General features: G+C 51.1%; 7 protein-coding genes across 16 annotated transcripts in view; 2 read left to right on the top strand and 5 right to left on the bottom strand.

Annotated features, from left to right (window-relative positions):
- MRNIP (MRN complex interacting protein) overlaps positions 1–6,920 on the top strand; it is a 23,388-nt gene extending 16,468 nt beyond the window's left edge. For both annotated transcript variants that reach the window (XM_087862398.1, XM_045794993.2), the window contains one exon: positions 5,731–6,920. In XM_087862398.1, coding sequence (XP_087718524.1) covers positions 5,731–6,216 — 486 coding nt within the window. In that variant the 3' untranslated portion in view covers positions 6,217–6,920. The remainder of the gene's footprint in view (positions 1–5,730) is intronic.
- A 15-nt stretch (positions 6,921–6,935) lies between these two features.
- Positions 6,936–17,771, bottom strand: SQSTM1 (sequestosome 1). 2 transcript variants are annotated; one of them, XM_087862397.1, is made up of 8 exons: positions 17,505–17,771; positions 15,648–15,749; positions 14,886–15,115; positions 14,627–14,768; positions 13,857–13,937; positions 8,664–8,875; positions 8,318–8,513; positions 6,936–7,428 (listed from the first exon to the last, which is right to left on the bottom strand). In XM_087862397.1, the coding sequence occupies exons 1-8, from the start codon at positions 17,719–17,721 to the stop codon at positions 7,277–7,279; spliced, it is 1,332 nt and encodes a 443-aa protein (XP_087718523.1). In that variant the 5' UTR covers positions 17,722–17,771; the 3' UTR covers positions 6,936–7,276. The 2 variants fall into 2 exon arrangements, with proteins under 2 accessions (XP_087718523.1, XP_045650948.1); XM_045794992.2 differs by having other exon boundaries at positions 15,654–15,749.
- Positions 17,772–24,280: 6,509 nt separating this feature from the next.
- LOC148110154 (uncharacterized) lies at positions 24,281–30,372 on the bottom strand. Of its 3 annotated transcripts, none has more exons than XR_015724625.1 (5): positions 30,234–30,372; positions 29,232–29,337; positions 28,703–28,891; positions 25,566–25,863; positions 24,281–24,769 (listed from the first exon to the last, which is right to left on the bottom strand). XR_015724625.1 is itself a non-coding variant. In XM_087862401.1 (3 exons), the coding sequence occupies exons 1-3, from the start codon at positions 30,352–30,354 to the stop codon at positions 28,714–28,716; spliced, it is 405 nt and encodes a 134-aa protein (XP_087718527.1). In that variant the 5' UTR covers positions 30,355–30,372; the 3' UTR covers positions 26,430–28,713. The 3 variants fall into 3 exon arrangements, 1 of the variants encoding a protein (XP_087718527.1); XR_015724626.1 differs by having other exon boundaries at positions 24,282–24,769; positions 30,244–30,372; XM_087862401.1 differs by lacking the exons at positions 24,281–24,769; positions 25,566–25,863 and having other exon boundaries at positions 26,430–28,891.
- On the top strand, positions 29,851–39,828 carry MGAT4B (alpha-1,3-mannosyl-glycoprotein 4-beta-N-acetylglucosaminyltransferase B). Of its 2 annotated transcripts, none has more exons than XM_045794987.2 (15): positions 29,851–30,191; positions 35,295–35,480; positions 35,569–35,709; positions 35,792–35,925; positions 36,352–36,398; positions 36,718–36,831; positions 37,064–37,139; positions 37,265–37,379; positions 37,724–37,854; positions 37,980–38,087; positions 38,236–38,429; positions 38,811–38,889; positions 38,972–39,059; positions 39,146–39,258; positions 39,348–39,828. In XM_045794987.2, exons 1-15 carry the CDS (start codon positions 30,095–30,097, stop codon positions 39,369–39,371), a joined length of 1,647 nt encoding a protein of 548 aa, XP_045650943.1. In that variant the 5' UTR covers positions 29,851–30,094; the 3' UTR covers positions 39,372–39,828. The 2 variants fall into 2 exon arrangements, with proteins under 2 accessions (XP_045650943.1, XP_045650942.1); XM_045794986.1 differs by lacking the exon at positions 29,851–30,191 and adding an exon at positions 30,479–30,626.
- Positions 39,829–40,810: 982 nt separating this feature from the next.
- LTC4S (leukotriene C4 synthase) lies at positions 40,811–43,340 on the bottom strand. 5 transcript variants are annotated; one of them, XM_045794989.2, is made up of 7 exons: positions 43,186–43,340; positions 42,071–42,136; positions 41,769–41,796; positions 41,576–41,675; positions 41,395–41,465; positions 41,235–41,316; positions 40,811–41,061 (listed from the first exon to the last, which is right to left on the bottom strand). In XM_045794989.2, exons 2-7 carry the CDS (start codon positions 42,122–42,124, stop codon positions 40,920–40,922), a joined length of 477 nt encoding a protein of 158 aa, XP_045650945.2. In that variant the 5' UTR covers positions 42,125–42,136; positions 43,186–43,340; the 3' UTR covers positions 40,811–40,919. The 5 variants fall into 5 exon arrangements, with proteins under 5 accessions (XP_045650945.2, XP_045650944.1, XP_045650947.1 ...); XM_045794988.2 differs by lacking the exon at positions 41,769–41,796; XM_045794991.2 differs by lacking the exons at positions 41,769–41,796; positions 42,071–42,136.
- A 19,901-nt stretch (positions 43,341–63,241) lies between these two features.
- Positions 63,242–104,283, bottom strand: MAML1 (mastermind like transcriptional coactivator 1). Its single transcript, XM_045794985.2, has 5 exons — positions 103,640–104,283; positions 72,146–73,558; positions 69,884–70,123; positions 68,138–68,234; positions 63,242–66,733 (listed from the first exon to the last, which is right to left on the bottom strand). The coding sequence occupies exons 1-5, from the start codon at positions 103,991–103,993 to the stop codon at positions 65,754–65,756; spliced, it is 3,084 nt and encodes a 1,027-aa protein (XP_045650941.2). The 5' UTR covers positions 103,994–104,283; the 3' UTR covers positions 63,242–65,753.
- Positions 104,284–106,082: 1,799 nt separating this feature from the next.
- CANX (calnexin) lies at positions 106,083–138,436 on the bottom strand. The gene is made up of 15 exons (XM_045794984.2): positions 138,277–138,436; positions 122,282–122,458; positions 121,954–122,027; positions 121,198–121,256; positions 120,622–120,763; positions 119,986–120,067; positions 119,273–119,465; positions 116,813–117,002; positions 113,996–114,109; positions 113,542–113,698; positions 112,416–112,631; positions 111,613–111,732; positions 110,610–110,736; positions 110,350–110,429; positions 106,083–108,472 (listed from the first exon to the last, which is right to left on the bottom strand). The coding sequence occupies exons 2-15, from the start codon at positions 122,453–122,455 to the stop codon at positions 108,419–108,421; spliced, it is 1,782 nt and encodes a 593-aa protein (XP_045650940.1). The 5' UTR covers positions 122,456–122,458; positions 138,277–138,436; the 3' UTR covers positions 106,083–108,418.
- Positions 138,437–138,654: the final 218 nt, after the last annotated feature.

Genomic DNA, 138,654 nt, shown 5'->3' with positions numbered 1-138,654 from the left:
GGACGACTATATGCTTTTTATCCTTCATCCTGTCGATGTGATGTGTCACATTGATTTGCGAATATTGAACGACGCTGGTGCGCCTGGAATAAATCCTACTTGATCGTAGTGAGTGAGCCTTCTAACGTATCGCTAAATTTGGCTTACTAAGATTTTGTTGATGATTTTTGCGTCTGTGTTCATCAGGGATTTTGGTTGTATGTTTTCTTTTTTGTAGCACCTTTGTCTGGTTTTGGAATTAGGGTAATGCTGATAGAAGGCTCATAGAATGAATTTAGAAATTTTCTTTCCTCTTCTATTTTTTGGAATAGCATGAAGAAAATAGGTACTAAGTCTTTAAATGTTTGCTAGAATTCACCTGTGAAGGCTTCTGGTCCTGGACTTTGGTTTGTTGGGAATTTTTTATTACAAATTTTATTTCATTACTAATAATTGATCTGTTCACATTTTTCTGTTTCTTCCTGATTTGGTTTTGAAAGATTGTGTTTCTAGGAATTAATGTAATGCTTCCAGGCTGTCCAGTTTGTTGGCATATAATTTTCCATAGTAGTCTCTTACAGTCCTTTGTATTTCTGTGGTGATGGTTGCTACCTCTCCTCTTTCATTTCAGATCTTGTGTATTTGAGTTTTCTTGATGAGTCTAGCTGAAGATTTACCAATTTTGTCTTTTCAGAGAACCAGGTCTTGGTTTCACTTGTCTTTCCAATTGTTTTCTTAGTCTCTTTTTCCTCTATCTCTTTTTTTGTTTTTTAAGATTTTATTTATTTATTTGACAGAGAGAGAGACAGCCAGTGACAGAGGGAACACAGGCAGGGGGAACAGGAGAGGAAGAAGCAGGCTTCCAGTGGATGAGCCCGATGTGGGGCTCGATCCCAGGACTCCGGGATCACGCCCTGAGCCAAAGGCAGACGCTTAACGACTGAGCCACCCAGGCGCCCCTCTTTTTCCTTTATTTCTGCTCTAATTAATTTTAAGTCCTTTCTTTTACTAACTTTGGGCTTTCTTCTTTTTCTGTAGTTCCTTTAGGGTAAGATTAGATTGAGATTTTTATTCTTTTTTTTCTTAAGATTTTATTTATTTATTTATTTATTTGAGAGAGAGAGAGAGAGAGAGAGAGAAATGAGCAGGGGCAGAGGGAGAGGGAGAAGCAGACTCCCCACCGAGCAGAGAGCCTGACACAGGTCTCAATCCCAGGACCCTGAGATCATGACCTGAGTCAAAGGCAGATACTTAACAGACTCAGCCACCCAGGCACCCGAGATTTTTATTGTTTTTGTGGGAGGCCTGTATTGCTATAAACTTCCCTCCTAAAACTGCTTTTCCTGCATCCCAAAGATTTTGAACCATTGTGTTTCATTTTCATTTCCCTCCATGTATGTTTTGCTTTCCTCTTTGATTTCTTGGTCGACCCATTGGTTGTTTAGTAACATGTTGTTAGCCTCCATGTGGTTGTGGTTTTTCCAGTTTTTTCCTTGTAATTGATTTCTGTTTCATACAATGTGGTTGGAAAAGATGTTTGATATGATGTCAGTCTTCTTTAATTCATTGAGACTTGTTTTGTAACCTAACATGTGATCTATCCTGGAAATAGTTCTGTGCGTACTTGAAAAGAATGCGTATTCTGCTTTTTTTGCTGGAATGTTCTGCGTGCATCTGCTAAGTACATCTGGTTTAATGTGTCCTTCAAAGCCACTATTTCCTTATTGATTTTCTGTGTGGATAATCTGTCCATTGATGTAAGTGAGGTGTGAAAGTCCCCTACAATTACTGTATTACTGTCAACTTCTCCCTCTTGGTCTGTTAATATTTACTTTATGTGTTTAGGTGCTCCTCCTATGTTGGGTGCATAGATATTTACAATTGTTACATCCTTTTGTTGGACTGATCCCTTTGTCGTTATGCAATGCCCTTCCTTGTCTCTTGTTACAGTCTTTGTCTTAAAGTCTACTTTTTCTGATGTAAGTATTGCTACCCCAGCTTTCTTTTCACTTCCATTTACATGGTGTATCTTTTCCTATCCCTTCCCTTTCAGTCTGTCTTCAGGTCTGAAGTGAGTCTTGTAGGCAGCACATAGGTGGGTCTTGTTTTTTTTTTACCCATTCAGTCACCCCGTACCTTTTGATTGGAGCAGTCAATTTAAAATCATTATTGGTAGTATGTGTTTACCGCCATTTTGTTGTTCCTGGTTGTTTTTGTAGTTCTTCTCTGTTCCTTTCATTAGCGTTGTGCTTAAGTTCCTTTCTACTCTTCGTGCATCTGTTATAGGTGGGGGTTTTTAGCATTTTTATTTATTTATTTTAGAGCGTGTGCAGGGGTGGAGGGAGAGGAGGAGAGAGAGAATATCAAGCAGACTCCCTGCTGAATGCGGAGTCCAACATGGGGTTCAGTCCCACAACCCTGGGATCACAACCTGAGCCAAAATCAAGAGTTGGACCCTTAACCTGAGTCACCCAGGCGTCCTGGTTTGTTGTTGTTGTTGTCGTTGTTGTTGTTTTGCAACTATCATAGATTTTGGATCTGTGGTCACCGTTGGGTTCATAGAGAACAACTGCTCTATGTATAGTAGTCCATGTAAAGTTCATGGCTGCCTACGTTCAAACACTTTCTCAAAACAATAAATTGTTACACCCCCTCCACGTTTTATGTATATGATGGTACATTTTACATCTTCTTTGTGTGTGTGCCTTGACTAATATTTGTAGACATAATTGATTTTACTGCTTTTGCATTTTAATTTCCATAGGGGTTCATAAGTGACTAACCCCCTACCTTTACTATATGTTTGCTTTTACCTATCAGATTTTTTCCCTTCATAATTTTCTTCCAGTTATGGACTTTTCTTTCCAGTTAAAGAAGTTCCTTTAACATTTCTTACAAGGTTGATTTAGTGATGATGAACTCCTTTGAATTTTGTCTGGGAAACTGTTTAGCTCTTTTTCAGTTCTAAATGATAGTCTTACCAGGTAGAATATTCTTGACTGTGGGTTTTTCCTTTCAGCACTTTGTGTCATGCCACTGTCTTCTGGCCTGCAAAGTTTCTGCTGAAAGTCAGCATATAACCTTAAGGCGTTCCCCTCGTGTGTATGTTTGCTTTCTCTGGTTGCTTTTCAGATTTTCTCTGATTTTGCCATCTTCATTATTTGTCCTATATGGGAATCATCTGTTTGGGGCTCTCTGTGCCTCCTGGTCCTGGATATCTGCTTCCTTCCCCAGCTTAGGGAGGTTTTTAGAGCTGTTGTTTCTTCAGATAAATTTTCTGTCCTTTTGGGACCCCTATAATGTGAGTGTTACAAAGCTTGCTGATGTCTTAGGGATCCTCTAACCTAGTCTCATTTTTTATTATTCTTTTTGCTGTTCAGCGTGTTTGCTTTCCATTACCCTGTCTTCCAGGTCGCTGATTGGTTCTTCCACATCCGCTAATCTGTGCCGATTCCCTCTAATGTATTTTTTATCATTTTTATCTCTTTGTTGACAGTCTCACCGAGTTCACCCACTTCTCTCTCAAGTTCAGCAAGTATCTTTTACTTATCTCTTACCATTACTTTGAACTCTTTATCCAGCATATTGCTTATTTGCATTTTGTTTAGCTCTTTTTCTGCAGTTTTGTCTTGTTATTTCATTTGGGACATGGTTCTCTGTCTTCTCATTTTGTCTGATTCTGTTTGTTTCTATGTATTAGGTAGGTCAGCCCTGTCTCCTACTTTTGCAAATAGTGAACTTATGGAGAAGTGTTCCTGGCTGCCCTGTAGCATAATCCGCCATGGTCAGCAGAGCCACAGGGTTGGGTCTAGATGTGTCCCTGTGAGCCATGTGCACCCCCCCTGTTGTGGCTGAGCTGCAGACGCCATGGGCAGTACCCCACCCCTGCTTTCCCTGCTGCCGGTCCCCGGGGCGTGGTTTGCTCCCTGCACTTCCTAGAGGCCCAGCTGCAACCGCCATGGATTCTTACAAGCAGGGCTGGCCCCTGGCCCAGCCCGCAGTTAGCCACTGCAACAGCTGTGGGGACACCAGAGCACCAGGCTTGCCCCCTTCCTAGCTAGCCAAGAGGCCAGGCTGGCACACTGGTCCCCGCCCCCACCCCCAGGACAGGATCCGCTCTGCAGGGGTGCCTGCCAGGGTGGGCAGGTTGGGTGGAAGGAGACTGCAGGGGTGCTAGCGCAGAGCGCACGGTGCTGGCACGGTAGGTGGAGACAGAACTGGCTCCCGTGAGCCCCGCTCGTCCAGGCCGGGGGAGGGCAAGTGAAATGGCGCCCCCACACTTTTGTTCCCAGAGATGCCTCCAGCAGCTCCCTGCCCCGCCAGCGCACATCCTAAAATTAGTCGATAAACCTTCACATATATACCAGGTGCCTTTTCCGGCTGCTATTTCTATGCGGTGTTGGGCCGGCTACCTAGTGTGTTGGCTCTTTAAGGGCAGGGACTTCATGTCCCGTTGCCCTCCAGCTCTGTGTGTGAGGCCCCAGGTTTTCAGAGCCTGATGTGATACAGGGACTGGTCTTCCCAGTGCAGGTCCCCAAGGCCGGGGGTGCCCAGTGTGGGGCCAGTCACCCCAAGGGTTTGGTTCTTGACCGCACCCCCGCCACACCCGCCCTTTCTGGTGTGACCGTGCTACAGCCAGCTGTGCAGTCTGTCCTGCTGGCTGCACGGCGTCTTCGGTCAGCTACAGTATGTGTGGTGGGGGCTTTGGGGCGTCCGTGGTCCGAGGTAAGCTCAGGCTCCTCCCACCTGCACCCCCAGCACCGCCCGCACCCTGCTGCTCGTTCCTGAGGCCACGCACCCAGCACGCCAGACCCCACTGCACATTCAAGGCCTCAGACTGCAGGCTCAAACTTATTCCGTCACAGCAGCCACGGGCACTCAGGCGGAGATCTCTGCTGGGCATTGGTCACCACCATCCCCACCAAGGCCAAGGTCAGCCTGGCCAGCTTCAAATGGCAGTGCAAAGGTCCGACTTTGATGTGGCCTCTAATAGCTGTGCAGCCCTGAGTCTCCGAGTCGTGGAATAGCGGTGGTGGCTGATGGCCGGGCCCTAGGTTAACATTTCAGCCACACCGGCCCGGGGTGGTCTTTCACAGGCACGTGTGAGGAACTCAGGCTGCGCAGTGGGTCAGTGTGGTCACGGCAGGTCGGGGGGCAGAGTGGACCCCAAGCCTCCTCCACAGCGCCCTGGGGTCGTGACGTAGGGTCCTGTCAGTGTGAGCCGTCCTCCGTAGGCACTCAGACCCCAGTTCTGGTGATCTGGGGTTCCTGAGGGAGAAGGGAGAAGCCAGGCCCCAGGGCTGCAGTCACCTCCTCCTGGGGTCCTCTGCGCGGCCACTTCCACAGCTTCAGCCCCTCCCCACGGTTCTGCAGATACCTTCCCGTCTGCCTGGCAATGAGCAAACAGGATGGAAGGTCTTCACCCCTTTCCAGATGGTCTCAGGCACCTGATTCTAAGGTCCCCGTGGCAGTAGTCTCTTTTGGAAAGCCTGGTCGTGGGATCTGGTGGAGAAGCGAGGCATCCATTTGCCCTGCTTTGCTAAACTACCAGATGAAGGCAGGTCACTAGCCTGCTGGCCCGAGAGCCACTGAGAAGGCAGAAGAGAGAGCGAGAAGTGTGGGAGCCCCGAGGCGGAGAGGAGGAAGCAGTGCGGGCGTGGGGACCCTTCCCTCCCGTCCCTTGGTCCTGCAGGGCCATGGGCACTTGTTCTGCACAGAGGACACAGTTCTCTTCTCTCATTTCTGTTGCAGGACCGCACTGGCCTGGCCAGGAATGTCAAAGAAGGCGGCAGCTACAAGGACTGGGGCACCGGGGAGCTTTCTTTTCCTCAGGGGGATCCTCCACGTCCGGCCCCACAGGTCAGAGCCATGTCTGCCAAGTGGGAACGATTCCTGCTGCCTCATGGAGATGGCCCACATGTGGACGTGGAGCCCCCGGTACCCCTACAGAGGGACCCCAAACCAGCCGGGGCAGCACTGGCTGAGCAGGGGACCCTCCACGTCCAGACCCCAAGGGAAGGGCGCCCCGGCAGGCTCCTCGCTGCACCCAAGCTTCCCTGGCCCGCACGCTCTCTCAAGTCGGAGTCCCAGCGGTCCTGCATGAAGCCCCCCGGACAGCCACGGGACACTGGTCCTCTGGCAAAGGGCAGGCCCCTGGTCACAGGGGTACAGGAGCCCCCACTTGTGCGACTGTGTGACCTCTTTAAAACTGGTGAGGACTTTGAAGACGACCTGTGAACTGAAACTAGAGTGTTGCCGACACGGACACGCATTCCATGAGCCCTTCTCCCCTGGACCTCTCAGCCACTGCCAAGGGGGCTCCCCAGTTAGCTTTTAAATAGGACTGGGCAGGGGGGGGGGCGCACCTGGGCAGCTCAGCCACTTAAGCGTCTGCCTTTGGTTCAGGTCATGATCTCAGGGTCCTGGGACCAAGCCCCGCAAAAGGCTCCCTGCTCGGGGGGGTCTGCTTCTCCCTCTGCCCCTCCCGCCTGCTCGCACATGTTCTCTCTCAAATAAAATCTTTAAAAAAAATAAAAGGACCGGGGATGATTTCTGCAAACTGTCAAGAAGGACAAACACAACTGTCAGGTCACCGCTGGCTGTAACATCTTTGATTAAAGTGCTTATACCGTTTAATTACAGATCGTTTGCAACATAGCCACAGAATGGTTACAAAGGGGTTTCCTTCCTGTAAAAGCAACGGGCACGTCTGGAAACATGAGAACTAGAGTGGTTATGGAACAGGCAGTATTCTGCAAGCACCGGCCTCCCTTCTCGCTCAGCCCCTCCTCATTCACGGATTCGAGAAGCCCAGTCCTGGACTGCCCTGTCCTCCCGTCCTCGCTCCTCCCCCACCGGACAGGCTGTTGGCTGTACTCGCTCTAAACTTGGAGCCGATCAGGTTTCTAGAAGAAAATCAACTATATGTCAGCCTACTATTAGTCATTAAAAAAAAGAAAAAAAAAAAGGCAGAAGGCCATTAGGCAAGACATTCTGGACTGCTGGTGTGATCCTGGTGGGGGGGAGCAGGAGCAGGGTGCCATGTGGCCTCCATGTCCTCCCCAGCAAGGACTCCGTCCGCCCCAGAAGCCGGTAGACGCTTCTCAGACCCCGCATCCACACACGGGGCCTCCCCCTCTGTCACTTGCTCTACTGCCCTGATGGCTTGGTGCATCCCTGCCCCAGATTCCGGAAGAAGAATGCAGAGAAAGTGGCCCTTAGAGAGGCCCTGCTGTTCTACACTAGCTCAACACGACGAGGCGACAAGAAGGGGGGCAGAACAAGGGGGCAGAAGTCGTCACAACGGGTGCTTGGAATACTGGATGGTGTCCAGTGCGGCCCCGATGTCGTAGTTCTTGGTCTGCAGGAGCCTGGTGAGCCAGCCGCCCTCATCCGAGAAGCCCATGGACAGCATCTGGGAGAGCGACTCGATGAGCCGGGGGTCAGCTTCTGCCAGAGGGAGGACGAGAGCGGTTAGGGGGGCAGCCAGCAGCACCGCGCACCCAGCCCTCCCACAGGCGCTGAGCCTCCCAGGCAGGGCCAGGCTCTTCCCGGGGAAGTCACGGGGTGAGCAGTGTGAGCGGCTCTGCGAGGCTCAATGGTCTCCTAACAGCTCGGCTCCGCCTGACAACATAACACCCCGGACACTACGGACAGCCGCAAACCCAGGGCGCGGCCGCGCTCCACGGCGACTTCCGTCCTGACGCTTTGCCCTCCTCCCATTTTCACATCTTGACCTTTTCCCAACCATTATCAAAATGACAAAATCAGGGGCGCCTGGGTGGCTCAGTCGGTTGGGCGTCTGCCTTCGGCTCAGGTCATGGGATCGAGTCCCTCCTTGGGTGTCCTGCTCAGCGGCGAGCCTGCTTCTCCCTCTCCCGCCACCCCCCTGCTTGTGCGTGCTCATTCTCGAAAAATCTTTAAAAAAAATCATTCTTGGCCCGCAAGTGATAGCTTGCCGCCGCTGCTCTGAGGCAGAGATCAACACCAGGGGCCAAAGGGCCAGATGTGGCCCCCAGCAGGGATCTCCCCAGTTTCACGGTTCCCAACATCGTCGCTGGAGTAACAAGCCAGAGCCAGGGGGCTGCTGCCCTTTGACTCAGCTGTGCTCCGGGCCCGCCTGCACCGCGCACCAGCTCGCCACACGGGGGGCTTCCCGCCTGGCTCCCACAGGGACCCTGGCCACGACTCCCACTCCGAGGTTGATGCTTTCCTCGGGGAAACAGGAGGTGGCCTCTAAATCCCACTGCCCTCAGATTCTGGGTCCAGATGCTAAGGAGAGGCGAGGGCGTGTTCTGAGGGCAAAGGAGGAAATACAGAACTGCTGGCAATCACTCGCCTGGTGGCAGATGTGGGTACAACGCAGCTTCCTTCAGGCCCGTGGGCCCTTCCTGAGAAGAGTCGAGAGAGCCTGGCCCCTCGGATTCGGGCATCTGCAGAGACTGGAGCTCCCCTGTAGATGGGTCCACTTCTTTTGAAGACAGATGAGTCCAGTCTTCGTCTCCTCCCGAGCAGTTATCAGACTCCATCTGTTCCTGGAACAGAACCACCTGTGAGTACACCAGCCTCCGCTCCCGGGAGCGGCGAGGAAAGTTCTAGCAGCAGTTCACAGAATGACATAAACGCGGTCGGGGGGTGGGGGGGGGCAGTGGCCGGGGGTCGGGGGTCCAGGGGGAAGCACTTGCCTCAGGCGGCGCCGACTCCAGGGCGACCTTGTTCATCTGCTCGGCGAGAGACTGCGCCGTGCCCTCAGGGTCCCCATCCGGTTTGCTGGGGTCCGAAGAGCAGCTGCTGGGCTGAGAGCCGCACTTCTCCTCGGTGCTGGAGCTGCCGGGAGAGACGGGGGTGAGGCGGCTTCTCTTCCCTCCATGTTCCACGTCGATATCCACTTCGATGCCTGCGGAGACCGAGAAGGAAGCCAACACCTGTGAGTACTGCGGAGGGCCTCCCAGCTGGGGCACAGCATAGTGGGGGGCGGGGGGGGGACACAGCGTAGTGGGGGGTGGGGGGGGGACACAGCATAGTGGGGGGGCAGGGGGGCACAGCGTAGTGGGGGGCAGGGGGGACACAGCGTAGTGGGGGGCAGGGGGACACAGCGTAGTGGGGGGCAGGGGGGACACAGCGTAGTGGGGGGCAGGGGGACACAGCGTAGTGGGGGGCGCGGGGGGGGACACAGCGTAGTGGGGGGCGAGGGGGACACAGCGTAGTGGGGGGGGCCATGGGCTCACACAGGCCCCACGCGCAGCAGGGCTCACGACGGCATCGGCTGCTGACCCCGGAGTCACTCAGCCGGCGCGGGACCAGGCCACGAGGCCAGCCCACCAGCCACACAGCAGATGGCTGCTCCTCTCAGACCTTCGGGATCCCAAGGGCTGACTGCTCCCCATATCCTGGCCCCCAACTTCGGCCCCTAGAAAATGTCTGCTGACTTGTCCACCTTACCGGCCCTTCCTCTTCTTCCAACTTAATGAAACCTTAATCTCAACCAACACCCAGGTTGGCTCTGGAGCAAAAAGCCCACGAATAGCCCCCGTTTTGCCCTGTATGGGCAGCAGGCTAGGAACAGGGAGCCACACACCAGATGTGGCCAGAGAGCCACAGCCACGGTGCCCAGGACGGGGCGGGGGGGCAGATGGGAAACACAGGAGTCCTGCTCGGCTTTGCGGGAGGCCCACGAGGCTGGAAGCCCCGGCCAGTGGGTCACACGGGCGCACGTGCCCAGAGGGCAGAGTCACGGATACTGTTTCTAATTAATTTATCCGAGAACGACATGCCCACAGCTTAGAGTCCAACCATTCCAGAAGGCTCGAGCGAAGATTCCCGACCCCCCCACACACACAGCCCGCTCCCCACAGACGGCTTTCAACCTACACTGCCTTTTCTCTGATGGCTCAGGTTCACGGCTTCCTACTCTGGGTCAACGCTTACCTCCCCTTCCCATCCTTTCAAAAACTTACAGTGAAAACAACGCTCAGTGTTTCGGCGAACGCCACTATGTAACAGCTTTGCTCTGCCCTCACCCGGGGGCCGTTTCGGTTGGGAACAGAGTTCCAGGTTGAGAAACCATTTCAGCTCAGACTCCAGAAGTCACCCGTCGATCCGTAGTCTTCCAGAGTTGGCCGTTGACCTCTCAGGCTTACAGCAACCCGGAGCACCTCCAGAGCCTCCCCTTCTCCAAAGGGTTCTGGGACAGGACAACGAGCTCTGGGGCGGGATCTTTCTTGGTCACTGTCCAAAGCACTTGGAGTCCATCAACCCAGAGGTTAATGTCCTCCGTGTCCAGATGGTCTTAGCGTCTTTGTTCAATTCCTTCCTTCAGCTTTGTCTGTTCTCTTCCTAGAATTCCTATTATTTGTCCTACCCTGGGCCTCTGGGAATAATCTTCGAATCTTCTCACCTTTTCTCTCTTCTCATCTCTTTTGTTTTTGGAATATTTCCTTGAAATGACCTTAAAATCTAAGCCTTCTTTTGAAGTTTTCTTTATTCTGGCTATTTTTCTTAATTTCTAAAAAAAAGTTCCTGATCAGTTCTTATCTGTTCTTATCTTAATCTGTTTTGTCATTTTTATGGTATCCTGTTCTTTGTTTCAAGGATGGAAATACTTTTTTGTATCTCACGGAGAACGTTGACATTCTCTTTCCTGTAAAGTCCTTCCCCAAGTTCCTTCTTGTCGTGAGCAGAGATGTTCCCAAACGGCTGGTGATCGTGGCCTTCTGATCCCAGCGAGGTGCTAAGAGGAGGCTGCCAGGAGGCCCTCTGCGAGGGGCCAGGGCCCACATCCGTCTCCCTCTGCAGGGTGGCCAGGTGCCTGGCCAGGCAGCGGGATCCCGGGTGGCAGCATAGGACCCTCTCCTGAGCAGGGACGCCCCAGCCCCTGCTAGACCCACTGTCCCCTACCGTGCCCGATTTCAGGCTGCTGCCTCACCCTGCTCTGTGTCCCTAGGGCTGAAGCCTCCCTGGGTCAAAGGCTCCAGCAACTAAGCCCCAGGTGTCGTGTGTGGGTGGGCAAGGACCAGCCTCGGGCTGACCAGCCAGCGATCTCTGTGTGATCCTGAAGAGTGGCCTTCAACCACCCCGTTCCTTGCCCTTCCTGACCAGCCATCCTGCCTCTCACCAGGGTCCCTGTGCAGGCACGTCGGCTTCCGATGGCTCCTCGCTGCTGGTCACCACCCCCTACACCCTTTCCCACCGTGCAAAGTGTAAGGTCTTACCTTGTCCTCTAAAACTTTTTCCCCTTTTTCCTTGTCCACGTTGCTTTATACTCTTGTGTTTAATTCCTCTCCTGTTACTTTGGTAGAGTGTGAGGAGCAAACAAATAAAAGCAGGCTTGGCTACCAGCCCCCCATCTGTAATATTTAAGTCCTTTTTCCCCTTCTATTCTCCCTCCAACTTTCCACCATGAAAGGTTCAGGCAGGGACGCCCAGGTGGCTCAGTCGGTTGAGCTTCTGACTCTTGGTTTCAACTCAGGTCGTGATGTCAGGGACGTGAGATCAAGCCCAGCATCAGGCTCCGCGCTCAGTGCAGGGTCTGCTTGAGATTCTCTCTCCCTCTGTCCCTCCCCCCACCCACACTTCCTCTAAAGAATAAATCTTTAAAAAACAAAACAAAAACAAACAAAAAAAAAAGGAAAGAAAGGTTCAAGCAAACAGAAAAAGTGGAAGAACATACAATAAGCACCCATATACTGTCCCGCTCTTCTCTGTGGGTGAATGACAGGACTTCTGTCAATGAACCAGAGAGATTCTAGAACACCAAGTGTCTCCAACCGATGATAACCTGAGTGAGACCTAGGGGCTTACAGACCGTACCACCAGCTGTGCCCTGCTTCCCCTGGAGCCTGTGATGGGGGGGGTATCTTCTGAAGACCCTAGGACAAGGAAAGGACTTGTGGTTTGGGTCCCAGAGGTCAGTGACTGCAAACTCGGGCCGGGAGCAGTCCCGGGACTCCGCGGCCGACCCGCTCAGCTGGTTCTCGGGATGCCTACCAAACAAGGTCTTGGGGGTTTTGCTTTAAAACGGCTGAGTCACCGCACACAGTCCGCCCTCCGGGAGGTATTACTGGCTGTCCCTCCGGGCCCCTGCTCTGGGAACAGTCCCTTCTAGGCCTTTAGCATGAGTCATCCTAGCTGTCAGTTCCACTTAAGAAAGAAAAATACCCATAACTCTAGAATTTAATCAATTCTGCAAGTGGCTCTGAACTGAAGCTACTCAGAGACCTGTTTACGGAAACTTGCCCGGCTGTTTGGAGAGCTCGCGCCTCCCCAGTTGGAACACAGTAACTCCATCCACTTTGAAAGACCCGAGAAGGCCTTTACCCTTACCCTACAAGGCCTCTGAGTGCTGCCAAAATTATTCCCCTATGTCCTGAGCGGGGAATCCGGGTCAAGTTCTGAAACATGCCACCGGCTCAGATGGGCAAGTGGGACCCAGAGTCCCTGGCAAGCCTTCAAAACACACAGATCCCAGGCCCAACCCAAGACCAATTTACCAGAATCCAGAAGGTGGACCTGGGACTCTGCCCTGTTCCAAGGTTCCCTACCTGAACCCAGACTTGGGTTTGAGACTTCCCAGCTTGTCTGGTTCACTCTTTTAGTGAAGGACTTTGTTCTTCAAAAGAATTTTAGTGAAGTTTCCATACACCAAAATCGATAGCAAAAGAACCATGCTGGTGATTCTGAGGCTGAGCCAGCCTTGAGAACCACTGTCCATTTCCCAGCTTCCAGAGAGAAGCCTCCCGTTGCCCCTACATCACAACCCCTTAGAGGACCAGCTCTCAGAACTCTGCACGGCCTCGCGCTCCCATCACGGAGCCCTGAGCGGCAGCCAGGCTCTAGCACTAGCTTATCTCCTGATTATAACCTCATCCCCGCTCCACTGTTATCCTCCTAGAAGGCATTAAGAACACCAGTTCTTTCTTTTCTTTTTCTCAAGAGCCTTTAAATCCAGTACGAAACCACGGCACGTGGTCTGAGCTGTTCCCCGGAGCAGCAATGCCAGGAGGTCACTGCTGAGCCGCGCCCCAGCCTGAAGAAGCAGGAGCCGAAAGGGTCTCAAGTTGGAGGCGAGAGTGGTCCTGCGTCCCCTTCCCATCAGCATCCGTTCAGACAGCGGACACTCGCTGCCACTGCAGTCACAAAGCTCAGCACTCTTCTAGTCCGATCACGGATCCACTGTAACCTTGAACCAGAAGTCACCTTCATAGCGGACACCCACTGCCATGGGGCCCAGCCTGCAGCACCCCCATCTCGGCCAGCGCATACACCAGACGCCTTCTAAAGCCTTGGGACAGTCCCACCGTAAGGGGGTACCCGCTGCGGTTCATCCACCCACCCACCCAGAGACCTCACATCGGACCAGAGGCTGCCGGAAACCCTCTGTCACACCCTGCTCCCCAAGCGCGGGCACAAGCCGGGCACGCAGGAAGCCCCCAGAAAGGTTGGGGCTGCAAAACACAGAAGGGAGGAAAAGAGAAACGGCCGCTCAGCTAACTACTCCCCCAAGCCCTGGAGTAAACCCCAGGGCTCACGTTCGGGGGGAAAGCAGACTGTCCTTTGTGTGAAGAACAGTCAGAAGCTGACAAGCCAGCCCTGCAGCGGAAGCTACTGGGATTATCCCAACGAAACACTCGCAGATTCCACTTCACTCCACGGGGAAAGCTCCAGAGTCAGGGAATTCAACCTTGAGTGGCCGGCGGCGCAGCGCACGGCAAAGGCTGGCATGAGGCGACAACTGCTGGCCGGCCCCAAGGGCACGGGCAGTCACCATTCCTCCACGGTGACCGGGGGGGGGGGGGGGGGGGGCAAGGTGCCCACCAGCCGCCCCCTCACCGAGTGATCAAAAAGGCTGCTCCTCTCGAAGGACAGAGGCCGCCACTTACCCAGAGGGCTCAGGGCAGCCGCCACACTCTCCCCTACGTTCTTGAGGAAATTCACACTGGGATCCTCCGACGGGCCAGCAGCTTTGGTTTTCAAAAAACAAAAAAACGAAAACTGTTCAATTCAAAGCAGGTTTCTCAATGACTTCGACACCTGTGACGATCCTATCACCTTCCTCACAGGTGCCCTCCATCCCCGAGAGTCTTGTCCCGGCAGCCTTCCCGCACTCTCTCCCGCTCTGGGCCCCTCGGCGCCCCCAGTGCTCGGAAGCCCGTGGGGGACTCGCTACCTGCGGTATACAATACCGACCACGCTCTAGCTCGAACCACATCGGAATCAAACACACACCCCCTCCTTTGTTCCAAACAAGGAGGTAAATCAGAGGACAGTAAGTTAATAAAATCAGAATAAAAACCAGAATCCAGAATTCTGGAATACAAGCTCTGTTTAACTTGGTGGCTACATTTAAAAATACTTGAGCAGGGGCACCTGGCTGGCTGTGAGCAGAGCACGCACTCGAGCTCAAGGTCGTGAGTTCAAGCCCCACGCTTGGTATACAGCTTACTTTAAAAAAAAAAAAAAAAGCCTTGATGGGGGTGGGGAGCTCAAGGCTGAGCCACACCTGGGCCAAGCCTCGGTTTAGTGCAGGTGAACTAGCGGCCTTGGGCACTCAGATGCCCCCGTTTCCCTGTGTGTGAAATGAAGACGATGCTCCCCACTTTGCAGGTTTTGTGAGGACTAAGCACCCCAAACGGCTGTGAAGCGCCCTTACCTGATTCTGCTGCAGGGCCGGGGCGGGCATCCCCTGCTCGGGGAGGACGCGGGCTCCAGTTCCCCGGTGGGCCCATCTCCCAGCCGGGCCACCCGAAGTGCCCGTGTTTCAGCTTCCGGAGCCAGCGGCTGTGAGAGAAGCCCTGAGGAGGAGCGAGCAGAGGGGCCGAGTGACACCCGGGTGGGGGGCTCCTTCGTCCCCGACCCCAGCCCCTCCGTGCCCGCGTGCGCGTCCCAGCCTGCGAGGGAGCCCCGCTCACCTCGGAGAAGGGCCCAAAGGCGGCGGGGAAGACGAGCTTGCTGTGCTCCCGGTGAAGGCCCTTCCCCTCGCAGGCGGCGCACAGGTCGTAGTCCGGGCACACGCTGCACTTGTAGCGGGTCCCCACCACTGGCCCATTGCAACCGTCACAGATCACGTTGGGGTGCACCAGGCCGCGGGGTGCCTCCTGGGCACACGGGGGGCGGTGGTCCCGCCGACACTCCTTCTTCTCTGCAGGGAGGACAGAGAGCCACGAGGTGGGACCCCACGGTTCCCACTCGTCACTACTGTGGGGCTTTCAGTCAGCGGCCCCTGGCCCTGCTCTCCAGACACGGAGTCTGTGCGCAACCCAGCTGTTCGAGTGACCGCAACAAGGGGACCCAAGAACCTGCCAGGAGGATCCCAGTCTCTGTGCCTGGTACCCAGTACATGTGGCCCAGGCAAGTGAGAAGCAGCAGGGAACTATGTCTGCATAGCTGTGGCCTGTGGCCTTGCCCCCCACCCCATTAAAATAACCCCACTGCATCCCCAAAGCTGCCCCCAGCCCACGGCACTTGGCCAGAGCATAATCAAGAGTGAACCCAGAGATCCCCAGGCCCCACCCCTTGTGGAACTCCTCTCTCAGGCCAAGCACAGAGATGATTAAGTCCGATGTTCAACAACCCAAGGTTCTTCCCCGCTCCTCGGAGGGGACTGCTCAATAGCCTCAAGCAGGTTTTACTCGGCAAGAAGCACCCAGCTTCAGGCAGCACCCAGAACAGACCTTTACCTTTGATGTAAATCCGAAAGATATCATCCTTCACATAGGACATCGCCATGCTCAGTTCCTCGTCACTGGAAAAGGCCACCAAGTCTCCGTCCTCATCTAGGTTGTGGACAAGACAGCATGTGAGCACCCGAGGCTTCTCGGTCAGATACAAGCTGCTGAGAAGGGCGGAGGCCGGTGCTAGTGGGGCATCTGCAGGCCTAGGAACTGACGCACACCTGTGTGAGCCCGTGGGCAGCGGGGCTGAGGCCAGACTGCCCGTCCACTGTAACACTGCCTGGAAGGTAAGCACTCCGGGGTGGGCCCTGGGCGCCCACGGGAGACAGAGCGTGTGTGCGCATGCGTGCGTGTGCGTGTGTGCAGGGGCGGCTGCTGTGACAGCTGGCCACCTGTCACTCTGCCTCTGAGCCAGCTGCCCCTTACACAGGTGCTGCCTCGGTCCACCTCTGACCAGGCCGAGACCCATCTTCAACTGTAGGAGATCCCCACCTGTGACCGGCTCCTGGGGGCTCAGCCCCTCCAAAAGCCGGGGGCCTGCTTCCACCCCCCCAGTGAAGCTACAGTATTTGTGCTACTCTGATACTTAGATTTAGCAAATGGTGTTAAAGTCCCATCACGCAGGCCAAACCACCCCCTACACCTGCAGGCTGGGCCAGCTCTGCGGGCCACCGGATGCAACATCCACCATAACAGAGGCAGCGTCAAAAGGCCATAACCCAACACCCACCCGCTAAGAAGTGGATAAGCAAAACGCTGAATGTCCAGAAAATGGAACGTTATTCACCACAAAAAGGAATGAAGTCCAGACACAAGCTACAACACAGCTAAACCTTGAAAATGTTATGCCGACTGCAAGAAGCCGGGTACAAAAGAACCGGAAAGTGCAGGGTTCCGTGTCAATGTTTATAGGAAACGTCCAAAATAAGGAAATCCACTGAGAAAAAGATGAGCGCTCGCTTAGAGCGGAAGGGGATGAGAGCTAAATCCTGGCTAAGCCTTAGTTCCTTTCTCAGGTGAGGCAAAGGTTCTGAAACTGCGAAGAAGGGTGCACAAGTCGCTCCGAACTGTTCACGCTGAACGGGTGAATTACACGGGAAGCGGATTATAGCTCCATAAAGTTATCACAAAAACAAACAAACCAGGAACGGGTCTGGCCAGCTGGCAGCGCTCCGCAGGGAGAGCCCGGCACTGCCCCTCCCAGGGGCCGGCCTTGGCTGCCCGCCTCCCTCCCGGACCCGACCGGCTCCCCACCCCCCCCCCACCCCCACACCAGCGCAGCAAGAACCGAGCGCGTTCCTGGGCTCCCGTGCCTCCGCCGACGCTGCCGCACAACGTCCTGACTGTGCCCCTCTGTCCACTGCCGGCGGGGGGACGGACGCACTCGGGCCGGCCTCGGGCGCTCCGGGGTCGGTCCCGACCACTTCGCCCCCGCCGCCACCCCGGGCTCGCCAGCCGGGCCGCGCTACCCGGAACGCACCCCCCCGCCCCCGCGCGCGCTGGTCGGCCCGCCTCCCCGCTCTCCCCCGCCAGCCCTTCCTCCGCGTCCGGCCGGCTCTTCCCGGGGCCCAGCCAGTCCCGACTCGGCAGCAGCAAGCTGTCAGCGTAACCCGAGTGCCCGCCGCCGGCCCGCGAGGACGCCCCAGCGCGCCCCGGCCAAGTCCTGCGACGTCACGGCGGAAGGAGGCCGGCGCCCTGCGCCCCCGGGTCCCCGGGCCCGACACCCGCGGCAGCGCCCGGGCCGACCCCCGCCCCCCGGAGAGCGGCCGCAGCGGGTCCCCGCGCGCGCCCCCGGCCGGACGAGCAGGCCTGCGTCACGGCCCCGCGCACCCCCACGAGGGCGCCCGGCTCGCTCACCGCGGTAGTGCGCCTGGAAGCCGCCGGGCCGCAGCACCGGGAACAGGGCGGCCACCCGGCTCAGCAGCCGCTCGCAGGGCCCGGGCCCGGCCGCGGCCTCCGCCTCAGCCTCGGCCTCCGCCTCGGCCTCGGGGCTGAAGCAGAAACTGAAGCGGCGGATCTCGCGAGCCGCGTCCTCCTTGCCCAGAAGATAGGCCTTCACGGTGAGCGACGCCATCGCTACACGTCGCCGAGCATGAGACGAGCCGAGCCGCGGCGGCGGCCGGCGCCCGGCTTTTGTAGAGAACGCGGGAAGCCCCGCCCCGGCCGGCCTCCTGGGGGCGGGGTCTCCGTGCCCCGCCCCGCCCCGCCGCCCCGCGCGAGTCGCCCTGCCGAGGCCCCGAGCCCGCTGCCCCCCGCCCTGCATCGCCCCCCCCCGCCGCTGTCCCCTCACGGTATCCCGCACCCCCTTATAGCCGACCCCTCTCCTCACTGTCCTCAGTGCCCCCGGGACCATCAGAGGCCTCCCGGGACTCTGACATTGGAGGCTCCAGCCTCCTCACCTGCGGGAAAGCACCCACAGGGGTCCCGCCCCAGAACCCTCCCAGGCCTGGGCCTGGCCGTGACTCAGCAAAGCAGGCCGGAGGCCGCCAGGGATACCAGAGCAGCGGGAGAGGGGCCTCAGCGGCCCGAAGCCCCGGGCCAGAGAAAACTGGCTCCCGGGGTGCTGTCCGGGCTTGGCCACTCTCCACGGCTTGCCATCCACTGGAAACAATTGGCTTCCCAGGTGGCAGCCCGTTCCTGCGCCCCCAGCATCCTCCATGAAGGCCCCTTGCTGGGTTGAGGGACAGACCCCCCAATCAGGCCTGAGCATCAGAGGGGCTCCCAGTGTAATAGGGGGTAGGGCTGAGAAGTGCCTGAGGAGCACGGGGTCCCCTCCCCCTCGCCTGGCCAGAGGGCCAGCTGTGGCTTCCTGGAGCCTCTGTGCCCATCAGGTGTTCAGTGCAGCCCAAGAGACTCCCCCAGGCAGCCGGACACCCACCTGTCAGCACAGACTTCAGTTCCGCAGGTGGTGCCCAAAGGGCCTGTGTGGTCTCAGGCCTGTTGGCCTCATGGACATCCCAGGGGTCAGACCAACAGCCCTCCACCTAGTCCCCATGAAACACAGCTTTATGTGGCAAAACCCACCTGTTCACAAGGTCTGGAGGAAGGTGGGGGGAGGGTCTTGGAAGGAGGTGGGCAGGAAGGGTCTGTCGTGCTATGCGGTCTGCCAGGTGGGGTCCTGTGAGAAAAAGGCAGACCTGCTGAGTCAAAGTCGTGTCCTCTCATGGTGGGGTTTGTGGGAGCAGGCAAAACCTCAAGGGATGGGAAACCCAGAAGCAAAGGGTGGGTGGACCTGGCTCTCAGATGTGAAAGCCATTTGCTTAGGGGAACACAGCAGAGACCCGTCCACAGGTGTGTCTGGGCCCTTCAGGGGGCTCCAGAGGAGGCCCATCCCACCCAAGGCAGCAAAGAGGACCTCCCCTCTCGGGCCTCTCCCCGCAGCCCTGTTGTGAGCCTGGGAAAGGGACCCAGTGCCTACTGCCCTGCAGACAGGGGCAGGGGATGGCCAAGGGGCAGCGCTGGGCAGAGACTGCCGGGATCCACAGGTGTCCACGCGTGTGTGACTCAGCAGCCCGGAGGCCTCGCCACCCAGGGCAGCCTGGGCCAAGAGCCCAGCTTCCCACCCCCCCAAGTTTCAGTGGCCTCATCCTAGCCAGTGGGGGTGCAGAAAGCAAGCCCTGGGGCTCTGGGGAACCTCGGGCCTCAGGAAGGGCTCAAGGTGTGGCCCCTGTGCAAACAAGCAGCGGAAACAGAATCTCCTTCGCTTTCTGGCCCTTTGGCCCCATTTGGGACTGTGGTGGGTTTGTGGGGAGGGATGGAGAGCTTAGGGGGAGGGGGGGTGGCAGGAAATGGGGCCCAGGGAAGCCAACGTGGAGGCCCCCACCCCCGGAGAGTCCCCCCTCTGGCCTTCCCAGGATGCCCTCCTGCGGAGCGTGGCCCTTGCCCTGCCCTCCTCCCCCAAGGCCAGTGAGAAGTAAACAAGGCGGCAGCTGGGGAACCCCCTGGCAGGGCCCTCTCGCCTGCAGGGAGAGGTCAGGTGGTCTGGCCGGCAGTGAGTCAGCATCCCATGACCACCCGTCATAACAGGGGGGATCCCCGCCCACTGCCACCTATCTCAGTGACATTTTAACAGGCAGCCAGGCAGCCAGGGTGGGAAGCAGGACCCCAGAGCCACGAGAGCCCACAGAGGCCCCGGTGGCAGCAGGGAGACCAGAGCCAACCAACCAGACCCTGTCCCCATGGTCCAAGGCCCCTTTCTGACTTCTGCTGCCTGTCCTCTCCCTGGACTTCAGGGACCTCCCCTGTGCCCGCCGGCCCCTGAGTCAGAAGACCCACTATCCACCAGTCCTGCCGTCTTCTGACATAGGACAAGCCTCTCAGTTTCCTCATCTTTGAAATGGGGCTAGAATGGGGCCCCTCCCAGGTAGCTGGCTGTGGTTTGGCTGCCTTTGGGGGCATCAGCTGGGGGTGGGGGTGTCAGGAAGGAGACAGCAGCAGGGTTTGAGGTGAAAGAGTGGGGAGCACAGAAGAGACATGAGTCAGGAGTTTCTGGGGGACAAGCAGGGGTGGCCGGGAGGTCATCTGATTCGGTGTATTGCTGTCTTGAACGTCGTCCACACCTCAGTACGGCCTGCCTTACAGAAGTGATCCCATCTCTTGACAATGGTTTTCCTAAGTTCTGTTTATGTTCTTTGGGGCATGGAGCCACGCCCATAGGTGGGTGCTGGGGCCACCAGAGACAAGGCCATGGCAGGACTCAGGCCACGCCTCTCTGGGCCACCTCGAGGACACTGAGGATCACAGGGGCCCAGGCGCCTCCGGAACCCAGCACAGGGTCCAAGGACTGAGTTTGTTTCTGCATGGAGATGATTTGTGGGTGGGAGCTCCACACCGCCCCCCACTCCCTTCTACTCCATCACCAGGGACAGACACACCCCCACCTTGCTTCTTAACCATGCCAACTCATTCTACCTAATGACTTTCCCCTGGCTCCTCCCCCCTTCTGGAACTCTCCCTCCTCCTCCTGCATTGTCATCTCCTCCGTGGGGCCTTTCCTGAGCACCCCCTTGGGAAAATCCCCAGACACTGCATGTTACCTCCTTTTTTTTTTTTTTGTAGGCTTTTATTTATTTGTCCGAAAGAGAGAGTGCAGTGCGCTCCCACAAGTAGGGGGAGTGGCACGTAGAGGGAGAGGGAGAAGCAGGCTCCCCGGTGAGCAGGGAGCCCAACACGGGACTCCATCCCAAGACCCCGGGAGCATGACCTGAGCTGAAGGCAGATGCTTCACCGACTGAGCCCCCCAGGCACCCCAGGATGTTACCTCCTTTTAACACTTCCTGCAAGAGCCCACAGACCAGCCGAGAGGTGTGGGGGGCCATGGTGGGGTGAAGGTGGGGTGGGTTTGGGGATGTTCTTAAAGAAAAGGGGCTCAGGGTGCCTGAGTGGTGCAGTTGGTTAAGCATCTGACTCGGTTTCGGCTCAGGTCGTGTTCTGGGGTGGAGAGATCGAGCCCCGCGTCGGGCTCCACGCTCAGCACAGAGCATGCTTGGGAATCTCTCTCCCTCTCTCTTTGCCCTCCCCCCCATCCGCTGACTCAAAAATAAATATATAAATCTTTAAAAAAGAAAGAAAGAAAGAAAGGGGGCTCAAGGTGTGGGTCGTCAGGGAAATGGAAGAAAGCCAAGAGAGTCAGGACTGGAGAGGTGGGGAAGGCCAAGTCGCCAGGGCGTGGCTGGAAGACAGGGGCAGCTGTCCAGGCTCTGCTGCCTGCATACCATCCCATGGGGGCGGGACACTTGGTCCTCGAGGGGGCACTGAGGGGCACCCTCCACACCTGATGGTGCCCCTCCATGGGCAGTGGGCTGTGGAGGCAGCTCTCACCAATGCTGAAGGAGGAGAAGGACGCGGGCCAAGACCTAATTCAGGCCATGTGTGTAAACACATATCAGAAAGCTCGGGGGGGTGCCTGGGTGGCTCAGTTGGTGAAGGATCTGCCTTCGGCTCAGGTCATAATTCCAGGGTCCTGGGATCGAGTCCCCCATCGGGCTCCCTGCTCAGTATGGAGAGCCTGCTTCTCCCTCTCCCTCTGCTGCTCCCCCTGCTTGTGCTCTCTCTCACTCTCGATCTCAAATAAATAAATAAAATCTTGAAAGAAAGAAAGAAAGAAAGAAAGAAAGGAAGGAAGGAAGGAAGGAAGGAAGGAAGGAAGGAAGAAAGAAAGAAAGAAAGAAAGAAAGAAAGAAAGAAAGAAAGAAAAGCAAGCAAGCTCGGTGCCCAGGTCGGGCAGAAGCACTAAGCCTGATCGATGGGTGGCACTAGGGGCCTCGCTAGCTGAGCCCCCAGTCCTGTGTGCCTGGCCGGAAAGGAACGTGCGGTCAGGGCTTGGGCCAAGGTGGTGGTCCCTGGAGGTTGCTGCGGGCCACCTGGGTAGAGGCAGGACCCGACCTTGTCCTCACCCCACCCCACTGATGCCCAGTGGCCATCCCCTTCCCAACCGTGTGTCCCTGGGCCCTTAGCCCTGGTGGATCCTTGCCCCATGGAGACGCCAGCCGGGGCACTGGTGTCCCCCAGCACAGCAACAAGGAGAGCACCCCCGATACACATGTCACACCAGGTCTGGTGGTCTGACGTGACCGGGCCGCGGGGCCTCTAAGGCCATTCATTAGTGGAAACTGCCCATGCCCGGGATGGAGGCTCAGACGAGGGTCAGCAGGGTCATGACTGGGATCGGACGGTGCAGCACCTCGCATGCTCGTCCCAGCCTTGGTCAAGACCTCCTCCCACGCGCCCTGTTGTGGGCCCCCGGAGGGCCAGCCTGCCAGCGGATGGTTCTGGAATCATAAATGGAGAGGCCGGGAGGTATGGGGGGAGGGGACTGCGATGAGACAGCGACCCCGGAGGGGTCAAGGCGCACCAGGCGGATCCAAGACAGGAGAGCGGAGGAGGCATCTGGGCCTGGCAGAACAGGCAGCAGCCCAGGAGGCAGACAGGGAAGAGGCAGTGTGGGAGAAGGGCAGCTGGCTGGGAGAGGTCAGCGTGGCCCTCCCTCGGGGACTCCGGTCCCAGGCCAGGCAACGAGAGCGTGCCTGAAATGGGAGCCGTGCTTTCTGGAGAGGGGGGCAGGGGTTTGGGGTCAGTGGCTCAGGGCCATGTCCACCCCCACCTGCCCGAGCCCCGTCGGAAAACCTTCTGAAAAAGTTATCAGGCTTTCGTGTGCTCCAAAGTCCCAGTGCCCTGACAGCCCTCACCGCCGGGGTCTACCCACCCCCTTGCCACTCCACCTCTCCAGCTGGCTGCAGGGGGACTCACCGCATCACCCCAGGCCCTGTGTGCCCCCAGCCGGAGCTCCCCTCTTCCCAGCACACCTGGCTTGGCTCCTCGTCCACATCCCTGCAAGCCCTCTGCAGCCAGGGCTGGCAGGAGCACCCTTAGTCCTGCCCGTGTCCCTGTGCCTGGCATGTGGGGGAGCTCAGGTACCGTTTGTGGGGTGCGTGGGGATGCTGTCCAACATCGCTGTCACCCTGACGCTAGGGAGCAGGTACGGCAGAGGGTCCTCCCCGGGACAGCCCCGGGTGACCCCCTCCCATGGGGCCCCAAGCAAACACTCAGCATCTGCCTTGCCTATAGCGTCCAGGCTCCAGCTGTCCCACGCACCCCAGGGCAGGGCAGGTGCAGGGCTCCCACCGGTGACCAGAGAAGAGGACAGGAGAATGGCATCCCAGGGCCCTGGGGGCTGAGGCTGGATCCTTGGCACCCTACTCGGCCTGGAGTCCAGGAGTTCCGGTCTGGTGGGCCCTGAGCTGAGGAGAGAAGGCCCGAAGCCCAGAGGGCCTGGGCCGATGGGGGGGATGTAGGGGGGCAGGGGGCAGGCCCAAGTTGGCAAGGTGCCCGCTTGTGACTGGTTAAAAGCATGTCAGGTGGGAAGAAGTCATTAGAGCGTGTTCACAGCTACTAACAAGGGCATAGCCCCCCGGCCCTGGGCTCCAGGGACTCACACTCCTCCACTCTCAGGGTCTGTAGTTCTGTGGGGCGCAGGGCGGGGGCTGAAGTTCCCCTTGACAAGAGTTGGGGCGAGAGAAGGAAGGTTACAGCCCTCATTCTTACATTTTACATGCATTCCCAATTTCCTTTATGGATGGAAACTGTCCTTTAAGGATTCATTTCTCCCCAGCACTGAGGGCAGGGTGGGACAGGTACGTGACCCGAGCTTGGCCACCCAGAGCACAGTGGCGCCCTGGGTCAGGGTTGGACGTGTAACCCAAGCTGGCCACTGACCCTGACCTTGGTGTCTGAGCTCCTCGGTCCCAGCAAAGCCTGACGCTGGATCACGAGATGCCTTAAACCAGCTGATTTGGGTCTGGGTCAGTGGTAGCCACGAGAACTAAACCACCACACCTCGTCCCTGCCCCGGGGTTCCCAGTGGCAATGACGCTCCGCGCGATGCCGGCCAGCAACACAGAGGTCAGCTGTGACCCTGCGGTGCCCTCAGACCCCCAGCAGTCGTACATCCTGACAATCACGGCAAAAATACTCGCGTAGTGCTCCCCTTATGCCAGGAAGCATTCTGAATATTTTATCTGTACGAACTCACCTGCTCCCCCGAGGTATCGTCACATGATTCGTTCCGGCTCAGGACCTGAGAGAAGAGCCCCGTATCCCTTACAGGCCAGAGCATGTGTTTATTTGCCCATGCCAGAGCTTCAGGAGCTCTCTTTCCCTGTCGGGGAAGCCTGTAATGTTCCCACGGTCACATCTGAAAGCCTGGGCGGGAACCACCATGAGCAGAGTTCCCCAAGGACCCTTGAGAGATACATGGCTTTGAGAAATATACCTTTATTAAATCATGGAAACTTGGGGTTATCAAGCTTATCGTCACTGATTATTACCCCCACTTTTCACCCCAGGGAAAGAGGCACAGAAAAGATTCAGTACCTTGCCCAACGTCATACAGCCGTGTCACACAGGGGTAGGGCCAGGATGACGAACCCAGGCAGGCTGCCTCACTAGTCCGAGCTCTCGACCTCAGCGATATACAGTCCCCTGAAGGTTGTCCTGGCGACTTCTCTTCATCTCCAATCCCCTGGCCCCCATTCCAGACCATCTCTCTCCCAGATGCCTACGTCAGGGCAGAATGGAAAACTCCTCTACCGTTTTAGGTTCAGTAACTGGGTCTGTGAATTAAACTGATGAAAAAAGAAAACAGATGAGCAAGAGAAAAGACAATTTTATTTGAGTACTAGGCAGTTAGAATTTGGGGGCTTATATACCAACTTAATAGGGAAAGCAGAGGAGGAGACAGACGGTACTTAGGAGGAAAACAGAAGACTTTTAGGAGAGATAAACGGGCCCTCAGGAGAACAGATGAGAGGTATTATTGATGGTTTTGTGACAATGGGCTTATCAGGTAATAAAAGCCACTCTGGCGGGGATTTAGGACAATCGAGTTATTTTGGGAGGCCTTGCTTTTAGGCAGACAAGGAAGTTCAAGGAAAAGCCTATTTTCAAATGCTTTCAGCTCGATACAATTTTCCTGCCGCAGTGATGTATTCTGGATTCCTTCACCTACAACAGCCCCTGGCTCATCTCCCTGCTTCCTCTCTTACTCCCTCCGGCGCCTTTCCCCTGCCTGCTGCAGTGATCTTTTCAAAATGTGGGTATGACTGTCTCAATCCCATGGCAGCCCCAACTCTTCTCTCTGCTTCGGACGCTTTGGACGCTCCTTGTAGCTCCAAGGGTAAAAACCCCCGTCGGGACGAGGTGTGCAAGGACCTGCCCCCCTGCCCCTTCTCTCCCTGAGCTGTAGCCAGCAGGCCTGGGGACTCCTTCCACAGCAGTTGATCCAGCTGGGCCCCTCTGCTAAGGCTACCCCTCCCTCTCCCCTGGGCCATATTACTAACCTCATTTTCCCAGGAAGGCCCATTGTCTTTGGACAAGGGACTTTCCCCCCGCTGTAAGCTTTCTGAGCCCCATGAACTTTACCTTTCCAGCACTGGGTGGAGTGGCCAGGGCCAGCAAACTGGCAGGGCAGGGTAGTGTCCCAGGTAGTGTCCCTGGTGTCGCTGGTGACTCATACGTGTCTGGCACATGGTGAACATTCAGAACATTGGTGATGGGGCGCCTGGGTGGCGCAGTCGTTGAGCGTCTGCCTTCGGCTCAGGGCGTGATCCCGGCGTTCTGGGATCAAGCCCCGCATCAGGCTCCTCTGATGGGAGCCTGCTTCTCCCTCTCCCACTCCCCCTGCTTGTGTTCCCTCTCTCTCTGGCTGTCTCTTAAAAATCTTAAAAAAAAAAAAAAAAAAAGAACATTGGTTATGAATGAAAATGGAAATAAGGCGTCCAAGGAAAGAAGGGCCCGCTGAGGGGACCAGGGGAGGCTTAGGGCAGGACTTCCAAACTCTCAAGGGACAGGAGATTCCCTTAACATCCGGAGAAGACAAAGGATCCCCGCTTAGAACCCAGTTTTGAAATGCTTAAAATAATTTGCATCACAAAAGGAGTACTAATATTGGAGTGCAAATATCAAAATATAAAAACACAAATATGGGCACCTGGGTGGCTCAGTTGTTAAGTATCTGCCTTTCGTTCAAGTCATGAACTCAGGGTCCTGGGATCGAGTCCCACATTGGGCTTTCTGCTCAGTGGGAAGTCTGCTTCTCCCTCACCCTCTCTGCTCTCTCTCTCTCTCTCTCTCTCAAATAAATAAAATAAAATGATAAAAAAATAAAAACACAAATTTGTGGGGCACCTGCCTGGCTGGCTCGGATCCATAGAGCATGCAACTCTTGATCTCGGGGTCCTAAATGCAAGCCCCACGTTGGGCGTGGAGCCTACTTTTTCTAAATAAATAAATAAAGACAAAAACAAAAAAACACAGATTTGTGACATAGAAGCACCTGTGATCCCCCCCCCGTTTTTTTTTTTTTTAAGTAAGCTCTACCGCCCCATGTGGGGCTGGAACTCATGACCCTGAGATCAAGGGTCACGTGCTCTACGGACTGAGCCAGGCACCCCACCCAGCATTCCTTATTAACTCATTCAATGATAATATAGAGAGGCAGGGCTAACAAACACCAGAATCGCCAAGCAGGAGCGTGTCACCCCTATTTGGACATGTCTGCAACACCCGCAGCCTGAAAAGCCCTGTGATTTCTATGCGATGGTCCGTGCGATGGTCTCCAGCACCACTAATTTTGCTCAATTTTGCTGCCTCCATTCATAACTGGAGGAAATGCCACGTTTCAGTTACAGATTAGTAAAAATAAAGATGGATTTTTATTTTCTTTCTCATCTTAACGCCTAGACCTCCCCAATTCTGGGTCCCTGGACCACAGGTTGAGACGCCCAGGAGAGAAGGATGGAAGGACCAGCTATCGCCAAGGGCCATCCCAGAAAATCTCCAGGAAGTGGGCTGAGCACTGGCAGGTGATCCCAACACGGGGGCATTTTTACTCTGTAGGGAACAGGGACGAAGGAAGAAGGAAGAAGGGCGCACGGTCTGGGGAGAAAGCAGGACTTTTCTGTGCCCATTTGGCTCCCTGCTCTCTCCTGGGTGGGGATTGGAGTTGCCATCCCTGGCACAGAAACTGGGCCCTTGGGTGAGGGGCTGCTGCTCCCCAGGCCTGGAAGGGCTGGGAGGGAGTCTGGCTGCAGACAGTCCCTGGGGCAGAGAGAGCAATGGAAAACTGCACTGGAGCCCAGCAAGGGCTGCCCCTGTTTCAAAGGAGAAAGATGGGGGTGCTGAAGCCACAGAGAGGGTCAGGCGAGAGTCCTCCAGGAGCTGGGACGACGGACCAAGCCCCCCCTCCCCCACCACAGTGGGAAGAATGAATGAACGAATGAATGCAGGAACAAATGAATTAAGGCACGGTGGGCCTCCCCTCACGGTGATGTCACTTCTGCAGGCCCCCTTAGGTTTCTGCTCTCTTGCTAACACCACCCCATTCCAGCCCCCTTCTGGTCACAGCACCGGCTTTCCTTGGGGATCCCGGCAGGACGTTCAGGCATGGTGCTGACAAAATGGTGGGTGTGTGCCCTGAGTGGGTGTGTGGCCCAGAGGACCCCCTCCTGGGATTCTGGTGGGGCAGTGGGGAGGAGGCACAGAAAGGCAGCTTGGCTGGAGGGTCGGGAAAGATTGCCCCCCAAACGCCATAGCCCGGACCCCTGTGGCTGCCCAACCATAATCTGTTTGGGTGTGTGGCCCCCTCCAGCCTACATCCCCTAGTCCCTCTCCCACTCCCCTTCACTCCAGACCTCACACTTCCCAAAGTCGATCACCCCCCTTCTCCCCCACTGTGGCCTGATAGTCCCATTCCTTTTTTTTTTTTTTTTTTTAAGATTTTATTTATTTATTTGACAGAGAGAGACACCAAGAGAGGGAACACAAGTAGGGGGAGTGGGAGAGGGAGAAGCAGGCTTCCTGCCAAGCAGGGAGCCCGATGTGGAGCTTGATCCCAGGACCCTGGGGATCATGACCTGAGCCGAAGGCAGATGCTTAACCAACTGAGCCACCTAGGCGCGGGTGGATAGTCCCATTCCTGATAGAGGCCCTGCAATCCCCAGGATTCTGCCCCCATCCCTGGAGCCTCCCTAATTCCGGTTCCTTCTCCCCAAAGCCAGAGTGTCGGTGGTGGGAGGGGACTCAGATGAGTTCCCCAAACTTTCATCACAGACAGGCCATGACTTTCATTTTTACTGGTTTAATACATTTCCTTAAACCAACTCACTTTTAAACTTAAATACACATTTAGAAAATTTTAAAGCCCTCTGTATCACAGTCCAGATGAAAAACCATTATCCCTTGCCACGAACAGCTGATGCCCTGTGAAAACACAGGGAGGAAACAAGACAGTTTCCTTCAGAAGACTCCAAGAAGGCTGGTGTCAGTTCATAAAGTTCACTGGGGGCCACCTCGGTGGCTCAGTCCGTCAAGTGACCGTCTCTTGGTTTGGGCTCAGGTCATGATCTCAGGGTCCTGGGATGGGGCCCAGCGACAACGGGCTCCGCACTCAGTGTGGAGTCTGCTTGAAACTCTCTCTCCCTCTGCCCCTTCCTTCCCCTCTCTAAAATAAATCTTTTTAAAAAATAAATAAAGTTCATTACAAGTCGAGAGAGCAGTACCTGTGTCAGTGTTAAATCAGGTCTGCGGGAAAACCGTGGCCAGTCATTTCATCAGGCCCCAGGATGAAGTCCCGCCGCAGCCAGGGGCCCTGCCTCACCTGCTCCCGGCATAAAGGCCTCTGCAGAGGCTCCCGCCCAGACCCTACCGGGCTCCCGGGAGCACATCCTGCCCCCAGGTGTGGACCGGGGCTGGAAGAGAAACACAAATCCCCAGCGACTTCCAGTCTGAAACCTCTCCCCGGCCAAAGCCTCTCCCGCGGGGCGGAGCCTGCGGGCAACGCTGGGAACCAGGACTCCTAGGAACTGGACAAGGGAGCTCCCCAAATGTCTGCCCCGAACCTCGGTTGGACGAATCCCACAGGAGGATGGGGAAAGAAGGAAGATGAAAGCGCCCCGCGGTGAGGGGAGAGGCGCCGGCCCGCGGCCCGCCTCACCCCTGCGGTTGCCCCCTGCCTCCCGCCCACCGGCGCCAGCACCCCCCCGAGCCAGCCCCGCTCAGGACTGGTCACTGTGACCAACACCCCCGTACCTGCGGCTCTTTTGCTCCTCAAAACGGCCCATTGTTCGTACTCTGCGGAGCAGGAGCGCCTCCGGGGCCCCCACCACGCCTGCATCCCGCCGACTAGAGAAAGGTCCTGGAAGGAGAAGCGCCCGGGGGCGTCGGTGCAGGCAGCGGCCCCCCAACTCCAGGCACCGCCAGCTCCAGCCGCACCTCGCCCCCTGCCACCGGCTTGAGGGTCCCGGGCTGAAGGGGGCGTGGGGTCCGGGTCTGAGGTGGGGAGGGGAGGTGGATCCTAATGGAGAAGTGAACAAGCGAGGGGGCGGCGGTCCGGGGGATCCGGGGCCCCACGGAGCGCCACCTCCACCGCAGCCGACCCGCGCTGGCGATGGCCCCGGCCTCGACCTACCCGAGGCGGCCCGAAGCCGAGGCCGCCCGAGCTCGTGCGGGGTCCACCGTCCCGGGCCGCGCGGGCGGGATCCCGGGAGCCCATACCCCACCCCGCCCCCTCGCGGTGCTGGTGGCGGCAGCGGGTGATGCGGCCCCTTTAAATCCGGGCCGCCCCGCCCTGCGCTGCCGACTCCGCGGCGGCCCCGGATCCAGGCCGGGCCGCGGCTCTCGCCGCCCAGCCTAGCCGAGCCCAGCCCGGGCCGGCCCAGCCGCCCAGTCGAGGCCGCCCGCGCCGCCTGGCCCGCGCCCCCGAGCAGCCGTCAGCGCGGCGCCCGGCCCGGTCCCCGGCGCCGCCCGCCCGCCTCCCCGCCCGGCCCCGGGCCCCCAGCCCCTCCCCGCCCCGGGGCCGGGGCTCCCGCCGCCTCCCGGCCCCCGCGCCCCGGCCCCGGCTCCGCGGGCCATGCGGCTTCGGCCCCGCCGGCGCCCGCCGCGCACCCGAGGAGATGAGGCTCCGCAATGGCACCTTCCTGACGCTGCTGCTCTTCTGCCTGTGCGCCTTCCTCTCGCTCTCCTGGTACGCGGCGCTCAGCGGCCAGAAAGGTGAGCCCCCTCCCCCGCCGGGCTCCGCGCCGCGCCACGCACCTGGGCTCACCTGGGCGCCGGCGGCCGGAGCAGGGTCCGGCCGGTGGCCGCGGGAGGCGGCCGGAAGCCGACGCAGGCGCCCCTTCCCCGCCCGGGCGGCGCGGGAGGACGCCCCTCCCATCCTCGCCCCCACTTGTTTGCTGCCGGAATAGCGAAATTCGCCTCCGGCCTGGGCTGGGCCGCCGCGGCCGAGCGGTCAGCGGCGGCCCGGTACGGCGCTCGGGACATCGGGGGCCTCCGTGAGTACGGTTGCGCCGATGCTGGGGCTGGTCGCTCCCACGGGCGACCTAGGGACCTTGGAGTTTGCAGAGAGGGACAGAGACACAAGGTCAAGAGATGGTTGTGGCCAGGTGGCCCCCAAGGTCCCTTCTCCAGGCATCTGGGCAGGAGCAGGTATGGTGTTCCTGAGACAGGTGTGAGGGGGCAGCCGGACATGCGGGCAGCACCCTCCACCCCGCACCACCTCTCCACCCCAGCCCACTGTTGGGGGGCTGCTCCCTGAGGCCTCCACAGCCCTCCTCCATGACACCTGGCCCCAGGATTCCTCCGCGGGAACCTGGGTGCTAGGGAAGCCTTCCTGTGGCTGCTGGCCCGCCGCCGGCCTCGTGAGTACCCAGCCCACCCCCAGCTACCCGTTAACTTATTCCTTTGGTCTCATCGGACCTCCACCCCCCACCCGAAGTTTGGGCAGGCTGGCCAGTCTACCGCCGCGGTCCTCTGAGCTTGGTCTGCACACTTCGGGAAGAGGGTAGGGGCAGGCCACAGCACCGGCTGGCGTGGCCTGGTGTCCATTGGGATGGCTGGGGCTGAGGAGGCCCTCACAGGCCTTGTCCACCCGGCCTGCAGCATGGGAGCCTCCGGGAAAAGCTGCTTCCTTCCTGCCTCCTGGCCTTCCTGCGGGAGGTCTAAGCAGGATCAGGCTGAGGCCAGCTGACCCTCTTTCTGCTTCCCTCTTTCTCAACCCCATGCTACATGAAGCTGGAGGAGGAACCACTGAGGGAGGATCTGGTACCTTCCTGACCCTCCAAGCCCCAACGGCCCCCACCTGTCTCCTGCCTGACCAGCCCAGCCTACTGCAGTCCACCAACCTGTTTGGGTCGGGGCCTTAGGGCTCCAGGGGCCCTGAAGGGAGATCCCTAGGTCTTGGCACAGGGAGGGCATGGCTGGGGCAGAGTTCTCTGGAAGTAAGGGTGTGTCACCTGGAAGATGGCATGCATGGGGCAGAGTGCTCTGTAGGTGGGCGTGTCCCCAGGAGGAAGGCATGTTGGACCTCTGGGACGGTAGCCACATAAGCAGGCTGGCATGGAGACCAGGGTGGGGCTAGATCGGATGAGCTGGGGCACATCTGTCTGCTCGTGGGTGGGTTGATGAACCCTTGCACCCTGTCCTCAGCCAGGCCGCTGTTCCTGTGTGCCTCCTGCAACAGCCACGTGCCCCCAGCCTGACCCCAGGTGCAGCCCCCCACCCCTTCTCTGGGAGCCTGGCTGGCCACAGGGAACTGACCTCCAGGAGCAGCAGAGGGAGGCCAGATAGTAGAGGCTCCATCTAGGGCCCACCGTCTCGGAGGGGGTCATCCAGTAGGCTGGGCCTCCAAGGGCCTGGGGAGTGGATGGAGCACCAGCCAAAGACGTGTGGGGCTCAGTGACAGGGGTCCTCACAGAAGCCCAAGAGCCTGTGAGGCATGATGAGGGGGTGACCGGGGGTGACCGGGCACTGCCCAGTCAAGGGCTATCCCCGTTTTAGGGAGCCCAGCAAAGCCAGGTCTTTGGAGGCTCAAGAAAAGCCTGAATCTGGGCTCTTAGGCAAACCTTCTTCTCCTTCGTACATGTAGACACCTGCTCGTGGGGAAGCCAGATCTGACCCCAGCTTCCAGCTGCTGTGAAGGGTTTAGGGTAGGGCTGGCGCCGGCGCCAGTACTTAGAGAAACGGCAGAGGAACCCGGAGCTGTAAGAAAGGTGGGCTGGGAGCCAAAGAGGAAGGACGCAGCAGGAGCAGGTGGCTTCCTGGAAGCCCAGGGCCAAGGGCCAGGAAGGACACCTAGGCCTGGGCCAGCTGGACCCTGGATCCCGGTTTGGGGCGCACTTTCATATCCAGCCTTGACCAGATTTGTGCAACAGCTCCTCTAGCACTCAGACTCTGGCCCTCGGCCAAGCACCTGCTGAAGGCCCATCCCCAGGGAGAACAGCAGACCCTGCCCAGGCCAGCCTCAGCCCTCCCCAGCACCCCAGCAGCCCGGACTTCAACAATCACCCACACCCTCCTTGACCCCTGCGAGGTGTGGTTTGCAAGGCCTGGAGAGGAGAGGAACAGCTGGCCCTCTCTATACCCCGGCCCCACCTGCACGTTAACCCCACACCTTCACTGGGCCTGGCACCTGCCTGTGCCCCGCTGAGCCTGGTTCCCCTTCCCTAAGTACATGGCACGTGGTCTGTGCCTGGCTTGGCTCTTAAATCTCTTTCTTCCATCAAGAGGGAACCAGGGGATGACTGTGGTCCGTGGGCCTCAAGTGTCCTGACTACTCTGCCTTCAGATGGGGGGAGAGGTGGGAAAGGTGCCGCTAGTGTGGCAGTCCTTCCCTGGGGCCAGCTGCACCCGGGGCCGACCCTCCACACTTCCTCCCTGGAATACGAAGGTATGGAGAGAAGGAGAAGCCGAAGTGCCCTCAGCCCTAGCTCCCAGGAATTTCTTTCCGGCCCCCCAGAAGCCAGGAGCTCCCAGGCCTTTGCCCCTCCCCTCCCTTGAGCCGCCTCCCCGGCCCATCCAACATGTCAGTCCAGCCCCCCAGCCCGAAAAGGTCGTAGGCGTTCTGGACGGCTGGGCAGAGCCCTGGCACATAAGGTGCAGCCCAGGGAGAAGCAGGGACAGAGCTTGAGTTTCTGGCTTTGAGAGGCGAAGACAGAGTGGACCCGGGACCAGAGAAGTCATGGACAGCGGTCCGGCTGGGCACCTTTCGGGCAGGGCAGGAGCAGGGGCGGGCTGCTGAGGGACCGGGCCTGCGGTGTTGAGGGAAACGACACAAGGATTGGTGTGGGCAGGAGCCGGGTTGGGGGAGACCCCTAGGAAGGGAGGCCAGGGTAGGGAACGGGCTGTGCCCAGGCCTCAGTGGCCAGGGTGACTCAGATGCCTACCGCTGCCCACCCGGCTTGTCTGCCCCTGCAGGTGAAGGTTGAACAGAGCTCAGCCTGCATAACGGAGAAGGCCAGGGAGGGGCAGCAGTCAGAGGGAGTGAGGCCTCCCCCCTCTCCCCACCTCACAGAGCAGCTCTGAGCTCCCTCCTGGGGTCCTCAGCACCTCTGGTCCCCCTTCCCTGTGGGGCAGCTGGCCCAGCGGGGACACTCCTGGCGCCACCCCACTCTGGGCTGGGTGGGTGAGTGTTTGATGGGGGTGGTTGGCTCCTGTTCAAGGGGTCAGGTTTCCAGGGTAACCCGGCCACTGAACCCAGCGCAGAGCCTCACAGATCCTGTAACCTGACTCTCCACTCCCTCCCCCTGCAGGGCTGTCCCTATGGGCCAAGCAGATGAGTATAGAGTGCCTTAGGGAGGATCTGCTTGGCTCACCTCCCCGGCCTCCCCCTCCACACCATCCCCCCACCCTGGGCTACCCCTTTCTCCTCCCCTGGGATTTAGCTCTTAGACCTCTGCCACATGCAGCTTAAGGGGGGAGGGGTATTCCGAGATGACAGAACTTTGCCTTGGTCATGACCTTTGATGCACATAGCTGGGTGGGGGTGGCAACACTATCCCAGGGCATTCTGGGGGCTGGGACCCCACAGGGGAATCAAGGAACAGAAGAGCTGCCTAGGGATGAGAGGGGAGTTCTGGAAGGTTTCCTAGACTTGAACGCTAGACTTTGAAACTAGGCCTCGAAGGCTGCATGGGTTTTCATTAGACCCAGAAGAGAAAAGGGGATCCCAGGCAGAAGAGACCACACACGCAAGCACACGGACCAGAGACAAGGAGAAGCGGGCGTACGGACGGCAGATAGAGCAAGATGAGGACGGTTCTGGAGCACACAGCCCCGAGGGACGTGCTGTGCCAGCCGCAGGGGGGACGTTGTTTGTCTTGTTCTTGCTCACTGGTCCCCGCCAGGCCAGTGGAGCCAGGTGCTTGGCACCCTGGGGATCCCTTTCTTCTGTGAGGAACCCCCACCCTGGTGCTGCTCCTGACCAGCCTGTACCCCTAAAGCCCACAGCTGGGGCCCGGCTGGAGGTTCTGACGTGGGTCCTCCCTGGGGAGGGGGGGCATGCAGACCCTTCAAGGTGGCACATGCCTAGTACAGGTCTCCAGAGAAGCAGGTCTGCGTGCATTCGGAGCTGTGTTCCCGCACCGCTGCTGACTCACTGAGTGACCCGGGAGTAGTTCCCCAATTTCATCTGCTCATCAGAGCCCTGGGAGGCTGAAACTGCAGCAGAATCCAGAGTTGGCGCTTAGTGCAGAATGGGCACCAGGGCCCAGTCCTACTTGGAGGACAGCATGAGAGCCCAGGGAGGGTTATCCCCAGAGGGCCTTGGGCTGCCTGTGACCTCCTCTGTGAACACGAGTGGGGAGCAAAGGGCAGAGGCCGAGAGGAGGGAGGGGTACAGGCCAGGGAGCTAGAAGGGCTGGGTCCTTGTGCCCTGGATGGGACCCTGGGCATCGCACCTCCTGGAAGGAGCAGATACTGCAAAAAGAAGCAAGGGGGGGGGGGGGGACTTTGGGAGCCACTGGGTGAAGATTCAGTCTAAGGATTGCCCCACCTGGGGCTGGAAGTGATCCTGCAGCCCTCCCTCAGATGTCTCCTCAAAGGTGAAGATAACAGGGTGGGGGGAGTACTGAGAGTACCAATCCTCCCAGTGAAGATCCCCCCCCCCGTGGGTCAGTGTGATCTCAGAGTGACCCTTATGTACACTCCCCGCCCCCGACACACACACGCACACCCGGAGCTGGCATGTAGGCAGGCACAAGAACAGATGTAGATAGCCCATTGCACAGATGGGCACAAAAGTGTGCGTGCTGGCACACTTCAGGGGCAGTAGCTCAGTGCTCGGCTGCCCCCTGGTGACAGCGTGCGAACCACCCACAGGCGACGTGGTGGACGTGTACCAGCGGGAGTTCCTGGCGCTTCGTGACCGGCTGCATGCGGCTGAGCAGGAGAGCCTCAAGCGCTCTAAGGAGCTCAACCTGGTGCTGGACGAGATCAAGAGGGCAGTGTCGGAGAGGCAGGCGCTGCGAGAGGGGGAGGGCAATCGCACCTGGGGCCGCCTAACTGGTGAGCGCTGGAGCCGCCGGCGGCGGCGGGGGAGGCGGGGCTGATGGCAGGTCGTCTCGTCTGACCCGTCCCTTCCCGACCCACCCAGAGGATCCACGACTGAAGCCGTGGAACGTCTCCCACAAGCACGTGCTGCACCTGCCCACCGTCTTCCACCACCTGCCGCACCTGCTGGCCAAGGAAAGCAGCCTGCAGCCTGCCGTGCGCGTGGGCCAGGGCCGCACCGGAGGTAGGGGCGGATCCCGGGAGGGGCCGGGGGCGGGGGGTGGTCCCTGGCATCGTGCCGGTATCGATTCTTCGCGCCCCCGCAGTGTCGGTAGTGATGGGCATCCCCAGCGTGAGGCGTGAGGTGCACTCGTACCTGACAGACACACTGCACTCGCTCATCTCGGAGCTGAGCCCGCAGGAGAAGGAGGACTCGGTCATCGTGGTGCTGATCGCCGAGGCGAGTGGGCTGGGGTGCGGGGTGGGGGGCGGGTGGGAGCATTCAGAGAACACAGGGCACAAAATAACAAGAAGCAAAATGAAAACCGAGCAACGTTCCGGAGGGAAAAACTATCAGAGGTTCAATTGTCAGTTTCATTCACAAATTTATTAAGTTAAAAAAAAAAAATCATTTCAGCGCCCCCTGGTGGAGACGCCAGTTACCTAGGCTGCCCCACCCCAGGGCCCCAGGTACACCAAAGGGCTTTTTCTGAGGCACCTGCGGCCCCCAGGCCCGGACTTACTCGGCCCTCAGGGTGGGGAGGGGGGGCGATCACTCCGTCTGTGCATGGGGTCTTTTGAGGCCCGCCCTCTTCCCCCCAGCCCCTTCTTCCAGGCCCTTTGGGGTGACAGCCAGGCTTAGGGAGGGCACTTGGTCTCCCCACAGACTGACCCACAATACACCTCGGTGGTGACAGAGAACATCAAAGCCTTGTGAGTACTGACAGACCGGTAAGGCTGGTGGGGGGAGGGGCCCTGCAGGGTGCTGGGCGGGCAAGTGCCCGCCTCCCCGACAGTATCCTGCCTTCCCGATGTGGGAAAGGGTGCTTCCCCTCTTCGCTGAAAGACCGTGGGTGCATAGAGGTAGGCCAGCCCCTCTGGAGCCTCACTGCCTCAGTAGGGTGGGTGTGCTGGTGGCTGATGTCTTCGTGGTGGGCCTGAGCAACGGGACGGGGTCTGGCTAGCTCAGCGCTGCCCCAACTGCTGTGCCTGGAGGTTGCATACCCACTGGCCTTTCCTGCCCCCCCCCCAGGTTCCCCACGGAGATCCATTCCGGGCTCCTGGAAGTCATCTCCCCTTCCCCCCACTTCTACCCTGACTTCTCCCGCCTCCGAGAGTCCTTTGGGGACCCCAAGGAGAGAGTCAGGTATGAGCACTGCCTCCTTCCCCGTGCCCCCCCCAACCACGTGCCCACCTGTGCTGAGAACCCGGTCAGCACCTGAGTCCCAGGCACTTCCTTGCAGTGCCTCCATTTCTCCATTGGAGGACCCCAGCATGCGGTTGGGGTGGGGGGTCCAGCCCACACTCAGTGGCCTTGGTGGTAGCCACACTGGAGGTGGAGGGGTCTGCGTTCCTGAGCCCCTGCCCCTGCCCCGCAGGTGGAGGACCAAACAGAACCTCGATTACTGCTTCCTCATGATGTATGCACAGTCCAAAGGCATCTACTACGTGCAGGTCAGCGCCGAGACCCTGCTTTGCCCTCCACCGGCCCTGGACCCTGGCTGGGCCTGCGCGGTGAGCCCCGCCCTGCCCCTGTGCCCATCCTGAGTCCAGCCCCCTTTCTGCCCCCCGCTGTGCAGCTGGAGGATGACATTGTCGCCAAGCCCAACTACCTGAGCACCATGAAGAACTTTGCGCTGCAGCAGCCCTCGGAGGACTGGATGATCCTGGAGTTCTCCCAGCTGGGCTTCATTGGTGCGCCCGCCTGCCCCGCCCCATGCCATGGACCTGACCAGGGCCCCTCAGTCCAGCCCACCTCTGCCTCTCTGTGCTTGTCCCTGCAGCCCTGGTACCACCCAGGGTCATGCTTGCAAGCTCCACCGGGAGTGTCTCCTGCAGCCCCGCCGGCCTGTTCCCGCCCGCCCTCTGCCTCGGGATGTCTGGGTCACCGCCCCTGTCTGTCCCCTTGTGCCCGCACCTGCCTGCAGCTGGCCGTAGGGCTTGCTGTGGGAGCCTCCTCAGTGAACCCCCTCCACGGGAATTAAGGGAAAGTAGGGCAGGGCAGAGCTGCCCACCCAGCACCCCATTCCCACCCTCAGGGAAGATGTTCAAGTCGCTGGACCTGAGCCTGATTGTGGAGTTCATCCTCATGTTCTACCGGGACAAGCCCATTGACTGGCTCCTGGACCACATTCTGTGGGTGAAGGTCTGCAACCCCGAGAAGGATGCGGTGAGCAGGGGCAGAACCAAGGCGAGGGAGAGCGGTGGGGCACGCAGCCTGCAGCATGGACTGCGTCAGTGTCCCCGCACCGCCTGACGCAAGCTGAGCCCCAGGCTTTCCCCCTCCCTCTGCAGAAGCACTGTGACCGGCAGAAAGCCAACCTGCGGATCCGCTTCAAGCCATCCCTCTTCCAGCACGTGGGCACGCACTCCTCGCTGGCGGGCAAGATCCAGAAACTGAAGGTGGGCTGCGCCACCCCCAGGCCTGGCTGGGGACAGGCAGAGCCCCGGGCTGCGGGGTGGGGGTGGGGGGATGGGGGGGAGGGTGGGCAGGGCGAGTCCCTCTCTCGAGGGAGCCCTTGCTAGCTCCGCTGTCCCTCCTTGGCGGCAGGACAAGGATTTTGGGAAGCAGGCACTGAGGAAGGAGCACGTGAACCCACCGGCCGAGGTGAGCACGAGCCTCAAGACATACCAGCACTTCACCCTGGAGAAGGCCTACTTGCGCGAGGATTTCTTCTGGGCCTTCACGCCTGCTGCAGGGGACTTCATCCGCTTCCGCTTCTTCCAGCCGCTGCGTCTAGAGCGGTCAGTGCCAGCACCCATAGGTCCACCTTGGGGGAGGGGCAGGGTGGCCGCCAGGGGATAGGCCTCACCACATGCCCCTCTTGGACCCCCAGCAAATCACTTAACCTCACCCTGCCTCAGTTTCCTTATCTGAAGAGTGGGGTTCATCATGGTACACACTAAGGCAGCGCCCACAGGAGCTCGGTGACACTGGCCCATCACCTTCGTCCCCGGTTGCCTTGCACAGCCCAACGGCTGCCCTCGGGTGGTCCCCAGCCTCCCTCAGCACCCCAGGGCCCAGATGCGGCACTCCTGGGCCAGGCCTGGCCTTTTGTTGGCCAGACGACAGCGGCCGGGCGGTGCCCCAGCCCTGCGGCAGCTCACAGGCCTGTCCGGCCACAGGTTCTTCTTCCGCAGCGGGAACATCGAACATCCAGAGGACAAGCTCTTCAACACGTCAGTGGAGGTGCTGCCCTTCGATGTGAGTGTGGTGGGCTGCGCGGGTGCTTGAAGGCCTGCCCCTCACACAGCCACTGGCTTCAGCCCCTTTATTTTGCCCCCAGAACCCCCAGTCAGACAAGGAGGCCCTGCAGGAGGGCCGCTCAGCCACCCTCCGGTACCCTCGGAGCCCTGACGGCTACCTCCAGATAGGTGAGTGGGGGCAGGCAGGTGGAGGCCTGGAAGACGCTGGGCTGAGCGGGGGTCGGGGGCAGAGGCTCAGCGCTGCCCTCCCTCAGGCTCCTTCTACAAGGGTGTGGCAGAGGGCGAGGTGGACCCGGCCTTCGGCCCCCTGGAAGCACTGCGCCTCTCCATCCAGACAGACTCCCCCGTGTGGGTCATTCTGAGCGAGGTAAGGGGGCAGGTCAGGGAGCCACTCCACCGAGCCAGACCAGGGCTGAGCGCCGAGGCCGCAGCTGACCCCGAGCCCTGCTCTTCCAGATCTTCCTGAAAAAGGCCGACTAAGCGGAGGGCTTCTGAGGGTGCACTTTGGCTGGCCCTGAAGCCCCCTGGGAGACCTGGGATGTCGTCGCTGCTGCCCCCGGAGGGCCAGGCGCCGCCGCCCCAAGCCTGAGGGGTTCTGCCCGGCGCCCCGCTCCGCAGGCCTGGGATCGCCGCTGGCCCGGAGGCCCCAGGAAGCTGGTGCTGCCCCCGCCCGCCCGGCCGCGGGAGGAGGCAGGCGGCCCCCACACTGTGCCTGAGGCCGGCCCGTGCCGCCCGGAACCGTTCGCATCCTGGCCGGCTTGAGCCAGGCCGTTTTAGAAGAGCTTTTTCCTGGGCGCCCGCTGTCTCCGGCGCGAACACTGGAATGCATATACTACTTTATGTGCTGTGTTTTTTATTCTTGGATACATTTGATTTTTTCACGTAAGTCCACATATACTTCTATAAGAGCGTGACTTGTAATAAAGGGTTAATGAAGTGCGTGCCTCCTGGGTGAGTGTTCCAAGAGCTCCGGCTGGTGGCGGGAGGCCAGGCGCCAGGCGGTGTCACCCGTGCCCGCTGCCACCTCGGCCCTCCGTGCAGCTCCGCACGACCTCGGCCGCATTTCCCGGAGGGCCCAGGCCGCCGGGTCGGTGACTCGCGGGTGGAGGCGGCGCGGAATCCGGGGCCTGGCGCCCGAAGCCGCCTCCGCTTCCCGAGGACCGCCCCTCCAAGCGCGCCCCCTAGCTCCCACCGTCCCGCCCCAGCTACCTGCTCCTCTCAAACCCAAGGCATCCCCGACCTCCCACTTCGTGAGTCCCAGCCCTGCCCTCGTCCACGGCCCCCAAGGCCCCGCTCACCTTCGGCCACGTCCCCCCGGGTCTCTGATACGTTTTAGGGTCTCCCACCCATCTCGGGGCCAGTGCAGGCGCGGCTGCCCTGCCTGGAAAGCTCCTCTCCTCTGCCAACGCGGCTAAAAAAAAATCACCTGATTTCAGGGACGTTAGTCCGGCCAGCCGGCCTTGCTCAGGTCTGGTCCCCCAACACCCGGACGTTTCCCCCGAGAGCGCATGTCACAACGGCATGGACCGCACTGGTCGTCGCCCCCAGGCTCCGCCGCAGGGTGCCCTGAACATCTACACCGTGCCGGACTCCAGGCACCGAGTGCTGACCGGAGAATGGCCCTGGTGTCAGCTGTGAAAGCCAGGGGACGAGGAAGAGGGCGACCGGGGGACCGTGAAGAGGCGGCAGGCCTGAGGAGGGGACAGGCGAGGAAAGCTCTGAACGCAGGGAGGAGGAGCCGTGGGGTGAGCCCCGGCGAAAAGGGCGGCCGAGGGCCGAGCGTGCGGCTCCAGGGCCGGAAAGGCCCCTGTCCTTCCGCAGCCCCACCCCCGGGAAGCCTAAGCGCCTGCTGCCGCCCAGGCCTGGGCTCCACAGTACGCGGTGCGCGAACCCCTCCGACGCAGAGAATGAGTCCGGAGTCCGGTCATCGACACTTTAATTGGAGATTGGAATGGGGCGAGCATCCCTCCCCTGTCCTCCCGGAAGCTCCGGCTCTTCTCCGGTTCCGCCGGCCGGGCGTCCTCCATCTCAGGCCCTGGGCAGCAGCTTCCCGAGCCGTCCGAGGAGCGCGGCGCGCAGCGCGCCCGGGAGAAAGTGGACGAGAAGGCCGAGCGCCGCCAGCGCCACGAGCAGCCAGAGCGCGCGCGCGCTCGCGTACAGCGGGGTCAACCTGCGGGCGGGGCTCAGCGGCGGGCGGGGCGGAGCCACGGCGGCCCCGCCCTCCAGCCCGGCGGCCCCGCTCCGCCCGGACCCGCCCCCCTGCCCGGGCCGCCAAGACCCCGCCCACAAGCCCCTCCTCCCCCGCCCCTCGAGATCTCCCCGGAACCCCGCCCGGGTCCTCACCTTTGCTGCGCCGAGCGCGCGTAGCCCTGAAAGTAGCGGAGGCGCGCGAAAAGGTAGACCAACCCGCACAGGGCCGCCGTACCTGGGAGAGGGGCAAGGTGAGCTGGCCGGCACGGGACCCTGGGGCTGCGGTGCGTGCGCGCCCTTCCCGAGCGCAGACCTTCGTGAAAGAAGATGCCGGCGACCCAGAGCGTGGCGAGGAACAGCGGGAAGTACTCACTACAGTTCACTCTGCGCGTGGGGGGAGGGGGGCGGCATAAGGGCGCCGGCGGGGGACTCGGACCCCTGCCGATACCCGGGCTCCCCCCCTTCCTGCCCCGCGCCCTCCCGCCAGGTCTTACTGGGCTCGGTAGACGCGCTCGAACTCCGGCGGCCCCGTGGTGAGCGGCGGCGACACGCGGAAGGCTCTGCGCGCCGAGATCACCTGCAGGGAGAAGTAGGCTGGGGGCGAGGATGGGCGGGAGTCAGGTCTGGCTGCCCCGAGGCTCGCACCCTCCGTCCAGTTCCCACCTTTCTTCCTTTCTCCACGCTGACCTTGGCACGACTGCCCTTTAAAGCCCTCCTGGAAAATAAATAAAGTCCAACCGAGGGGATCATCTTTCGCCCCCACCCCTTGTTTCTGGGCCTGCCCTGCATCCAAGATGCTCAAGAGGGAGGGCGGGGTGCGGGCCTGGGATGCCAAGAGGCCCTGTTCCCCCACCCCCACCCCACCTCCCCATATGCTTCGCAGGTACACCTGTACTCGGGAGGAACCTGCAAGCTCAGGACTTTGCTCCTGAATCCTTTGACTTGCAAAACGCAAGCAAATGACCAGCTCCCAATCTTTAGACATGCACCTTGACTTGGGTGGGGGGCACACCACCAGGGCTTGAGGGCAGAAGTGGCTTCATCCTTCCAGATACCTGTGGAACACACCCTGTGGTTTACAGTTCCTGGTCCCCACCTACAGGGCCCACTAGGCCAAGGAGATCTCTTGACCCCCCATCAGGCCAGGATCACTCGAGCCTGTGCCTCCAAACTGTGGTATGCGCTCCTGCCTTAGTTTCTCTGGTCAGGTGTTTGGGACCCGAGCTATATCTGACACCCCTCCCCTACCCCCCAGGTGGTTGCTGTTGGGACTCTTCTAGTCCCACCCGGGCCATGCCAGCATGGGTGGGTATGGAGGGTGGGCTGGCCCCAGAGAATCTAAATGCACAGGGGCCTTTCTCTTGGCCTCAGGTCAGGCCCCCATCACCCACTCAGCCCCAGTACTGGCTGTCTCCAGCTGCCTTCCAGCAAGTCCTGTGGCCCTGGTGCCCTTGGGGCCATATCCCTTCCCAGGTGCCCTGTGGGGGCCAAGGGCATGTGTACCATCAGTGTAGGACCTAGAAGGGGGCCCTGTGGCTACACAAGGAGGGGCTGAGAGCCAAGCTTGCTCGGGCAGCAGGAGATCAAGTCAGCCCCCACAGGGCCCCTGCCCAGGCTGTGTCTTGTCCTAGCCCCCGCAGGGTGTGGTAACTATGGCCCAAGTGGCAAGGATACCTAGCCTGGGAATGTGTCCTTTAGGGCCGGTCTAAAAGGCCACCACACAGGCACTTTTGGGGGCTCGGGGAGCAGGTTCCAACCCTGTCCAGCTCCATGTGGATCCCAGCACAGAGAGGATGCCTTTGAAGGCAGAGCTGGGTCCTGCTGGAACCCCGAGAAAGAGGACAGTGGAAGCGGGCGGGATCAGCTGGAGCAGGGCTGCACCAGGCCCACGGCTGCCCGTCTTCTGGACCCACCGCCAGAACAGGGCTAGCTTCTCAGCCTTCAGCTGGGGCCAGAGAGTTGGGGCCCCAGGAGTCTGGGCTAGGGGCCCTGCCTCTGCCCCTCTGGCCCTGGGCCCTCCAGCCCCTCCCCAGGGCCTGGAGGGCAGAAAGCAGGCTGCAGGAGTCCAGGGCCCACCCAGCTCCCAAAACAGGAGCCAGCTCACCTTGCAGCAGGACTCCCAGGAGGGTGACAGTAGCCAGAAGAGCCACCTCGTCCTTCATGGTGCTGGCAGCGGTGTAGGCCCAGGCTGGTGTGAAGAGAGCTCTTATCAGCCCCAGTAGGCTGGCGGCTGGCTCAGAGGCTGGCCCAGGAAAGGAAGATGGGCGCTTCTCCCCGCCCCTTCTCAGTGGAGGGGGCCTGAGGGAGGGGTGTGCCCACGGCCAGTGAAAGCGCAGAGGCCTGAGCAGGCAGGCGAGGCAGGCGGAAACCAGGGCCAGACAGAGCCCGGGGAAGGATGGAGCAGCGGGCTGGGGAGCCCAGCCACTTCCTCCCAGTCATTCTTTTTTTTTAGGATTTTAATTCTTTATTTATTTGAGTGAGGGACAGCAGGGGGGGAGCAGAAGGAGAGGGACAAGCGGAGCCCAGCCCGATGCGGGGCTTGGTCCCACGACCCTGAGATCATGACCTGAGCCGAAACCAAGAGTCGAATGCTTAACGGACTGAGCCCCCCCGAGGCGCCCCCTTCCTGGTCATTCTTGCTGCTTCTGTGCCCAGTGCTGTGCTGGCAGAGCCCCAGGGTCCACCCGAGCGTACTGCAGCCTTGTCAACCCAGTGTCCTCGAGGCCCTGCACCCTCAACGGGTCCCAGTTATCTCTCCAGACCTCCCCGTGTCCTGGTCCGGTCTCAGGAAACCAGAGGCTCCTCCCCGAACCCCCCACGCCCCCACCCACTGCTACCACTTTCCACTGATCATCGAGTCCTGCTCTTGTCAAATCCACCCCTCAGCACCGCCTTCGGAGCCCTGCCCTGCCCCGGTCATCTCTCATGGGGCCCAGGTCACAGCTCCACGAGGGTTTCCAGCCCCGCCCCCGCCCCCACCTGTACCCACCCACTTACCTGTTTCCCCCCTGCCACCCAACCACGGCTATTACGTAACATGGAACCCTGGTCCCCACACCTAGACCTCACTGGGCACAGCCACGTCCCTGCTCCCCTCAGGAAAACTGATGCCTGCCAGCCTCACAGCTGCCTGGGTTCCGTGCACACAGGCCGTCCTGGAGACAGCTGTGCTGGCCTGGCAGCCTGGGTCAGCCCACTCAGGATCGCTGAGCCCATCCTCTCCTGGGGCTCTGACCCCAGAACAGTCCCACGTTCCACCTGCCCAACCTCCCTCCCTCGGGAGGTCCCAACCCTTCCTCTGCCCAGGTACTGTGGTGTAGACAGAGCTGCCCGCCTCCCCTCCCAGGCTCGAGGGATGGACATGTGAGTCAGAGCTGGCTGTGCGGGCCAAGGCTAACTCAAGAGGGTGAGATGCAGTTCTGGAAACTTCCTTAGAACATTGGGAAAGGGAACTCAGAGCAGGGAGGAAGATTTCCAAGGGCCTCACGGGCCTTCCCGTGAGGAGGAGAGAGCCAACACAAGGCCACACTTGGAGGAGAGAGGTGGCTGATGTCCTAGAGCCCAGGGGCCCCCTTGCCTGGAACAGCCCTCTGGCCAGGCAGCCTTTCCGTTTTGTAAAACAGCCACTTCTCCTTTTGGCTCAGGCTGGTTGGAGATGGGTTTTGGGCAGCAGTGGCAGCGTCCAGACTGATACACGAACACGGGCAGGAGCCGGTGAGGCCACACGCAAGCACAGGACAGGCTGCGGGAGGGATGGAGTGGCCGGGTCTTTGGGGTAACCGCCACTGCATTTAGTCTCGGGCCATTGTGATGGCCTGGCACCCTCTGCCTGGTCACTCTGGGGGTGTCTGCACATGTCAGCGTCCTGGGACCTCAGGAGTTCTATCCTTGCCACCCAGGGTCATCGCGCACTGAAATAAGGTTCTCAGACACCAGTCTGAGCGGCTGTGCAGGGCTGATTCTGCTTCAGCCGCTGAATCCCGCACATCGCTTTTCTCAGAAAAGCGAGGACAGATGCCTCCAAGCGTGGGAAAGGAGTACAAAGGGGCAAATACCTGGAAGCAGGCTTGCGTTTCCCCCTAGGCGTGTGGGGTAAGGGAGGAGCGGCTTGTTTGTGCTAGCAATCACCGGGTACAGAAAGGGAGACTGAGGTTACATTCTTTTTGTTGTTGTTGTTGTTGTTAAGATTTTATTTATTTATTCGACAGAGAGAGAGACAGCCAGCGAGAGAGGGAACACAAGCAGGGGGGAGTGGGAGAGGAAGAAGCAGGCTCTTAGTGGAGGAGCCTGATGTGGGCCTCGAACCCAGAACGCCGGGATCACGCCCTGAGCCGAAGGCAGATGCTTAACCACTGCGCTACCCAGGCGCCCCTGAGGTTACATTCTGTCCTAGCTCCGAACTGAAGCCCTGCCCCGGGGGATCGGGGGATCGTGGGATCCTGCTCCTACTGGCCAACGGCCATCGCGGCTGACGTCTCAGCTGCTTCCACAATCACTCCTTAGGGCTTCCAATATGTTTTCTGAGAATAACTCGACAGTTCCTCCTTTCTGTTTATTGGGATTTGTAGTAAAGGGGGTGATGAAGCTCTTGCATGGTCGCTGCAGCAGGAGAGGCTTGCCTGGACGACCATAATGAGAAAGGAGATCGTTAAAAGCAGCATAGCCCTGTCAAACCAAGAGCGGAGATTGAACCCAGAGAACCAGTTTTTGCTGGGATTGAGCCAGACAGAAATGTCACTGAGACTCTTCACGGTAGCTGTTGACTTCCTTGTCGTTGTGCTTGTAACCTAAGTTTCAGGTTTTCAACGGAGAGATTCAGATGAGATCGGGCGCGTTCAGGGTGGTATGGCCGTAGATTCAACGGAGAGATTCAAAGAGGAGGAAAAGGCTTGACGAAGATGAGTGTTCAATTTCCCCCAAGTCTAGTTACAGGGAATTGAAGTAACACAGTAGGAGGTGAACTCCGAGGCGCGAGTTCACCGCGATCTGGTCCGGAGAGCCTGCTGATGTTCTCCTAGCCAGACAACAGCGGCTTCTAGAGCCTGCGGTCTAGCTAAAATGTGTGGATCGATCTTGACCTGTTCTTCTAAATTAGTTGTCGTGTTTTGCATAAATGAATGCACTTGTCATGCTGTTTGGAGGGAGATAGCAAGGATGTGGCAGCGGCTAGAGCGCTGATGGCTAGACCAGCTGCCCGTGGGCTGCCTAAGACCCGTTTTGTTCTTTTTCTCTTTCTTGTAAAGCATAGACCAATTATTGTAGGTGGATCCCCCTTGCCAGGGCCTGGACAATTGGACTGAGAGCCACACCTGGGCTTACAGGACAGGAAATGCTCCAATAAAGACTTCTTGTTTGGGGGCTTCCTGTAACCTGGGGACGGTAGCAGCAGATTTGAAAGAAGGAGGAATAGGGAGGAATAAGGTCCTGCAACTCGTTTTTGTTTTTTTTTTAAGATTTTATTTATTTATTTGACAGAGATAGAGACAGCCAGAGAGAGAGGGAACACAAGCAGGGGGAGTGGGAGAGGAAGAAGCAGGCTCATAGCGGAGGAGCCTGATGTGGGGCTCGATCCCATAACGCCGGGATCACGCCCTGAGCCGAAGGCAGACGCTCAACCGCTGTGCCACCCAGGCACCCCTGCAACTAGTTTTAGCCGTTTTTTTCTGTAAAGAGTGGAGAGCAATCGGGCCAAGATTCCACGGATGCAAATGAGAAATTTTAACAGGACCCAATGCATTTTTAAGCCTTTTGCCCCTGCGTTCCCAGTCCTCAACCGAAAAAGAGCCTTCAGGCAGGTACCATGGGCAATGTTGGTAAATTACAGACAACAGTGGTGTTAAATCTGTATCGGTTACTTTCCATCCTATAGAATGTAGCAGCCTATGTAGCTGCTTCTTATGAGCCACCTGTTGCTTCCTTAAAGATGTTCCCAGGACTAATAGGTTTGTAACAGACGGACAAATAGATCAGAGAGAAATCGAAAGTAAATACTGCATGAAAGAAAGAAAGAAAAAATGAGGTCAGTGGTCACTCCATCGCAGGCATCGAGGGGCGGTAGTTCCTACCTGGATAAGCAGATGTCCTTTCCCTTTCGCGGGCTTGAGGAGTGACCTGTGGATGAGGACTCTATCGAGCCCTGAAGACATCCCAAATGTCGTCTTGCGCTGAAACAAGGTTCTCAGACACCCATCGGAGCGGCAGTGCAGGGCTGCCTCTGCAAGGGAGAGCAGCCGCCGCTGAATCCCCCGCACATCGCTTTTATTTTGTTTTTTCTCGGAAAAGCGAGGACAGATGCCTCCAAGCGTGGGAAAGGAGTACAAAGGGGCAAATACCTGGAAGCAGGCTTGCATTTTCCCCTAGGCGCAGGCACGCAGGGAGTCAGTCATGGGGTAAGGGAGGAGTGGCATGTTTGTGCTAGCAATCGCCAGGTACAGAAAGGGACACTGAGGTTACATTCTGTCCTAGCTCTGAACTGATGCCCTGCCCCTGGGGATCGTGGGATCCTGCTCCTGTTGGGCCATCGGCCATCGCGGCTGACGTCTCAGCTGCTTCCACAATCACTCCTTAGGGCTTACAATATGTTTTCTAAGAAAAACTCCACAACCCAGCCGGCGTCTTTCCTTGCTGCCCCCCAAGCCTGGGTTCCAGCCAGAGAGCTCTGTAACCTGCTGGGCTCCCCAAGAGCCCCATTCACCCTCTCCTGGCCTGGCCAGTGCCCAAAGCATGCCCTTTGCCATCATGGCCCCCAGGGAACCAGCTGCTCCCCAGGGGGCGCTGCAGGCTCCTGGGCGGCAGGGATGGGGCTCCATGTCTGTGCCCTGCTCTAGACCAGCTCTGCCAGTTACAGTAGTAGGAGCTCAGTGGTGGAGACAAGACCCGCAGAAGCTTGGAAACAGACCGGAGGCGTGGCCTCCAGCGCGCTCTCTCTCTCTGCCGCTCAGCCCCCTTCCTCCCTGAAATTGGTCCTGACCACAAACCCCTTGCTCTGGCCTCCTCTCCGGCCCCCACTGGGCCTTCTGCTTGGACCACACGTGTCTCCGTGGGTCATGGCGTGGGTCCCTCGGGGCCCCTGTGCTTGCCGCCTGTGGGAGCTCATGTGTGTGTCTGTGGGTCTCCACACGTTTCAGGAGCTCCCGTCTGCCAAACCCTCATTTCCTCTGAGGCTTAGATATCCTCCCTTCCAAGCCCATCCCCTGCCCTGGCAACAGGAAGCTGAGGCCTAGCACAGGCAGCTTCTGAGGAAGTCCTTGGGCAGATGTCCAGGCCGTAACTGGGGTCTCCACCCCTGGAGCTCTCCCCAGACCTTTCCATCTGCACCTCCCTCCCTCTGCCCTTGCCCAGCCTTTCAGGGCCCTGCCTGGGCTGGGCCTCCTCAGGCTGACCAAGGGTTAGCCCGAGGCCCCTCCAGGCATGGCCCAGCGAGTCACCTTCCTGGGCAGCCCTGAGGTCCTACTATCATGAAGGAAGTGGAAAAGCCCCTCCCTGAGCCCCAGGACGCGCCCCTGTGACCTAAGGAACATTCTGGAAGCTGAGCCCACCAAGGACCCCTGAGGAGACGAAGCGCCAGGAAAACCATTATGTTGAGAAGAAAACACAACTTCAGAACAACAGACCATGATAAGCAGTGCAGAACTTAGAGACTAAGATAAGTTTAAAAACATAACAAAAGGGGAGCGGGGGTGGGGGTGGGGGGAGCAGGGAGGGGTGGTGTTGGTCCTGGCTGACTCAGTCAGTGGAGCTCATGACTCTAAATCTCAGGGTGGTGAGCTCAAGCCCCACTCTGGGGGTAGAGATTACTTAAATAAATAAACTTAAAAAAAAAAGTTGAAATTATTTTACTTACCAAAAACGTTGCAAAAACAGTACACAGTTCCCGGATACCCTTCGCCCAGCTCCCTCTAATGTTTAAATCTGATCTACCGTAATTCAATTAGGTAAACTGAGAAATTAACATCGATACAAACCCATTGGTCATTCTACAGATCTTACTTAACTTTCACCAACTGTCCCAGCAAAATAGGACAAAGACCTCAAAACCATTATGCTAAGTTGTGCCAAACACAAAAGATCATATATTGTATGGTCTTTATATGAAATGTCCAGAAAAAGCAAATTAAAAGAATCAGAGAACAGATCACTGACAGTCTGGGGCTGAGGGGTGCAATGAAGACTTTCTAAAACCAGATGATGGGGATGTTTGCGCAACTCAGCAAATTTACTTAAAGTCATTGAATGGGATGCTTAAAATGGGCAGATTTCGTGGTATGTAAATTAGTTGACCCCTGAACGATGCGCCAACAGTCAAAAATCTGAGTATATTGGGGCGCCTGGGTGGCACAGCGGTTAAGCGTCTGCCTTTGGCTCAGGGCGTGATCCCGGCGTTCTGGGATCGAGCCCCACATCAGGCTCCTCCGCTAGGAGCCTGCTTCTTCCTCTCCCACTCCCCCTGCTTGTGTTCCCTCTCTCGCTGGCCGTCTCTCTCTGTCAAATAAATAAATAAAATCTTAAAAAAAAATCTGAGTATATTTCCCTCAAAACTTACCTAACAGCCTACTGTAGACCAGAAGCCTTACCCATAACATAATTGACACACATTTTGTATTTTACATGTCTTATATACTATAGACTTACAATAAAATAAGCTAGAGAATATTATTAAGAAAATCATAAAGGGGCGCCCGGCTGGCTCAGTCGGTAGAGCGTGTCATTCTTGATCTCGAAGTTGTGACTTCAAGCCCCACGCTGGGTGTTGAGATGTACATTGCATGTCCTACAAGAAATTGACTACCCCTGCAACCCAGACAATGAAAAACTGTCATCACCCCCAATTCTTGCTTTTCTGCAATGGACTTTCCTTCAAAACAACCTTTCCCAACTTCCTCCTTCTTTGCCATAAAATAAGTCCCTCTCCTTTGTTTGTTGAACTTGGCTATGGTTTTGCCATAGCTTGCAGGTCCTGAATTGTAACCTCTGTTAATCCCAAATAAATGCATTTTTTGCTGGTAAAAAAAAATAAAAAATCTTTAAAAAAAAGAAAAGAAAAGAAAAGAACATCATAAGGAAGAGAAAATACGTCTACGGTACTGTACTGTATCGAAAAAAATCCGCATATAAGTAGACCCGCACGGTTCAAACCCATATTGTTCAAAGGCCAGCTGTATACCTCAATAAAGTTGTTTTTATGCATAGTACAAAGAATGTTTGTATATGCTTGACCGAGCTTCCTCAAATGCTAGCCTGTTAGGTAACAACGGTATAATGATTACAACCCGGAGAGAAACGTTGATCCAGGACTATTAATCTATAGACCTTATCCAGATTTCAATCGTTGTCCCATAATGTCCTTTTACTGGTCCAGGATCTCATGGAGGGTCAAGTGTCCCTAGCCTCCTCCGGTCTGGGACAGCTGGACGGTCCCTCAGCCTGTCTTGGTCTTTCAGCATCTCGGCACTGTTAAGGACCACCAGGCCATTCTTCCATGGAATAGTTTGGTTTGTCTGATGTTGTCAGGTGGTTAGACTGAGGTTAGACTCTGTTTTGCCAAGAATGCCACAGAAGTGACAAGTGCCCTTCACATCAGAAGGGACATGAATTTTGCAGGTCACCACTGTAAGCTCTGGAAAGAAGGAAGGGAGGAAAGACCTCTGATGCTGGCACATCTTGCTCTGGGCTTTCAGCCCAACCCGCCCCCAGCCCACACTCCACCAGCAGAGTCCCTCACTGATTCATGGCTCTGACCTTGGTCTTCCTCAGCCTGATGCCCTTCGGGCACTGAGGCCCCTTAGGCACCTGCCAGGACTCTCGAGCCCCTTCCCTGGCTGCCCTTGTCCCTCTCCGTTTTCCTTGTTGGGTTTTCTATCTCCGCACCCTTCCAGAAGGGCCTGCGAGGAGAAGCCTGTGCTCTGCCTGGCCCCCAGGCTCGGCGTGACGTGGGAGCTCAAAGAAACACAGCCATGAATGCCCAGCTGGCCTGGCTGCCCTTCCGCTCCCTTCCCCTGGAAACCACTGAACTGATAGCGAGCAGACAGTGACCTGCGTACACAGGACAGATCCCATTAGGGGAGGATTGGGCAGGGGGCGCTGGCCATAGTGTCGCAAGGTTTTCACAAGGTCTCTGCTTCGGTCAGTGGGTTCTGGATCTGAGGACTGATTTGGGTTTGGAAACAGGCAAGGGATCATGAGTTCCCACCGGCTCGGCGGACTTAGCTGCTTATCGGTTCTCGATCTCCTTTGGTTATATCTGTTAAGCAGTGTACCCTCATCAGCTGCCTGTTTTTCTCATCACTAGGTACCCCACTTTCTGTGAGCCATCGCTCTAGACCCTGCCATTCTTCTTTTAAAAGAGATTTTATTTATTTATTTGAGAGAGAGTGAGAGGCAGAGGGAGAGGCAGACGCCTCGCTGAGCAGGGAGCCCGACATGGGGCTCCATCCTGGGACCCTGAGATCATGACCTGAGCCGAAGGCAGACACCCAACTGACGGAGCCACCCAGGCGCCCCTAGACCCTTCCATCCTGATGGTGCCAGCCGTCATGGTAGTCACTGACACCTGGCTTCTGACAGGTGTGTGCTGTGCTCTGTTGTTTCTGCCTCTTAGTATCTCCATTTGTTCCACAGGCACCCCGTTCTATCATGGCATCTCTTATCACCCATCCCAGACCACAGCGGCCATGGGGAGTCAGGTAACAAACCCAAGTGAGTTCTGGGCCTCCCTAAAAAGTCCTAGCCAAGTTCCATTTCACAGTGAATGAGCCAGGCTTGAGAGCCCTGGGTCATTTCCCTGGTTCCTAGATGTATCATTGGCCGGTCATACTGGGAGGTTGGCATTGTGCAAAACAGAGTTTGCACTACGCGGCTGTCACAGCTGTCCTTGCAGGGTTGGCCCTTGGCTGACATCTGCTAACTTTTATTTTGGGAGGTTTCCCACCATTAACCTGTAAGAATGGCTCAACCGTGCCTAACCTGTCTGGCTTTATGGGGAGCATCTGCTCTCCTTTGGGGAGTCTGGAATTGTGGTTTGTGCTAGACAGATGGTGCCTACATGACCAGCCCCCCAGTAAAAACCCAGTGAAAACACGCTGAGTCTCTGATGAACTTTCCCAGCTGGCCACAACTCACACGTGTTGTCACCTCTTATTGCTGGAGGAATGAAGCATGTCCTGTGTGACTCCAGAAGCTTGTGTCTGCTTCCCTAGTCTTCAGCCCGTGTGCCTTCTCCCCCTTGCTGGTTTTGCCCTGCACGCATTGGCCGGAATCCAGCATGGCTTCTACTGAGCGCAAGGGGTCGGAATATGAGCACCGCTATTGCTGAGTCCTGAGGGCTCTCCCAGCACATCATGGGACCCGGGCTGGTCTTGGGGACCCTCTGACACAGGCAGAGTCACACACTGGCTCCCTGGCCTATAGAGTAGGAGATACTGGAGGAGGAAAAGCCAAGTGGCGTGTCCTGCAATGGCTACCCAATCACCAAGAGTATATCCAAGAACGAGATTGCCTCTGGGAGGAAGTTGCCGCGCTGAAGGCCTTAGCTGTTGGAGGGTGGTGGCTGGCAGCACATCCCCAGCTTATTCACTGGCTGGCCCTTCGGCAGCAGCTGTCAGATGGGATGTAGTTGTCAGAGCGCGTGAACAGGCTCCAGGAGCTGACACGCGGCGGCTGCATTCATTTCCATTCCCATGCGGAAGGAGAATCGGAAGCAGTTTGCCTTTGCGGGGATGGACAGCATTACAAGGGTCGTGTCGCCCCAGGATTACTTGAATTATCCCAACATAGTTTGGAGGGACCTCGATGCTCTGGGCATTTCCCCCCAAACCACCTTGGTCCAATATACGGCCGACGTCGTGTGATTGATCGGAGGAGCAGGAAACGCCGAGTACAAGGGTGGCCTTGGTGAGACGCACACTCTCGGGGGTCAGGGACTCGTCCTTTCAGTGACCTGTCGGACATCCCCTCAGAAGTAAATACAGGTTATTGCACTTTGCACCTCCTGCCATGAGAAAAGGAACAGAGACTTGGTAGGTCTCTTTGGGTTTGGGGTGCAGCCTATTCTGCACTTGGGGACCCTACTGTGACACATTTACTGGATGACACAGAAGGCTGCCGACTGTGAACAGGACCTAGGGCAAGGGAGAGGCTTTGCAGCAGCGACTGCAGAGCAAGCACCCTCCTGCTTGGTCCCCCAGGCCCAGCAGATCCCCTGGGGCTAGAAGCATCCATGATAGAGAAAGAGATGTCCTGCGTTTCTGTCGAGCCCCAGCAGGAGTCTGGTGCACACCCGAGGGCCCCGGAGCGAGGCTAGGCCTTCCCCGCCAGGAAATGTACATCATTCCGAAAATGAGACAGAACTTGACCATGGGGCCACAGGACACTGGGCACCGAGTGAGAAAGTGGCCAGAGAAGCCTGTCACCTCAGCTGGTTCTAGGGGACCCAACAAGTCACAACAGAGGACCATCAGACAAGATGCTTGGTATTGGCTGACTGGGGTCCTGGGCACACGGAAGTGCCTGGGTCACCTGAAACCGTGGCCCCAGCACCTCTCCTTCAGCCACCTGCCAAAACTGGCCCAGGGAGGGGCTCCCTTTGACCAGAGGCTGGTGTCTTCGGAGTCCTTACAGTGGCTTTCAATGCCCAGAAGCTCTTAATTTTACTGTAAGAAGTTTATCCAGGGGGGGCACCTGGGTGGCTCAGTCGGTTAAGCGTCTGCCTTCAGCTCAGGTCATGATCCCAGGGTCCTGGGATCGAGTCCTGCATTGGACTCCTTGCTCGTCAGGGAATCTACTTCTCCCTCTCCCTCTGCCTGCAGCTCCCCCTGCTTGTGATCTCTCTCTGTCAAATAAACAAAATCTTAAAAGTAAAAAAGAAGTTTAACCCAGTTGACTGATACCTTTGCCTTGTACGCGTACGTCTTTAATCCACTGGGAATTGGTTTGCTAGTGGTGTCAGGCTGAGGTTGCATTTTCCCCTGAAAACTCTTTTAAACATAATTTCAGAACATTTGGAAGAAGAATACAAAGAATTACAGTATACTCTTCCCTTAGGCTTCTGTCATTTTCCTATATTTGATGTATCTGGCTGTTCTCTCTCTCTCTTTACACACACACACACGCACACACACACACACACACACACTGATCTTTCGGAGTCATTTGAGGGTAATTTGCAGACAAGATGTCCCTTTGCTCATCAATACATCCATGTGTATTCACTCAATATTCTCTTAGCTCCATTACAATGAGCAAAACCAGAAAATCAACAGTAAGACAATACCGTTTTCATATCGAATCATTATGCTATATACATGAAACTAATAATCATGTTCTATGTCAATTATATCTCAATTTTTAAAAAGATTTTATTTATCCACTTGAGAGAGTGTGTGTGCAAGGAGAAGCAGAGGGGGAAGGAGAGGGACAAGCAGACTCCATGCAGAGCACAGAGCCCAACGTGGGGCTTGATGTGAGGCCAGGATCCCATGATCCCAGGATCATGACCTGAGCCAAAACCAAGAGTTGGACTCTTAACCGACTGAGCCACCCAGGTGCCCCTATTGTCTTTTTTTTTTTAATTGAGATATAATCGGGGCGCCTGAGTGGCTCAGTCAGTCAAGCATCTGCCTTCAGCTCAGGTCATGATCTCAGGGTCCTGGGATCAAGCCCTATATGGGCTCCTTGCTCAGCAGGGAGCCTGCTTCTCCCTCTGCCTCTCCCCCTGCTTGTGCTCTCTCTGACTACCTCTGTCTCTCTCTCAAATAAATAAATAAATCTTTAAAAAAAATAAAAAAATAAAATTAAAATAAAGAAAGACAATATCATTATCAAATAAACAGACTTTCACGAGATGTTGCCTGTCCTCGTGGCAAAAGAAACTCCAGGATTCGGCGTTCTATTTCACTGTCAAGGGCGTGCAGTCTCCTTTCGTCTGGAAGAGTTCATTAGTTCACAGATCTTTGTCTTTCGTGAGCACAGGCCAGTTATTTTGCAGAAATCCACTGATTGGGGTTTATCTGAGGTTTCCGCTGATGACAATCGATCATGTGCTTTGAGGAGAGTCAGGGGAAAGGCGCCGTGCTCCTCTCCAGGAACTGTCAGGAAGATATGCAATGTCAGTCTGTCCTGTTCCTGAAGATAGGTTTGGGGTTTTTTTTTCCCTGAAGACTTTATTTTCAGTAACCTCTACACCCCCGAGACCAAGAGTCGCATGCTCTACCAAGTGAGCCAGGTTCCTGGAAATGTTTGGCCTCTGCTGTTAACATGGGGTCTGCTGGTTTCTCTACTGTAAAGTGAGATCTGCAAGAATTCTCAGCACACCGACTGTCCAAACCCTTTGCCCTAAGGGACTTTGCCCAAATTCTGCCAAGTTCTGGCAGCCCAAGGCCTAAGCCTAAGGCCACTGCATTTATCGGTGAAAAAGAGTGTTCCCGTCTCATCCACTTACTTACTTCTTTGAATCATTGTGAATTCATGAATTCTTAAATTAAAAATAAATTCGTATTTTACTCAATGGGTTATACTTCTTTGTTATAATTTATTGGGATGTTCATGCTGTCCACGATTGGCCGGTGGGCACTCCCCTCTCACTGGTGGGGGACATGGCCCCACCTGCCATGGAGCGTTGCCTTATTTTCTTTTTCTTTTTTCTTTTTTTTTAAATTTTATTTATTTATGTGACAGAGAGACAGCCAGCGAGAGCGGGAACATAAGCAGGGGGAGTGGGAGAGGAAGAAGCAGGCTCCCAGCAGAGGAGCCTGATACGGGGCTCGATCCCAGGACGCCGGGATCACGCCCTGAGCCAAAGGCAGACGCTTAACAACTGCGCCACCCAGGCACCCCACTCTCATCCTTTATTTTTAAAAAGATTTTATTTATTTCTTTGAAAGAGAGCATGAGTGGGGGGGAGGGGCGGAGGCAGAGGGAGAAGCAGGCTTCCTACTGAGCAGGGATTCCAATGCGGGGCTCAATCCCAGGACCCTGGGATCATGACCTGAGCCGAAGGCAGACACTCAACCAACTGAGCCACCCAGGCGCCCTCTTTCTCAACCTTTTGATTTCATTTCATTTTTTGAGAAGGTAAAAGCTTCGCATGGTTCCAACTGTCTGCCCCGGGAGTGTCTCTGCTCGCCCCCCGCCCCCTGCGTCCTTCCCCTCCATCGTCACCCACAGGTGGGGTAACTCACCCCTTCAGGTCCTGATTTATCTTCCTTATGTTGCTTTTTGCACAAATGAGCAGATCCATGGAAGCTTTATTTCTTCTTCTTTCTTACCTAAAAGGAAACACACTAGAAATGCTCTTCTGCACCTCACTGTCTTTGCTGAAGGAAATACCCGGGACAGCGTGCGGTGCGAGTTCACCGAGATCTTCCTCATCCTTTCTTACTGCCTCGGGCAGCCCCTGGGCGGACTGTGGTTTATTAATCCTGCTCTATGCCCATTTAGGGTGAGCCTATATTTTGCAATTACAGATGAAACTTCAGTGAAGACCTGGGCTGTATATTTTTCCCGTTGTTTACTTTATTTATTTATTTATTTATTTATTTATTTATTTATTTATTTATGTAATCTCTACACCCAGCATGGGGCTCGAACTCACCACCCCAAGATCAAGAGTAGCACACTCTTCTGACTGAGCCAGCCAGGCACCCATGGTTGTTTGGTTTTTTTTTTTAACATAATAATTTTATAAAATTTAACTTTCTGAATAACTAATACATTCACGTGATTTAAATAGAAAAATATAAAAACCCACTATGTTTATGGAATGATATTGAACCAGCGTTCTAACTGGCCTGAAGGATTATGGGCTCCTTGCTTGCTGACCTAAGTCCCTTGGTCTGGAGCAGAACTAACTTAACTTTCCTTGAGGTTTGCAGACCGTGGCCTTGGGGAGTGAAGGGCCAGACTTTCCTAGAAGACAAGGCCTGACCACATTGGAAAACAGCCACGGGTGATGCCAGCAAGTCTGTTCAGGGTCATGTCGCTTAGGACTAACCTAGGACTGACTTCCTGAGCACCTGCTTCTCCTGCGCCCGCCCCCCATCCCCTTTTCCTGTGCTTTCCCCTTAAAAACCCTCTGGCTTCCCTTGGGCGGGAGAAAAATGGTCTTTAAGACATTAGTCCACCGGCTTCCCAGGTTGCCGGCTTCCTGAATAAAGCCTTTCCTTTCCCACCATCATATGTCTCTGGAATATTGATTTTTCAGCAGCGAGCCGCAGAACCTGAGTTCCGACACTGTTCTCTGCTAAGAATATTATATAGGTACTGATTTTAAATATCATGGCCAATGAGACTTTCTGGTGATATTCACTGAAATTCTCTGCCTGTGTATTTACTTATTTTTTAAGTACTGTCTACACCCGAAGTGGGACCTGAACGCAGGACCCCAAGATCGAGAGTTGCATGCTCTGCCCATTGAGCCAGCCAAGTGCCCCCTTTACTTGACAGTTTTAGAAGAGCTTAAAATCAGTACGCAGCACTGAGTTTTCCAGAAGCCCCGTGCGGTGTGGTAGGCCACGGGGGTGGGAAAGGACCCTTTTTCATTCCCGCAGGCTTTGCCAAGAGACTGCAGGCGGGCGGGCCCCCCAGTTTGGGGGCCAGAAAAAAGAGCCTTTGAAATGCTGATGAACTTGGGGCGCCTGGGTGGCACAGCGGTTGGGCGTCTGCCTTCGGCTCAGGGCGTGATCCCGGCATTATGGGATCGAGCCCCACATCAGGCTCCTCTGCTATGAGCCTGCTTCTTCCTCTCCCACTCCCCCTGCTTGTGTTCCCTCTCTCGCTGGCTGTCTCTATCTCTGTCGAATAAATAAATAAAATCTTTAAAAAAAAATGCTGATGAACTTAACACTTATAACGTAAAACCTCCTGTTTGCATTGAGCACGTTGCTCAGAAACAGAGCATGTGGGGATTGGGTCCCGGATTTGGGGATTGCGTCCCAGAACGTGCATACTTGTAGGAGAGGTGAGGGAGGCGAGCAGGGCAGGGCGGCCCGCTGAGCTGTGACCTGGCGCAGCGGAGCCCCAGCCCGCCGCCCCGCCGAGGGGGCCCTGCAGCGGGGCCGGCCCTCGGGGTGGTCCAGAACTGGGGAGGCGGGTCGGGCCTCGGCACCCCCCCCCCCCCCGCGACCAGGCATTGAAGGCGGGCGGCCCTGTGAAGGGGAGTAGGAGATGTCAGGTGGAGCCGCGCAGCCCCGGACCCAGCAGATTCCCGGGAGAATCCCTCGGCCCCCCGCGGGCAGCCCTGGGGGTGCGCCACAGCGCCGCCTAGAGTCCGCACCTTGCGCTACACGGGTCCTCTTCATACAGTAAGTCCGATTGCCCTCAGCCAGCACGTCAGCTTTACCTGGAGGGCCCCCCCACCCCGAACCCATCTCTCGGGAGGGGCCGAGCCCCTGGTCACCCAGCACTAGCAATGCATGGTGGCCGCCCGTCCCCTGGCCACCAAATTGTACCAAGAGGCGCACCAGGGAGTCAGCGGGGTGGAATGCATTCTCGCTCCCCAGTGTGGAACCCCATCCTCCTCCCCTGATGGTCAGGGTCCACTCCTCCTGCCAGGTGTCTTGGCACAAGGAGCTCCAAGGCCCAGGGGGCAGCTGTAGCTTAAAGCCTAACAGGACTCCTGCTGCGTCTTCTGGTGGAGACGTCCCTTCGGGAGCCGGGGTCCCTGGACGCACACAGCCGGAAGTTGCAGGACGGGAAGCAAAAGGTCTGGGAGGGGGGTCTCCAGAGCAACTGGCAAGCAAGGTCACCTCTACCTCCGCTCCCTGTTCCCCCTCCATGTCTCCTACCTGCCGGAACCCCATGTCCCGGTCACTGATCTGGGGTGCATACCCCTTCCTAGAGGATGCAAGGTCTTATCACTAAGCTGGCCCCTGACCTGTCCCTTTGGGCAGTCCTTCCATGCTCTCCTGGTCGGCAGCCTCTGGGAGTCCGGAGGGGACGGCACCTTGGACTCTGCTCACATTCCCCGGGAGCACAGGTGGAGACACTCCACCCAAGGTGACAGAGGATGGGCTCTGTACTGACAGGTCAGACATGCTGGCAGGACAGCCAGAGCCACAGCTGGGCTCTGCATCCATTCCGGGACATGGCAACGGCTGCTGCCAAGGACCCCGAGGACAAAGACTGAGGAACCGGCACAGGTCGGGGAGAGGAAGGAGGCTGGATAGCTCAGGGGCGGTGTGACCCGGGATGGGATCCCAGGCGGGATAAAGGGCATCACAGGACAGCTCTTGACATCTGAAGAACTGTCGATTAGTTGACAGTCTTTGTCTCAATGCTAAGTTCCTATTTTTGATTTTGATTTGATTTTATTTAAGTAGGCTCCACACCCAGCGTGGAGCCCAGTGTGGGGCTTGAACTCCTGTCCCTGAGATCAAGACCTGAGCTGAGATCAAGAGTCAGACGCTTAACCGACTGAGCCAGCCAGGTGCCCTTAATTTCCTATTTTTAGTAATTATACTGTTAGGCATAATTTAATAATTATACTGACTCAAGTCATGACCTCAGAGTCCTGGGTTCGAATCCCGCATCGGGCTCCTTGCTCAGTAGAGAGCCTGCTTCTCTCTCCTCCCCTGTGCTCTCTCTCTCTCTCTCCAATAAATAAATAAAATCTTTTAAATTTCTTAAAACATAATTATATTGTTGCTCTAACGGACGGAGAAGCTGGGGGAACATATCTAAGCACTGTGAAAGACAACTCTGCTGGGGTATAGAAGTTACATACCATAGGGGCGCCTGGGTAGCGCAGTCGTTAAAGCGTCTGCCTTCGGCTCAGGGCGTGATCCCGGCGTGCTGGGATAGAGTCCCACATCGGGCTCCTCCGCTGTGAGCCTGCTTCTTCCTCTCCCACTCCCCCTGCTGTGTTCCCTCTCTCACTGGCTGTCTCTCTGTCACATAAATAAATAAAATCTTAAAAAAAAAAAAAAAGAAGTTACATACCATAAAAGTCACCCATCTTAAACGTCCAATGCAATGACTTTTAGTAAATTTGCCCGGCCGTGCAAAGGATCACCATGATCTGGTGTTAAGAGCAATTTCATCGGCCCAGTAAGCCCCAGCCCCAGGCCGCCCGGATCTGTCTTCTGTATTTATTGGTTTGCCTTTTCTGGACATGTCACATAGAGGGATTCATTCCTGTGACACGTGGTCTTTTGTGTCTGTTACAACTTAGCACATTTTTGAGATCTTTGTACTCTTTTCACAACTTTTTTTGGGTAAATCTGAAGTTCTAGCCAAACAAAGAGCCAGAAAAGAAAAAAAGAAAAAAAAAAAGATGAATCACCACACTTCCCCAGCGTGGGAGGGATGCCGGGAACCCAAGTGGCCAGTTGGTCTCGAGATGTGGGCTGACTCAGAGGCTGGGCATTGGTCTCTGTCGCTGGCAGGGCGGACACTGAGCAGTGACGGGGTTCGAGCTCTTGGGTGAGTCAGAGCCATGCTGCCGGGATCCTGCAGAGACGCTCCCACGCCACCCCCCCAACCATAGCTAATCCTTTCATAAGCCCCCTTTTCCACCGCGGCGTGGGGGTCCGAGGGCAGAGGCTCACTGACGCCCCCTGCAGCTGCGGGTTTGGACTCGGTTGAGTTTGCAACTGCCAGGGGTGATCTTTTTGTGAAAACCAGACTGGGGGTGACATGGGCATCTGTGAGGGGGACCCCCCATCCCCACCCAACCGAGTATCCTATAAGGCTTTCAAGGCGGCACCGATCTCCACCTTTACCTCTGGACGGCAACATGGCTTTTCATGGACTCTCTTGGTTTTGGAGGTTTCCACTTGGCCGATGGGAGGTTTCTACAACAAGCAAGGGTGTCCGCTCTGATTGAAGATCAGGGCCGGGGAGATGACCGGGCCGGGCTGTGGACGCGGCCGTCCCACTGTGAGCTGGGCCTGGGCAGGACTCCGTGTGCTGTGTAGCCCCTGTTATTCCCCTGCGTCATGAGGACACGACATCCTCAGGGTCAACGTCAGCTCAGACCGTGTGTCCAAATGCAGTCCTAAAGCAATGAGGTATTCCTCTTCCCTGGTTATGTGCGGTTCTCTGAGTGCCTGGAGATAGGCCCCTCCGGAAAGACCAGGAGAAGCACTCACCGCCCTCCTGGGGTTCGGCCTCTCCTTTGCTCAAGGGGTTCTGAGTCTGAGAAGCGCCTCCTGTCTGGAAACTGGGTAATGTGTCGTGTCCTGGGGCAGCTTCGGTCAGCCATCCCATCAATGATCCACTGTTGAGTCCTCCCGCTCGTAGAAAGGAAGCCAACCCATCAGATGGCCGGCTCTTTGCCCCCGGCCCCACCACGATCCACTAACAGCTCCCTAGCTCTCTGTGGGTCGGGTCCTCCCACGTGGCCTCTTAAAGGGCCACAATCCCACCAGGCCCTATTGCTTTGGGATCCTCTCGATCCTGTGGCTATCGGGGAGCCGGTTCTGTTACACCTTCTACTGTCAGTCTGGGCCTCCGAGGAACGGCCACCTGGCTTCTCAATGATGTGGTGTCCCTCAGGGTGCCCTCTTTCTGGTAGAGGGATGTCCTCGGGGTCCCTTTGGGGAGCGTATTTGGCTGGTGGGCCTATTTGGCCATCACAGATAGAGAAGTGCGTCCACCCTAGCACGCAGAATTTCAGCAAAGTATCTTTTACTCCACAAGCAAATATTGAAAAGAAGAAATGGCATGGGAGGGCAGATATAACAGGTGGGATTTTGGTGGGTTTTAAAAAAAATTTTTTTTTTTTTAAGATTTTATTTATTTATTCGACAGAGATAGAGACAGCCAGCGAGAGAGGGAACACAAGCAGGGGGAGTGGGAGAGGAAGAAGCAGGCTCATAGCGGAGGAGCCTGATGTGGGGCTCGATCCCAGAACGCTGGGATCACGCCCTGAGCCGAAGGCAGACGCTTAACCGCTGTGCCACCCAGGGGCCCCTTAAAAAAATTTTTTTTACTGCTCACGGTCTAGACCCCCTCCGCCGATTCTCCATCACTGAGAGTAACATGACCCGGTGATGGGATATCTGAGGCTCTTGACCTTGAAGACGACAATGCGCGGTTGGGCTCTGTCCCACAGTGCGCAGAAGCAGCTGGGTACTTAAGAAAGCACAGAACCCATCTGAAACCTTGACGTTCAAGATGAGAGAGGGTGACGATGTCGGGGTGGGGGCGGGGGAGAGATCCAAAGGAAGCTCAGCAAGCACTCACCTTGGCCGAGTCTCACGGGGTTACATCCTCCGTGACTTAGGTATAGAATTCCAGCTTTTCCTTCCGCAATCTTGAAAAGCTTTGCTTTCCAGGGACAGGGACACGTGGAGCCTTCTGCACAGGCGATGAGCTGCTAGTCACCGGACTGCTGCCCTGAGGCTCCTGCTGCTTCCATGCCCGCGGGCCGGTGGGGACCTGCGGCCTGGAGCAGGAAACACACTGGACCGCCCTCTCCCGCCCCGGGGTCATTAGGTTTTTGCAGCAGCACATGTCCTGCCAGTCACGCAGCTCACTCCCCGCAGAGACTGCACTCCAGGACGCAGATACGAAGGCGGGTGGGTGAGTTCTGTCCTCGCCGTGCTGGTTTCCAATCTGGTCGAGGGTCCAAAGATGATCTTTCCCAACCTTCACGGAAAGGCCTGTAGGCACTGGCTAGCATCTGCGGCCCAGCTTACAGCAGCCATTGGGCCGGCGAGTTACCACCACCAAGAGGGAAGAGGGGCAGGTGCTAGGAAGACACAAGGGGAAGGGTGGGTCCATCGTGGGACGACCCCCCCCCAGTGTGACAGTGACAACAGTGCGTGGGTGGGAGCACCAGAACATACGTTCTTACAAAAAAAAAAAAAAAAAGGAGGACTTCTAAATAGGACCTTGGGGGCCTGCTCAGAGGGTAAGTCTCAGGCTACAAGGAAAACATCTCAACTGCTAAGGATCCCTGAGTTCCCTGGTCCAACTTCCTCCCATTAGACACAAGGACAGGGCGGGCCCCAGAGAGGGGACAGGCTCCTGGTGACCCTGAGTTCCACCCTCTGAGCCGGCCTCGGCCTCGCGTAATAGAAGGGACCAGACCGAAGTCCCCGCACCCTCCACCGCGCAGCGAGCAAGCAGCTGCACGCAGATGGACATCAGCGACCCAGGAAGTCATGCGCCCGTCCCCCGCCCAGCCTGCCGGCGCAGCCACGTGAGGTCCAAGTCACAGGCGGTTTCCATACTAGCAAAATACTTTTATTATTTTATAATGATAAAAGAAGGAGAGTAAAGATTTCTTTTTGGTGTATACCAGAGTTAAGGGCGGTAGAAGAATAAGGGGATTAATAGGATTTTTATGTACTTTGATGACAATAAAAAGTTAACAATATCAACCGTTTGCCATAAAACTTATCATAGCTCCCCCAAAACACATATATAAAGGATCATAGTTTTAAAATCTATAAAAGTAAAAAATATACAGTCAGAAACTCTAACGCTTATTTCCTCTTTAATATAAAATTGTAAACATTTATTTACACAAAGCAAATGTGTATAACAAAGTCCGAGCACCCTTCTTTTGAGTCATGGCTCCTGGAAGAGGGGATTTGCACTGAAGCGGAGGCGTCTCCTCCCGACTCCCCAAAAACCAGATTCATAAATAAAGCCATGGGCAGCTCCCTGGGGGGACCCCAAGCATCACATTTTATTGCTCCGACACTGCAGCGGGAAGCCTGCTGTCTGTCCGGCGGCCCGAGGACTAAGGCAGGGGCGGCCCTCCCCACGAGGGGGCAGACGTGAGCAGCCAGAGGGAGACCAGGAGAGGAACAGGACCCATCGCCAGCCCCTAGCCCACTATTTTTGGTGGGAAACCCGCTGAAGTCACCCTCTAGCCCTTCGGATAGGGGAACTCCCGCAGAGGGTGGAGTCTTCACTGGCTTTATGATTCATTCCCTTCTGTGAAAGCACAGTTCAGCATCTGGGGGTGGGGGTGGGGGGCGGGGAGGGCGTTCAAAGGGGAAATGGCGCAGACACCACCCGAGGTGGCAAATGGCTATTAGAGAAGAGGCTCTGAGGGTCCAAGTACCCCCTTGAAAGGCACTGCTGGTGCAGAATAATTACCCCTGTGTGCACAACCCTTCGTCCCCTCAAAGCCACTCAGGCTGCCCATGTGGATACCATCCCTGGCTCAGCTCTTTACATAGGACACTCCTTGAACCATCCACGTCGAGACTCCAGGGAAATAAAAATGGGGTTTCGGTTTCTCCTGAGACCACTCTCATGGAAGCCACTCTTCTCAGTGTCCTAGCTGCTCGCCGACACTCTGTTTAAAAGGGTCTCACTCTGCACTGACCATTTTGCTTTCGTTCTAACCCCAGTGCTCTGTCCATCTGTTTGGCCAGAAGCAGCCCACACGTAATCCTGTTTTGTGGACTCTTAGCTTAGTCAAGTCCACAGACCTTCAGAGAGAAATCCACTCCCATTTGGAGAAGGATGTGTTAGTGTTATAAAGCCATTCTCTTTAAAAAGTGCAAGTCATCTGACGTGGGAGAGTGGCCGAAGTGGTAAAACCAAGTGGGATTCTCTCCTCCGGCCCTGCCCGCAGGCCCCCGGGCCACCACGCTCGCTGCTTTCCCTCCCTCCCCCCTTGCACCGTTGCTTTCTGGGGAGAAGCCCTCCCGCCTACAACGCTGGGGCTTCCTAAGGAATTTTAGTGACTCTTTCCCCACCTGTCTAGTACACTGTTGCCTTCAAGAAGTTTTCCATTTGGGCTGGAGAGACAAAGAAGGGGAGGCAGAAAGGTCACAGGAACTGGAGATGGGGTGAAGACCTCTGTGCACAGCTCAGCTAGGATCACCTTCCTGACACATTAAATCCCAGTTTTCAGAGAAACTGCAGAAGGTGGGGAGAGACGAGAGGACACAGGAACCCCAAACATTCCATTCCGGCACGTGGCCCGGGAGCTGCCTGGGGGCTGGCCGTCCTGAGTGCCGACCTGGGGGACACGGCACCGCAGGAGCAGCAGGAGAGGCTGCAGAGGCCACATCTGTGTCCCCAGCTCTGCTACCTCGCGGCACCCTGTTTCTTTCTGGCACATGCAGTCACAGGCTGCGCAGGCGGAAACCATTGCCCAGGGACCCTCCCTTTCCCCTGAAAGCGGACAAAGAGCAGGAATAAGAAAGGCTCCTGACCACAGGGAAACCCTAGGTCCCCAGTGCCACTCAATCGGTTTAAACCACCACCTATCCTAATCGGGCTTCAAATCTTAAAAAAAAAAAAAAAAATCTTTTCTATGCTACAAATTGCAAATAGTTCTGCTATATGAAGTTGCAACGAAACCTGTCCCCAGCACTGGGGCAAGTGGAGAAGTCTTGGATTAAGTCAACACGATGGCACAGGTTTGGTAAGCCTGACATCGTGGGGTTTCACTGTTCTTACTGTTGGGTTTTTTTGGTCATTTGGATAGAAAACCACCTGTAGAACCCTGTCCTGCTGTCCCGACACCAGGCAATGGATGCCAGCAGAGGGGCTGGGACCAGCCCGACAGACCGCCACTGCTGGCTGGGAGCCGGGGGGGCCCCGCAGACCCTGACCAGGGCCCACCTCAGCCCTGGGGCTCCAGCCCACCCCCCACCCCCACCCGGTTCCCCGGGCCACGGGCTTTTGGTCCAAAGTAGTTGCTCTTTCTTGAATCTGAGAACAAAAATACAGGCTGTATGAACACTGAGAACACCGCAAACCCTCCAGTTACTGAGGCCCTAAAAGGTCGTCCAAATCATTCATCCACTCTTCCGAAGTCCTGTTCTTCAGCAGGGAGTCGATCAGGTCGGCATCTCCGGCCATGCTGGCCAGCCCGCTGCCACCTGGCTGCCCGCTGTAGGCAAAGGGCAGCTCCTGGCCCGCGGTCCGCACGGGGTAGGCCTGAGAGCAGTGCAGTCCCGCCCGGCCCCCCATCGGTGGTGCCGGGCTCTGGCTGAAGGCCCCCAGCTCAGGCCCGCCGGGGTTCAGGCCCGGCAAGCCTGGCTGTGGGGCTCCCTGGGGAGGTGCTGGGGCGGGGGCACTGGTCCTCTGCTGCGCGCTCACCGGGGGCAGCATGGAGCCCGCCGCACCTGCCGAGCTCATGGGGGCCATGGGCCTGCTGGGCATTGCCTGGGAGAACTGGGGGCTGGACATTTTCAGGTGGGCCTGCTGCATGTGGAAACTGGAGGCTGCCGTGAACGGGCTCACGGTGTTGCTCCCTGGGGTCTGGCCACTCAAGTTCGGCAGGCCCTGATGTTGCCACGAGGGGTTCTGGCCTCCCATAGCGGCTGACACCCTCGGGACCTGTGGCTTGGTTAAGCCAGAGTTCAGGGTCCCCTTGTTGTGCTGTTGGGAGAGGCCAGAGCTGCCCAGAGAGTTCTGCCCATAGGCAGCGGAGACCGAGGTGTTCTGGCCCACGCCGGTCTGCCGTGCAATGTGGGCATGTCCGTTGGTGGCCTGTGGCGGAGGCTGGGCAACGATCTGCGTGATGCCGGAGGCCATGCCATAGAGACCACTCTGCGGCAGGCTCTGGGAGCCAGTGAACTGAGCCACACCCCGGTCCTGCTGGCCTGAGTTGGAGGGGAGAGAGGAAACCGAAGTGTGTCCGGGGCCCATTGGCATCAGATTCCCGGCCTGAGGGAACCCTCGAGGACAGCTGGAGTTAGATGGGCCCAAGCTGTTCATGCCAGGCACAGCAGCAGAGGACCCTAGAAGACAGAGCAGAGTCGGTCAATCGGGCTGGCATTTTGTGGAGAGGCTCTAAGACCCCAGCTGCAGGCACTATTCTCTGGCGTGAGAGGCAGAATCAGAACACCAGGTATCTTAAGGTCAGTGGAGCCTCAAAGAAGACAGCCCTGGGGGCCAAAGGAGAGCAGCTTTCCCACAGGGTGGAACGGAGGCCAGTCTGGAGCAGTGAGGAATTTAAGACTGGCTCAGAGGAAGGGGCAAAACCCCAAGGTGGGGGAAGCCAGGAGACTCAATGATTCACCTGTCAAAGGCCCACCCCATTTCTGCTCTGTCGGAGGCCCCATGCCAGCACGGGGACTCTGAGACGGATCTGGCCCAGGGCCTGCCTCTGCGAGGCAAAGGCTCCATGTGGTGCGACAGGGTGATGACAACAGCTGGCAGGGCAGGGGACCAGAGGCTCAGTGCCTGGGAGGATCTGGGGAGGGCTTCAGAGAAATGGTGACAAAGACATTAGGTTTTAAAAGGGTCGAATTTTAGTGACTGAACAGTTGGGAGAAACGGAGTATTCTAGACAGAGAAGACAGTGTGGAAAGGCACAGAGTTACAAGAGGTGGTCTGTGTGGGGAGCTCCGTGGCTGGGGTCCGGGAGGGTGTCCCCACTGGCTGGAGATACAACTGGACAGACAGTTGTGGCCAGACTCAGGGGAGCTGGGGCTCCTCGTGAAGGGCAGGGCTGCAGAGCCATAGGGCAAGCGGATTGTGACAGTGGTTCTGGGGCTGGGCAGGGGCTGCTCAAATTACTTAGGTGAGGGACGCACGAGCTGTTGGCACCATGGGGGTGAGAGCGGGAGGGTGTGAGGTCCCACTGAATTCCTGGACTGATGGCCTGAGCAAGGCAGTCAGGTTCCCTCGCACATGGGCGACATGGCAGCTGAGACCTCAGAGTGCTTCCCGCCCTGCGCCCAGCTGCCCACTGCTGATGCCACCCGTGACACCAAAGTGAGCTGACAGGGAGAAAGGGAAGCAGCAAAAGGCCACACAAACGACACCAAGTCTCTCTCCTTATCTGGAAAATAAGAGGGTCACTTTCTGAAGGCACCTAACGGCAGACACAAAGGAACTTTCTTAAGAATTACAGAAGCCATTTCCTGTTGATAAGCTATCGTCTGGCCAGAAATGATTTTGCTTCAAAAGACGCCGCCGCCGGAGTACCCGCCGAAGTGGTCTGCTGTCCCCCGGCCCGAGGGGACCCAGAGAGCCAGGCTGCACAGGCACGCTGACGTTTATACAAGCAAGTCGATCTAGTCAGCTGCTAGCAGGAGGCCCCGCAGACAGTGAGAACTCGGCAGGGGAGGGATAGACCAACCGCTCTGGCCCGAGCCTGCCGTCCCCGCCCGCCTGCACCACCTCCGACGTCCCCTCACCTGTGAACTGTCCCACCTGCTGGGGGAAGGTGCTCTGGGTTGGGTCTTGGTACTGGGGAGGCGGGCGCGTCAGGTGGCGCTGAAACTGCTGCTTCTCCTAGAAAACATTAAGAACAATAGAACAAAACAACAAGACCCACATAAAACAAAAACAACAGAGTTAGATCAGACAAAAGCACACCCCCGTTTGTTACTCAGGGATGCGTTCCTGTGGAGATGATACTTGTGGTTTCATTTGGGGGATTTTTAATCAACTGTATGAAACAGGACAGGGCAGACCTAAGAAGCAATGATTAGGAAAAAAAAAAAAAGGTGGTTTATGGGTTTAAAGAAACGTTGGGGGGGGCGCCTGGCTGGCTCAGGCATTTGAGCAACCCACTCTTGTTTCGGCTCAGGTCATGGTCTCAGGACCGTGAGATGGAGCCCTGCACTGGGCTCCGAGCTGGGCGTGGAGCCTGCTTCAGATTCTCTCTCCCTTTGCTCCTCCCCACAACGCTGGGAGGGCAGAGCAGGGAAATGCGAACCAGAGCCACAGCGACATACCACCGCTCACGCACGAGGATAGCTAGAACCAGAAACGCAAGCACGGGAAGGCTGTGGCGAGACTGGGCGTCCTCACACTGCTGTGGGATGTAAAACAGCGCAGCCGCTGGGGAGAACAGTCTGGCGACTCCGCACAGGGCTCCACGTAGGAGCTACCATGTGACCCAGCGACTCGGCCCCTGCGTGTACACTTGACAGAGCTGAAAACCTCCGTCCATAGGAAGGCGCAACAATCCGTGTGTCGCCAACCGGTGACCGAGTAAGTCAAACGGAGTGCATCCAAAGAGAGCACTGCTCAGCCACGGGAAGGAGGGAAACACGCACGTGCCACAACACGGGCGATGACTTTTTAGGGGCTGAAAACGGATGAAGTCGACTGTGGTGATGGCTGCACTGCTGTGTGATTATCGTAAAACCACCGGATTGTACACTTCAAATGGGTGGATAGAGGTCACATGACTCTCAGTTCCCAATAAAGCTGTCATTTTTAAAAATGGCAGAACTGAGGCAGGGGGGTGGGCTTTAAAGTCCTCCTCAGTCACCTTCGTCTCCTGGGTAGCTGGTTCTTCTCTTGCGACTTTAAAGATGGGACCTGAAACCCTGAGCACTGCCCTAACCTTGACGCCCGCACACCACACCTGGGGGCCGCGCGGGTGGACTGCAGGACGTGGAGGGGGCTTGTGGCCTGATTCTAGGACTCAAGGGCCTCAGGGACGTTTGCACGTCCCTGTGTCATCTTCCGGCTCAGCACAAACTACATTTACAACAAAGCTGGACCCCACAGTGAACCGGCAGACCGGGGGGCTCCGTGCTCTGGTAGCTGCGGACAAGGGACGTGGAAACGCATCCCTAACAAGTACAGTGCTGGGCACAGATCGGCCTCCACGAATCCCCACCGAGTGACACGGAAAGCTGCCTCTACACAGGCCACTGTCTGACGAAGGGGCTTAAGGGGCAAAGGAGGGGCGCCTGGGTGGCTCAGTCCACTGAGGGGCGTCTGCTGGAGATTCTCTCCCTCTCTCTAAAATAAATAAATAAGTCTTCAGAAATTTTTTCTTAAAAAAGGGCAAAGGACATGCAAACGAAGGGCCACACATGCACGCACACACACACGCACACACGCAGCGGGGCTGACAGCCACGCTGTGACGTGGGAGGCGGGTGCGTGTGGGGCGGCGGGGGTCGTCTTCACCTCTCGTGTTACCTGTTCTGCCAGAAGGTGCTGCTGCCTCTGCAGGAACTGCTGTTGCTGCAGATGCTTTTGCTGCTGCTCCCGCTGTTTCTGTTGGTCCAAAAGCAAGTGATGCTGCTTCATGACCGCCGCCTGCTGCTGGCTGCTCAGATAGGGGGCGCTGCTGCGGGTGCTGGCCACGGACGCAGCGGGCTGCTGGCTCCCCACCCCGGCAGCCGGGGCGGCCACGGGGACGCTGGGTGGGGTCTGCTCCTGTGAGCACAGAGAAGGGGGTCTCACGTCAGGAGGAACACAGTGACGCCCATAAGCCGGGATCGGAGCAGGTTCTCCCCTGAAGCCCCCGCGGAGCCCCGTGCACGCGTCCTCCAGGCCTGGGCCAGATGTCCAGGGAGCGAACACCCGAGCACCCAGCCAGGAGCAGTGTCCCCAGCCGCACGGGATCCCTGCTGCCTGCGGCTCACCAGCGGCAAAGGTGAGATCTTACCCTTTAGCTTGTGTATCTGCAGGCGTTGCCTGCAGTCGGCAACCGGAGCTTCTAAACGCTCACTTTCTGGAATGTGCGAGTGCAGAAGGGGCCCCCGGGGAGGAACGCTCTGAGGGGCTCCAACGGATGGAGACGCGATGGTCCAAGTGTGCAAACCCTGGGTCCCCAGCGGTGGGCCTGCCCCTCGACTGCCGGAAACCACACCACGTGTCCATCCGCGTATGGCACTTTCCTGGGACCAGTCTGCTTGGCTTTCGTCAGATACTCACGCTCACAGGATACTGAGTATCAATGAAAACGTCAATAAATACTCTCAATACGTGGGCTAAAAGTGAGAGTCACGTCAGGGGCTGCACAGTATTATCCCATCGTGACTTACATTTAAACGGGGGGGGGGGGATTGAACCCAAAATGGGAAAAAGGTAAAAAGCAATGATCATTTAAACAACCTCAACTTTTTGAGCTCTTTCCAGTCCTTACAGGTCTAACCTGACAAGAGGTCCATCCTTACAAGAGTCTAAACTTCGAGCAGACAGACGCTGAGGTAATTTCCTCACCCCAACCCCCGAGCCCCCAGAAGCCTGTGGGCTCCGAGTGCTTTGCAAGGCGCTAAGCACTGGCAGTCGTCACCGCTCTGAAGGGCACTCCCAGTGGCTGTGGAGTTTCGTGGCCGGCATCGGTGGCCGTCCCGACACTTGCACGTGTGCTCTCCTGATGAGAGATGCTTAACCTGCTTCCAGTTTGGGGCTATTAGAAATAATGATGCAATGAATATCTCGTATATAACTTTCCTATTTTTTAGGGATTATTTCTTGCAGGGGTGTAACGTGTCGATGCTTATGAACATTTTTATGGCTAAAGAAGAACATCGAATGCCAAATCACTTCCCACAAGCACCGTGCCCATGTGCCCACCCTCGTCAGCAGAGGGGCATCGATTTCCATTATTATTATCACCAACACTGGGTTTTTAGTTTTACAATTTTGCAAATACACAACGGTGCCCGCCAAGGTACTAGCCGCAGGCTTACCTACAGTCATGAAGACCAGGAGACGACGAGGTACACCGACACGAGGGCACCCCCGCATTCCACAACTGCCGCCACACGGCTGTTAACAAGTATCGGGGATCTCCGTGCGCGGACACAGAAGATGGTCCAGGACACACCGCGAGTGAGAAAAGCCGGTGTGCTCCCCTGTGTCTTGGAGGAAGCTAGGGGAGAAGCCCTCGCCATGGGAAGGTTGCCAGGGAAGAGACATCTTAGAACACATGTGACCGTGAGTAGAAATGCAAATACCGATCCTGATAAAACTGGCACCTGACCATCCTCCACCCTACAGAGCGACGTGGCGCTGCCAGGCTGGAGCGTGATGGCTCAACAAGCACGGGGCTTACAGGGCTGGGGGTCCGCGCTCCCCTTACTAAATCTTAAGGTATTTTGCACACAGAGATCTGAAAGGAGTTTTTTTTTTTTTTAAAAAAGCAAAGCCTCTAAGAAGCACATTAAATGTGACCTCTACCTGCAAAGACAGCCACACATGACTTCGTTCACGCTGTACGGCAGGCAGGACACGCCTCCCCCTCGGTGCCCAGCGATGCCTCAAACGTATGGCTACTTTAAACCACGTTACACCAGGGAATTTTATCCCATTTCTGTTTTCGGAATCAACTCCGGTTTGCCTGACTGATTTCCTCTCTCAAGAGACTCCTCCCTCCCTCTGTTCCCCAACTCCCTGGGCCTGAGTAACCGCGGGGGTGCACGGTGACAGAGAGGGAGGCCGCGTGCTCACCTGGCTGGGTGGAACCAGTGATCGGAAGGGCATATTCCCTGGCTTTGGTTTCATCATGAACAAGGGGTTCTGCTCATTGCTCATATGAGGCAGCTGCTGGGGAAGGTAAGCCATGAGGGCGGTCTTGCTCTGGCCGGCCGTGGGGCCGCCCTGCCCACAGTCGGCTTTGTAATGGGACAGGGGTTTGGTGTTGCCGTAGTCCAGCACTGAGGCCTGGTTAGTCACGGCGTTCTGGCTCAAGTTACTGGGCGGCGGGTGACTCGGCAGGTTCACGTGGCTGGCCTGGAGGTAGGGGCCCCCGGGCCGCGGGGAGCTCTTGCTCACACCGGGCATCATGAGCAGTTTGGAGTTGGTGAAGTCTTGCTTGTAGCCGGGAGGGCTGGCAGGCTTCTCCAGGGCATAGGGGACGGTTAGGGGGCTGTGGGAGGGGCCCGTCTGCGGCCACGTGGACATCTGGCCCGGGGCTGGCGCAGGGGTGGCCTGCTGCGGGTTCTGGAGCATCTGCTCGCGCTTCTGCTTGGCAGCGATCTGCTGCAGCTGGTGGGCGGAGGACAGCTCCGACGCCCCTCCCGGGCCCGGGCCGGGCAGCACCACGCTGGAGAGGGCTCTCTGTGCGTTCTGGGCCTGGGCTGATGCCGGCATCAGGCTGGGACTGGGATTGTCGGCCCCTGGCTGACCGGAGGCGTGGAACAGAGGCTGAGCGCCCCCCAGGCTGGGTGACTCTGTGCTCACGGGGCCACCCGAAGGCCCCATAAAGGTCTGTCCTGCAGACCCAGCCCTCACTTGTGGAGAGCCTAACTGTTCTTGTTCAAAGGCGGCTGGAGAGAATTCTGTCTTAATATTAATGTCCTGTGCCAACGGGGTCTGTGTGGCCGACCCAGATGACTCTGGGTCCTTCTTCTCCTCGAAGTCCTCATTAAACAGATCCTTCATGTCTTCATCGGGCACTGACCTGTTCAGCTCCTCGATGAGCTCCTTCCACTCCTGCTCGTTCAGGTTGAGGTCAGGCATGAGGTTGCTCTGAGATATGGAGCCCCCGGCCCCCGTGATCATGCAAGGCAGGTCATCAACGGGCTCCTGCTTCAGCTCTTTAGTCAGGCTCAGGGGAAACGGCTCGCCGGGGGTGCTGCCCCCGTTCAAGTGGAGGCTGGAGTCGACCAGACACTTCTTACTGATGGAGTCCAGCCCCAGGGCGTGCTTCCCGCTGGCCTGCAGCACCTCGGGGCCAGGCTTGTCAGGCTGCCCCAGGGGAGAGGCCGGGGGCAGGCCGTTGGATGTGACGGCTACTCCCAGTGGGGCCTCTCGCCGGGTCTTCTTGTGTCCAGGGAAGAGGTCTCCGTAGCCATTCTGCTGCTCGCCATTCTGAGGGGAGGTGGTGCTATCGAGGTTCCTCTTCACCGTATCGTGGAGATGCTGCAAGACACGGACAAGAGGGACTTAAGACACAGCGCCATGCAGGAGGCCTGTCCACGTCTAGCGCTGACGTCAGTCAGGGCCTACGTCCCCGCAGTGCTCTCCTGTTGACTGCGCTTGTCCAGCTTACCCCCCCTTCCCCTCTCCCAGATCCTACGGCTGGGCCTGAGTCCCGACCACTAACTGCACTGCGGGAAAGTGAGCCCACTTCAGTCAGGGTGTGGGTCCCTCACTTCTGCGGCCCTGTCTTCCTGCAGGACGCAAGCCCCATGCTGCCCACGGTCATCTAGTCGGAGGGTGTGCCCAAGAATGGAGCCAATGAGAAAGAACCAGAAGATACATACATGTTCTCGAGGGCGCCACCTAAGTCCTGGCTGTACAGGAGATCACCCTGGACTTTTCACTTCAGGGAACCAAAAAATTTCTCCTTGTGTTTAAGCTGATTTAACTCTGATTGCTATCGCTTCCCGTGGAAGGAGCCCTGGCTGCTAGGGGCTCTTTCTCAGGCGTTGGTGGGGGTGGCTCACGAGCACCAGGCCGCCGTCGTGTGGCACAGGCCAGTTTTCACGCCCTGTACAGCCTTCCAAGGAGCCATTGCTTGGCCCCACCCCTTCTCTCCAGGCAGGGCTGCTCCATTCGTGCCCACCCTCCTCCCTGCCGGCCGCAGCAGCTTCCGATCCCCCGTGCCCAGACACCAGCCCCACAAACCCCACCACTTCCTATCAAGAGCATTTCTCTGAACACAGCCAGTGTGTCTCTCACTGCTGTTCTTGCTTCCCCCGATCTCCTCAGCAAGATTTGTTCAGCTAACCTTCCGAACAGTCCACCTTGTGCAGGGGGCCAGTGCTGTGTGCAGATCAAGACAAATGAGGTGGTTCCTGTGGAACTCACGGGCTCCCGGCCTTCCAGGCCATGGGACACACACGGACACACACACACACACACACACACACACACACACACGACACACACACGGCTACAAACGCCCTCCACAAGCAGTGAGCAGCAGCACCCTGAGCTGGGAGTCCAGGCGCCGGAGTTTCATGACAAGAATACGACAATGGGAGTGGGGAGGAGAGAAGGTGGTATCTTTCCACTCTTTCCCCAGCCTCGTTTCCAACTGCCAGGACATGGCTTCTCCTTTAACGGAGGTGCCTACACTTAGTTCTAAACATGGTGCTGCTCCTTTCCAGGCTTACTTTTGTGACATTTTTGTCCCTCACCCTCCGCCACCCCCCATTCCATCCCTCCCTCCCACTGACCCTAAGCATCTGCACTGTGCCACTTACAGAGTTCCAAACAGTAGCTTTCATTATTATCTTTCAATAGCTATCAGAGGCATCGGTAGCACCCAGAGCTCCGTACTGCTGTCCTCTGGCTACAGAGAAGGGCTACACCGACCCACCACAGCGGCTGGAGGAGCCAGAGAGCGCCCGCGCTCTGACCAGGGGTCCTGCCCTAGGCGACTCCTTGGGCACCAGCTCTCAGCAGCAAACCACCTCTAGATACAAATGCACTACAAGCAAAGAAACAAGGAGGGCAATTTTCTCAATCTGGTGTCCCAATTCCAATGCTCCCATTCCTTTTTTATCCCCACTTCTAGATTTTCCTATTTCTTTACTGTTAAAGCCGACTGCACAAGGCTCTATAAATCCTGGCCGAGTCCGTACTTCTCTAAATCCGTATCTGGGTACCTAAGTTGGCTCAGAAAAACTTAGGGATAACAACAGATGGAACAGTAGGGCAGAGGTGTAAGCTGACCACGGTCCTAGGACCCTACGAGAGGACAGCTGCTTTACTTTCATGTGGGTTCCTCTGCTTCCTGCTGCCACCTAGGGGCGGGAGGGGGAAAGGGACCCATGCTCTTCAAACGGACCTTTATAAGATCAACCGTTGGAAAGGTTTCCTTTGGGGAAGGGCAATTCATAGCCATTTAATTGGTCACAAGGAAATCTAAATGAGTTGCTGATTTTTCTTGGATTTTTTTAAATTTTTTTTAAAAGACTTTATTTATTTATTCGACAGAGATAGAGACAGCCAGCGAGAGAGGGAACACAAGCAGGGGGAGTGAGAGAGGAAGAAGCAGGCTCATAGCAGAGGAGCCTGATGTGGGGCTCGATCTCATAACGCCAGGATCACGCCCTGAGCCGAAGGCAGACACTTAACCGCTGTGCCACCCAGGCGCCCCTTTTCTTGGATTTTTATTCTTTCTATTATTTTCTTTTTGGAAAATCATTTGTTCCTCAGTGTCAGCTCTGGGCTGTCTGTAAACCTGGGAGCTCAGTTTTCCATTCTCCTAAGGGGGAAGATGGAAACCTAGGAGGTCAGGGCACTTCATGAGTCAGCTGGTCGTCCCAGATTAGAAACAGAATCCTTCTTTGCCCTAACAATTATAAAAGCTACCACTCCCTCTTTCAATATCCACATGCAAACAGCTGCAGACAAGTTCCAAAGTAACAACTCAATTTTGCAATCCAATTACTTTCAGCCAAAGGAAACACCGGGCCTTTTTCTCTCAACTGCTCACAAAATGTCACTGGAATGATGTAGGCGGGGGTGAGGAGTGTGGAATGCGGTGGCCTGGCAGATTTTTAAGTCTTAAGCATTTGCGGGAGTGCCTGATATGTGCAGGGCACTGGAGAGGAAGAGGACGATGGGTAAACCATGGGGACTAATCTCCAGGAATTTACAACAGAGATGGGCAGACAGCCTGAACGGATTAGAAGTTATGTAAGAACCAACACAGACATAAAGCATACAAAACTGGCGGCCATGGATAAACACACGGGCTCGCTCTCAGCAGACCTGGTACTTCTGGCTACTCCACTCAGAGGCTAACTATCGAATGGTCTTGAGGTACACAGGGTTCCAGGAGGATCCGGTCCTGGGATAACGTGATCTGGGGTTCGTTTCCTTCGCAAGGGGGTTTTGTTAAAGGGTACCATGTGCCTGATGGCAAGCTGGAGGCCCTGCATGCTCACCCAGTCTTCCACCAAAGCACCCTGCGGGCCTGACTCCCACCCCAGCCTTTGCCCCCCATCAGCTTCCGCTCTGGGCAGGGGGCCCCAGAATATCCACGCCGCTCTGGGTCAAGCTGGAGCTGCGGACACCAAATTTGCATCCTGCGTCCCCCACCCCCAGCCCAGCTTGAGGCACCAGCCTTACCGCACAGTCCTTGCCTAGTCTCCACTTCTGCCACCTCCCACTGAAGTTCCAGGGCGCTTTGAGGACAGACTAACCACAGGGTAACACCTATACTCTTGCGCTGAGCTAACAAACACAGGTGGCTGCTTGGGACAGGGGTGGCTCTCTTCTCCATCTCTCCAACCTGTCTCCTTGTTAATTCCCTCATGGAGGCACTCACCTGAATAAGCCTAGCTTCCCCCATTAGAATGAAAAGCAGAGGCCCAGTACCTGGAACAGCGCCTGGCACTCAGTAAGTATTTGTGAATGAATGTGCTCTCTTACCCGCCATGTCGACGGAGCTCTAGACTACTCCTGTTTGTCCAACCACCTACCTGCCCTGTAGGGTGTACCACAGATAATTCAGACTTAATCTGTCCCAACCTGAAGCAGCTTCTCCCGAGTCCCGTCTTCCTTTCTCTGTTCCTGTCCCAGACCATGTCACTACCATCCACCTGGTCACATAAGCCAGAACCGGAGAGCCACTCTAGCCACTCCTTCTCTACTCCTCGGACCCAATCAGCACCCTCGTCCTGCTAAGTCCACCTCCTCAGCATTCTTGGATCTACACACTAACTTCTCTTGCTTGAATCATTTTCACCATGTCTACAGCTAGTCTTGTTGCAGTCTCTGCCCTCATCTACATTCCGCACTAAGGTCGGAGTGACTGCATGGAAGGGCAAACCTGACCCTATCCCTCCTCCTGAAAGCTCTTCAGTGGCACCTCGTTGCCCTGAGGGCTTCATAACCCTGAGCTTGGCTCCGCCATCCTTCGGCTCTGGCACCTGTTTGACTCCCCACCAACTATCCAATCGCACCCGTGCTGTACGCCAGTGGCCCGGCTCGTTGGAACGCCTGAGAAGTGAGGTGGAAACATACAAAACCTTACCTTTTTAAGGCAGCAATTCAACCTAATACCATGTTCGCTTTCCCTTTTTCCCACACGTTCTTCTAGAGCCCTGTACGGAGACTCAGGAACCCTGACTGTTGGTGGAAAAGTCCGTCTCCAGATAATATTGACCTACTCTCAGGCAACATTCAAGATTTTAATGATTTGAGGGAAAATGTGGGAAATCATGTCGAGTCGCAACTTTGGTAAGGCACTCATCTGAGCCAAATGCCACAGGGCCAAGTCATTACTTCCTTAGTGGCCTTGCTGACCGCTCAGCACCTGCACGTAACCACTCCTCACGGCATCAGAATCTCACGCAACCTTCAAAAGCTTGCTGTGAAGGGGAATCACCGGCCCTGTTTTCCAGCAGATGAAAGGTTCCATGAGGCTTCCCAAGGTGTGAACATTCGGGGGTCGCGGGAAGGATCTGCCGCCCATCCTCCCTCCTTGCAGCCCTGCTCCCTCCTGGTCACACTGGGAACGACCCACGTCAACTCTGCTTCCACCTGTGTGGCAGAGCGAGGCGTCTGGTATGAAACGCGGGCAGCAGGGAGTGAGTCAGAGCTTCACGCTGTGAGAAGGGCACCTCCCCTCTGCTAAGCTCGGAGAATCCCATCAAGGTGTCGGGACCAGAAAAACGGGCTGTGCCGTGAGGAAATCACACACACCTACTAAAGCAAAAGAAAAATACCACAGAACCAAATACAACCTGCTACTAAAGATTCCCACTTTTAAGATATTATTTGTCTTCATAGTTGGAATCATCAGTGATTTAGAAGTATGATAAATACTTAAGAGATCCGTAAACACTATTCCTGGCCCCTGAATCCACCTACAAGGACATACTGAAAATGGCAAGTTCTAAAAAATGCATTTTCCAGAAAACTTTATACTTTGGGGTCCAGACATTTTTACCATCATTTCTTAAATGTTTTATTTTTAACAAATCATAGGTTCCCGTGCCAACTATACTCAAATAAAATTTAAAAAAAAGAATTCAAGGTTCATAGGAAATTGGAAATAGAGTTTAGAGAGGTCCTGCGTATCCTTCCCCCAGTTTCCCCCAACGGTGTCCCATGCACTGCTCGTTCACAAGATCCTTCTACATGCCAGACACTGCCCTATATGAGCTGAGCACAAAATAATCGTGAATTCAGATATACAATAAGTTTTTACTATACTCCGGGCACTGGGATAAAAAGAGAAATAAGACACAGCTCCTGCTCCCACCAGCTGGGAGGAGATGGTGAAGTGATGGAGACAGTACAGAATTATGGGCGGAAGGAGAAGGGGGCACCCGAGGTAGGTATTAAAAGATCAAAGAAGTCATCCAGAAGTAGGGGGCAGGCGTTCCATGCTGAGACGCAAAGGCAAGAATACACAAACGAGCACTGAGTGGGAGTGGACAGAAGGAGGCAAGCAGAAAAAATGAGTAGTAGTTTACTGTTGCTCAAGGGTAACCGGCACAACAGGAAGTGCTAAAGTCAAGCTGGGAATGGACGCTGCTGGCCCTGAAATGTTATTTAATAATGTGAAATTTCAAAAAAACCACAAAACTAGAGAGAACAGTACACTGAACCCACATGTGCCCCTCACCCAACTTAAAACAACTATTCATATTTGGCCATTTTATTGTATTTCTACCTCCCTGTTCCCTGCCCCCCAAACTGGATTATTTAAGAAACAAATCCCAGGCCTAATACCATTCAATCCACAAATACTTCAGTATGTATCTCTAAAGAGTAAAAACTCTTAAAAATATACATATGTGTATAATATCGCAATATCACTCACACCTAAAACATTAATAATTATTATCACCACCTCAAACACAGCAGGATGGCTACTATCCAAAACAAACAAACAAACAAACAATCAAAATCACAAGTGTTGGCAAGGATATGGAGAAACTGGAACCTTTGTGGGGACGGTGGGAATGAAAATGGGGCATTTGCCATGGAAAACAGTTTGGTGGTTCCTCAAAAAAAAAAAAAAAACCTAGATTTACCATATTAGTCCGCACTATACATTTCTAAAAGAACTCCATTTCCAAAAGCACTGAAAGCAAGGACTTGAACAGGTGTCTGTAAACCACGTCCATAGCTGCATATTCACTGCAGCCAAAAGGCAGAAGCAACCCGAGAGTTCATCAATGGATGAATGAATGTACAAAACGTGGTCCAGCCATACGACGGAATATTATTCAGCCTTAAAAAGCAAAGACATTCTGACATGTGCTACAGTATGGAGGAACCTTGAGGACATTATGTCAGGTGAAACAGACCCGTCACAAAAGGACAAATACTGTATAATTCCACTTACATACAGTACCCAGAGTCATCGAATTCAGAGAGACAGAAAGGACAACGGTGGTTTCCGAGGGCCGTGGGGAGAGGGAAGTAGGGAGCTAGTGTTTCCGTTCTGCAAGATGAAAAGAGCTACGGAGATGGCTGGTGGTGGTGGTTGCACAAATAATGTGAATGTACTTAATACTAGCGTGTACACTTAAAAATGGTTAAGCTGGTAAATTTATACACACACATTCATTTTTTTTTTTAAGAGGGAGAGGGAGAGAAAGAAACCCAAGCAGGCTCCACACTCAGCATGGAGCCCAACATGAGGCTTGATCCCATGACCCTCTGAGATCATGACCTGAGCTGAAACCAAGTCGGATACTTAATCAGCTGTGCCACCCAGGCGCCCTTTGTTTTACTTTATTACAATTTAAAAAAATTTTAATTCTTTATTATCATCCTATAGGCCAGCAGTGTTCAAGTTCCCCTGCCTCCAGATCTTTGGCAAACAAACAAAATAACTCCTTTACTATGGAAAATTTCAAACACACACTAAAGTAGAGAGAAAGCAGAATGACCCTCCATGCACTCACTGCCCAAGTGACACAAAGCCCGGCCCGTTTTGTCTCATTCATACCCTACCCGCGGGATAACCTAGCAATCACATCATCTCTCCTTAAACAGTTCAGCATGCATCACTAAAATATGAAAGCTCTTTGGAAAATAACCACAACACCACTGCTGAATGTAAAAAAAAAAAAAAAAAAAATCAAACTGTTGCTACAGTTGGTTTATTCAAGTCAGGATCCAATACACTGCATCTGGTTGACACGCTCGTAGGACTCTGAGTAGGTAACAGTTCTCTCTCCCTTTCTTAACTCTGCCATTTATTTGTCCAAGACACTTAGTCACTTGTCCTGTAGAATTTTCCATTTCCACAGCTGGCTGATTGTATAGCCCCCAAGGTGTCATTTTCAAGTTCTTCTATCCTCTGTATTTCCAGTACACTTACAGAAGCTTGATCGGATTCAGATTTTTTTTTTTTTTAACATAAATACTCACAGGTGATGTTGCACTGCAGGTCATTTTAATAGGAACTTCAGATGAAGTCAGACTTGCACTTTTTTTTTGGATTTGCATTTTTATAAGCTATCTCTAATGCCTCTGTGGCAAATACATTTTAGGGAGGGAGGCCACAGCCAGAGTGATCGCCAAGGAGACTGCGAAGTAGTCCCTGAAAGAGATGAGGACCGGACAGCCGGCATGAGGAAGAAGAGAGGATTCTGGAGTTGGGGGAGGGGGATTCAGCAGGTCCTGAAGACTGATTTTATATTGGGGGGTGAGGGAGAAAGGTGTTTCTCTCTAGTTTGGACACACGGGTAAGATAGAGAAAAAAGGAAAAGCAGGGTTTCAGTGGGGGAAGGGGTTTAGTTTTAGCCACGAAGAGATGACTAGACCAACAGGTCACGTCCAAGACGCAGTGAGTAACACTGACGATGAGGCCAGGGGAAAGACTGTCACCAGCAAGGCACGCAGCTGAAACCACAAGCAGGTCCGACCACTCAGGAGGAACGACAAGCCAGCCGAAGGGCAGATGAAGCGCCCATAATGAAGACAGAGCACAAGGGAGAGTGATGGGCTAAATGCATCCAAAAGGTCCAGAAAGATAAAGGCTGAGCATGTCCACTGGGTCTGGTAACTGGGTCTGAACATGTCCAAAGGGTCCCTCTCTAATGCCACTGCCCAAAGCAGTTTCAGAAGGCTGACTGGAGTAAAAACCCTTGACTTCAGAAGTAACAGGGAAGGAAGTAAATAGAGTATGAATTGTTCTTTCCCAAGTTTAATTTTAAAAGTGAGATAGACAAAGTAGATTAAGTGACTGCCTAGGACTGGGAAGTGGGGGGTGGGGGCATTGATGGGTGACAAGTAAGGTTGTGGGGCTTCTCTCTGGGGTGAGGAAATGTGAAAATCTGACTGTGCTGATGGTCAGACAATTCTGTGGATAAACTTAAAACCACTGAAATGTATGGGGGAAATGAATTTAAATAGGTGAATTATATAGTATGGAAATTATATCTCAATAAAGCTCAAAAAAGTGACGGAGGGCACCTGGGGGGCTCAATCGGTTAAATGTCCAACTCTTGATTTCGGCTCAGGTCAGATCTCAGGGTCATGGATAGAGTCCCCTGCACGCTCAGCGGGGAGTCTGCTTGAGATTCTCATTCTCTCTCCTTCTCCTGCACCCCGCCCGGGCTCAAGCTCTCTAAATAAATAAATAGGTAATTTTTTTTTTTTTAAGTGAGGGAGAGAGACCAGTAGCCAGAGCGGGTCAAAGCAGGGTTATTTTGGAAGAATACTTGAGCAAACTTAAAGAACAGCAGATAATTATTGATTAGACCAGATCTCTTCTAAAACCCTCTTGGAACTCCGTGATTCTGTGCAATCAGGCATTCATAGATAAATATGAAAAAGATGCACCATGAACTACTGAAAGCACAACCACCACGATTTTCTGTAGGAGGAAAACCCGACTTAACTGAGGGACTGCATATGAAACTGTGCATGTAAGAGTGATACCCTTCCTTTCCAAAGCCACGTCCTCCCCCTGGGTTCATTATCCCATTCCCATGTGGCCTCTTTACTACCCATCTCCCTGTTTACCAGTTCTTTCCTCCCCTAAGCATTTGCAATGCTCCATACCCCCATCTTTCAGCCCCCATCCTACTCTACATTTAGCCCAGTGTTCCAATCCTGCTTTGGTTGCTTAACAGCTGTGTGCTCACAGGCAAGTTACTAAGCATCTCGAGAAGCTCTGGTTCCTCATCTAAAGAGGGGCTGGGGGTGGTGGTGCTGTGGGGAGAAGAGGCACACTTCCTGGGGGAGCTGCGAGGCACACCCCTACCGCTGACCGGGCAGCTGATAACAGTCTCAACCTTCAGCCAATCCCCTTCCTTCACTTTGGAGCTTCCTTAAAGATGGGTCTCTACTTTGCTGTATGTGCCAAGGTGACTTCCTGGATCAAAAATCCAAAGGACACTTCTAAACTGTATCTGCTTGACCTTTCTGAGGCACTTGAACTCTGATGACCACTCCTCCCTTCTTGAAACATGTTCCTCCCTTAAGGCCCAAGAGACGGCTCTCTGGACCTGCCTCCACGGCCACTGTCTGCAGCCTGCTATTCCTCATGCTGCTCCGTCCTCCCTTTCCACCGCGGTCCTCTCCCAGGTACCCCAACCACACTCGGGGCCTCGGCCACAGCCTGGCAACCTGGCAGAGGGGCCGCTTAAATATTCACTGAGTGAACACTTCCTGGATCTTCATCATTTTTAAAAAACATTTTATTTATTCATTCATTCATTCATTCGAGAGGGGGAGAGAGAGGGCACGGGGCAGGGAGGGGCAGAGGGACAAGCAGACTCTGAGCATGGAGCCCAGTGAGATCCCAAGACCCTGAGATCATGACCTGAGCTGAAGTCAGATGCTTAACCAACTGAGCCACCCAGGTGTTCCTGGGATCTTCCTCTCTGTGCCCAGCTCCCTCTCCTGTGCTCTAGACTCACACACAAGACCGTAACCAGGAATCTCCACGTGGGTATCTGACAGGACGTCCTTCAAACTTGGCTCGTCCTCTCATCTCCCTCACTCAGTGCAGGGCTCAATCCTTGCCCTCCGCTGACTCTACCTCCTAAATCGATCTCCAGCGGGTTCCCTCCACGCCACCACCACCCCTCCCTCTTACTTGAATGCCCTATTTTTTTTAATAGGTTACTGAAATAATTTCATGCTGATCTATTTCTATTCTCTCTCTGTTCTCACCCACCCTTTATGATGTTATCGAGTGATCTCTTTAAAACACTAATCTGAACCACTTTAAGTCCCTTATTCTTCCCTCCCTTACAGATGAAGTTCAAATTCCTTATTCTGGCACTAAAAGCCTGTTTGATCTGATCCCAAGGAGCCTTTCTGCTTAATCCCCTGCCATTCCCTTGGGTCCCCAACTTACAGTGAACTTTCAGGACGGAGAATATACCTCTAGCCTGGTGATCTCCTACTAAACTTTTAAGATTTAGCACAAACATCAACTCCTCTGTAGCATTTTTTCCCTGACCACTTACCCCCACACCTGGTCAGGGTCCTTATTCCATCCCTAGTGCTCTAACAAAGCGTGTTGCGTATTACTTATATTCTCCGTTCACGGTAAAGCAGGGAGCCCTACCTAAACACGCACTGACCTATTTCTCTGCATCTCGCCCCATCTGTGGAGGACAAAGGCCTTGCCCTCTCCGTCCCCAGCGCCAGCAAGTCGCAGGTGCCCAACGACGGCTGCCTGATGAAGCCTCCCTTCTGCCCCATCACTGCCCTCCACGGCCACGCTACTGTTCCTTAGCCTCCTGCACATCTGTCTTTCAGTTTCACGGGCTCTCCGTGCCCAATAATGGAGGTGCTACTAGTTCACTTAATCTTCACCACAACTTCTGGGGTTCGTGCTATACTGTTACCCTAATTTCAAGATCAAGGCATTGAGGCTTAATGCAGTCAAAGCTTTGCAAAGTGAGTATGAAACCTGGACCTGAACACAGATTTATTTGATTCAAAGTCATTTCCCAAAGTCCAACTTACGCGACTCCATCAAACGCGCCTCTTTTGCATCTCAAAACTTTCTTAGAGTCTTTACTTCTCTCTTCTCTCCCTCTTTTCTGAGAGGAAAACAGCTCGCCTTGCAAAGGTTAACTGCTTTCAGCTGCACCTTCTTATGCCTTCTGGACCTGCCTCACCTGAGACTAGCCCCTTCAAATTATCCCCTTCGGGGGCACCTGGTTGGCTTAGTCAGTGCAACATTCGACTCTTGATCTTGAGGTCGTGGGTTCAAGCCCCACATTGGGTGCAGAGCTTACTCAAAAGAAAAAAAACATCATTCTCCTCCTCACCTCAAAAATAACTTCAACACTGAGGTGCCTCGGTGGTTCAGTTAGTTAAGCGTCCGACACTTGGTTTCAGCTCAGGTCATGGTCTCAGGGTCATGGGATCAAGCCCCATGTCGGGCTCTGAGCTCAGCACGGAGTCGGCTTCAGATTCTCTCTCCTCCCTTTGCTGCCCCCCCCATTCACACACACACTCTCACTAAAATAAATAAAATCTTTTAAAAATTTTCATTTGTAAACAAAATAACTTCAATATTTTGTTCTAGAGCAGTGCTTTTCAAGAAGAAGTTTTCAAAATCCAGTGTTTTTTATACTTTTGGCACAATACAGTTTGGACTAGGCACATGTCGAGGCTTAACAGCCCTCCGTGGCTGGCGGCTACTGTACTGGGCGACAGGGCTCTAGAAACGGGCCTTGAACGCCAGTGTTCAGGACAGGCCAAAGAGAAAAGGAAGCGCCCTTGAACCTGCTGCCCGGCTCAGGCAGCTGGCGCCTCACCGCACACACGGCTCCTCGCTCCTCCTCACAGCCTGCCCTCCTGCGTCAGGAGAGCTGAACTTCAACAGCCAGGCCCCCTTGCGTCTCTGCACAGGCGGCTTCTTCGCTGGAAGTACTCAACCTGGTCCCTCCTTTCCGTTTCTCCCAAACTCCTTCTCATGATCTTATTCTTTTTTCCCCCAAAGATTTTATTTATTTATTTGAGAGAGAGCAAGAGTGAGAGAGCACACACAAGCAGGGGGATCGGCAGAGGAAGAGGGAGAAACAGGCTCCTCACCGAGCAGGGAGCCTGAGGTGGGGCTCGATTCCAGGACCCCGGGATCATGACCTGAGCCGGAGGCAGACACTTAACCAACTGAGCCACTCAGGCGCCCCTCAAGATCTTATTCAATGTATTCTATACAAAGTTACTGAGAGCTCAGTCAGCCACCGTCTGGGCCCTGGAGTACCTCAAGGAACAAAACAGACAACCCCCTTGCTCTCCTGGAACCTACCTTCTAGTTGGCTTGTGCTCCCAAGTAAATAAAGCACAGAAAGGGAGTTTGTGGGGCTTACCATTTAAAAAAGATACTCAGGACAGGCTTTACACAGCAGAAGTTTGACCCAAAGTCGGCAGGAGATGAGGGAGTGAGCTGTGGCAACATCTCCAGAAGAGGGTCCAGGCTGAGGGAAGAGGGTCACAGAGGCCAAGCGGGAGTGTGCCTGGGGTGTACGGGAGGGCATGAAGAGATGGTGGGAAAGGGGACCTGGGGGAGGGAAGAGGGTGAAAGCGAGACAGGGCATGAGGGACAGGGGTGCCAGACTGCATAGGGGCTGTGGCCCTGGTTAAGGGTTGGCTTTTCCCTGGGGAGAGATGGAAAACTGAGCGGGGGAAGGAGTTCATTCCGACTGCTGCACAGACAGCAGACCGTAGGAGGGCTCGGGCAGACAGAGAAACTGATTAGGAGGCAATATTCTAGGTAAGAAAACCGATGGCTCAGACCCAGGTGGGTAGTGACAGAGGTGGTGAGAAATGGCCAATTCTGGATGTGTGTGGAAGGCAGAGCTGGTGAGGTTTGCTGACAGCACTTGGCCCAGGGGTCTCTGGGAGAAGTGTCCCTGGCAGGCTCCCTGGCTAGAATGCAGTGCGGGAGGGCAGATGGCCGCAGAGAGGTCAGGCTCCTTGGCAAGGTCCTGATGGACTCTCAGGCTGGTGACAGGGAGAGGCCACAGGTCTGTGGGGTTAAGGATGCAGGCAGGTGGAGAAGTGGTTTCGCCGGGAGCGCAGGGAGCTCTGCGGGCATCCCCCCCCGCACTTAAGAGCAGACAGCACGTACTACCCACATCTTAAGGTCTTCCCCCAACTCCCTAAGGTAACTGAAGAGTTGGCCACTAGCTTTTCGCACCATCCTCCAGTGCGCCACATACGACACAGCACGGCGATGACCGGCCTCTGCATCTGTCTCTGCCAGCTCCCAGGGCGCGGGCACGCCCTTGTTCACCTGCCTCTGCAGCACCGCATGGTGCTGACTCATCACCACCAGCGTTCAGTACGCAGCTCGCCTAATTCTGCCCGTTGGCTGGGACTGGCTAGTTTGCCAAGCAAAAGAACAGTCCGTGGTTGGCTAGGTCTTCTGGCAAAGGCTCATACCTGATTAACAGAGGTAATGAGGAGATCAAAAAGAACAACACAGAAACAAACATTTAAAAAGAAATCTCCTGGGGGCATCTGGCTGGCTCAATCAGAAGTCTTGACTCGGGATCATGAGTTCGAGTTGGGTATGTTACTTAAGAAAGTATTAGGGGTGCCGGGGCGGCTCAGTCAGTTAAGCATCCGACTCTTGATCAAGCTCAGGTCTTGATCTCAGAGTCGTGAGTTCAAGCGCCATGTTTTACTTAAACAAACAAAAAAGAATAAATTAATAAATAAAAGGAAATCCCCTAAACCAACAAGAGCAACCATTTATTTTTTTTTAAATATTTTATCTATTTATTTGACAGAGACAGACAGCACAAGCAGGGGGAGCGGCAGGCAGAGGGAGAGGGAGAAGATGACTCCCCATTGAGCAGGGAGCCCGATGAGGAACTTGATCCCAGGACCCTGGGATTATGACTTGAGCTGAAGGCAGATGCTTAACTGACTGAGCCCCCCCAGGAGCCCCAAAAGCAGCCATGTATGAAGCACCTATTCTGTGCCAGGCAGAGCAACTCTGCAAAGCAGGTGTTGCTGTCACCATTTCACAGCGAAGGGAACCAAGGCTTGGGGAGAGTGAGCAAAGAGGAGGAGGATTGGGGGTAACTACAGCTCAGAAGCAGTGCATATGAGAGAGAGAGAGAGAGAGAGAGAGAGAGAGAGAGAGAGAGAGAGAGAGAGTGTGTGTGTGTGTGTGTGTGTGTGTGTGTGGACTGAACTTGGGAGTGACAGCTGCTCACGTCTTAACAAGCCTTGAAGGCATAGTGAACACTGCGGGTCTGAGCCGCAGTTTCGCGGGTCTGAGCCGCAGTTTCACGGCTCCCGGGGGTGGCTGGCGGCCTGCCACACAAAACACTGGCATAGTCCTCAGAACACATGTAAATTCTTACCTCTACATAACGACTGAGACGGGCTGCACGCATGTGATCACGTCGTACCACACAATCCACTTACAACACAGATTCTCAACTTTCTAGACTAAAAACCTTGAGGTGAAACAGACAACCTGAGGCAAGTTGAGGTGGAAACTATAAATGGATCAGTGCAACATTAACGGTGCGCCGTAGGCAGAGCTCCAAAGGGGCTGCAGCTCAAGACCGCTGCATATTTGGGGCTGTGGATTAATTCCACATCTGAGCCCCCCCCCCCACCTCTGCAACTGCCCTGGCAAGGTCACTAACGAGGCCCTTGTGGCCAAAAGCAACTTCCCAGCAACTCCTAACCTGGCAGGGGCTCTCCTGATCTGGGATCAGGAAATGGAATCTCAGAAATCAGAAACTCTTGATTACATCCCCCAATCCTCCGATTCCTTCATCAACCAATCACCATATCCTGTTCATTTTACCATCTCCTCGGCCTTCTCCACTGTTCCCATGCTGCCACTTCCTAACTCCTCTGAATCGTGTCTTGCCTAGACCAATAAAATAGCCCTTCTCTACTACCTACGCTCACCCCCAATCCATCGTCCACACCACTGCAAAGATTATCTAAGGCACAAATTTACTCAACGGTTCACTGTTAGTTAAATCCTCTAACAGGCTCTCCACAGTACACACCACAGAAAGAAGTGCAAGTTCCTTGCCATGGTACACGCAATGGTTGATTTCGGGCACTGACATGACTGGACCACGGAGTGTCCAAGCATTTCTTTGGCCAAACATTATTCTGGGTATGTCTGTGAGGGTGCTTCTGGATGAAATTAACATTTGAGTCAGTAGCTTGAGTAAAGCAGATTGCCCTCCCTGATTCAGGTGGGCCTCATTCAGTCAGTTGGGACCTTCTAGAACAACAAGACAGAGTTAAGAGGCAACTCTTCCTGTCTGTTTGCCTTGAGCTGAGACATGAGGATTTTCCTGCCTCTGGACTAAACGGTAAACACTGGCTCTTTGTGGGGTCTCAAGCCTGCCAACATGTGGACCGGAACTATACCACTGGCTCTCTTGGGTCTCCAGCTTGTCAAATGCAGATCTTAGTACTTGCAAGCCTCCATAACTGCATGAGCCAACTTATTCTAATCAACCAATCTCTCTCTCTCTCTCTCTCTCTCTCTCTCTCTCTCTCTCTCTCACACACACACACACACACACACACACACACACACACACACACACGGGTTGTTTCTCTGGAGGACCCTAATACAGTATGTAAGGTTTTTATGATTTGACATGCTTATGTCTCCTGGCTTATTGCTCAACACATCCTTCTCATATTTCGCTTTAGCAATGAACATTTTTGTTGTTCTTGTGAAAGGTATCATACATATATGCATACATAACAGTGCAAAGAATAATAATGAAACAAACACCATTTTCCAACCGCTCAAGTTAAGAAACACTTTAGACCTTGGCACTCAAAGTGTGGTCCCAGGACCAACAGAACTGGCAGCACCTGAAAGGTTAAAAATGCTGAACCTCAGTCACAGCCACCTCTGCCTGAGAATCTGCATTTTAAAAGGGTCTCTGAGTGATTCATATACATTAAGCCTGAGAAGCTCTCCTTATAAACTCCTGCACCCTCCCTCTTTACCCCACAAGAGAGAACAAATATCCTGATTTCGTGTTATTTGATTTTGCTTATAGTTCTACCACCCTCACATAATCTAGCCCCAAACAATATGCTGCCCTAGTCTCACAAACAGAGGGCAAGCTCACACTAGCAGTGCAAGGAGAGGGCAGAACTGCCCCGCTGGACAGAGGGTCCAGGAGGAGGTGAGAGCAGTCTCCGGGTCATGGTCTGACTTCCCCTTCTCTGGGAGTTGACAAGGCCCCTTCTGGGGAAGTTGCAAGCAAGGTCACGAGTGCGTCTTAGGAAACACGGGGCTCTTCATACTTGGGCACTTTTAGCAAGACTGAGGTGTGGACCAGGCATTGGACATGCAGCAGAAGGACGGTCAGAAGAAAGGGGCTGCCTCCCGCTCTCAGGGAAAGGCTGAGAACTTCTGTGAGGGACGCGCATGCCCTCAGCAGAGCGTCAGGGGAGAGACCCTTGGGAGCACATGGTCAAGACAAGCTGGGTCCGGATGAGAATCTGGACCAAGCTGTCCTGGGCGTTCTGTCCTCGGTTTAAGAAGATGGCCCGATGGAAGTGGGGGGTCTTCATGATGGCTGGCTGTCTCTGGGGTCACACAGCTGCAGGATGGCTCAGCTCCATCCACATCTGGTGCACAACTGCCGTCCTGAGAGCACTCCGTCATCCTCCAAGGGATTCCCTCCTCATTTCCTTCTACGTTGAGTCTTGTCTTTTCTGTGCCTCACACGTTACTCTTTCTGGACTTATTCTTTCAATTTGGTGGAGTACATCTTACAGTAGCTCCTTGAGAAAGGGTGTGTGGCAGTTAAATTTTTAAAAACCTTTATATTTGAAAATGACTATGCTGGGGTGCCTGGGTGGCACAGCGGTTAAGCGTCTGCCTTCGGCTCAGGGCGTGATCCTGGCATTATGGGATTGAGCCCCACATCAGGCTCCTCCGCTATGAGCCTGCTTCTTCCTCTCCCACTCCCCCTGCTTGTGTTCCCTCTCTCACTGTCTGTCTCTATCTCTGTCAAATAAATAAATAAAATCCTTAAAAAAAAAAAAAAGAAAATGACTATTCTATACTCATTCTTGTATATTTTGGCTAGGTCTAGAATTCTAGGTTGATAATCATTTGCCTTCAGAATTTTGAAGGCACTGTACTAATGTCTTTTTGCTTCATATGTTGCTGCCATGAAGTCCAAAGCAATTCTGATTCTTGGTATGTGACCTAGTACCCTACCCCGGAAACCTGTAGAATCTTTTCTTTAAACCCAGTGTTCAGAAATTTTATGACCAGTATGGGTCTATTTTCTTCCCCAGTGCTGAGCATACAGCGTGCCCTTTGAATCTGGCAATGGATGTTCTTCAGACCTCAAATTATTTTATTAATCATTTCCTACCTTGTTTTTTCTCTTCCTGTTATTTCTATTATTCAGATGTTGGACCTCCTACACTGTTCCTCTAATTTTCTTTTCTATTTTCCATCTGTTCTGTCTTTTTGTCTTTACTTTTTGGGAAAGGCACTCCTATTTCATATGTACAGTTCACACATATACTTAATATTTTAAAAACATTTCCAAGGGGCGCCTGGGTGGCTCAGCCATTAAGCGTCTGTCTTCGGCTCAGGTCATGATCCCAGGGTCCTGGGATCGAGCCCCGCATCCAGTTCCCTGCTCAGCGGGAAGCCTGCTTCTCCCTCTCACACTCCCCTTGCTTGTGTTCCCTCTCTCGCTCTCTCTGTCAAATAAATAAATAAAATCTTTAAAATAAAATAAAAACAAAATCATTTCCCAAGATTTTGCTTTAATTTTTAAAAATTCTTGCTCCATAAATACAGTACATCCTCTTAATCTCTCAATATTTCATTGGCCAAAGTCAGTCATATGTCCAAGCCCCAAATCAAGGGATGAAGAAGAATACTCTGTCTGCTATGATGCCGAGGGTGTGGGTTTATAATATGACCCACAGAGTGAAGACCTGAGGCCAAACATTTAACTGACTCCCCAACAACTAAGGGATATGACATACTCCCATCAATAATAACAACTCATTTTAAAGATGTATTTATTTGAGAGAGAGAAGGAGAGAAAGACAGAGTGCACATGGGCGGGGGAGAATCTCAAGCAGACTCCCCGCTGAGTATGGAGCCCCGCTCCGGGGTCAATTCTACGACCGTCAGATCACTGCTTGAGCCGAAACCAAGAGTCAGACAGACACTCAACCGACTGAGCCACCCAGGTGCCCCAGTAACAGCAACTCATTTTAGCAGTGATTAAGGATAAAAGTCAGGGGATGGGTAGAGGAGGGAGGGCATCAGGAGGCAAGGAGATGTATATTTAAAAAGTGCCCCAAGTAATTCTTTTTTTTTTTTTTTTTAAAGATTTTATTTATTTATTCGACAGAGATAGAGACAGCCAGCGAGAGAGGGAACACAAGTAGGGGGAGTGGGAGAGGAAGAAGCAGGCTCATAGTGGAGGAGCCTGATGTGGGGCTCGATCCCATAACGCCGGGATCACGCCCTGAGCTGAAGGCAGACGTTTAACCGCTGTGCCACCCAGGCGCCCCCCCCAGTAATTCTTAAATATATGCCACAGAGAGTGTCTTTACTATACTAAATAATGTATTAACTGTGCTATGGTAAATCATGTATTAACCAGCAATTTGTTTCGAAAAAGCCTTCTCATTTTTGAAAAGTTCTTTCCCATGTATGGTATCTGCAGAACCTAAATGGCACAGTAGAAAGATAAAGAGCTTTGGTATTAGACTTTGGTTTGAATTCTTGTCCTACCACTGAGCTGGCAACCTTGGCAAGTTAACCTATGAATCTTAGTTTCCTTACAAGTAAAATTGGCCACAGTAATATCCACCCTATGAGACCGCTGTGAGGACTGAATGACAACATATTTAAAGAGTCTGGTCCTTTTAAAATTTTCTTTGGATCTGAGCAGCCTGACTCCTTAGATCAAAGCAGATCTGACTGGATGCCATGATCCTAAGACAGGCACATCATATCTAAGTACCAGAGGCAGCCAAAGGCCAAATCCCAGGCTGGCTACCCTTTTACACAGCAGACCACCCCCAGGCAGCCCAGGGCTTCCTTAATGGAAAGGTCCTGCTTATCATTAGCCAATCAGGAACACAGAGTCTTTGCTTTCCCAGCAAGGGAAGAGATGGTCTGTGGTCTTCTGGCTTTAAAAGAATCACCCTATTTTTCCTCCCCCGAACCACATGCCCCAGAGCCTAGACTGTGCTAGACCGGGTTCTCTGTTTGAAGTAAATTTTTTCCACTTAATTTACAATCTCTGGTCTCTTAGATTTTTTTTTTTCTTAATATCTTTTAAAGACGAGGGAGTTGGAGAGCAGAGAGAGTAAGTGCCATGCCTAAAGGCATTCGATTACTTTAGGCCCAAAGTGTCACTGCACTCAGGTTTTTGGATCCAGGTCCATAACCAGCTTCATCCCTTTCGCATGCAAATCTTGAACTACCTTCTTTCTCATTAGCAGTGCCTTCCTTCCCTGAGAGATAGGGAAGACACACTGTCTTTTTTAGTTTTGTTTAGATTAACAAATTTTTATTTGTAACTATAGAGAAATAAAGATGCAATACAGATACACAAATATGACGTTTTTCCTCGTTTTACATTTAAGCAGAGAATCACAGAATCTACTACATCTTTCTCTGATTATTTTTTTAAAGATTTTATTTATTTGGGGGAGAGAGAGAGAGAGCGAGAGCACGCACACACAAGCAGGGGGAGGGGTATAGGGAGAGGGAAAAGCAGACTCCCCACTGAGGAGGGAGCCTGACATGGGGTTCATCCCAGGATACTGGGATCATGACCTGAGCCGAAGGCAGACGCTTAACTGACTAAGCCACCCAGGCACCCCTCTCTGACTGATTTTTGAATGAGACAGGCCTTTAATTAAGAATCCATTGAAATTTCTATAAAATTTTCAGGGTATATGGCTTATAAAATCAAAGCTTTTATCCTGTAGCTAATTTTTTCAAAAATCTTATCATAAAATATACCATCTTAACCTTTCTTAAATATCCAGTACATGTTGTGCAACTGATCTCTAGAATTTTTTCATCTTGCAAAACTGAAACTCTACATCCAATATACAGCTCCCCCAACCCTTTCCCTTCAGCCCCTGGCAACTATCGTTCTATTTTCTATTTCTAAGAGTTTGACAATTTTAGATATCTCAAGTAAGTGGAATCATGCAGTATTTGCCTTTTTTGCAACCGGCCTATTTCACAGCATAATGTCCTCAAGGTTCATCCATGTTGTAGCACAGGACAGGACTTCCTTTCCTTTTTAAGGTCAAATAATATTTCACTTTATGTACACACCACATTTTCTTCATCTACCAGGTGCTGATGGGATACTTAGGTTGCTTCTACCTCTTGGTTACTGTGAACAATGCTGCCATGCACATGGGAGTGCAAATTGGGACCTACAGGTCTTACCTCTGCCAACTTCACTTCTGACATGATCCCAGCTTAAACACATACAGCGTACGATTCCCAATTCAGAGCTCCATCCAGTGTCATTAACATTCACTGAATAAACACTTGCTGATGGCCAGACAGGTGGCAGGTATGGTGCTAGACTCTGGGTCTTGCTCTCAGGTTGCTCAGAGCCTACTGGAGAGCAGCAGCAAACACACGAATTAAAGCTCAACGTGGTTATTCTGACAGAGGCTGAGCGCCTAGCCCAGCTTGAGGAGGGACCTATAAGGAGTCCTGGAAAGGGAGATACAAGAGCAGAATTCTGAATGAGGAGGAGCTGCAGACATTACAAGACTGGGGAAAGATACATGTGATGACACCAATAGAATTTAGGCCATTGTCAAAGACCTGCATTCAAAGTATCTGGGGGCTCTTGAGAGAGTGGCACATGGGCTTCATTTCCATGGTACCAGATGCCACGCCAATGACAAGTCGCTCCACTAGACCTGGTAGCAGCGATGCTGCTCCAAATGTTTACCATGTGCCAAGTCTCTCCTGCTGCTCTGCTCTGCCAGACACAACAGTTCTCCACTGACCTTAGGGCCCGGAGCACTGAAATGGTCAACGTCTGGTCTGTGAGTTAGGATGTTTTAAATTCAGATACGCCATAGAGTGGGTAGCTGGAGTTGTGATATTTTCCATTTAAAGATATCACTCTTCCATCCTCAAGTAATCAAACCAGCTCTTTGAAGGAATGCTCCGTGAGAAAGCAGAGGACAGGGTAAGAAATATGAAGGCAATGTGCGGTGTTTGATGCAGGTAACAAAACTCACAACAAGGCTCCAAGCTCTTTAACTCCCCCCCTTAGAATTCAGAAGTGAGATGGTAGTCATGGGGATGTGTATTTGAAAAACAAAGTCAAACTTTCTCTGATAGAAAGCTGAGTCTGATATGGCTGATTAATTTGACAATAAAGATTGGTTTTGCCAGTTAGGTTATATGGTAGATGCTTTCCATACTTTCCAGATATTAAGCTATAGTCACAGTTCTAAGGTTCTGATGAAAATATATTTAAAGCCAACAGAAGTATTTTATCAAAAACACTGTACTGACAAAAGTGTATTGAATGAACAGCATTCTGATTTGTCCAACGAGTTTTGAGAATATCAGATTAAACAAGGTACCTCTAAGAAGAGAAAAACAGGTATAATCAATCAATTGATAAGACTTGATAAAGCCTTCTGTTATATTTCTCAGTAAATGAGTAAGTGAATGACTAATTAGATTAATCCTTTCATAAGCAGATGGTTTCTCATTTTTTAAAGGTTTTATTTAAATTCCAGTTAACATACCGTGTAATATTAGTTTCAGGTGCACAATGTAGTGATTCAACACTTCCATACATTACTCGGTGCTCATCACGACAAGTGCCCTCCTAAATCCCCGACACCTTAATTCACCCATCCTCCCAGGCCCTCCCCTCTGGTAACCACCTGTTTGTTCTCTATAATTAAGAGCCTGTTTCTTGATTTGTCTTTTTCCCCCTTTGCTTGTTTTGTTTCTGAAATTCCACATATGCGGGGCACCTGGGTGGCTCCATGGGTTAAGCGTCTGCCTTTGGCTCAGGTCGTGATCCCAGGGTCCTGGGATCAAGTTCCGTGATGGGCTCTCTGCTTGGCAGGGAGTCTGCTTCTCCCTCTCCCTCTGCCCCTTCCCCTGCTCATGCTCTCTCTCTCTCTCAAATAAATAAAGAAAATCCTTTAAAAATAAGTAAATGCCATATATGAGTGAAATCATATAGTATTTGTCTTTCTCTGACTTATTTCACTTAGCATTATACTCTCGGGATCCAAGATGGCTTCTAATTCTTTGGTTCCAGTAAAATTGAAAGAGTACCTAACCAATACCATGAGGCTAATTAGTAAATTAATTTTTGATGATAGATCACCATGTAATTTTTGGCATACAACTCAGGTTTCAAAAACAGAGAGTAACAATGCTAGAATTAAATTTCTTCCTTTCTTTTGCATTAATGTGAATAAGGATTTCTGGGGCTTACATTTATAAAAACAAAAAATAGGAACAGCATTGAGAATTCTCATTTTATCAACACTATTCACCCATAGTTACATGAACAAATTGAGGAGGGGGAAGACTCATCCACCTCACTAAGGGAGGCATTTTTTTTTTTTAAGATTTTATTTATTTATTTGAAAAAGAGAGCGAGACCCCGTGCAAGAGCAGGGGAGAGAGGCAGAGTAGGGGAAGGGGGGAGGAAGAGGGAAAGAATCCCAAATGGCCTCAACACTGAGCACTCAGGGCTCAATCTGAGATCACGACCTGAGCCAAAACGAGGAGTAGGGCCCTCAACTTACTGAGCCACCCAGGTGCCCCTAAGGGAGGCATTTCTAATAAACTTGTGCTCTTTTTGCTTAACAATTATTTATAAAAATTTATAATGTATTTGTTGTTTTTTGTGTACTAAATTACTGTAACTCAACTTATTGAAGTAAGAACCACGTAACACACAAACTCTTATAAATGCTACATATATTTTTCTTTTGTATAAATCAACCTTTCTTAAAAAGAGGAAAAATATCCACAGAGCTTTATGGTCAAAGTACATTGACAAGTTTTTAGTTTCAATTTTTATCCCTTTTTTTGTTGCCGAGAAATTTACTAGAATGATAAAATAAAAAGACTTTTTAAAAAACATAATGTTAGAATAAAACTATGTGGGGCAAGTGTCAAAGAAATGCAAGTTGCAGGAAGAAAAGGAAGGATTTAAAATTTCTATGAAAGAAAAGCATTCTTTAAATGGCTGATGAAAGTGTACTGCTAAGGTATTCAGATTCCACAGGCTACATTTTAAAAAGTGATGTAACCCACCTTATTTTTAAATGTTAATATTTATAATTCTCTGAAAGCTACATCCCCTGAAACTATAAATAGCATTTTCTGTCTTTTCTCTTTTTAAAACAGTTGATTCATATTGAATATATGTAGCACTTATAAGATTGTGTTACATACACTTATTTCATATATTTCACTTAATAAATCGAGTTACTGTAATTAAGTATACAGCTGATCAACATAATGAGGGCATTATGTTTTCTGATAAGCATAAAAACTTGGGATGAACTTTCAGATGACAACATAAAAATGTGTTGAGGGTGTTCACAGTGTTGCAAAGAATTATTAAGTCCAAATGCCCAGAATCAAATAAATAGGTTTTTAGGATATGACTCCTACCTTTCTAGCTTCATCTTCTAGTTTCTGACACTTGAAGCCCCAAATTCAAAGAACTACTTACTGTCATAATTTTGTGCTTTTGCTTAGTTTCCCAAAGGGATCAAAATCCTACTAGGTGCCCTGTGATAAGAGCTCAAGTCCCCATGCATATTAGTTGTATTTAAAGGTTCAGAAAACTAATAAAAGGAACTGTTTGTTTCTCCAACTCTAGAACTCTTTTAATATTCTGTGAAATTAATGTCCCATGGAACACCTTTTAGGCAAGGCATCTAGCAAAATCTTAATACCTCGTTTAAAACTCAGGTCTTGGGGCGCCTGGGTGGCACAGCGGTTGAGCGTCTGCCTTCGGCTCAGTGCGTGATCCCGACGTGATGGGATCGAGCCCTACATCGGGCTCCTCCGCTATGAGCCTGCTTCTTCCTCTCCCACTCCCCCTGCTTGTGTTCCCTCTCTCGCTGACTGTCTCTATCTCTGTCGAATAAATAAATAAAATCTTTAAAAAAAATAAAAAATAAATAAAACTTAAGTCTTTAAAGCCTTCCAAACTTCACCCAAGGGGCATCTCTTCCCCAGTATTCCCACAGGCTTTGCAGCCCTCAACACAGCTGTGCAATAACTAGTTTATCACCTACTCCCCATGAGGCTGCATGACACAGGTCCAGTACCACCACAATTCCTGGCTCCTAGAAGCTCAGATGGTTGAACAGACCAGTGGAAAGCTGAAAGTGTAGGAAAGGAGTGGGCAACTCACAGGTTTCTGCTTCGGATGACTGGACTAGAAAAATAACCAGAAAAAATATAAGATTGGCTGGAAAAAGGGAGAGTCCATTTTGGATTTGTGGGAAATAAAAGTGGAAAAGGTCTGGAGGACAGGTGGAAATACGGATCTGAAACTTGGAAGAAAGATTTGGAGAATCTTATTATTATAGGTGGTAGATGAAGCCATGAAACAATGACATGACCCAGGAAAACACGACTGAGTGGAAAAAGTGGAGGACAGAACCACCTGGTGAATACTGGTATCTAAAAGGAAGTTTCACAAGCCAAAAAAATCGGAATTCCCCTCAATTCCCATCTCCCTCCTGCCCCCCCATCTGGCCCACTTCATCTGGCCCATCACTGAGCCCTGTCACCTCTGCCTTTGGGAGCTGCACAAAACCCATGTCCTCTCCATTGCCACGGCCACCTCCAGCCCCAGTCTAGACCACCGCGAAAGCCTTAACTGTATCCACTCTTGTGCACACCAACCCCATTCTCCACCTAGCACCAGAACTAAGTCATGGGGGCGCCCGGGTGGCTCAGTCAGCTAAGCGTCTGCCTTTGGCTCAGGTCATGATCTCAGAGTCCTGGGATCGAGTCCCGCATTGGGCTCCCTGCTCAGCAAGGAGTCTGCTTCTCCCTCTGCCCTTCCTTGTGCTCTGTCTCAAATAAATAAATAAAATCTTTAAAAAAAAAGTAACAACCCATAAGTCATGCTTCTGCTTAAAATCCTGCTAACTGCTTCCCAGTGCACTTGATCTGGTCCTTCTTACCTACCTCTCATTACTAGCTGCCCACCTGCCATGCGGCTCCAGCCACGATGACCTCCTTTCTGTTCTTCAGACAAGCTCAGAAGGTTCCTGCCTCAGAGACTTTGTGCTAGTGGTTTTCTTTAACTGGAATATTCTTTTCCGAGACTTAAGCTGACTGATGACCTCCTGTCATCAGGCCCAAATAAAGACGGAGCATCTTACCTAAAGCTGCTACTGTAAGTCAACCAGTATACATTACTCTTTTCATTTCTTCTTAGCATCATCATATTATAAAAATTAATTTTTAAAATTATCAATGTCTTTCTCCACGAAGGCAGAGTTTCAATTTGTCTTGTTCACTGCTGTGTCCCTAGGGCCTAAAATACCCTCCAGCCCACAGTAGGCACTCAAGTACTCGTTGCATGAATTAGTAAGGGAAAGCAGGAGACTGAGAAAGAAACAGAAAGCTGGAAAGAGAATCAGAAGAGAGTAGAAGCTAAGTAAGAGAAGAGCCTTGAGAAGGAGGAAGTCAGAAAGAATGATGACTAAGAAGCCACTGAATTTGGTAATTCCATCTTTGGTGCCCTTTAAAGGGGCAACTTCGGAAGAGTAGAAGAGGGAAAAGGCAGATTACAATGGGCTCATGAGTAAATGGGAAGTTCAAGGGGAAAGGGCAAAGGGAAGGAAAAAGATGGAATACTATTTTAAGGGTGAGAAAAGACAAAAGAAAGGAGAATAACTGCCTATGTTTTCAAGCTGAAGGGAAGGGCCGGGTGGGAAAGGGGATACTAAAGATAAAAAAAGGAAAGAGTGCCAGGACAAGGTCCAGGATGTTATAGGAAGAAATGGGATCCTAAAGCCACATTAGTCATCTTTTCTCTAAAACTATCCCACATGATTACAGTACGATGTCTGTTTCACGTTCAGAAATATCTACTCCCTAGAAGTAATTTGTTATTTGCATAATTCTTCCTTTTTTTTTTAAGATTTTATTTATTTATTTATTTGACAGAGAGAGAGACAGCCAGCGAGACAGGGAACACAGGCAGGGGGAGTGGGAGAGGAAGAAGCAGGCGGAAGAGCCTGACGTGGGGCTCGGGGCTCGATCCCAGAACTCCAGGATCATGCCCCGAGCCGAAGGCAGACGCTCAACGACTGAGCCACCCAGGCGCCCCATATTTGCATAATTCTAACACAGTCTGGTCCACAAAATCATTATTAAAATGCTGTGCATGTTTCTTAACTCTTAGAAGGGACACACCGGGGTGTCTCGAGTAGAGAGCTGGGAGGTTTGCAGGTGGTGCTCTCATGTAGTTCACAGAACAAAGGTTTTAAAAGAGAGAGAAAGAGATGGGTGGATGGATGTGGACAGGAAAAAAAAGCGTGTGTTGCAAAACTTAAAGCAAATGGGGCACAATGGTAATATGGGCAGAATCTAAGTGAAGGATGTACAGATGCTCTTTGTACTTTTGTGTAGCTTTTCTCTAAGTTTTAAATTACGTACAGATAAAAAATTAAAAAGAGAGAGAGAAAGGGAAAGATTTCACACCTAAACTAAGCAAGGAAGGCAACTTCCATGAATGGTTGGCAGACAACGGTCATATTTCTCCATAGACTTTCACAACTACTTAAGGAATAAGCAGCAAAAGTGTAACAATGGTGGATAAAGAGATGAGGCATAAACCTTTATGACATTTTATTAAAAGAAAATGTTCGAGCTATTGTATAGGACTATTTTCATTACAGAATGCATGCTTGTATAAAGTGGTTGGATAATTCTCTATAAACTAGCGTTCCTAATAAAAAGTCAATCTTTTATTTTTAAAGATTGTATTTACTTATCTGTCAGAGACAGAGAGAGGGAGAGCACAGCAGGGGGAGCGGCAGGCAGAGGGAGAAGCAGGGTCCCCACTGAGCAAGGAGCCCGATGCGGGACTTGATCCCAGGACTCTGGGATCATGACCTGAGCCAAAGCAGATGCTTAACCAACTGAACCACCCAGGCATCCCAAAAGAAGTCAATCTTAACGTCATTAGAAAACAATCCTGGGGGGCGCCTGGGTGGCTCAGTTGGTTAAGTGTCTGCCTTCGGCTCAGGTCATGATCCCAGGATCCTGGGATAGAGCCCCACCTCAGACTCCCTGCTCAGCGCGGAGCCTGCTTCTCCCTCTCCCTCTGCCCCCCTCCCCTGCTCATTCTCTCTCTCTCTCTCTCTCAAATAAATAAATAGAATCTTAAAAAAAAGAAAAGAACAGAATAGAATAGAATCCTGGGGGCACCTGGGAGGCTCAGTCAGTTGAGGGTCCGACTCTTGATTTCAGCTCAGGTCATGATCTCAGGGTCCTGGAATCAAACCCTGCACTGGGCTCTGCAGATGGCAGAGAGTCTGCTTGGGATTCTCTCCCTGCCTGTCCCTCTACCCCTCCCCCCGCTTGCTCTCTCTCTCTCTCAAATAAATCTTAAAAAAAAAAAAAAATCTGGTCTTTAATACACATACAGTATAAAGAAACCCAAAAAGGTCATTCCTTGACAACTAGAATAGAAAAAAGTCTGAGGCACTGTTTCTGATCCATTTCCAACAGAATAAGCAGACAGAGGTTACGACTGCTGTGATGGGACATCCTAAGAAATGAAAAAACCTGAAGGTGAACTCTGTTGTAAATCTGATCCTTCTTCAGTTTTACAAATGGTTTGCTGATGAAACAGCTGCCTACCAGTATTATAGTACATTTGGGGAAAAAAAGAACTAATAATATTCCCTAAGTAAGGGATATTAATTAGATCAAGTACATATACAGAACTGTCCAAAATAACAATGTCTAAGAGGCACCTTCTCCTCTCCATTTCTCTGTGCAAAGCTGTGCTCTCTCTCCAAGCCAAAGCCCTGTCCAGGCAAGGACACTCTCCTAGCTGAACTGAGTAAGCCATTAAAACACCGCTGTTTTCTTAGTGACACTGATCTTCTGTTATTACGACCCCATTCCAAGGCCAAAGAGCTCAGCTAGAATCAGTTGTAGACTGAAGTGAAAAGGGTCCCCCTTCCTAAGAGGGAGGCGGAAGAGCACTTCCACTCTGAAGTTTAAATTCATGAAATCCATGGGTCAAAGTTTAATGTGAGAGGACATCAACATAACATGGCACAACTGATCGGGCTCTAAAACCCGAAGGAATGACTGACAAGCCAGAGTCAAGTTCTAACACACTCAGAATTAATTTCTCTTCAAACAGCATGCCTCATTTCTTTCTAGTAAATCAGGACTAAAAATAACATACGGGGTCTAAGCTCTTACTTTCTTTAAACAAATTGAATCACTACTCATATACCTTCTACAGGGTGTTCAAGGCAACTATTTGAGTTTAAAACTAGGATTTTTATGAGCTCTCATTGTTTACTTAAATTGGAATGATCACCCACTACTCTTAAAAGCTTTCCTTAAAACAGGAGTTGTTAGTAAATGTGGCTCATGAAATTAAGCCATTTTACTTTTCGAGATTAGTGCATAAGAGGACAGATGACTGAGTGAGGTACTACAAAGTTTAATACCAATCACTCAACAAACATGTGCTGAGGGCCTAAGCTGTGCACAGGACTCAGAGCCAAACTCCTTCCTGCCTCCCGGGGCTTACAGTCTAGGTGGCAAGACGTGACCTAAAGCAGACCACTATGTGCTAAAAATAAAGAGCACAGACCATACCTTTTCTAAATGTTTTCACAAAGAAGACTCCGATTGTGGGCTAGGGTGGTCAGAAACTAGCTTTAAAGAAGAGGAAGATGACCTGAAGGATGGCAGGATTCTGAAAAGGGAGAAGGGTCCTGTGGGCAGCAGCCTCTCTGTTTATGAAATATTTCCACATCCGCACTCACTGGAGTCTTGTAAGAACCCTGGAGGATAAGAAGATGAACAACATCCACACTTTACAGACGGAAAAAGTGAGGTTCAGAAGGCTGGACGAGTGCGTACGATAAGCAATGAAATGTCCAGCAGCCCCGTGTAGGAGAGAATAAGGAAAAGAATTCCACCAAAGCATTGGACCTGTGGAGGCAGAACATTTAGAGAGGAAGAAAGACCAAAGACTAGTTAAGGAAGAGCACAACAATAGCCTAGTGAGAGGTAATAAAGGCACAAATTTAAACAACACACAGAACAAACTAGACTTGTAACACTTGTTTTAAACTTTAAATCACCACGAAAACAACAACAACAACAACAACTAATTCTTATTATCTTCCTTTTATAAATCAGTTTCAGGAAGGTAAATCTCTACCCAACAAATTCTCTAACACCATCAGAGATTTTTCAAGAGGCTTATAAATGAAAACGGAAATTGTCAACAATATTGCTGGAATCACAAGTTCACACATTTCTGGGCTGCCTAAACAAGCAATACTTTCTTTGCAACTCAATGAGCAGTATTATGCCTTTTACTACGATTTCCCAAGATTTTTGGATTTTTCCATTCAGAAGTTTAATTTGGACAACTGCGGATCGACTTATTTCCATACGTAAGACCTGACTCTTCAAAGAGCAAGGACCTTATAAATATTCGCAGAATAAATCAGGCCACTATCAGAGGCAACTCTATGCCAGTCTGTCCCCCAGAAAAGTTACCAAAAATTCGGAATCAAGCCTGGAAGAACCACCTTTCAGCCACCGTTCCCCAGCCTCCCCAGCCGGGGGCCTTAATGAAAGTACGGTCCTTACGGTCCTGTTCTCCCAAAGTGAATGCCACAGGGCCATTTCCCGCAGATGACAACCTCTCAGTCCCTGCCATGTCAGCCTCCCCCGAGCCAGACCGGAGGAGTTGCGGGCACCGCGGAAGCCTCCAGGCTGCCGGGCGGCGTCAGGGGCAGCGTCTCCCCGACAGAGGCTGCTCCCCACGCCCTACTCACCGCGACGGGGCGGCCGTGCTCGGGGCCGTCGGCCGCGTCGAGACGCGGGGCCGAGGCCGGCGCGGCGGATGCCGGGGCGGCGGCGGGCGCCGGAGCCGGGGCGGCGGCCGGGGCCGGGGCGGGTGGCTGCCGGTGCTTGCCGGCGCGCTTGGCTTTGGCCTGGATGCAGCGCTGGTGCAGGGCGAAGGTGTGCTGGCGCTCGAGCTCCAGGCGCTCGGGCGACACGGCCTCGTAGCGGGCCTCGCAGGTGCTATGGTGGCGCCGGCACAGCTCGATGCGCCGGCGGAGGCGCTCCATGACCGCGCTGTGCCGCGGCAGCGCGAACTCCGCCATGGGGCAGGTGGGCAGCACCATGGGCCGCGGGCTGCACGGGCCGGGCCCGGGGCGGGCCTCTCGGGGCCGGCTGGCACTGCGGGCTCCGCTCCCCGCCGGCGGCCCGGCCGCCTCACGGCAGCGCCATGGCCCCGCGGGCTGCGGAGCGAGCTCCCGCGCGGCGGCGGGTCTTTCTCGGGCCCCGTTCGGCCCGACCCGGGCCGGCGCTCGCTGCCCACCTCAGGCTTCGGCCTGTCCCCGCCGGCCCGGCCCCATTGTTTTCCGCGCCGCCGCCGCCGCCATCTTAAAATTGTTTTCAGGGCTCTCGGAAGAGGGCGGGGCCCCGGCAGGCGACCCCCGCGTCACGGCTGATGAGCAGGCACTGCGGCCAATCAGAGGAGGAAGAGCGGGCCGCCCGAGGGGCGGGGGCGAGCACGCAAGAGGCGCGCTGGGGCTCCCGAGCCGGAGTTTAAAAGGAACTCTCAAGTGAGGGGCGGAGGGAAGTCCCTGGGCGGGCCTCAGTGCGGGGCACAGGGCTAAGTATGACCGACGGGAGCCGGTCCTAAACGCCACCCCTCGCCGGCAGGCCCTTCCGGGCCCGCGGAGGAAAGGGGCAGTCCGCGCGGCGTAGCCTAACCGCCCGACCCGGACGCCTGCCTGGCACTACAGCGCTTCACCATTTTCTTCCCCTGCAGCCTTTGAGATGTTTTCATAAACTCAAAAGTAGCCACGCTTTTTCAATGTCAGCTGTTTTTCGACCGCATTCCTTACATCCGGCCTCATAAATGGTCGGAATTGTCCACGAGTGAGCTGGAGGAGGCTTCCTCTTTCACCATTCTGAATCACTGGGGCTGTCAGTTTCTACCTAATACAAAAGTTTGAACAAGTTTCAAAAGTACTACTTAAGAAGAAAAAAAAAAGGCAGATGCGAAGAGGAGGGTGTGAGGAAGAATCGAGCTAGCTCCATTAGTGGGGACTAGAACTTGTATAGGATGCTGCTTCAGCCAAAAACCAGGGAGCCTGGCCTGCCATTTAAGGACGGTGGCTTAGGTAAAATTGAGTCAACAAAATGCAACCAGAGACAATTACGTTGAGTATTATAACCAGTAGGCATAGGGGGTGGGAGACGGGGGGGGGGGGGCGGGAAACAGGAGCAATGACTCAGTACTAAAACTAGGTAACTAAGCCTGCGTTGGCCCAAGAGATACGAAAAACAGTCATGGGCACCCTAATTGCTAAAAAGTTAAACAGGAGATGCCAGGACCACCAACAGCTCGAACATTTGTTACAGTAACTTTTTACTAGGGCTCACAAAAATATTTTAAAATCAGAAGGAAAAAGAAAATGAGTTCTTATTCAAGTAGTATTTGTTTTTATACAGATGCAGTAAAAAATAAATTCAAGCGGCCCAAGGCAAAAGTGCCTAGAGCCCCATCAATTGTTCTGCTTTTTTTCCAGTCTTCATATATTTTACATTAGAATTAAACTATTTTCTAATAGGGGAGATAATAGTAACTAAGAGTACTACTACACTGTGTACTTCTCTTCTAGTAAGGGATCCAAAAGCCTATATGGCACATATTTAAGACGTTTTGGCCTAACTTTCAAAAACATCCCTGAAATACGTAAGAATATGTAAAAGTGGAGTCTGATTCTGAACATTCTCTAATAAAAATTTAAAAGTTCAATGGCTCCCATACATCTTAAAGAATATTATCATAAAATCTTTTAAAGGGGTGGTGGGGCGCCTGGTTGGCTCAGTCAGTTAGGTGTCTGCCTTCGGCTCAGGTCCTGATCCCGGGGTCCTGGGATCGAGCCCCGTGTCAGGTTCCCTGCTCAGCAGAGACCCTGCTTCTCCCTCTCCCGCTCCCTCTGCTTGTGCTCGCTCTGTCAAATAAATAAAATCTCAAAAAAAAAAAAAAAGATTATGTACAAATTACTGTCCCCCCTTCTGAGCTGCTATCCCTATTATAAAACAAACTGCTGACCCCCAATCCACCAGAAAAAGGCAGAATTTACACAGAATTGATTGGATCAAATTCACATGGTGACATGAACTAATTACTCAACCGTCCACATTCTCTGCAGTAAAACACTTGAAAGTTACCATGAAGAAGTTCAGTCAAAAGCAGACACTTAACACAGGGCTTTAATGTAATACCATTTAGTGACGTGACAATTTGAGAAAAATGGAGAGTATTTTGTGGATAAGAGAAATCGAGGATCACATCTGATGGAGTGGGCATTTTACAACACTGTGACAGACAGCCAGCACGTAGAACTATTACGTAAGTGCATTTTAAGAGCTAAACACTGCTGGTCACTCATTAATGTGTCAGACATTTAATCAGAAGGCTGCACCTTCAACAAAGAATGAAAAAGAGAACCAAGGAAAGACTTTTGTTTTGTTTTTCTTTTGACAATCTTGGCTAAAGGATCCTGGAAAGGCAAATGAACACTCTAATTTATACTTGTCATTCCACAGCTCAGCTGGAAAAAACTGTTAAGTGAGACATGAGATGTAACATCAATGGACAGTGAGGAAGGCAGGTTGCTGGAAATTTACTTCACACACATTTACTTCAAGGAGAAACCTGCAGACGTATTTTCAGGTCTTGCTAAGTAACTGTTTATTTGCACTCAATACATTTGGGAAAGTCTGCTACATAGCTAAGGTCACTGTGACCACAGAACAACAGATGAAAAGGATAAAGCACTGAACAGCAAGAAAAAATTCATCCCACCCTCATAAGAATTTCAGTGAACCAGTAAAAAATTGAAGATAAACAAAATAAACAGATACAGCCTTCATCTTTTACGAATATACTTCCTCCCCAAATCTCCCCAATATAAACACTTTGGAGTGTTTATATATTCAGTGCAAGAAACAGTATCATCGGTACATTTGAAACACCTCTGAAGAAAGAATAAAGCTAAAACAATTCTGAATACATTTCAGTGTGGTGTAATAATATTACACTATAGTGATGGGGGAGAGGCTCTGATAGCACCCATCTGCATTCCACGTGAAAAAAAAAATCTAAAATCACTTTTTAAAGAATTCTACAAGCCACATACCCAAACAAAAAATTTTTTTCAACAGGACTGCTTTATCATGTAATTTAAGACACAAATGTTACATGAACTGCAAATGAAGACTTAAAAAGTTTAGCAGCTAAAAAGAAAAGAAAAAGAAAAAAAAAATTCAGATAATTCATGCTGTATGTCACTCCTCCCACAAATACTTTTAGCCTGTGTTCAATTACAGTCAATTCTGAATTGGCTCACCTCTGGCTTAGACTTCTCAAGTCTTTACACAGAGTAAAAGAAATGGATAAAAATGAAAGACAGTATTCTATCCTGTACTTTGACCCTGGAAAGGTGTGGGTCTGTTTAAAAAAGGAAGAAGAAACACACACTTAATCACAATAAAGCTGAACACTATGCGGAGCTTATAATCATTTTCAGCGACGGACTGCAAGCTGCGCTGTGAAGAAAATGCATAGCAGAGGAGAAAGCTGGGGGTCTGGGCAAACAGGGAAGGAAACAGTGTCAACACAGTGGAAGAAGTGATGAAAACACCGGCGTCTACTTGGGAGCTCCCAGGCCCTGGGAGCATTCCTTAAACAGCCACCTGCTCTGGAAGGCTGGAGCCCAGACTCTCCCAGTTTGGGAAGCATGACTGCCCGAGTGCCACCTTATGCCACCTCCTCCACTGACTGCAAAGCTGTCTGGGAACGGAGCTGTCCCAAGGGCAACAGAACACACGCACGGTACAGTCTAACCAACATCAAGAGGAAAGGTTTCTTCTTTCTGTATGTCTATTTTTAATACAACTGAAACAGAACCTTTACATAAATTTGGGGTTCCATCCAATCCATCTCCTCAGTTTCCTTAGGAGGAACTAGGTGATGGAAGCAAGCGAAACAAGATTATAACCACAAACAACTGCACTTTCAACATGATTATCAATTTTAAGGGACAGAGAACACTTGAATGTTTCGTAATACCAAACTTAAACAAATTTGGTTATGAAAACTGCAATTCATCCCCCTAGCATTTCTAAAGGTCGGTGTTATTTCTGCATGGACAGATTAATATGTTAAATTAAGCCAAGATTTCAAAGACTGGCAAAGTTCTATCACTCTAGTTTAAAAAACAAAGATGTTTAAAAAACCAAAAACAAAAAACAAAATACAAGTTAGTTGCTTCATGTTACATTTCACAACCATTCGTGTTATATGCTTTCTTTCTACAGAAACAGGGTCCTTTATGTCACAACTGCAAGTACTGACTGCTTAGATGTTTACAATTACACGGGCTAGTGTTCGACTGGAACCTGTCGATGGTGACGTCTGGAGGTTTTTCTGAGTTTCAACCTAAGGTGTGCCAGGCCCTCTCCTAGGACCACGCTTGCAGGGGAAGGGGAGGGAGAGGGAATCACAGATCAAGTTCTTTAAGATTGTTTCACTCTCTTCGCGGCTTTCTGTTTCTTGGTGATCTGTTCAAAATTTCATCCTCCTGTTGGTTGAAAAAATAAGAAATTCGCGACAATTAGCATGCTTTAAACAAGTTAAAACTTCACCAAGCTTTCAAGATCAGCCAGGCTGAGGGTAACCCATCTGAGGAAAACACCAGAGAAGAAAAATGATTAGAAGAAAATGCACCAAAGACAACGATTGTCTCAGAGGTGGCAGGGCTCTCTGTGCTCTAATTTAGTCCGTATTGTTTTCTATAAACATCCACTTCCCTCAAACTAACCCATCAACATTTTCTGTAAAAAGGACCAGATGCCATGCTTTCCCACGTGATCTCGCTCAATCCTGAATAACTGAACCTACTGGCCTGTGGGCACCTTAGCCCCACTCTGAGGCTGAGAAAGCTAGAATCTCAGGGGGTGGAAGACTATCCCAGCAGAGCCGCACACAACGGTCAAGACTGTCAGCCCAGGGCTCCTTCTGCTCTACAGCTCGACGTCTTACTCTCTGAGGAAGACTGGGGAATATAAAATCAGTGTGTGAGACCGGTCCCTACCCGAAATAAGTTGAAAGTTTACACTGTAGTTGAAACAGAATATAGCCACAGAAGATATAAACAGCATTGACCTTTACTGATGGAGGGGCAGGCGTAGAAGCTGGGATGGAAACTGGGTAGGGTTTTCCAGGAAGGAGCAGACTGAAACAGAGTAGTGCTTGGAAAACAGCCCCAAGAAAGGTATAGATTATTCTCTTTCCCTCAAACGTCCTATCCAATCCACCTGAAATCTGGACCCAAAAGCCCAGTGAGTGCTCACACTCTCCTCTCCTATCACCCTGCTCAGAGCCACCGCATCTTGCGTGCATTAAAACAGCAGCCTTCTAACTGGTCTCGTTGGTTCTCCCTGGTCTGTAGAAAACACAGCAGCCAGCATAATCAGGTCCTGTCATTCTTGTGCCCCAAAGCCTGCAGTGGCTGCCCAGTTCACAGGAGGAGAAGCCAAGCCCACACCAGGGCCTGGAAGGCCCCACCCAATCTGGAGCCTTCCCCACCCTCCTTTTCTCTGCCCCTCACTCTACTGGCCACATGGTCTTCTACTACTTTAGGCCTCCGTACTGGCTGTCGTCTCGGCCAGGAATGTTCTTCCCATGGACAGCTCTATGGCAAGTCCTTTATCTCCTTCAGGTCTGCCCCAGGGTCACCTCTTCAACAAGGCCTACCATCTCTAACACTGCAACCCACCCCACACATCCAGTACTTCCAATACCTTTTCCTGTCCTACTTTTATTTTTCAGGGCCTATCACTTCCTAACATACTATTCATTTACTTCCTTATAACCCTACTGCTTATTGTCTGTATCCTCCCACTGGAACTTAAGGCTCCCCAGAGGAAGGGTATCTTTGTCTTGTTCACTGACAATCTGCCACCCATCATGGGCGCTCCATAAATATTTGTTGAATGAACAAATCCATGAGCAACAGGGACAAAAATTTTAGAATACAATGAAATCATTATTCAAGAAATACTTTTTTCCCCCTCCTAACCACTAGACCACCAGGGAAGGAAATACTTTTTCAGGGCACAGTGAGGAGAGAGAGAGAGGAGACAGACGTGTTGAATAATAACCTGAAGTTACCATCTTCACAAACATTCTATTGGTTTTCCCCTGAAACCTTCTGCTTATTCCAGAAAACCATCTGCAGCACAGAAAAATACTTCTGAGATTCAGATGTAGTTTAAAATGATCCAAGGGAATGTGTACCTGTGTTGCTAAGAATTCCACTTTTACAAAATTAATTCTCGCAGATTTTTTTTTTTTACTGCCCCAGCCCATTAAAATTACCCTCTGAAAAAAGCGCCTACTTAAAGGCACCTTCCCCCGAGCTGCCTGGGCTGGAAAACGTACTCCCCCTTCTGTTACCTCTGCTTTAGGTTTCCTGTCGTCCTCCTCCTGACTGGCAGTGCCACCGTCTTCTTCAGCATCACTTTTCTGCTTCTCTTCTGAGACAAAGACCAAAAGTACAACAAACTGAGCAAAACCTCGTACTTGTTTTGGATGATGAGACCAGCAGCCTTAGAACACAACCTCTGGAGTCCAGGGCAATCTTTATCATAACTTGCTTCTGAGTCTGAAACGCCTTAGGGTCTTGGCCTAAAGCAGATATGCTGGGGTCTACTTACCAAGTTTTTCTTCGCCCTCCTCCTCTTCGTCTCCCTTGTCCTTTTCCTCTTCCTTTTCTTCTTCTTCCTCCTTCACATCTGGTTGAGGAGCATCGGTTTTCTTGTACTCCGCGGGGCTAGACTGTTTCTGAAATATTCCCCCGAGTGCACCAGTTTTGTTCACATTTTTAGGTACTACATCACCATATAATTACTGAATGCCTATGAAAAAGTTCTGCACGAGGCCATATACTGGCATAAATAAAAATGGTAAGACGGAATTCCCGCCCTGAGAGCTTTCTCTTCAGTGAGCATGTGTGTGGGGGTCAAAGGCAGAAGGAACAGTAAGAACCAAGGGGTGAGGGAGGAACATGCAGATTTAAACAGTCAAGATGACTGAGGCAGAGACACGCAGACAGAAACGTGGTGGGGGAGAAGGCTGAAGAAGGAGCTTTGGGGCTCAGGTTACAAAACATATCGAATGCAGGGTGAAACACAATCCTCATTTAATAGGAGAGCGCCTAAGCAAAATTCTCTTTCCTGGTTTTTGGACTGCATACAACAAAGACTAAACAAGAAAGACTTTACAATAAGGCTGATTTCCCCCCCCCCACATGTATTTTTTTGGGGGAAAGTAGGGATGCAGAGGGAAGAATGGATAATGAAAAAAATCAAAGACTGAATTATAAAGTGTTTGAATACAAACAGCTATGCCAAGGAGGAAAAGCTGGTTTGGGCCCAGATGGCTGGTTTTGTATCTAAGTTGTTGCGTTTTTTATTTTTGTTTTCCAGAAAACTGCTGCCAAATATTAGGCAAGAGTAATACAGCAGGCTTAACTACTACTAGACACTGAAGGGCTGTAAATCCTGCTCCCATCTGGGCACAATAAATGGCCACTGAGACCAGTGAGTAAGGTTTCAGATGTAGCCCAGTCGTTACTGAGAAAACCTGAGGCAACAGATCTTAGTTATACTAATATAAAAAGAGTTCTTTTTAAAAGTGACTGAACAGAAAAACTCCTACCTTTCCAGAGCAGCAGAAGAGGATAACGAGAAACACAGGCAGAGCTACGGTCAAAATGTAGACCACCCAGAGCCACGGGCGCTCCTCGGCGGCCTCAATCATCTGCCCCACTACACCTGGCTGAAAAACAAGACAGGACAGATTTCAGGTCCTTGGTTTGGACACCAAATATAGGCTGCACTGTCCCTCTGTTCAATTTCTGCCTGGCACTACTCAGGCTCCTCCTTTGTCAAAGGGTTGGAGCCAAGATATTCACACAACAGAAAAAGGAAATAAGAGAAAAGCCTCCATTTCCCCCCCACTCTTATCATCAAGGTGACTTCCCTTTCACGGATGTGAACACGGGTTTCTTAATCGCCTGCCAGAGGCCCCCTTAACCTCAGGGCCAGTGAATAAAGAATTTCTTGATCTCAGTATCTCTGGCTCTCCCACTCACAGCCTGGCCATGTGGCCAATTGTGCGAAAATGGCAATATACTGGTAAACCAAGATTAAACATTTAAGAGTGCATTAAAATACCCTAAACGGCAAATTTTGTTAAACATACTTCAGCACATTAATAAAAAAAAAAAAAAATTACCCTACCCATAACACAAATAGGGAATCTAAAGCCATTGCATTAGACTAATGAAATCATGTCCAAACACCCAGTATTTTGTCTTTAGCAGGCACCCGGTCATACGTTTTATACCAATATTCTCAAGTAAGGGAAAAGCAAATCCTAGAAGATAGCCTGCCACAAAAGGAACGATTTGTCACCAGCAATGCCAGACATAAACGCGTAAGCAGCAAGTGAGCACGAACCTCGGCAGCCCCGTCAGCAGCTTTCTTCAGACCCCATCCGTCATTGGCCCAATCATCAACTACTCTTCGATCCCCGCACACAATAAAGTTGTCAAAAAAAATGTCTGAGGTCATGGACCACAGTTCCAAACCGATAGCGCTAAAAGGAGTCATTTTGAAAGGTTCCAGATCTTCAAAGAAATCCGGATTTGGTATTTTCCGGGGCTTCCAGATTCCCTAGAGAAAAAAAAATGTATTTTTTAAAACATTTCAGATAAAGAACGACGCAAGCGTATGGTGAACCTAAGTAAGAATTAAAACGAATTCTGCATGATCAGTGAAGGGAAGTACTGCCTTCGTAAAACATAACTGAGTACCAGGGAGAAAACGATGAAGATGTCTGGACTCCAACTACTTTCGATTTCTAACCTCGGCCCTGCCCTTGACCCAAACCAACACCTCGCTCTGCCTGGCACATTCCAACAGACTCTTATCAACGAATGGCCTTGAACAAGCACAGGCTTGCTCAGTGGTGATTTGCAATGTACGTGACCTTCAACCAGCAACTGTTCTTCTTGATAACTAGCTAGAGGAATAGTTACCACATATACCCAGACATGCGCGAGGGTGATCAGTGCAGTAAAGACTCTGAAAGCAAAAAGGGTGGAAGGCAATCCACCCAAATGGCCATCCACAGAACAGCTAAAGGGTGGTTTTAATTAAAAGGCAATTTTAATTTATCTTATTGCTTGACTGCACAACTAAAAATACACTTACAAACAGAAAAGTATATACACAGTAATATGCACAGAGACACACACCCACCCATACCTTACATTTGAAAGGGAGACAGGAACGCCTGAGGGGCTCTGTCGGTTGAACGTCTGACTCTTGATCGTGATCTCAGGGTCGTGATCTCAGGGTCTTGAGATCCAGCCCCATGTCAGGCTCCACGCTCAGCACGGAGTTGGCCTACCACTCTCTCTCCCTCTCCTACCCCTCCCCACCACACTTCAGGCATCCCTGAAGTTTGTTTTTAATTCAATTGTTTGAATACAGTGATCAACCAACGTAGCCTCACTATAGACAAAACTTCTATCCAAACAAACAGATCGATGAGGCAACTCAACCATCAGGAGGCACAAACCTGGTAGTTAGGATTGTCAATCATGGGAGGCTTCCATTTGCCCTTATAATTAGGGTTGTCAATCATAGGTCGCTGCCAGACACCACACCCAGGGGCCGACTCACACTTAGGGTTGGCAATCTGAGGAGCCTCCCATTCTCCATCCATATCTTCATCCCTGTGGAGATACAAACAAATTGCAAATGGATTCCGTGATGCAGGCCTTGGACGGCCATGCCAGGACTCCCCTGACATCCTGCAGTAACGCTTTCAGTGTCATCCTGTGACCCTAGAGTATCATCTCGTCCCCACATTTCCAGGAACAAGGGTTTTCATGACAGAAGCATTAAAGACAAACGGGTAATTAGATCTGTTGGGCTCTACACTTAAAGTTGGATACTTGGCTATATGTAATCATTAACTTTTACTTCACTAAAAAAAGCAGGTAATTTAAAAAGTTAACTGAAGCTCTCACCAATCCTCCGGCTTCTCTGCATCTGGATCGGGTACATATTCGGGCTCATCATCCAACCAGCCCTCAGGCTTTGTAGCGTCTTCATCTGGAATCTTAGCTGGGGCATCTTCATCCCTGAAACACAAAAGAAAAAGCTAGTTATGACAACACTGACCGCAGAATCACTATGAGATCTCACTTTATGAATCTGAAACAGGGCAATCTGAAAAGATCTCAGTCGTGCTTAATCTCAAAATTTAAAATAATTCCTTCTAGAAAATAGAAGAGAAAAATTCATTCATCTGACAGTGGTCTAGTATTCAGGATACATAGAGAGCTCTGACAATTCAATAATAAAAAGACAACCCAACTTAAACACGGGCAAAGAATGCGAATAGACATTTCTCCAAAGATACACAAAGGGCCGATAAGCACATGAAATGATGTGTAATGTTGTTAGCCTTCAGGGAAATGCAAATCAAAGCCACAATAAGATATCACTTCACACCCACTAGGATGGCTATAAGAAAAATGACAGATAAAAACAAGGGCTGGGGAGGATGTGGAGAAACAAGAACTCTCGTAACGTCACTGAAAAATAAAACAGCAGCAATTTTGCTCCAAGAGCAATGAAAATGTAGAACCACCCCAAACCTGTAATGACTGTTCATAGCAGCATGATTCATAACCATTGCCAAAACAGGGAAACCACCTAACCGTCAGTCCACGAGGAATGGATAAAGTGTGGCAGTATCTACACAATGGAGTATTATTCGCTCAGAAAGAGGAATGAGGGGCGCCTGGGTGGCATAGCGGTTGAGCTCCTTCCTTCGGCTCAGGGCGTGATCCCAGTGTTATGGGATCAAGCCCGACATCAGGCTCCTCCGCTAGGAGCCTGCTTCTTCCTCTCCCACTCCCCCTGCTTGTGTTCCCTCTCTCGCTGGCTGTCTCTATCTCTATCAAATAAATAAATAAAATCTTTAAAAAAAAAAAAAAAAGAGGAATGAGCATTGACACATGCTTCAACATGGATGAACCCTAAAGACATGCTAAGTGACTGAAGCCAGACACGGAAGGTCATATATTACAGTATGCTACGTCCAGAATAGGTTAAGCCATAGAGACAGAAAGTAGCTTAGTGACTGCTGAGGGGCTGGTGGAAGGGGGAAACAGGAAGTAACTGCTTAATGGCTATGGGCTTCTTTTTGGGTGATACAAATGTTCTGGAATTAGGCAGTGGGGATGGTTGCACAATACTGTGAATATACTGAATTGCTGAATTGTACCAATTAACAGGGTGGATTTTAGTATGTGAATTGTAACTCAAACAATTAAAATAAAAGTTCACGAAGAAGTAACTAATTTCAAAGTTTTACAGTTACTATGTAACAGTGCCACATTAACTGGTAAGCAAAGACATCTTCTATCCTCAGTAAGGATTATGCTTCTTTCTGACCCATGCTTGTTTTAAATTAACTGCATGAGAACATCGTATGACATTGTATAACATTCAGCTCGCCCTTTTAATGAAGCTAAACATTCACACTCCCACCCCCAAAACAGAACAGCTAGTTAAGGGGTACTATACTGAAATAGGCCAAGTCCCGATCGGTGTTCACGAATACACAAGTAAATTCAGCATTTACACTAGTGCAGCATAAAAGTTCATGTACACATATTTAAGGAAGGAAAAACATCAGCTAGAATTTAGCTGCTTTGTGTCACTTCTCGACATTCCTGAAAGTCACTGTATCGGAGTTCAAACACAGCCATACACAACAGTACAACCCTGTTTTCATTTTTATCACTCTCCAATTCGTACCCTACAAGAAAGGCTATACAGCATATACTCAAGGTCACTCACACATCAAGCTCACTCCTACTCCTTCACTTTTTTTACACGCTGTTCTTCCTCAGCTGGGAATACCATTTCCCATCTTCACCACTTGCCTGACTTCTTACTCCACTTCCAAGTTCAGTTTGACTTGCCCTGCTCCAAGAAACTGCCCCTGGACCAGGTATACCTGGTGCTCTGGTCACCTACTAACACCTACTATCAGATCACTCACTACGTGCATGCCAACTTCGCCTACCTCACAACTGGACTGAGAGCCATGTGGGCAGCTGGTATCCCTGTGGCTTTGTATTCCACTGCCCAAAACAGGGCAGAGATGTCTTGAGTGTTATTTAAATGGGGAAAAGGTCATTTTTCAAATTAAAATTTAAAATTTCGGGGCACCTGGGTGGCTCAGTCGGTTAAGCATCTGCCTTTGGCTCAGGTCATGATCTTAGGGTCCTGGGATCAAGCCCCACATCGGGCTCCCTGCTCAGTGGGGAGTCTGCTTCTCCCTCTCCCTCCCGACCCTCCCCCTGGCGTGTGCACATGCACATGTACATTCTCTCTCTCAGTAAATAAAATCGAGTAGGGAGCCCGAAGCGGGCTTGATCCCAGAACCCTGAGATCATGACCTGAGCCAAAGGCAGATGCGTAACCAACTGAGCCGCCCAGGTGCCCTAAAATCTTTTAAAAAAATAAATAAAATAAAATTTCAAGACTTTTAAATGTGAATTCATAAAAGTACTGGAAGGGCCAGGCCAAGAAAGGTTCTGCTACAAACCAACCATGTTACCACAGCAAACTCTATCATCAATTTCAGCATTTTGTGGCTTGTTAAACAGTATTAGGCAATCCAGATAACCACTATGGCCCCTTTTCAGCTATAGTGGTCTCCGTTTTTCCTACCATTTAGACAGCATCATAGATTATCGAAATTATGAGATCTTAGCCAACATTCAGTTGCTTAAGCCACGTGGAACATATGTTCTGCAAAGACTCACCAGTCATCTGGTTTGACAGCATCGGGATCTGGTATTTTTGGTCTTTCATCCCAATCCTCAGGCTTCTGGTCTTCTGGGTCCTCAATTTCACGGGAAGGATTTACAGGAGGAGTCATGTCATTCAGCAAATTTCCACTATTCACAACAGACTGGTCCACTAATATTTCAAAACTATTATCTGGATTCAAGACTAAAAGAAATTAAATGCAATTAAAAAAATAAATTAACCACTCATTCCCCAAGCTCTCTTTACCACAGTAGAAGATCGTATTTCTAATAGAAAACCGAAGCACAGAGTAATGACCTAGGGGTGTTAGAGGAAGAACATGGTCCTGGAGCCTTGGGTAAGTTAACTCTCTTTTCCTTATCTATAAATCCTAAATGCTAGTTCCTCAGGATTTTTGAACTAAAACAAACGATACATAAAATTTAAAATGCCAGAAGACTTTACTTACGGACATTAAAAACATCAAATACCAAAGGTATATAAACTAACGTAATAACGGTCTGACACAAATGGTTACACACCAGTCAACAGGCAAATAAGTTTATTATAACCACTGCCCCCCAGCAAAAACAAAAAACAAAACAAAAAAACAAGAAACCATTTCCTCATTTTTTGAATTGGTACTACTACCATCTGTGTTACCAAAATTTCAAGTACACAAGCTTTTCATTTTAATAAACCACATGTCTACTTATGGTTGTACTTCTGGAGTCCAGTGGTACTTTAAAAGTATCTTAAGTGAGACTTACTCTTAAGGCCTGGATCCCACACCTAAATGTCTCACAGGCAACTGACTAGGTCCCAGCACATCCAGAATACTACGGAAAGCAAGGAGCGCCTATGCCACTGACCTCAGTGATAATGAAGACCAGCAGTGTTATCAGTCATATATACTCTCACAGAGAGATTCTTACACTTTTGTGAAAGGAGCAAGTGAAATAAGCACGTTCAACTTTTTAAAGATTTATTTGAAAAAGAGAGAGAAAGCGTGTGGAGGTATGCAAGGAGAGGGGCAGAGGGAGAGGAAAAGAGAGAATCCTCTAGCAAAATGGAGCCCAACGCAGAGCTCAATCCCATGACCCCAAGATCATGACCTAAGCTGACATCGAAAGTCAGCCGCTCAACCGACTAAGCCACCCAGGCGCCCCTAGCATGTTCAACTTTTAATAAAAAATTACACGTGTTGGGATGCCTGGGTGGCTCAGTCGGTTAAGCATCTGCTTTCGTGGCTAGGGTCATGATCCCAACATCCTGGGATCGAGTCCGGAGTCGGGCTCCCTGCTCAGCAGGGAGCCTGCTTCTCCCTCTGCCTGCGGCTCCCCCTACTTGTGCTGTCTCTGAGACAAATGAATAAAATCTAGAAAAAAAAAAAAAAAATATATATATATATATATATATTACACGTTTATACACATACAGCCAAATACATATACTACAATGTTGATACTTCAGGTAATTTTAAACGTCTTTTGTTTTGCTTATTTCTAGCTTTTGAATTCTATATGGAGTATGTATTACTTTTGTTATAAAGAAAAAAAAATGGTTACTGTATTGTTTCGGAAAAAGGCATGTTCATATATGTTCAAACCAGCAGGAAAAGCTTCATTAAAATAAAAAACACATTCCAGGGGCCCCTGGGTGGGGGTGGCTCAGCTGGTTAAGCGGCTGGCTCTTGGTTTCAGCTCAGGTCCTAGTCTCGAGCCTATGCCAGGCTCTGCACTCAGTGCAGGGTGAGCTTGAGGATTTCTCTCTCTCTCTCTCTCTCCCCCTCTGCCCCTCCCCTCCCTCGCATGGTCTCTCTTTCTTAAAAATAAACAAATAAATCTTTAAAAAATAATAATAAAATAAAAAAGGCATTCCAATGTCCAAATGATTAAACTCAACTGTCTAGGGATGCCTAGATGGCTTAGTTAGTTAAGCATCTTGATCCCAGAGTCCTGGGATCGAGTCCTACATTGGGCTCCTTGCTCAGCAGGCAGTCTGCTTCTCCCTCTGCCCTACCATTCCCCCTGCTTGTGCTCTCTGACAAATAAATAAAACCTTAAAAAAAAAACAACACACACACACCTCAACTGTCTAGGTACTGGAGCATCCAAAGCTCAACTGAAAGATAATTTGAAGAAACCATACATATATTTCTATTGTGTCCCATTATTTAATATGTTATCAACAAGAAAATCCACAATGGGAGAAAATGAGGGGAATCAGCAAAGCTCGTCATGGAACATAAAAGCTTACTCTTAAAACGGTCTCAAACCCCGCTTCTCAATTCAACCTATGGGAAAAGAAGCTTTTTTTAGTGCTAAGAAATTAAGTTCTTTTCACTGCTAAGATATTAAGTCAACAAAGACTCTTATCTGCAGGCTTGGGTCTTCTCCAGATGTACAATCTTTAAATTAAACAGATGATAAATGTATAGTGCCATAATAGCCCCAATTAGTATGTTTTCTTACTTAATGTATAAAGATGTGTTTTCTTATCAGTAAAATAGGTCTTCAGATCTGCGTCTGGCCTCTTAGCATGCTTTTCTTCATATACACCCGTTTTGGGGTTTTTGTGGCGGAAGATGAAGTGCAATTTATAGTCTTCTCCACATTTATCTGGACCAAACATAATCGTATAAGGGGTCTTGTCGTGGAACTGATCCTTCAGAAACAAAAATGAATTATTTTTAAGTGACTCAATCGAAGTGTTCAAAAGCAAACTTTCAAAGTGTGCTATTTCCTCTAATCAAATCCCCAGTAAATTTTTGGCACCTTAAAGAAAAAGCTGGTTCATTTATGAGGCTTATAGGAATAACCAGAAATTAGCTGGAAACTTTACATGAGGATATATATGAACGTGCTTTAAAAAACAAAAAACAAGAAACAGAGTAATACATGTATCTAGATAGTTACTGCTTCTTCCATAGAACAAAGAAATAAGTTTGCCAAAACTAAAAATTACACAGAACAGAAATCAGGGATAAGGCACAACAGCTTTGAAATTCACATTTCAGATAAAAAGCAAAGAAGTGTCAAAGTCAATATTTCCAATCCTCTAAGTATTTCAATTGTAGGAGAGGAGGCCTTCACTTTCCCAGGTCTTACAAGATTCTCTTTTCTTTTCTCTAAGATTCTTAAAAGACAACTGTGGGTGGCCACACAAGGAAACAGGAAGGACTTACCAGGTTGAGTTCTGGGGTTTTGGAAAGCAGTTTCACGTAGGCACCGCCACATTCTATTCCATTTTGGAAATTAACCTCATACCTGATTTCAAAGAGAAAAGCAGAAAACCACAAGGCATTTCGAAAGATCAAATTTCTTAATTTCTTAATTCCCCTTCCCCCCAATCTTGGTCACATGTTTTATCACAGATCATATCACATATCAAAATTCCATCTTCTCTTGTTTTTGAAGACTTTTTTTTTTTTTAAGTCATTTCTACACCAACTAGGGCTCCAATGTACAATGTTAAGATCAAGAGTCGCACACTCTACGGATTGAGCCAGCGGGCACCCCTCATCTTCTATGGCGTTTGAATGGCTACTCAACCACCCACAGAACCAAATAAAACAAAACCTAAATGCGGATTCCCAGTACACACTTTTTACAAAATCCTGATCATCTGCTATCAGGAGAAAAATAAGTCAATCTGCTTCAAGAGAATTTACTGGGCAGGGAAAAACTGCTGGATGACAGATGCCTAAATACACTGTAAACCCGCCACGGTACCGTGTACTCATTCTTGTGATTTTTTTTTAGAGCAGAGTAATAATCTCCTGAGACCTGGGAAGTCTCTATCAAGCAAACGTGTCACTCACTGAACAATGAGAGGCTTGGTATCAAACATGAAGGGTTTGTTGAGCTTCGCAGAGATGGCGTGATGCTTGGCCCGAGACATCAGCACAAGCCCTTTATCACCTGGGAGCTTCGTTTCCTTCATTTCATCTACCTCCCACTTTCCTGCAAGACATCAGAAAAAAATTCCACTCCACTTCCTGATTAGACCTTTGACGAGCTCTTAAACAGTAACAAGCAAAACTCCAAGGTGGGCACATCTATCATCCTGGCCAATTTTTAACCAATTCCATTTACCTATGGCATACACGTGACAAGTACTAGGATCCAGTTTTTAAACCTGTAGCGTATTCACTTCATCTGTACCTGGAAAGACCTTCCATTTCCAACAGATACCACACCAGGTGACACACTACCTCTCCATTTGATGGTGTAAAGCAGTCAACAGATCTAATCCTATGAACACATAAGACAGCAAAGCTTCCAAGGAAAAATCTTAAAATGTACACATATTCTTTTCAAACCAGCCTTAAGAGACACTATAGAAAACACATGTGAAGTCTGTCTGCTAGTCTACATAAATCAAATGGAACTCTCACCGTCATATTTGGCAATTTCATCATCAGTGTCATCTTTCTTGGCTTTGGATAAAATCCACCTGTAATTAAGACAAACCCCCAAAATAAGATTTAAATGACAGCTGGCCTGTGAAAAGAAACAACGTAAATACTAACAAAAGCAGGATCTATCCAACTCTTCTTAGGCCACTTAACCACTCTACTACTTTTAACTTTTAAATCTGCAGCACAAACTGTAATACATACTATTCAACTCACAAACCTGTAAGAAAAAGTACCAAACCCATGAAATAATTCCACTTTTTTTTTTTTTTTTTTTAAGATTTTAGTTACTGAGAGAGAGTGAGCACACACAAGCGGGAGGGAGAGAGAGAATCTGAAGCAGACCACGCACTGAGCCGGGAGCCCGATGTGGGGCTCGATCCCATGACTGCGAGATCATGACATGAGCTAAAACCAAGAGTCAGACGCTTAACTGACTGAGCCACCCAGGAACCCCTCCACTTTTTTTAAGACTCAAGAGAAAAATATTTCTCAGTTCAAAAGAACAATATATAGGGTCAAGGGGGAAAGAGAAATGGAAATTAGACCCACATATTCTAAAAAACTTTTCCAAAATGGACATGTTCTAAACTCTCCTAAATGAGCACAATCACTGGGGACATAAAATATTTAAGACATTTTACCATACAAAATGCTATCCAAAAAGGAATCCACTATCACATCTTATTTACATGATGTTTGCCTCCAAGACATTTTTCCCTGAGAAACACTTACCCTGACAGAGTTCCTCTGTCAAAGGAATCAGCAAAATACACTTCCCCCGTTGGAACTGGAGCTTTATAGGTGACCTGTGTTAAATATAAAAATGTATCAAGCATTGCAATTTTCAGCATGATTCCCTTCTTGGTAAGATCTGCTTTCAATTATCCCAAATTTGTATAGCTGGCTCGTGAATCAATCTATATAATTTATCACTGGCAACATATAAGAAAGGCTGCTATTTTAGCTGACTTTGACTCCCCTTGGAAAAGGATTCAAATTTACCTTCGTCCTCTGACTGTCTCAAGAGGTAAAACAAAGAGATACAAAGACCACTTCCAACCTTTGGAGACGCAGGAGCGCTGGTATCTGGTTTTGATTTGGAGTCTTCTACCTCTTCAATAACATCATCGAGGTCATCCTCAATATCAATCATATCATCATCGTGTCCCTCATGAGCCTGAACAGCAGCAGTTCCCAAGACCAGTAACATACACAGCAACCACTTCCCTTCCATGATCTACACATAAAAAGAGAGTAAAATCCGCTAAATGTTCTTGCTTCCTTTTAAACATTTTGTAAAGATCACGGACCCCTCTCTTATTTTAAAATTATGGCTTTCAAATCAGAGCTAAAAGAACTTTATTGTGACTATTTCATTTTATAGATAAGGAAAGTGAGCCCAGAGAGATGAAGGGGTTTTCCTAAAATCAGTTAGTTAAAAGACTGAATTTCAAGAAAATTTCAAAATGAAACTCAAAATGATTGTCCCCATATAGCATATCACGTTGGCTACCGAGACCCAGGGTGTCCGAATGTAATCTCAAACTAATTTCTTGCATTTACAAAGAGTTTGACAATGGACAAAAGCCTCTTTCGTGTATTAATTTACAATGACATGGTAACAGAAGAGCTAAAGAGCCTCACGTTAAAGATTTAATGTAGATATTGTTCAAAGATCATCAAGGTTAGATATGGTTTTAAATTAGTGTCTTAAGCCTCAACAAAAATATTAAACCAAGGACCAGCTACTTTTATCTCTTATTTTTTAAACACTTAAGAGCCCTGTGTATTGGGGCGCCTGGGTGGCACAGTGGTTAAGCGCCTGCCTTCGGCTCAGGGCGTGATCCTGGCGTTATGGGATCGAGCCCCACATCAGGCTCCTCCGCTATGAGCCTGCTTCTTCCTCTCCCGCTCCCCCTGCTTGTGTTCCCTCTCTCGCTGGCTGTCTCTATCTCTGTCAAATAAATAAATAAAATCTTTAAAAAAAAAAAAAAAGAGCCCTGTGTATTGTGTTAGACTGTCATGGGTGGTAGTGGGTCCTCTTTCCAAGGACCACCGATCGAAAGATATAAAAGCTGAGTCACATGGAGGTACAACACGATTCAATAGTATGTAGTACAGTTTCAATTCTGCAAGGTGAAAGGAGTTCCAGAGATGGATGGAGGTGATGACTGCACAAGTATGTGAATATACTTTATGCCACAGAACTGTGCACTTAGTAATGGTTAAGACAGTAAATCAACAACAAAAATTAATCTTTAAAAAAGATAGTAAATCTTACGTGTTTTTAATTCAACAAAAAAAGATTTAAGGAAAAAACCTGAGCTTAATATTTTTGGTCTCTTGTTTACAATGGAGACCTTTATTTCTCAGGCAAAATAAAAAACAAAAACAAAACAAAACAAAAAAACCGGAAGAAGAAAAGAAAGAAAACTGAAGGAGCTCCTTGATAAACTTTGAATGGCCCCAATTCATAACTAATGCTGCCATTTTGACTGAGTTTCTAGAAAAATGTAAATCAATTTATTCTAATGCTCAATTTAATGCCAAATTCCTTATAAACTCTATAATCCTTTATAGTGAGTAACCAAACACAAAGAACTAGATTTTCATGCATCACTAGTGGTATTTCTTTTTTTATGCATCTTAGGACTGTGTTCACAAAAAGAAAGAAGGTAGAGACTGGATTACTAATACTTAGCATTTAGTGCAGAAAATAAAAGTGCTAAATAAAATCACTTTATGAATGATTTTCCTTTCCTAGGACTGGTATTAGTTTTTAGAAAAAAATTCTTAATGTCAACATTCTGCTTCAGTTTCCTACATACTTAAAAAATACAAGTAATCTCTCATTTATTCACTGGAAAGACCTCTGTTTTCTGCAATGGCAAAGCAATATTCTGTTTGATTTACAACTTTCTCTCTGAAACTAAACAGGCTGACTCAACCCTTTTATCTAAATCAATTTTATACAACTCCCAAGTTCTCTCTCATAGAAACAAACCTGGGTGGCTCAGTCAGTTAAGCATCTGACTTTGGCTCAGGTCATAATCTCAGGGTCCTGGGATAGAGGCCAGCCTCAGCCTCCACGCTCAGCATGAAATCTGCCTGTCCCTCCCCTCTGCCCCTCCACCCCACTGGTGCGCAGGCTTTTTTCTTTTTAAAGATTTTATTTATTTTGAGAGACAGTGCACACAAGCAGGGGGGAGGGGGAGAGGGAGAGAGAGCATCTCAAGCAGACTCTACACTAAACATGGAGCCCCACGCGGGGCTTCATCTCAAGACCCTGAGATCATGACCTGAGCCAAAATCAAGAGTCGGAGGCTTAACTGACTGACCCACCCAGGTGTCCCTAAAAAAATAAAATCTAAAAAAAAAAAAAAAGAAAAGAAAGAAAAAAAGAAACAATGCTATAAATAGTGATTAGATTCCCAGGTATAAGCTACAAAATCAAATTAGCCCCAAACACAGCTCAAAGAATATACAGCTAAAACTTTTTAAAAAATAAATAAAATGTGCTAAGACTAGTAGTAACTGAAAGTACAAAATCAATGGATTACTTAGGACTAAGTACTGGTGCTGGAACACCACTGTGTGAAGGAAAAAAGCTGATTCGGGAGATGGTCTGGTGGGCTACCTACTTACCTTTAGTAAAGGTAGGACTGATTTTTTTTTTCTCAGTAAGTTTTAATGTGTTGACAGATTGCTGCTATGGACTGAATTGTATTCCCTTGCCAAAATTTGCATGTTGAAGCCCTAACTCCCAATGTGGCTGTATCTAGACACAAGACCTTCAAGACAGCACTTCAGGTTAAGAGGTCATAGGGTAGGTAGGGCCCTAATCCAGTGGACTGATGCCCGCATAAGACACCAGGAGTGTTCATACACAGAGGAGAGTCCATGTGAGGACACAGCCAGATGGCAGCTCTCTGCGAGCAGGACAAACGTCCTCACCAGAAACCAATCCCAACCACACCCTGATCTTGGACTTCCAGCCTCCAGAATTGAGAGAAAATAATTCCCTATTGCTTAAGCCCCTGCCGTGGTATTCTATGTGGCAGCCCGGGCAGACTAAAACAGTTCTCCTCCGGTTTTTTAGTACGACGTAGAGCTGTTTCCCAAACTGAAACGGCTTTTGGCATCTCGCAGCGGCCTTGCTGAAACAGACTCCTGGGGCTCAGTCCGAGTTTCTGATTCAGTCCAGGCCTGGATTTTCACCTTTCTTTCTTTTTTTTTTTTTAAGATTTTATTTTTATTTATTTGACAGAGAGGGAACACAAGCAGGGGGATTGGGAGAGGAAGAAGCAGGCTCCCAGCAGAGGAGCCTGATGTGGGGCTCGATCCCAGAACGCCCTTCCAGGAACCACCCTTTGAGAACCACTGCTTAGGGTTTATGAAGAATTCATCTGTGCTCTGTTTTCCAGTTTATGAAGCACTTTCATGTACACTGTTCATGTAAACCTTCCATGAGGTATTACTCTCATTTTATTTTACCTATTAGGAATCGAGACAATGAAATCAAAATAACCTACTTATTATCACAACCAATAAGTGAGACTCAAGGAATTCAAACCCTGTATTTCCGTTACACGAGACAGAATGCTACTGTGTAGTTTGCACACTGAGAAAGTAGAAGAGAACAGAGGACAGGAAGACCAGGCAAGAAGCGCCTTTAGGAGGAGTGATCTGGAGCGGGGAGGTTCAGATAGCGTTAGTGAGGGCAGAGCAACCGCAGAACAGCGAGCCCAGGCTGTGGACCAAGGAAGAGGGGGAAAGAAGGCAGGGGAGGCAGAATGGTCCCAACTGAAAGGAAAACCGTTTTCAGAGAACAGAAGGCTGGCTACCTGTCCTATCAGGAACAACAGAGGAAGTCTCTAGCAAGCTTCAGAAAATGCACTTCTCTCCCACTGCCATTTCCTACATACTGGGGGGTGCAGAACCTGGTGTTTTAGGTGAGAGAAGTGCGCAGGCGTTCATCTGTTCCTTTCACATTATCCAGCAGGTTGAGGAACCCGTGAGGAATAAGTATCGCCAAACCACGCCTCTCAGAGCTCTTACACACACTTACGAGAGCCTTACCCACTGCCAGCTTTACATACGCTGCGTTAACACCAGTACTTTGCCAATACTCCCCCAAAAATGCTATAGCCAATAGGTCTATTCTAGTTCTACGAACCACTAGTAAGTCAGCTTAAATGTTCCAAGTTTTGTTAGAGATTTGCCCATACTTACAAACAATTCAACAATATGTTTTAAGGTGACCTTAATTCTCTGCTTTGTTAATGAAAATAAAACATTACCAAGACACAGAATCCCCCCATCTTCTTTCAGTCCCCCTACATCAAATGGAATCCAAAAGGTAGCACTGACTGGATGGGTATTTACATAGGATGTTGCACTACTGTGCTTTCTAGAAGAAAACACAGGAGAAAATTTAGGTGATCTTGGGTTTGACGATGAATTTTTACGTACAACATCGAAAGCAAGATATATGGAAAGAAAAATTGCTAACCTGGATTTTACTAAAATTAAAAACTTCAATTCTGCGAAAGACTTAAGAGAATTAAAAGACAAATCAGTTGAGGAGAAAAAGACTTGGAAAATACATATTTGATAACAGACTAGTTTCCAAAATGTACAAGGAACTCACATTCACCAATAAGAAAACCACCTAGTTACAAAACGTGCAAAAAATTCTGAACAGATACCTCACCAAAGATATTGAGATGGAAAATAACCATTATGAAAAGATGCTCAATATCATTTGCCATTAGCTAATTGCAAATTAAAACAAGATACCACCATGCACATATTAGAATGGCCAAGAGCCAAACACTGGCAAGGGTGTGAAGCAACAGGAGCTCTCCTTCATTGCTGGTGAAAATGCAAAGCGGCATACCCCCTCTGGAAGACAGTGTGGCAATTTCTTACAAAATAAACGGAGTCTTACCATGTATTCAGCAATCACGTTCCCAGGTACTTGCCCAACTGATCTGAAAGCTTACAGACGCACAAAAACCTGCACACCAGTATTTCTAGCAGCTTTATCCATAACCACCCCAAACTTGGAAGATCTAAAATATCCTTCAATAATAGCTGGATGAATAAACAAAGTGCAATGCAATATTATTCAGCAACTCAAAGAAATGAGTTCTCAAGCCATAAAAACACTTGGATGAATTTTAAATGCAGATTGCTAAGTGAAAGAAGCCAGTCCGAGAGGGCGATATGTTGTATAACTCCAATTATAGGACATTCTGAAAAAAGCAAAACTACAGATATGGTAAACAGATCAGGGGTTACCAGAGGTTTGGGGGGAGGTGGTCAAGATGAATATACATCAGCACGGGGGGGATAATGGAGCCAGTGAGACTACTCTGTAAGATGCTACAATTATGGATAACATAACCCATGAAACTTCACAGCACAGAGAGTGAATCTTAATGGATGAAAGTTTCAGAAAATCATTTAGGAGGTCGAGTGACCCAAGGACAGCACGCAGGATGTGACAAACAATCTGTGACAGATATACTAAACCACTTCACTGGAAGGGGTGGAGGGAAAAGATGCTGACCTATGTAACTTCAGAAACAAGTGGAATCTGTAAACTAGACTGTGCGAAAGCACTTTTCTAGCTGATAAGTTATTTCCCATGGGTGTGCAGGTTAACAATCCTGATACTGCTGTCTGCACACACTGGAGCTAAACAAGTGAGTATATGGGTGGTGGGAGCCACTTTTCCACTACTGGGTGAGGGAACGGACAGACAAGCATGGGAAAGAGGCTGGAATAGCCCCTATGGCAATGGGAGCGAGCTGGAAAGAGGTATCAGTGCAAACGCATGTTGTGGCTAATTTACAGAGGGTTACACACAGTAGTATTTATAGATATGCACATATATGCCTATTAGTATGCACGCGTTTCCTTGCTGTGTCACCTGTGAGGGCCTAGAAGAAATTACACCCCAGTAGCAATAAATATACCTAGTACCAAGATCTTGACTTCTTTTTGAAGACTTTATTTATTTGACAGAGAGAGAAAGCACCAGTAGGGGGGAAGTGCAGGCAGAGGGAGAAGGAGAAGCAGATTCCCCGCTGAGCAGAGAACCTGATGTGGGGCTCGATCCCAGGACCCACAGATGCTTAAGCGACTGAGCCACCCAGAGGCCCCAAGATCTTGATTTTTAATACCACCTCCCATTAAAAGAAACAGGGCCCCTTGGAGAAATGGACAACTCTAGAACTGGGGCAGGAAATACACGAGATGAGCCTGAAACATCATGCAGGGCCAAAAAAGAAGTGTTCAAAAAAGAAAACAAAAATAAAACACCCATAATGATACGGGGGTGAGGCGTATGTCAAAGGAACACAAGAAAGAGTGCCCAGTGGCCAAAGCGGAACAGTGTGAGCAACAAAATAAGTGGTACTGGATAATACCCCAAAGTATAAAATAAATGTCCACGGATCTATACTGACACAAATATATGAGTAAAGAAATAAATGGGGGAGGAGACACAAATTTCCAATGCAGAAACATTCTAACTAACCTCTGCAGCTCCTCCTCCTTCAAGGAAGGAGAGCCTAATTCCCCACTCCTTCCGTGTGGGCGGCTGCACAAGGTGACGTCCTCCCAAAGAGCACAGTACGGGAAGGAGGAGAGAGAGGAACTTCACACTGGAGACACCTGGCAAAAACCATCTCACCCAGGGGACCAAGGTCAACACCAACAGTAAGAGGTCATGTTGATAGTATGTACCCTTGACACAGCGTGATGAAAAAAGGACTTTATCCTCTGCGGTCTTCCTCCCAAAAATCCATATCCCTGGTCTAATCATGAGAAAAACACCAAACAAAATCCCAATAGAAGGACATTCTACAAAACATCCTAAACCAGTAGTCTTCAAAAATGTCACGGTCATCAAAAACTAAGGAAAGTCTAAAGAATGGTTCTAGCCAAGGGGAGCCTAAGGAAATAGGACTAAATGCAACGTATCCTGGAACAGAAAAAGAACAGTGGGTAAAAACAAAGGAAATCTGAATTAAAGATAACTTTAGTTAATATATATATATCAATATTGGTTCATTAATTGTAATAAATGTACTACGCTCATTTAAGTTGTTAATAGTAGGGGAAACTGGGTGTGTATCATATGGGAATCCTTTGTGCTATCTTCATAATTTTTCTGTACATCTAAAACTGTTCCAAAAATTAATTAAAAAAAAAAAAAAGGGATGTTCCACGATTATGCCTCAAAAGGTGATCTCCCACCCCTTCAAGAAAATCCTGGGGCTGAAATATACCACAGGAATCTAGTCTAGTTCTCCTTTTTGACAAGACTGAGGTCCAGAGACCAACTTGCCAAAAATCACAGTTATTGGCAGAATCAGGACCAGAAGCCAAGGTTCCTGCATCCCAGTGCAGTGCACCCTACTTGGTAATTCTACAAATGCTTCTGTCTGAAAGACATAAGGTGATTTTTCACATATTTTAACACCTGGGAGGATTTCAGAAGGTCTTTTTCTCCCTTTTAAAGTCTTCATTTGTCTTTACGCGCACAGAATCCTAAGTAGAAAGCAAACTTCTACTGTCACTTTGCTTTCCTGATTTTATGATTTTTGATAGGAAATACATAACAAGGAGTTCAACAACAAAGCAAGAATGCTTTTAGAAAACAAACAGCACACTCCCCCCCCCCCCCTCAACTTCCCCAAAGCCACAGAGCAAGCGGTTCCTAGATTTGGAAGGTTCAGGAGTAAAAGTGAATAAAGAAATTACCTTTAAACCAAGAAACATTTTCCTGTGATAAAGAAACGTTGACCACATGTGCTAAAATTCTCTTCTATTTCACAGTTCATGCTAAGATGTATTAGCTCCTCCAGGGCAAGGTTTCCCGCATCCCTGCATGCCAGTACAGTAGTCCGGTCCCCCACCCCCGACTTTAAGCCATTATATTCTTGAAGCACTTCATTTTCTGGTTTCTTTCAGGGGCCATCTCTCCCTGTCTCTCATTTTCATCACCGCAGGACTCTTACCTGAAACTCTACAGCAAAGCCCCTCTGAGCCAGCGTGCAAATGCTGGGTGGATGCATAACCAGTGACTACCTACTCGGTGCTACAGGAGTCTCACAGTGGGCCGCTTAACTGCCTACCTTGGTCAAATGATAATCACTACAGGCATGGACCTCCAGGACAGCCAGCAACCAAAAAACAAAAGCTCAAACATCAAAATCTTCTTTAAAATTTTGAATCTACTGACGTGGACAATTTGTCTCAAACATACCCTTGAGTTATATACAAACGTGAGTTTTGTGCAGCCCTGCCTTATGATATCCTTTAATGTAAGCAAAGACTAAGTCAGTAAAACCAATACTATAGGGGCCAACACCGTATGGTCCAAGTTCTGATTTCTGTTGATCTAGAACTCAATCTAAAAACAAAACCTATGGGATGCCTGGGTGGCTCAGTTGGTTAAGCACCTGACTCCTGATAGGCATCTGACTCTTGATTCCATCTGGGATTCTGATCTCAGGGTGAGATCGAGCCCCGATTCAGGCTCCCCATTCAGCAGGAGTCTACTTGAGATTCTCTCCCTCTCCATGCTCGCAAGAGCATGTGCTCTCTTTCAAATAAATAAATCTTTAAAAAATAAAGTAAAAAATTAAACCTACAATATCTAGGTTCTACAGAAATCGACAACTGCATATCCTTCAAATCCTCACCAATCTATCAACTAGACTTCTGATAAAAGCTGGGTGGCAGAGTTCAAGAGTGTTTTCTGGCAGTCACAGGCTTAGAATGGGAATTATGTATTACAAAGGGGTTAAAAGAGAAAATGCAGGGGCGCCTGGGTGGCTCAGTTGTTAGGCGTCTGCCTTTGGCTTGGGTCATGATCTGGGGGTCCTGGGATCGGGCCCCAAATCGGGCTCCCTGCTCGGCAGGAAACCTGCTTTTCCCTTTCCCACTCCCCCTGCTTGAGTTCCCACTCCCACTCTGTCAAATAAATAAATAAAACCTTTAACATAAAAGAAAAGAAAAAAGAGAAAGAAAATGCATCTGGTGCCCATCAGAAACCCTGGCTAGGGGGCGTGGCTCAGTCGTTAAGCGTCTGCCTTCTGCTCAGGGCACGATCTCAGGGTCCTGGGATCGAGCCCCATATCCGGCTCCCTGCCCCGCTGGGGCCTGCTTCTTCCTCTCCCACTCCCCCTGCTTGTGTTCCCTCTCTCGCTGGCTGTCTCTCTCTCTCTGTCAAATAAATAAATAAAATCTTAAAAAAAAAAAAAAAAAAAAAAAAGAAACCCTGGCTAGAGTGAAACGCTAGACCAATGTTTGTTGATGGCATCCAATTCCATGAGTGCCAAGTAGATATCAAATATGAAAAAAAAAAGTTGGTCTCTGACCTTCAGGAACTCAATCTATAATATGGTGTCCATAAAGTCTGGAAACATAAGGGCCAAGGGGATTAAAAAAAAACCCTGGAAACATAAAAATGTTTTATCGATTAAAAGTGACCTTGATGACATTATGCACACTTGCCTGTGTTTTCAGAGTTTATGAATGTACTGTAGTATTAGTTCTACAAATCAATTTTGGGGGGTTTTGGGGTCAATATCAAAATAAACTCATAATATTATAACCTATCTTTTCTTTATCGAACTTGCAAAATATACACAGGTTTTTTAGTACCACTTAAGACTCATGCTAGTATTCTCTTTCTACTAAAACAATGCCAAAAAAGTAACAATTTCAAAAATGAATTCCCAACATAAAATTGCATAGAACTATATACAGACACACACACAAGCGCATGTAAATCCTGGGAAATTATGAAAAACGTCTGTAGATTGTACCAATGTCAGTTTCCTGGATTCGAGATCGTACTATAGTTATGTAAGACGCTACCACTGGGTGGACACCTGGGTGGCTCAGTCAGTTGGGTGTCTGACTCTGGATCTTGGCTCAGGTCTTGATCTTAGGGTCGTGAGTTCAAGCCCAGCATTGGCCTCCATGCTGGGCATGGAGCCGACTTAAAAAAAAAAAAAATGCTACCATTGGGGGAAGCTGGGTGATGGGTACCAGGGACTGCTCTACAATTTTTGCAAATTTTTACAGGTCTATAATTAGTTCAAAATTAAATGCTTTTTAAAATGACATATACTGGATCAACAAATATGGCACTTTCCACTTAAGAAAAGTTGTCCAGAAATCAGCTTTAAACTGACCTGCCTCTGTAAAGCACAAAATTATAAGGAAGTCAGATATGTGAGCTGTATTAGAAATTGAACTTGAAGAGGTCAAGTCTTTCTCTTTTCCTTCCAGTTTATAAGGGTTTATGTTTTTGGTCATCAAATGTAATTATCTATCTATATCCAGGCCATAATATCTCCACCCTCTGGGTTCACATGGACAAACATATGTAAAGCCAAGAAAAGAGGAATGAAACACATGGACATTTATACTATACACTTGTAATATACAAGATTTCTGGCTTGCTTCCCAATCTCCCAAGGACAGAGCAAAAAGTCCAGCTCGCTCAATCTCAGGGACAGGAGTCTTCAAGAGCACCTAATCTACTCACTTTTAATACTGCAGTCCACTCTTCAACTTTTAAGAGAGTGAATTCATTTTGACTTCTAGAGACAGAAATTTCCTATCTTAAAACTGATGATTCAGAAAAGTAATTCCTGATAACCCACGGCAGTACAGTGCACATGGATGGTATAACTTGTCAGGTCAGAGAAGCCTGGGCTCCAGACTCCCCTGCTCCTCTCTGGGCTCCCAAGAGTCTTCTTTCCCTATTTTACAGATGTGGGTAATAGTACTACTGGCAGAAAGGCCTGCTATGAAAATAGAAAAAGATAATACAAAGTCTACCAGAGTCCAGTACTTTATAGCAAATAGTTTGTTCTCTGACATACACTTAGTACAACCATAGTGAATACACCTTCAATTCTCACACTAGGGATTCCTCGGTGGCTCAGTTGGTTAAGTGTCTGCCTGCGGCTCAGGTCCCAATCCCAGGGACCCTGGGATCGAGTCCCGCGTCGGGCTCCTTGCTCAGCGGGGAGCCTGCTTCTCTCTCTGCCTGCCACTCCCCGGGCTTATGCTTGCTGTCAAATAAATAAATAAAATTTTTTAAAAAAAATTCTCACACTAGACCCATAGGTCTAATATGCCTGCCTCCTCCTCCAACCTTTTTCAGCAAAGCTGAATAATTTTGCATAGCCAGAAAAACTTGCTTTCTTCCAATCATACTGTATGGTTTCTTAACTCTTCCTTGCAATGGTGTCTCTACAATTTTAACATTTGCATATAGAAATGTCCATGTTTATCTGTGATTTTTCCTTTGTCATTGATTATTTCCGTTCATGAATTCTCCAAAATTCAATTTATTTTTGGTTGTTATTCTGTTCTCAGCACATTCTGAAAAAAGACAATCCCAATTATTTTACTACATACATTTAATAACGTACATGAGACTTCACCCGAACACATATCTTATTTAACAGAAACAGACAATTCTTCACTGAATTTCAGCAAATCCAGACAACCACTTAGATCAACTTTAGGAATGGGCACACTAAAGAAATAGTAAATTTGTATACCCTGTAAGGCACAAAACTTTATTCTCAATAAGGGTCTATTTAAAAAAAAAAAAAAAAAGATCTTTAAACAAATGGAGGCTTAAATTATTTTTTTAAGTTTATTAAATTTAAATTTTTATATTTTATCTTTTTAAGTTAAGTATTTTTTTCGTAAGAAATATTGGTCTGGGGCACCTGACTGGCTCAGTCAGTAGAGCATGTAACTCTTCATCACAGGGTCATGAGTTCAAGCTCCATGATGGGCACAGAGCTTACGTTAAAAAAAAATACATATATATTTTGGTCTCTGGTTTTCTTTTCTTGTGAAGTCTTTACCTGGTTTTGGCATTTACAGAATATTGACCTTACGAAATGGGTTGAGACGTATTCTCTCTCTTCTATTTCTCAGAAGAGTTTGTGGAAGAGTTGGTATTAATTCTTCCCTAGGTTTCTGAATTCACCAATGAAGCCATTTGGTTCTGGGTTTTTATTGGTGGGACTTTGTTTCTTAAAAGAAATTAGGAAATTTCAACCCTAATTCCTGCAATCCATCTGAAATTAGAAAGAGGAACAGAAGAAAACCCCAGGGGGCGCCTGGGTGGCACAGCGGTTAGGTGCCTGCCTTCGGCTCAGGGCGTGGTCCCGGCGTTATGGGATCGAGCCCCACATCGGGCTCCTCTGCTGGGAGCCTGCTCTTCCTCTCCCACTCCCCCTGCTTGTGTTCCCTCTCTAGCTGGCTGTCTCTATCTCTGTCAAATAAATAAATAAAATCTTTAAAAAAAAAAAAAAAAGAAGAAGAAGAAAACCCCAGGAAGGGATTATTTGTCTCTTCATCAGGTTGAGGAAGCTCTTTCTATTCCAAGTTTGTTGAATATTTTTATCATGAAAGGGAGCTGCATTTTGTCAAATACTTTTTTGTCTACCGAAATGTGGTTTTTGTCCTTTATTAATGTAGTGTGTTATATTCATTACTGTATGTTGAACTAACCTTGCATTCCTGGGATATATCCTGGTCATGGTATTATAGTCCTTTTTATATGTTGCTGGATTCCATTTGCTAGCATTTTGAGGGCTGTTGCATCTATTTTCGTAAAAGATAGAGGTCTACAGTTTTCTTGTGAAGTCTCTGGTTTGGTATCAGAGTAATATTGGTCTCAAAGAATGAGTGGGAAGGGTAATCTCTTCTATTTTTGGAAGAGTCTGTGAATGACTGATGTTAATTCTTGGTTAAGTATTTGGTAGATTTAACCAGTAAAGCCATTTGGTTCTGGGCTTTTCTTTGTGGGACTTGTCTCTTAAAAGAAGTTAAGCTATTTTAAATAATTCCTTCAATCCATGAGAGATTAGAAAGAGGAACAGAGAAATGACCTAGCTAATGTTCTTGGTTGTTCAAAAAAAAAAAAAAAAGTTATTATTTTTTTTTTAAAGGCAGCATGTAATAAGAAAAGAGGCAGTCTTTCTTTCATGCAGGTTATCCACTCATCTATTAATATACCCTTCTCAAAATGTTGGTCTTATAGGGTACTTAGGTTGTCTAATTTAATCCTCACAAGAACCCCAGGAGGTATGATCACCCTCAGCTGACACAGGAGAAAACTAAAGCTAAGAGAAATTACAGAAACCGTCCGAGGTCACAGTTAGACATGTAGCAGTGTTTATGAGCAGGAACCCAGAAGTCACAATCTCTCCTGGACTATCCAGTAACTTGGTAAACTGAGTGAACTACTAACTTCAGGGCCTCAGTTCCTTCATCTCTTAAATGAGATTACCACCACTATATACTTCTTCGGGTCGTTATAATGCACGTGCCTGGCTTACAGGATATATGCCAACACTAGCAGTGATTTCTACTATTACTAGGCGTTGCCCAGTGATTCCATGTAAGTTTTAATGGTTCTAAAACTCGAAGTTTTAAGGCAAGTAAGAAATTCTAAGTTTTAGACTGGAAACAAACCAGTTAAAAGGGATTTGATTCCAGTCAGAGATGAACCACTTTACTTTTTATACCTTCTGACTGCATTACACAAGCATCTAGACAAAAAGTAAAAGCATTTAAGGGGGGGGAGGAACTACATAAAACATGACCTTCATTGTGAATGCTCATCCATTTAAAAATATATCTACACTACCTTGTATACAGTTTTGAATTTTGTTTTCATTGACTGGAACACCACCGGTTTTTCCATAGCACTTTCTTTTTTGCTATAACCTAAGTAGGTTTACCATGTGAATACTCAAAACATTGCTCTAGAGCCTCTAAATTAAAAAAACAAAACTCTCCAAATAGGTTTCATAGCTCACAGTTAAACTTAATTTAAAAGCACATCTGTTGCAGTTAAAAAAGCGACCAACCAGCAGCACCTTCCTGATGAAGTTCTACAGCAAGCTATATAGGTTACAACTATGTTCGGGCGCTTTTATTTTTCCTAGGAGTTGTCATGGGCTGCCTCTTCTGTCTGCACAGTGCAGCACACTATTCACGGTAGTTCCCTGTTCACCACCTTATTTGTCCCTCCCAGTAGCCCCCGAATGCTGAGGCCGCCAGGAGACTTCCCATTTCCATTTTAAAGATGGGGAAACCAAGGTGGTTCATAAGGTAGTTACTTACCATGCTGGGCCTGCAATTCAAGACTCTGCATTCTGCTTACCAACTGTCACTTTGTCCCTGAAGCTATCTCGCAGGGCAAAAGTGAACTCTCACGAAAGGATGCAACAGCACGATTGCCAAAACGGCTGCCAAAACGGCTGCAACAGCTTCTGCCCAAACGTTTACCTCTCGTGGTTCTTGGAAGATAATGTGTTAGATGAATTGTCTGTCCGGTTAAGATAGGTGGAGCGGGAGGCTAACACCCATTTTCAGATAGGTCAGAAAATCTGTCGTTGTGCGACTCATTCACTCCAATACACACAGTTCACTCCAGCCTTCTCATGATCCAGTTACCAGGCCTGTTGGCTTGTGTACCCTGGCTGGTGCAAAGAACTCCCACACAGCGCTTTACCTCTGTTCCAAGTCTGCTCTAAGTATAATTACAGCAAGTGCACAACATGGCAGGGATTCTATACACGACCCTCAAACAATGCGGGAAAAGCTCACATACAGAATGATTTCAAAACTCAACGCAATTCTTCTCTTAAAAACAACAAAAGTCTGTTCATTAAAAAATTAAACAAAACGTTCCGTTTCCTAAATTAGAGGTAAAGAGACTTAACCGTGGCTCACCTTTGTCCTCACAAGCTTTTAATATTCAGCTCAGTTTAACTTCCCTCAACCAGCATTCACGTGTGCCATGCCCAGCAGCTGACCCACTAGACCAGCTCTCCCTCCCATTACTGTAAATGTAGCTTCAGCCAGAAACCAATATTGCACTGTATGTTAACTAAAATTTGAATTAAAAATAAATAAGTAAATGTGTCTTCAGATACTGGGAAACAGGACTTAATTCAAAGCGCAGGACGTGAGTGTAGGGGACCAACAGCATTTGGATTATAATAACTTATTGCAATCATTAATTACCCAACAGTTAATATGTGTCACACTTCCCTATCTTATTGTACACCCAATTTAATTCTAACAACTCCATCAGGTATGATTATGCTCATTATTTGGGGAGAACTAGGACACAAAGGGTAAGTAAACTGCCTAAATTCACACAACAACAAATGGTCCATAAAGGGCTTGAACCGGGGCCTTAACCTTAACCCCTACACCAAAACTGCCCTGCCCTCAACTATAATCCCAATCGTGATCATAAAATTAATGGCATGACCTTGGACCAGTCATTTCATAGCTCTGGGTCTCCGTTTCCTCCACCATAAAACGCCATGCCCTCTGTGAGCTTTTGGGTACTTTCCTGCTTTTAATAATGTCCACTGCATCTCCGCATGGATTACTCCCCACCCCCAAATAGGTCTAAATGTTAAGACTGAAGTTTTCCAACCAAGGCGTGTTCTAGCACATTCTCCACACTCTTGGGGGTGCTAGAGTTCATTCTTCGCTCTGCGGTTTTATTTTCCAGTATTGAACCTGTAATGCTAATCCCAGACATTCCCTCTCGGTCTGATACCACCTCTTTCCACTGCTAGGAGGGCCGACTAGGCCCGATCCCACTCCAGACCCTTCCCTGTTTACTCCGACCCACCTCGCGGCTTCCCAGGTAGCCAGTAAAAAGCCTCAGAAAGCACTAGAAGCAAAGCCATAGGAAGAAGTTAGCTACCCAGAGGTCAAGGGAGGCTCTAGGGCACCTGCCACGCCTCCCGACCCCGGCGGCGCGGCCTGGGCCTGGCTCCCCACACCAAGCTACCCGGGCTCGGGCCTCGTCCCTCACGACTGGCGCGTCTGCTGGGGCCTGGGCCCTCAAACCCAGCCCGACCCCCTCGGCCCGGGCCACGCCCGGCCCTTCGGCCGCCGCGCCGCGCACCCAGGCCCCCCGAGGTCCTCACAGGCCCGAGGACACGCAAGGGCCTCCTGTCTCACCTCGAGTTTTACGGGGACCGCCGGCGGTGCCCGCGCCTCCACCCGCCCGCACACCTGGCCCCGCGCTGCAGTGGAGACAGCGGCAGAGGCGGCCCGACCGTCACGTGCCGCAGAACCAAGAGGCCTCGGCTACCGCTGCTGCCGCGCGAGCGAGCCCCACCGCGCGAAGCCCGGCCCTGCGTCCGCCCCTCGCTCCTGAGTAGCCAGGGCCGGCGCCAAGTCCCGCCCCCACGCGCAAGCTCCGGGATTTGGTTGGCCGCTGCGGCCATCGCTCTATGCACCTTCCCATACGCCCCCTAGGGCTATTCTTCGTGGAGTGTGGGGACTGGCTGGGAGCGAGGCAGGAAGTGGCTGTTGGTTGGGCGGGAGGGAAGGGGG

Source organism: Ursus americanus, chromosome 5 (assembly GCF_024610735.1).
Source record: "Ursus americanus isolate L20-20 chromosome 5, mUrsAme1.1.p, whole genome shotgun sequence".
In the NCBI taxonomy this organism is placed as follows: Eukaryota; Metazoa; Chordata; class Mammalia; order Carnivora; family Ursidae; genus Ursus; species Ursus americanus.
This window is presented reverse-complemented; position numbering and strand designations above follow the sequence as displayed.

Coding starts and splice junctions, on each gene's coding strand:
- SQSTM1 (XM_087862397.1), bottom strand. CDS start 17,721: ATGGCGTCGCTCACCGTGAAGGCCTATCTTCTGGGCAAGGAGGACGCG. Junction 15,750..17,504: donor CTTCCAGGCGCACTACCGCG/GTGAGCGAGCCG, acceptor TCCACAACCTAG/ATGAGGACGGAGACTTGGTG. Junction 8,514..8,663: donor TGGAGTCGGCGCCGCCTGAG/GCAAGTGCTTCC, acceptor GTTCTGTTCCAG/GAACAGATGGAGTCTGATAA.
- LOC148110154 (XM_087862401.1), bottom strand. CDS start 30,354: ATGGGAGGGGCGTCCTCCCGCGCCGCCCGGGCGGGGAAGGGGCGCCTG. Junction 29,338..30,233: donor CGGCGCCCAGGTGAGCCCAG/GTGCGTGGCGCG, acceptor TTCTCCTTCCAG/GACCTTTCTCTAGTCGGCGG. Junction 28,892..29,231: donor GAGGAGCAAAAGAGCCGCAG/GTACGGGGGTGT, acceptor TTTCTCTTCCAG/CCCCGGTCCACACCTGGGGG.
- MGAT4B (XM_045794986.1), top strand. CDS start 30,491: ATGCTGGGGCTGGTCGCTCCCACGGGCGACCTAGGGACCTTGGAGTTT. Junction 38,088..38,235: donor GCAAGATCCAGAAACTGAAG/GTGGGCTGCGCC, acceptor CCTTGGCGGCAG/GACAAGGATTTTGGGAAGCA. Junction 39,060..39,145: donor TGACGGCTACCTCCAGATAG/GTGAGTGGGGGC, acceptor GCCCTCCCTCAG/GCTCCTTCTACAAGGGTGTG.
- LTC4S (XM_087862399.1), bottom strand. CDS start 43,243: ATGAAGGACGAGGTGGCTCTTCTGGCTACTGTCACCCTCCTGGGAGTC. Junction 41,676..43,185: donor CCTGGGAGTCCTGCTGCAAG/GTGAGCTGGCTC, acceptor CCTCGCCCCCAG/CCTACTTCTCCCTGCAGGTG. Junction 41,062..41,234: donor GCGCGCTCGGCGCAGCAAAG/GTGAGGACCCGG, acceptor CCCCGCCCGCAG/GTTGACCCCGCTGTACGCGA.
- MAML1 (XM_045794985.2), bottom strand. CDS start 103,993: ATGGTGCTGCCCACCTGCCCCATGGCGGAGTTCGCGCTGCCGCGGCAC. Junction 68,235..69,883: donor AGCACCTTCTGGCAGAACAG/GTAACACGAGAG, acceptor AATGTTTTCTAG/GAGAAGCAGCAGTTTCAGCG. Junction 66,734..68,137: donor GCAGGTGGGACAGTTCACAG/GTGAGGGGACGT, acceptor TCTGTCTTCTAG/GGTCCTCTGCTGCTGTGCCT.
- CANX (XM_045794984.2), bottom strand. CDS start 122,455: ATGGAAGGGAAGTGGTTGCTGTGTATGTTACTGGTCTTGGGAACTGCT. Junction 122,028..122,281: donor GCGCTCCTGCGTCTCCAAAG/GTTGGAAGTGGT, acceptor TATTTAACACAG/GTCACCTATAAAGCTCCAGT. Junction 121,257..121,953: donor GACAGAGGAACTCTGTCAGG/GTAAGTGTTTCT, acceptor TCTTAATTACAG/GTGGATTTTATCCAAAGCCA.